Source organism: Pan troglodytes, chromosome 6 (genome assembly GCF_028858775.2).
Source record: "Pan troglodytes isolate AG18354 chromosome 6, NHGRI_mPanTro3-v2.0_pri, whole genome shotgun sequence".
NCBI classification, from domain to species: Eukaryota; Metazoa; Chordata; class Mammalia; order Primates; family Hominidae; genus Pan; species Pan troglodytes.
This window is the reverse complement of record NC_072404.2, coordinates 101,151,682-101,295,860: the sequence shown is the minus strand read 5'-3', so window position 1 is coordinate 101,295,860 and position 144,179 is coordinate 101,151,682. Positions and strand designations below refer to the sequence as shown.

General features: G+C 38.9%; 2 protein-coding genes across 12 annotated transcripts; both read left to right on the top strand.

Moving 5' to 3' along the window:
• The first annotated feature begins 25,864 nt into the window (after nt 1-25,864).
• On the top strand, nt 25,865-29,280 carry LOC134810466 (calcium-binding protein P-like). Its single transcript, XM_063814724.1, has one exon. The coding sequence runs from the start codon at nt 27,545-27,547 to the stop codon at nt 28,847-28,849; it is 1,305 nt and encodes a 434-aa protein (XP_063670794.1). The 5' UTR covers nt 25,865-27,544; the 3' UTR covers nt 28,850-29,280.
• Nucleotides 29,281-35,627: 6,347 nt separating this feature from the next.
• MTERF1 (mitochondrial transcription termination factor 1) lies at nt 35,628-121,305 on the top strand. 11 transcript variants are annotated; one of them, XM_063814721.1, is made up of 4 exons: nt 35,654-35,714; nt 36,258-36,316; nt 39,398-39,498; nt 41,589-43,457. In XM_063814721.1, exon 4 carries the CDS (start codon nt 41,620-41,622, stop codon nt 42,757-42,759), a length of 1,140 nt encoding a protein of 379 aa, XP_063670791.1. In that variant the 5' UTR covers nt 35,654-35,714; nt 36,258-36,316; nt 39,398-39,498; nt 41,589-41,619; the 3' UTR covers nt 42,760-43,457. The 11 variants fall into 11 exon arrangements, with proteins under 11 accessions (XP_016800695.3, XP_054511931.2, XP_016800698.3 ...); XM_063814722.1 differs by having other exon boundaries at nt 35,675-35,728; XM_016945206.4 differs by lacking the exon at nt 39,398-39,498 and having other exon boundaries at nt 35,628-35,714.
• The last annotated feature ends 22,874 nt before the right edge of the window (nt 121,306-144,179 follow it).

Here is a 144,179-nt window from a genome sequence, read left to right as displayed (position 1 = left end):
TGAGACAGAGTCTCGCTCTGTTGCCCAGGCTGGAGTGCAGTGGTTCGATCTCTGCTCACTGCAAGCTCTGCCTCCCAGGTTCACACCATTCTCCTGCCTCAGCCTCCTAAGTAGCTGGGACTACAGGCGCCCACCACCACGCCTGGCTAGTTTTTTGTATTTTTTTTTAGTAGAGATGGGGTTTCACCATGTTAGCCAGGATGGTTTCAATCTCCTGACCTTGTGATCTGCCCGCCTTGGCCTCCCAAAGTGCTGGGATTACAGGCATGAGCCACCGCGCCTGGCCACTGCAAAGACATTGACTAGAAGGTCACCTATCTCCTCAGGAGGCCTCCCTCACAATTCCCTAAAACTGAGTTCTGTTGAATTTCACCCTGACAATGTAAATAACAGCTTATATTCACAAGCAGGAGACGAAGACAGGGCTAGAAGTTATCCCTCTGTTCATCTAAGACAAATGCATGTTTGACTGCTTCCCCTACTTTGTGATTATCTCATGTAAAAATGCAGATTCACTGAGCACTAGAGGAATTCATAATGGACTCTTCCATCTACTTTCCCCTTTTCACATGCAACATGTGGATTCAGTGAGTTCTAACTAAAGCCTCACAAGCATTTGACCACATCCTCCCTCTTTTATTTTCTTTCCCCTTTCCCCTCTTGCCCATTTTTCCCCCTTTAAATACTGAAGCCCTCAAATCCTCTTTGGAAAACATATAGGCCACACATCCTATTATGGTTTGTGTCTCTTTTTCCCAGGCATATCCTCAACATTGGCAAAATAAACCTCTAAATTGTTTGAGATGAGCCTCAGTCATTTTCTTTAGTTTTACGGACTCTCTGTGGAATTTTTCTTATAAAGACATGGAAAGCAGTGATAAATGGAGGGGGATAGTTTGTTAGGGCAGGACTGATTTCACGCTCCTTCTTCTGGGTCAAACTGCGTAAGATAAATGCTTAGGTATGAGAGCTAGCTTTCATTTTTATGCTTGTACAGCACAGGGCACTGTCTAGGGGTTTTATTTATATTATTCATTTAATCCTCACTAAAACCCTGTGAGAAAAACTTTATTGGCCAATAATTCTTACAAATAAAGAAATGGAAACTGAGAGAGTTGAAATGTTTTCTATTTTATCACATGGATAATAACTGACAGAGCTAGAATTCAAACCAAGCTCTGAGTCACTACAGCACTTTACCACAACTACTTCAGAAAAAAACAAGAAGGGTAATCAGCAAAGAACACTGAAAGGTCCTGAAGCCCAAACCTATCTCTCTTTTAAATTCCATCAGTCATTCACTTTAAATCAGATCACCACTCATAAAAACAGCTATCTTCAAGGAAGTAGTAGTGTTATTGAAGAAGTAGGGGATGAGTTATTTGATGGAAAAAAGATTGAAATTTTGAGCATGAGAGGAGAGGTCTGTGGTTGAAAAGGATAAATTTTGGACATCGACTGAATGAGGGCCTAGGGTCAGAAAAGACACGTGGGTAGGAAAAATATTCAGAAAGAACAGGAGAACAACAGACTAATTTTTTTTTTTTTTTTTTGAGACAGAGTCTTGCTCTGTCATCCAGGCTGTGCAGTGGTGCGATCTCAGCTCACTGCAACCTCTGCCTCCCAGGTTCAAGCGGTTCTCCCACCTCAGCCTCCTGAGTAGCTGGGACCACAGGCATGTGTCTCCACACTCCAGCTAATCAGACTAATATTTTTACCAGGACTCTGGTGCCAGCCAGTGTTCAAAGGTATCAGAATGAATTTCAGAGGCTACAAATCTGTTTCCTTATAATTATCTCACCTCAGTATCCTCTGTTCAGTCTAGCTCCATCTTGCCTTGGTAGTTCACCCAGATTGTTTGCCATTCATTTCCTATCCTCTCTGCTGGAAAAATAAGGCAAAGGAGAAGAGTAGGAAGAGTTGAGCTCATGCATTCTCAACATCCAGTAAATTAGTCGGCTAGGGCTGCTATAACAAAGAACCACAAACCGAGTGGCCTAGTCAATAGAAATGTATTGTCTCACAGTTAAGGAGGGTAGAAGTGTGAGATCAAGGTGTCAGCAGGGTTGGTCCCTTCTCAGGGCTATGAGAATTTGTTTCATGCCTCTCTCCTAGCTTCTCATGTTTTGCTGGCAGTCTTTGGCATTCCTTGGCTTATAGATGCAATACTTCAGTCTCTGCTATTATTGACACATGGCATTCTCCCTGTGTGTCTTCACATAATCTGTCTTCCATTCATGTCTGTCTCTGTCTCTGTGTCCAAATTTCCCCTTTTTATAAGGACACAGTCATAATGGATTAGGGCTTACCCTAATGACCTGATTTTAACTTGATTGTCTGTAAAGTCCATATTTCTAAGTTAGGTCACATTCACAGGTACTAGGTATTAGGACTCCAACATCTTTTGGAGGGACACAAATCCACAGTGCCAGTCTATGATTAATATAGATGGCCATTTTCTTGGGACTTCTAACTTTTAGTATCTCAAATATTGTCTTCTCTACTATGGAGTCAGGGAAGAACATGGAATATGCTTCACCAAAAAGCATAAATAGAAGCTTTGGCCTTTAAAAAGATACAAACCTTAAAGGATAAAAGAGGAGATGACATCACGCCAGAGATATCATAAAAATTTTAGAAGATAGAAAGTTGATCTCAGTAAAAGATTTAGTAGATAAAAATAAATTTGAAATCCCTATTGTCTGCAGAAGAGCAAAGTCATTTTGGCAGAAGACGTAAGTCTTCTGGGAGTGTATCTAGAAATTTTGAATTAGAGAGGCTCTGGTCTTGGAGACATCAGGTACAGCTGAGATTAGGGATGGGGTGTAAAACTGATATAAGAGTCAGTAAACCTCCCTGCCTCTGTTTTCCTTCTTGGCTTCCAGAACTTTTTAGGCTAGACATATACTCCCAGATGCGATGTTGCCAGAAATCCTCTCCAAGGAAATGAATCAGCCTGAGACAAGAATGAGAAGGTCCTTTTTGGAGGCCCTCTGACTCAATAGTCCTGGCACATCACTCTTAGAGGAACCCACTTATCATTAAACAGTGCCAATATACACACAAGCAAACAGATAATCAAGAACCACCAGACAGGCTGGCCGTGATGGCTTATGCCTGTAATCTCAGTACTTTGGGGGGCCTAGGCAGGAAGACAGCTTGAGCCCAGTAGTTTGAGACCAGCCTGGGAAACATGGTGAAACCTGAACTCTACAAAATTAGCTAGGTGTGGTGGCATGCACCTGTGGTCCCAGCTACTTGGGAGGCTGAGGTGGGAGACTTGTTTGAGCTCAGGAGGCAGAGGAAGTTGCAGTGAGATATAATTATGGAATTGCACTGTAGCCTGGGTGACAGAGCAAGACCCTGTGAGACACACACACACACACACACAAACACAGAGAGAGAGAGAGAGATTTTAAAAAAAGAATCACCAGACATTTGAAGGATACTTTTAATATAAAAAAGACACCAAAATAAACTGAAACCTAAACTTAGAGAAAACAGAGACAGTGCAGAGAGTGAAGAAAAACATTTTTAAGTACATAAAATGTATGTCTTCAGAGATAAAGAGAGGATATTGATTGCACATTTGAGGCAAAAACAATAGGCTATAAAAAAGTAATATTCAATGACCAAGAACAAGCTCTTGGAAAGTAAAACAGAGTAGTGAAAAAAAAAAACTCAATAGAAGAGTTGGAAGATAACATTTAGGAAATTACCCAGGAAGTAAACAAAACAAGGCAGAGAAGGAAATAGATAAGAAATAATAAGAAAATTAGAGGCCTAGCTAGTAGAAGTTTTAGAAAGTGATAACAGAGAAGGTGGAGGGGATAAATTATGAAAGAAATAATGCAAGAGAATTTTCCAGAACTAAAGAGAATGAAACTCCACTTTGAAAGAGCCCACAGATTGTCTAGCACAATGAATGAAAAATGTCCTATACCAAGGCAATCACTGAAAAATTACAGAACTCTGAGTATAAAGAGATCTTGTGCCTTCATCTCCCTTGCCTTTTTTCCTTCTTTGCCCTTGTTTGAGAAAACCACAACTTGGATTAAATCCAACTCAAAGCTCACTCTTTGTCTCTACTCTCTGCCACAGCTGAATAAAACTATGGAAAAACCACACTGACTAGCATAATTTTAAATTAATGACACTAATCCCAAGAATTAGAATGAGAGATTCTGGTCTAATGCTGTTTTACTCATGACATATTTCCAAGGTTCATTCTTGCTCCTAGTGACCACCTTATACCATCTCCTCTCTCATCAAACTCCAACTCTGCCAGCTTCCTCCCTTTAAGCTAACAGTGTTGCTGTCTTTTGCTAAGAAAGGTTTTGAAACAACTAAAAGAGATCTTATACAAACTTCCACCACCACAATATCCTTCTACTTGCATCACGGGGGCCTATGTTCTGCCTTCTCCCCTGTTACTTTTGATGAACTCTTCTAGCAAAGGCCAATTTCTCCACTTGTGCATTAGATTTCATCCCCTCTTGCCTACTCAAGGAGGTTGCTCCAGCAATTCTCTTCTTTTCTTCTCTGTGTGTGTGTGTATAAAGCCAGCCTTTTCTTAAACCCATGTTTCCAGTTTCTGCTCCATTTTTGTTTTCCTTTTCAGCAACACTCTAGCCATTGCCAATTTCTCTCCACCCATCCACCCATTCTCTCCTAAACCCACTGTAATCATGTTTTCATCACCATCATGCCATCAAAACTGCTCTACCTAAAGTCTCTGATGACCTCCATGATGTTAAATTGATGGCTATCTCTCAGGCCTCCTCTTCCTTGATTTATCAACAGCTTTTGACACAGATAATCACTCTCTCCTCCTTGAGACACTTCTTCACTTGACTTCCAGGACACATTACACTTAGTTTGTGTCTTAATTTTCTAGCTGCTCCTTCTCTGTCTTTTTTTTTTCCCAATTCCTTTTCATCTTTTCAACCTCTAAATGTTGGAGTGCCTTGGACTTTTGTACCTACTCACACTCTCTGGGTGATCTTATCCAATCACAAGACTTTAAATACCATTGATACTTTGAGAAGTTTTACATTTATATCTTAGCTTGGACTTCTCCCAGACTGTCTATTTGATATCTCCAGTTGACATCTCAGATTTAGTATGAACAGAACTGAGCTACAGATACCTCTCCCAACCTGTTCTTCTCACAGGCTTCTCCATCCTTAGTTACCCTTAGTTAAGGGCAACTCCTTTCTTCCTTTTTGCAGGCCAAAACTTTTTCATGCTTGACTCCTTTCTCTCGCTTTCTACCTGCATTAAGTCAACAAATACTGTTAGCTCTACCTTTGGAATATGTCCAGAATTTGACCGTTTCTTACATCTCCACAACCATCATTCTGGTGCAAGCCACCATTGCTACTCACCTGAATTACTGCAATAGCGTTCTAACTGCTCACCCTTACCTCTTCCCTCAGGCGATTCTTTTGCTTGATGCCAAAGTCAGATTAGTCCCATTTCTGCTAAAAATTCTCTAATAGCCTCTCATCTCTTGTAGAGTATAAACCCATTTCCTCACATGATCCGGCCCATCTTACTGCTCTGAACTCATTGCCTTCTACCTTTCATCTTGTTCACTTTGCTCCAGCCACAGTGGCTTCCCAAACAAGTGCTTCTTGTTCCTCAAACAAACCAGTCACACTTCTGTCTCACAGCCTGTGCACTTAGTGTTCTCTCTGCCCAAAAAGGAAATTCCCTGGATATTAGCATGGCTTGGTACCTTACTACCTTCAGGTCTTTACTTAAAAGTTTTCTTTTAAATAAGGCCCTTATCCAAATTTCTACCCCTGACACTACATATTCTCCTTTTCTTCTTGAGTATTTATCACTACCTAATATACTATATGTTCTACTTATTTATCTTATTTATTACGTCTCCCCCACTAGAATGTAAGCTCCACAAAGGTAGGAATGTAGGTGTGCCTTTCTTTTTTCAATGCTGTAATCCCCAGCATCTAAAACAGACCCTGGCACAGTAATGGCTGTTCAATAAATATTTGTAAATAAATGAATATTTTATAAAAGCTCCTATAGAGAGGAAAAAAAAAACAGATTCAGGGATCAGAATGGCCCCATGCTTGTCAACATTGGAAGGTAAAAGACAGAAGATCAAGGCCTTAAAAATATAAGGAAAAATGATTTGCACCATCCCTGGATTATATATCCAGTCAAACTTAATAGGGCATGAAGGTAAATTGAAGACACTTTCAGATTTGCAAGATTTCAAAAATATTGTTCTCATGAACTTAGGAAGCTATCAGATGATATATATCCACTAAAATGAGGAAGAAAAACCAAGAAATAGGAAGACATAGGTTCCAGGAAACACGGATTTCAACATAGAGGAAAGGCAAAGGGAAAACCCAAGATGATAATTAGGGAAAACTTTAGGCTGTTGCTATGCAGAAGGTCTAGAGAGCAACCAGTCCAGACAGAAGCAGGAGGATCTGGACTCCAAAAAAGATGTCACCAAGGGGGGAAAAAAAGCAGAACCAGAATTGAGAGCTCCCCTGATATATTTGTTCTTAATGAGAGGACTTCTATAGTCCTATTGGAGATTTTGTGAAAAAGGTGGTAATAGATGGGTCTGGCATGGTAGCTCACACCTATAATCCCAACACTCTGAGAGGACAAGGCAGGAGGATCACTTGAGGCCAGGAGTTTGAGGCCAGCCTGGGCAACAGAGTGAGATCCTGTCTTTATCAAAAAAAAAAAAAAAATTAGCAGGGCTTGGTGTTGTGCACCTGTACTCTTAGCTATGCAGGAGGCTGAGTGGGAGGATCCCTTGATCCCATGGGTTTGAGGCTGCAGTGAGCTATGATCATATCACTGCATTCCAGGTTGGGCAACAGAGCAAGACCCTGTCTCTAAAATAAATAAATACATAAATAACACTTTGTGGCTTAGTTATGAACAATATTTGCATATGTAAAATGAATACTGAGTTGACCAAAAATTGTAAGGTTGGGTTAGATAAGAATGTGAGGAAATGATGTACAGGAGCCAATCGAAATTTTTCATCGGAGGAGCCAAGATGGCCGAATAGGAACAGCTCCGGTCTACAGCTCCCAGCGTGAGCGACGCAGAAGACGGGTGATTTCTGCATTTCCATCTGAGGTACCGGGTTCATCTCACTAGGGAGTGCCAGACAGTGGGCGCAGGTCAGTGGGTGCACGCACCGTGCGTGAGCCAAAGCAGGGCAAGGCATTGCTTCACTTGGGAAGTGCAAGGGGTCAGGGAGTTCCCTTTCCGAGTCAAAGAAAGGGGTGACGGACGCACCTGGAAAATCGGGTCACTCCCACCCGAATATTGTGCTTTTCGGACCGGCTTAAAAAACGGCGCACCACGAGATTATATCCCGCACCTGGCTCGGAGGGTCCTACACCCATGGAGTCTCACTGATTGCTAGCACAGCAGTCTGAGATCAAACTGCAAGGTGGCAGTGAGGCTGGGGGAGGGGCGCCCGCCATTGCCCAGGCTTGCTTAGGTAAACGAAGCAGCCCGGAAGCTCGAACTGGGTGGAGCCCACCACAGCTCAAGGAGGCCTGCCTGCCTCTGTAGGCTCCACCTCTGGGGGCAGGGCACAGACAAACAAAAAGACAGCAGTAACCTCTGCAGACTTAAATGTCCCTGTCTGACAGCTTTGAAGAGAGCAGTGGTTCTCCGAGCACACAGCTGGAGATCTGAGAACGGGCAGACTGCCTCCTCAAGTGGGTCCCTGACCCCTGACCCCCGAGCAGCCTAACTGGGAGGCACCCCCCCCGCAGGCGCACACTGACACCTCACAAGGCAGGGTATTCCAACAGACCTGCAGCTGAGGGTCCTGTCTGTTAGAAGGAAAACTAACAAACAGAAAGGACATCCACACCAAAAACCCATCTCTACATCACCATCATCAAAGACCAAAAGTAGATAAAACCATAAAGATGGGGAAAAAACAGAACAGAAAAACTGGGAACTCTAAAACGCAGAGCGCCTCTCCTCCTCCAAAGGAACGCAGTTCCTCACCAGCAACGGAACAAAGCTGGATGGAGAATGACTTTGACGAGCTGAGAGAAGAAGGCTTCAGACGATCAAATTACTCTGAGCTACGGGAGGACATTCAAACCAAAGGCAAAGAAGTTGAAAACTTTGAAAAAAATTTAGAAGAATGTATAACTAGAATAACCAATACAGAGAAGTGCTTAAAGGAGCTGATGGAGCTGAAAACCAAGGCTCGAGAACTACGTGAAGAATGCAGAAGCCTCAGGAACCGATGCGATCAACTGGAAGAAAGGGTATCAGTGATGGAAGATGAAATGAATGAAATGAAGCGAGAAGGGAAGTTTAGAGAAAAAAGAATAAAAAGAAATGAGCAAAGCCTCCAAGAAATATGGGACTATGTGAAAAGACCAAATTTACGTCTGATTGGTGTACCTGAAAGTGATGGGGAGAATGGAACCAAGTTGAAAAACACTCTGCAGGATATTATCCAGGAGAACTTCCCCAATCTAACAAGGCAGGCCAACGATCAGATTCAGGAAATACAGAGAATGCCACAAAGATACTCCTCGAGAAGAGCAACTCCAAGACACATAATTGTCAGATTCACCAAAGTTGAAATGAAGGAAAAAATGTTAAGGGCAGCCAGAGAGAAAGGTCGGGTTACCCTCAAAGGGAAGCCCATCAGACTAACAGCGGATCTCTCGGCAGAAACCCTACAAGCCAGAAGAGAGTGGGGGCCAATATTCAACATTCTTAAAGAAAAGAATTTTCAACCCAGAATTTCATATCCAGCCAAACTAAGCTTCATAAGTGAAGGAGAAATAAAATACTTTACAGACAAGCAAATGCTGACCGATTTTGTCACCACCAGACCTGCCCTAAAAGAGCTCCTGAAGGAAGCACTAAACATGGAAAGGAACAACCAGTACCAGCCACTGCAAAATCATGCCAAAATGTAAAGACCATCAAGACTAGGAAGAAACTGCATCAACTAACGAGCAAAATCACCAGCTAACATCATAATGACAGGATCAAATTCACACATAACAATATTAACTTTAAATGTAAATGGACTAAATGCTCCAATTAAAAGACACAGACTGGCAAATTGGATAAAGACTCAAGACCCATCAGTGTGCTGTATTCAGGAAACCCATCTCACGTGCAGAGACACACATAGGCTCAAAATAAAAGGATGGAGGAAGATCTACCAAGCAAATGGAAAACAAAAAAAGGCAGGGGTTGCAATATTAGTCTCTGATAAAACAGACTTTAAACCAACAAAGATCAAAAGAGACAAAGAAGGCCATTACATAATGGTAAAGGGATGAATTCAACAAGAAGAGCTAACTATCCTAAATATACATGCACCCAATACAGGAGCACCCAGATTCATAAAGCAAGTCCTGAGTGACCTACAAAGAGACTTAGACTCCCACACATTAATAATGGGAGACTTTAACACCCCACTGTCAACATTAGACAGATCAACGAGACAGAAAGTCAACAACGATACCCAGGAATTGAACTCAACTCTGCACCAAGCAGACCCAATAGACATCTACAGAACTCTCCACCCCAAATCAACAGAATATACATTTTTTTCAGCACCACACCACACCTATTCCAAAATTGACCACATACTTGGAAGTAAAGCTCTCCTCAGCAAATGTAAAAGAACAGAGATTATAACAAACTATCTCTCAGACCACAGTGCAATCAAACTAGAACTCAGGATTAAGAATCTCACTCAAAACCGCTCAACTACATGGAAACTGAACAACCTGCTCCTGAATGACTACTGGGTACATAACGAAATGAAGGCAGAAATAAAGATGTTCTTTGAAACCAACGAGAACAAAGACACAACATACCAGAATCTCTGGGACGCATTCAAAGCAGTGTGTAGAGGGAAATTTATAGCACTAAATGCCCACAAGAGAAAGCAGGAAAGATCTAAAATTGACACCCTAACATCACAATTAAAAGAACTAGAAAAGCAAGAGCAAACACATTCAAAAGCTAGCAGAAGGCAAGAAATAACTAAAATCAGAGCAGAACTGAAGGAAATAGAGACACAAAAAAGCCTTCAAAAAATTAATGAATCCAGGAGCTGGTTTTTTGAAAGGATCAACAAAACTGATAGACCGCTAGCAAGACTAATAAAGAAGAAAAGAGAGAAGAATCAAATAGACGCAATAAAAAATGATAAAGGAGATATCACCACCGATCCCACAGAAATACAAACTACCATCAGAGAATACTACAAACACCTCTATGCAAATAAACTAGAAAATCTAGAGGAAATGGATAAATTCCTTGACACATACACGCTCCCAAGACTAAACCAGGAAGAAGTTGAATCTCTGAATAGACCAATAACAGGATCTGAAATTGTGGCAATAATCAATAGTTTACCAACCAAAAAGAGTCCAGGACAAGATGGATTCACAGCCGAATTCTACCAGAGGTACAAGGAGGAACTGGTACCATTCCTTCTGAAACTATTCCAATCAACAGAAAAAGAGGGAATCCTCCCTAACTCATTTCATGAGGCCAGCATCATTCTGATACCAAAGCCGGGCAGAGACACAACCAAAAAAGAGAATTTTAGACCAATATCCTTGATGAACATTGATGCAAAAATCCTCAATAAAATACTGGCAAAACGAATACAGCAGCACATCAAAAAGCTTATCCACCATGATCAATTGGGCTTCATCCCTGGGATGCAAGTCTAGTTCAATATACGCAAATCAATAAATGTAATCCAGCATATAAACAGAGCCAAAGACAAAAACCACATGATTATCTCAATAGATGCAGAAAAAGCCTTTGACAAAATTCAACAACCCTTCATACTAAAAACTCTCAATAAATTTGGTATTGATGGGACGTATTTCAAAATAATAAGAGCTATCTATGACAAACCCACAGCTAATATCATACTGAATGGGCAAAAACTGGAAGCATTCCCTTTGAAAACTGGCACAAGACAGGGATGCCTTCTCTCGCCACTCCTATTCAATATAGCGTTGGAAGTTCTGGCCAGGGAAATCAGGCAGGAGAAGGAAATAAAGGGTATTCAATTAGGAAAAGAGGAAGTCAAATTGTCCCTGTTTGCAGATGACATGATTGTATATCTAGAAAACCCCATTGTCTCAGCCCAAAATCTCCTTAAGCTGATAAGCAACTTCAGCAAAGTCACAGGATACAAAATCAATGTACAAAAATCACAAGCATTCTTATACACCAACAACAGACAAACAGAGAGCCAAATCATGAGTGAACTCCCATTCACAATTGCTTCAAAGAGAATAAAATACCTAGGAATCTAACTTACAAGGGATGTGAAGGACCTCTTCAAGGAGAACTACAAACCACTGCTCAAGGAAATAAAAGAGGATACAAACAAATGGAAGAACATTCCATGCTCATGGGTAGGAAGAATCAATATCGTTAAAATGGCCATACTGCCCAAGGTAATTTACAGATTCAATGCTATCCCCATAAAGCTACCAATGCCTTTCTTCACAGAATTGGAAAAAACTACTTTAAAGTTCATATGGAACCAAAAAAGAGCCCGCATTGCCAAGGCAATCCTAAGCCAAAAGAACAAAGCTGGAGGCATCACACTACCTGACTTCAAACTATACTACAAGGCTACAGTAACCAAAACAGCATGGTACTGGTACCAAAACAGAGATATAGATCAATGGAACAGAACAGAGCCCTCAGAAATAACGCTGCATATCTACAACTATCTGATCTTTGACAAACCTGAGAAAAACAAGCAATGGGGAAAGGATTCCCTATTTAATAAATGGTGCTGGGAAAACTGGCTAGCCAGATGTAGAAAGCTGAAACTGGGTCCCTTCCTTACACCTTACACAAAAATCAATTCAAGATGGATTAAAGACTTAAACGTTAGACCTAAAACCATAAAAACCCTAGAAGAAAACCTAGGCATTACCATTCAGGACATAGCCATGGGCAAGGACTTCATGTCCAAAACACCAAAAGCAATGGCAACAAAAGACAAAATTGACAAATGGGATCTAATTAAACTAAAGAGCTTCTGCACAGCAAAAGAAACTACCATCAGAGTGAACAGGCAACCTACAAAATGGGAGAAAATTTTTGCAACCTACTCATCTGACAAAGGGCTAATATCCAGAATCTACAAAGAACTCAAACAAATTTACAAGAAAAAAACAAACAACCCCATCAAAAAGTGGGCGAAGGATATGAATAGACACCTCTCAAAAGAAGACATTTATGCAGCCAAAAAGCACATGAAAAAATGCTCATCATCACTGGCCATCAGAGAAATGCAAATCAAAACCACAATGAGATACCATCTCACACCAGTTAGAATGGCAATCATTAAAAAGTCAGGAAACAACAGGTGCTGGAGAGGATGTGGAGAAATAGGAACACTTTTACACTGTTGGTGGGACTGTAAACTAGTTCAACCATTGTGGAAGTCAGTGTGGCGATTCCTCTGGGATCTAGAACTAGAAATACCATTTGACCCAGCAATCCCATTACTGGGTATATACCCAAAGGACTATAAATCATGCTGCTATAAAGACACATGCACACGTATGTTTATTGCGGCATTATTCACAATAGCAAAGACTTGGAACCAACCCAAATGTCCAACAATGATAGACTGGATTAAGAAAATGTGGCACATATACACCATGGAATACTATGCAGCCATAAAAAATGATGAGTTCATGTCCTTTGTAGGGACATGGATGAAATTTGAAATCATCATTCTCAGTAAACTATCGCAAGAACAAAAAACCAAACACCGCATGTTCTCACTCATAGGTGGGAATTGAACAATGAGATCACATGGACACAGGAAGGGGAATATCACACTCTGGGGACTGTGGTGGGGTTGGGGGAGGGGGGAGGGATAGCATTGGGAGATATACCTAATGCTAGATGACGAGTTAGTGGGTGCAGCACACCAGCATGGCACATGTATACATATGTAACTAACCTGCACAATGTGCACATGTACCCTAAAACTTAAAGTATAATAAAAAAGAAAATGAGTTAAAAAAAAAAGACTGAGATCAAATGAAGAACAAAGATGGGGTAGGTAGAATGACTATGTAGCTACTGTCTTAGTAACTGAGCATAGTGACCTAGTAGCAATTTGGCTTGAAAGAAATTTCAAATTACTTGGCTGTGTATTGAGATAGTTTCCCACATAGTATTATAGAAAAGTCTGTCTATAGACAGGAATTACAGCAAAAATCTAGTATTTTTGTTGTAATACTTGTTGATCATCTTTTTTTGCTCTATATTTGCAGCTGAACAAACTATAGCTGTTATAAAGGAGAAAAGGAGCCAATTTGATATTCTAATGCAATGAAGTCTTAGATATATTGAAATAAATGTCTTAAAATAAAAAAAAAGAAATTTTTCATCATAAGAAATTGATAAATAAATATCTAACATGGAATAATTTAAAGAGCACTATATGCATATTAGCTAGAAATATAAGTGTAAATAGCTAAAGAAAGAGATAAAAGAGTTGAAAGAAGTTAAATCTGGAGGCTGGGCATGAGAGATTGAGAGGAATAGGACCCTCACAGGTTCCTGTCCATTATCAATTTAATAGTACTATATGACTTCTTAAGTTATATAAATGAATTTTGATAAACATAAAACTTAAAATGTAAAAGTTAATCTAAAATCAAGAAATAGGCTGGGTGTGGTGGCTCACACCTGTAATCCCAGCACTTTGGGAGGCTGAGGTGGGGGAATCACTTGAGGCCAGGAGTTCGAGACCAGCCTGGCCAACATGGTGAAACCCCATCTCTACTAAAAATACAAAAATTAGCTGGCTATGGTGGTGCATGCCTGTCATCCCAGCTACTCAGGAGTCTGAGGCAGGAGAATCGCTTGAACCTGGGAGGTGGAGTTTGCAGTGAGCTGAGATCATCCCACTGCACTCCAGACTGGGTGACAGAGCAAGACTCTGTCTCAAATAATAATAATATTAGAGAAATGTCACTTAGAGTTATGGAAATAATAAAGGAACTAAACACGGATGGTAAGAGACAATGGTTACCTCTGAAAAGTGGGATTCGGGGTGGACTTTTTATGACCATAGGCATGACTGCTTTTACAATAAAAATAAATGAATAAGATCAATTGGCCTATCAGATATCTGTGAGAACAGGATAGAACTAAAAAAAAAAATCATGAATTAATCAGTTCTTATTGGGGTCACTTTGAGAGAACACATCAGCTAAAAGAGAGAAACTACTATTTTTGAGAACATGGACATGTTTGCCCTTTATTTTTATTTTTTGAGACGGAATCTCGCTCTGTCGCCCAGGCTGGAATGCAGTGGCGCGATCTAGGTTCACTGCAAGCTCCGCCTGCCGGGTTCACGCCATTCTCCTGCCTCAGCCTCCCGAGTAGCTGGGACTAAAGGCGCTTGCCACCATGCCCGGCTAATTTTTTGTATTTTGTTTAGGAGAGACAGAGTTTCACCGTGTTAGCCAGGATGGTCTCGATCTCCTGACCTCGTGATCCGCCCGCCTCGGCCTCCCAAAGTGCTGGGATTACAGGCGTGAGCCACCGTGCCCGGCCCATGTTTGCACTTTAACGTGATGTCACAATGGCTTGCCATTCTAAAAATTCAGTCTAGTACCTTAATATCAAGGAAAGGTAGCTGTTGGCGTAATAGGAATTACTCAAAGGCTATAATCCAAATTCAAGTTGTCCACTTGAATCAAAATGACCTTCCTGGAAGCACTGATCCTCTTGAGATTTTTGTTCTAATCCTATTGTAAGGGCAGATTTTCTCTAATACCCAGTGGAGTCATTTGAGTTCTAACACAGAAATAGCAAAGAAACAGTAATGACAGTTAAGTGTACAGTCAGGAGTTCTGTGTGTGCCATGGTAGCATCCAACCCTCTCATGGATTATGCGGTACTCAGAGGAAAAGAATATTGGTTTTTATTTTTTAAGATACTTAGACAAAGACTTCACAACATTCCTCAATAACTAATTTCTCTGACAAATTTTTAAAAATATTTTTGTTACATAATATTTTAATATGCACTGAGACTGTAACCCATACATAAGGGATAAAGTATGGTGACATAATGAGCACCAGTGAAACCACCACCCAATTTAATAACGGGAGCATTACCAGTACCTTTGTATCTCCCTGAGTGCTTCCTTTCCACATCTCATCCTCATTGATAACATAGCACTCTCTATAAGCTAACTTCAATGCTCCCCATCATAATTCAAATCAATTTCTTTTTTGTTTGTTTGTTTGTTTGTTTTATTTTTTTTGAGACGGAGTTTCGCTCTTGTTGCCCAGGCTGGAGTGCAATGGCGCAATCTCGGCTCACCACAACCTCTGCCTCCCGGTTCCATCGATTCTTCTGTCTCAGTCTCCTGAGTAGCTGGGACTACAGGCATGCGCCACCATGCCCGGCTAATTTTGTATTTTTAGTAGAGACGGGGTTTCTCCATGTTGGTCAGGCTGATCTTGAACTCCTGACCTCAGGTGATCCACCCGCCTCGGCCTCCCAAAGTGCTGGGATTACAGGCATGAGCCACCGCGCCCAGCCTTAAATAATTTCTTCTGGCTTTTTTCTTTTCTCTGGAGATGAATATCTACGAAATATCTTTGCTTTCACTCACGAATAAGTGATCATAGTATTTGGAGTAGATCTAGTTGCAAGTCCAGCTCTGCCTCTACTAACTGTATAACTGTAGACAAGTTATTTAATTCTTCTAACCTGCAATTTTCTCATTTGTAAAGAAAAGATAATAATTTCTAATTTTCAGGGTTATTATAAGACTTAAGTGAGTTAATGTATATAAAGTACTCATTACCTGCAGTTATTTTTATAGAAAGTTAATCATTGTAATCTTATGTGAGAATCTTTTTGCAAAGTGTAAAGGAAATTTAATTAGATGTCTGGCTAATTTCTTTCTTTGATAATGTTTGCTTCAAAAATAATTAGGCCGGGTGCTGTGGCATATGCCAGTAATCCCAGCACTTTGGGAGGCTGAAGCAGGAGAATCACTTGAACCTGGGAGACGGAGGTTGCAGCGAGCTGAGATCGGCCCTCTGCACTCCAGCCTGGACGACAGAGCAAGACTCTGGCTCAGAAAAAAAAAAAAAAAGAAAAGAAAAAATTAGCCTGGCGTGGTGGGGGGCGCCTGTAATTCCAGCTACTGGGGAGGCTGAGGCTGGAGAATTGCTTGAACCTGGGAGGCGGAGGTTGCAGCAAGCCAAGATCCTGTCATTGCACTCCAGCCTGAGCAACAAGAGCAAAACTCCGTCTCAAAAATACATAAATAAATAAATAAATAAAAAATAAACATGGCTGAGCACGGTGACTCATACCTGTAATCCCAGCACTTTGTGAGGCTGACGCGGGTGGATCACTTGAGGTCAGGAGTGATCACTTGAGGTTAGGAACAGCTTGGCCAACATGGTGAAACACCGTCTCTACTAAAAATACAAAAATTAATTGGGCGTGGTGGCGGGTGCCTGTAATCCCAGCTACTGGGGAGGCTGAGGCAGGAGAATCGCTTGAACTCGGGAGGCGGAGGTTGCAGTGAGCTGAGATCGTGCTACTGCACTCCAGCCTGGGTGACGGAGCGAGACTCCGTCTCAAAAAAAAAAAAAAACAAAAACAGAAACAAAAAAACAAAAACAAAAGAAAACTTAATCTGGAAAACAAATACTTCACCCTGTTTTTTAATGGATATATTAACAACTGAATCTAGTCACCAGCATGGATGATTTTTAATTGATTGTACAGATATTAGTTGTCAGGGTAGCTAATATATCCTGTTCATTAATGAATTCAATGCCTTTTAAAAGACTAATATAAGAAGGAAGAAAATTATAGAAATTACACATTAGAAATTTCTGTGGGATATTAATTTGGTCTAGATTTTGTGTTTTGCTGAGACAGCATTGTAGATAAACAGAAAAAAGGGGTAACAACTTGGGAAATATTTCATTTTAGTCTTACTTTTTAAAACCATTTTTCTGCTTTAAGAAATCACAGAACCAGCCATTACAGTAAAGCACTCCAGAATGTTACCAGTTAGTCTGTCACCATAGTAGCAGCATCTGGGGAACATTCAAGATGTATTATTTCGGAAATCCCGAGGTTGATTTCTACATTTGTATAAGAAGACTTGTTTATCTGAAGAAATATATAATCAGTTCTCTTTGTACTCTCGAATTGTATGTAATGTTAACTTCTTCAGAGAGAAGATACTAGTGTGTAAAATTCCAGAATAACCTAAAGATGCCCAACCTCAAGTAGCTGCAGAAATAAAATCAGTGTTGAAAAGACAATAGGATGGAGAATTGATCATTTAAGCTTAAAAATTACTTAATGCTTTGGTATCACATATGATGCTTATGCTAGAAATGATGATGATGATAATGATGATGATGATAATGACCATGCTATTGTGAGTCAATAAGGATAGAGTACTTAATATTAGTGTTAAACACAAGTGTTCAATCATTTCAGTGCATTTCTTGTTCATTCTTAAAGAACAGTGCTATTTAATTTTCATGTGAGATGCATCCTACGTTATAGGAGTCATGTTTTTTGACTCATCTGTTGTGGTGAAACATGCCACAGAGTTACATAATTAGATTAATTTTAAAGACCTACTATAAAGTAGTGTTTTTGCTACCTTTTTCTCTGTCATCTGAGATTAGGGCTGAGATTATAGCATGAAAAATATTTGTGTGAAATATGAAAAATTCAGTCGAATGACAGTTTATCTTTTATATGATGTCAAAAGACTGGTTTGACTGGTTTTATGTTTTTGTTTTTATAGTAAGGATTTTATCGAGTGCTCAATATGCCCTGGTCACCATGCTGAGTACTTCATGCACCACTTCCACATTTAATCTTCAGGCATAGGAGGCTTAGGCTATGCCCAAACCTGTGTTAACTGACTATGTTTAACTGACTTGACCAGTAGTTATTTGACCAAATCGTTTCCTTTGTTATCTTGTAGACACAATTTATAATAAATTTAATAACCAGCTGTGTGGGTTTAAACTATTTGTTCTGGCAGAAGGAGGGAATGAGAGACGTTGGTTAGTGGGCACTGTTAAATCAAGATTAGCCTAAAGCTACCTCCTTACATATTTTAAGTTCAGGTTAAGGGTTTTTATGTACATCGTGAACTATATCTAGTGGAGCTGTAAACAGACCGAAGCCTACACTTGTGCCAATTACTGAGTTTTGGCCAATCAAATGTAGCCAACTGTTGGAACCATGTTCAAATAAGGAAAGTGCCAACCTGTAACCAATCCAGCCGTTTCTTTACCTCATTTCAGTTTTCTGTATGTTACTTTCCTTTTTCTGTCCATAAATCTTCTCCCACCATGTGACTACGCTGGAGTCTCTGAGCCTACTCTGGCATGGCAGGGTGCTCAATCTGCGAATCGTTCATAGCTCAATTAAATTCCTTTAAATTTAATTTGGCTGAAGTTTTTCTTTTATCAGTACAAACACTGAGTTAGATAGAAGGAGTAAGTTTTAATATTTGATAGCAGAGTAGGGTAACTATAGTTAACAAGAACACAGTGCACATTTCAAATAGCTAGAAGAGGAGACTTACAATGTTCCTAACACATAAAAACGATATCCTGACTTGATCATTACACATTCTGTTCATGTAGCAAAATATCATACATATCCCATAAATATGTACAAATATTATGGATAAATAAAAATGATTCATTCACCCACTTTTAATAACAGAGTTTCAGTAATGAGGTTTTCCACTGAATATCTAGTCCAATCACTGTAAGGTAATAAGAAAAATCCACACAGTGGTATTGACTTTTAGTTCAGCCTTAATTTTGACTGACAAAATGAATTGTAAATGACAAAAAGATGGTTGAGAATTCTTTTCTTAATAAAGGAGATGATTTCTGTTTTTAATTTTGTAATTATAATTCATATTATTCAGAAATTTTATAGAATAGGTCACTATTATCTTACTTTGTCAATTCTTCATAAAAAACACATTTTTATCTGTTAACATCCCAAATATCCAGAAGTGACAATATGAGCTTAGCTAAGGCATACTTTAATTTTCCTTAGTGAAATAGTCACCTGGTGCTCTTAGAAACTTTATTAAGAGAGGAATCCTTTTTTTTTTGACATTAATATTCCTTAAGACTCTTACCTCCAAAACTATGTGCTTAGATTTTGCTTTACCATTTCTATAAGTTTGTAAAACTTTTTTCATATTATGAAGTAACACAGTATTTGGCCTCCTGGTGAAAAGTTGTATACTCTACTGAAGTTTTTCAATCTTTAAGTGTTTTTTTTCTAAAAAAATTTTAAGTTGTACTTCCAGAATATCTATTTATCAACTTGAGGCCTAATTTAGAGTTTTGTAATATTATGATGTCTATTATTTTAGCACAGATTTTTAAAAAGTCATAGTCTAATTATATACTTGTTTTATGTGTCAAAGTTTTGTGTATCCCATACAATATTTTCTCTATTATTATCATTATTATTGGTAATAACTATTACTTTTAATAATAATAGAAATAGATATAACAATTTGTATGGTTTTGAAAATTATAATTCAAAACCTTTTCTCATATAACATGACTATTATTTTCTTGCTTGTCAACAAACTGAAATGGTTGCTATATACAGTGCAGTCAAGTTGCTATCTCTTACTTTATATTTTCTATCTTTCAAATGCTGCATTTTGCTAACATTTATAACCTAAAAAGAATATTTTGTTCTTTTATTCCTTTTGAACACAAATATAAAATGAGTCAAAAATATGACTTCCTTCTCATGCATTACTGTTGGAAATGAAAATTGGTACAACTTTTTTGGAGGGCAATTTGGTTCTATTTGTCAAAATTAAAAATGCTCATACTCTTTGATCTAATAATGTCAACTCTTAGGTATTTATTGTATAGATAATCTTGCATATGTGCAACCCAAAGCATATGCAAATAAAATATTTGTTGCAGAGTATTTGCAACAGTAAAAGATGAAAAAACATCTAAACACTCATCATAGAGACTGTTTAGATGAATTATGATATATTCATACAATGGATCACTATGCAGCTACTAGCTTGAATAATGACTTTTATATATACTGATTTGGAACAATTGCCAAGAGTGAAAAATCAAGGAACAGAGCAAAATATATGATATACTATCTGGTGTGTGAAAGGACAGAGTCGGTGGTGAGGGAGAGGGAGAGAAAAAGAGAAAAAGAGGGAAAATTTATGCAGGTATGTTGGCAAATGAATAGGTTGTCACTGGAAGAATCTTCAAGAAACTGGGTATAGTGTTTGCTTCCAAAGAGGGAAAATGAGTAACTTTTTCCCATTTTGGGAAAAGAGAAAAAGTAGAGGAAAGGTAGAGAGACTTAGTTTTTATTATACATGCTTTTGTATTTTGGTATCATGTGTATGTAAATCCATATACACACACATATAATTTTAGAAACTAAAACAAATATGGCCTCATGACCTAGAAGTAACACACTGAAATGAAATTCATTTCCTCCCACCTTCTCCATCACTTGAAAAGGACTTAAGTTCTTTTATTAGTTGACAAAGAATATACATTTCTACCTTTACAACTAGTCTGCACAATCATTCCCAAGTAATTGGAGAAGACTTGGACCTCTCAACCTCAGCATTTAAAAAGTGTTTGGCTTTGTAAATATGCCAATGTAGTTGGGTCTGTCTGATCTAAAGAGAAGTGGAGATTTGATAGTTACTAATGTAGAAAAAAATCCCATTTGGAGGTTGCAATTGTTTGTGGTCCAAACTGAGTACCTGCCACACCGCTTCAATGTACTAGGTACACAGTCTCAGAATGATTATCTAATAGCATATTGTAATTAAATTTCTGAAGATGATTAAGTGAACACCACACAAAATATGTAAAACATTATAAAATGTGCACTATATATGTAAGACATATTTAGAGATTAATGGCAATAGGTTTGAGAACTTATGTCAAAGCTTTAAAATAAGTTTCTAAACTTTACAAGTGGGCCGGCGCAGTGGCTCACATCTGTAATCCTAGCACTTTGGTGGGCTGAGGCAGGAGGATTGCTTGAGCCCAGGAGTTTGAGACCAGCCTGGGCAAGAAAATGAGACCCTGTCTCTACAAAAAATTTTAAAAAGTAGTCATGATGGAATACATCTGTAGTCCCAGCTACTCAGGAGACTGAGGTAGGAGGATCCCTTGAGCTCAGGAGTTTGAAGTTGCAATGAGATATGATTATGTCACTGCACTCCAGCCTGGGTGACAGAGCAAGATTCTGTCTCAAAAAACAAAAGCGAAAAAATGAAGAAAAAAAATGTTAAAATTTCAATGTGGAAAAAAGAATTACAAAGACACTATAATGCTTTGTAAAATGCTATCTTGCTTATAGGCAAAGACTATCTCAAATCCTATATTTTGTGGCCATCCCATTGACATTCAATGAGAAACAAGAAAAGTAAAACTTTTTTCCTGAAAATAAATCTTAAGGATACTAGAAAAAAAATCACATGCTCATATGGATTCTCACAACACAGGCACAAAAGCATGCAGATCAGTTCAGTTCCAATTCACTAATGTTTTTCCTTCACCATCCCCAGGAATTCACATCTGTTTCTCTTCTGAGGAGGTTTACATGACTGGACAGTTATACAAATGAACTGGCACTTAATCTTCTAGAATGATTGTAATAATACATACCCCCAGGAGAAGAATGTCTTTGTTTCCTGGATCTTGGAGTCCTACAACATATGGTCTGACAGATTTTAAGCTCCAAGTAGCTATTTTTAGACATGATGGCTCTTTACCCTTATCTTTTAATAAAAGAAAAAGTATTTGTTGAGCAGATACTCACTTTCACAATATCATTTTAGCTAGAAAGCAAGTGGCTTTGTCAGTCTAGAAAGTTTGGTGAGATGAATAATTTAGTCTGTAGGAATAATATGTCTAGGGAAGAAATTTAAGTAGGGGTTTAAATAATGCAGGCAATTAATTAAATGATTTTAGGATACTTGATTCATAATGGCTAATTTGAATATGTACTAAAAATACATACAGATCACAAATCATGATTGCATTATTTTCAAGGGCAATACAGAACATACACTTCACTGCATAATAGAAAAAAATTAATTGTTTATGTGCTTTCAACATTTGATTTTTTTTTTTTTTTTGGTCTTCTGCTAATGTTCACAGAGGATCACACTGCCTGGTCAAAATAGAGAACAGAATCAAGGTTAGGTTTATATTTAATGTCAGGAAAAATGAACATACTTTGGAGTACTTACTTAATTATACAAATACTTAAAATTTAAAAGCACCTTTCTGAGAATAGTTCCAGGCATGATAATAGGAATTGCTTCGACAAATTCTCATAGTAATTAATGGGTTCACTGGTGCTGTGTCTTAGTGCTTGGCACTAAGAACATCATATATGGCAGATTCTGCTAGGGCAAACAAGAGAATAACTCCCCATACCTCACTGATGGCTGGGAAGTCATCAGTCTTTTTTTTTGTTGTTGTTGTTGAGACAGAATCTCATTCTGTTGCCCAGACTGGAGTGCAGTGGTGTGATCTTGGCTTATCACAACCTCCGTCTCCCAGGCTCAAGCGATTCTCCTGCCTCAGCCTTCCGAGTAGCTGGGATTACAGGTGTGTGCCACTACTGTCCAGCTAATTTTTGCATTTTAGTACAGATGAGGTTTCACCATATTGGCTAGGCTGGTCTTGAACTCCTGACCTCAAATGATCCACCCGCCTCAGCCTCCTAAAGTGCTTGGATTACAGGCATGAACCACTGCACCCGGCCAGTCATCAGTCTTATCCACAGAAACATATGCTATTAAAGTCTGCCGTCATATGCATTCCTCTCCTTTGGCAAACCTTAAAAACAATTCCCTCTGACACTGGCAAAGTGGATTTCTTAGTTAATGTGGTGCCCAGAATGCTGTTAGGCATATTCATGCAGTCCTCAATTTGCAGATGAGCTGGGTTCCAAAACTTTGGTACTTAGAGTAGAATTTCCAATTACAGTGTTACAGATGGTGCTAATGTTCTGAGAATAACCCACACCAATGAAGTGTTGTTAAAAAAAAAAAGCAGAAAAAACAGTGAAAAAAAAAAGATTGCCAAACAAGTATCAAATAGTAGTACTTTTATGGACACTAGATGTTCTTTATTTTCATATCAAAATTCCACGTTTAAAAAATTTAGTTTTCTTTTTCTTTGGTTTAAATAAACCACTGATATTCCAGTGTATATGGGGTTCCAAAAAAAAAAAAAAAGGAAAAAAATACCATTTATACCAGTCTTATGCTTAGACATGAATACAGTCAGCATTGGGGGAGAGGTTTGTAAACATGAATCAAAAGAGAGGAGAGGATTCTGGAATTAACTAGGTACAAGTTAAAAGAGGGAGAAGAAAGGGAAGGGGATTAAAGATGAGTCATCTGTGGGAAAGAGATTATTAAGGTATCACTAAAGAGGTATGTAGTGAAATAAAGAGAAATATCTGGCAGCTTGACATAAAGCATGGCTGAAGAGATGTTTGGTCAGATGATTTCCTATGCATGCTTGTCACTAAGTGACACTATTTACTCAGTACAAGTTTGTTAAAATGTTGAGAGTAGGGGATGGGGGCAGAAAGAAGTGGGAGGGCATTAAACACCTGCCATTTTGTCTGCCCAGCAACTCTTTCTCCTTTTACCACTCATGTTCCTTTGGGGGAGAGGCTTAGTCACAATGAACAACGACAGCCTGTAATTACTGCAACTGGGAGTCCAGGCCACTGTGGGATTAAGCTCTGAGGGTTGCGCCGCTGAGCTGCTGGCCTAAGAATCCTTGAATACCCCCTGGCTGAGATCAGAATTGACCCCAGAATCCAGAGTAAGGGCTTAACCAGCAGGTAAAAATTAAGCAACTCTGGTTTCAAAGGTGCAGTAGTTCTCAATTCTGGCTATATATTAGAATAATCTGCTGGAAATTAAAAAGAAAAACAATGAAAATCAGACCAATATCTGGGCCTCATGTCAAACCCATTAAATCAGAATCCCTGGGGGTGAACAGCTGGGCTTCTGTATGTTTACAAAGCTCCCTAGGTGATGTTAATAGAAGCTAGGATTGAGAACCACAGGATATGAAGTATTCAGAGGTGAAAGAGTCAAGCATCCACCTCATGGGTAAAAGTGAAGAAGGAAGCTGTACAGGCAGTTCTGGAGAAGGGGAAACTTCGCGTTTGGCTGGTGTGGCTAGTGTAAAGTGGGATCTGGAGGGCACTGGTTAGTACATATTGGAGTTAGTAGAGCAATGAGGAAGGCTGGCAGGGGGCAGTGCAGTAAGGTAAGGCTTCCTATTCTTCATTATTTTGCTTTGAGGCAGCCCTGTATTATTCACTCCTCAGTGGTTATATGACAAGCAGTACTTGTCTCCTCTTCAAGTGCCTAGCAAGGGCAGTAGTCATTTAAAATGTATCAGAATTTACTCTTTTTGCACTGATTTGTGCACTTAGGAGGGGAGGAAGTATGAGCTATCTTCTTGTAATAAAAAATCTACCACTTAGGTACAATGTGAGCAAATCTCCCACTAAATAGAATCTTAGAATTTTAGAGCTGGAAGGGGCCTTCGATATCACTTGGTTCACCTTTTTCTTTCAGACTGTAAATATCTCCACTAGACTTGTCAAAAGCAGGAGGTATTTCTTATATTTCATGGTTTCTCTGGCACCCACATGGAGGATATTATATAAGCAATGATATAATGGTGGATATTATATGACCAATAAAATAATTTTCAGATGAGGAATCTGAGTTCCAGAGTCAATAAATTAGTAGGCTCATCCATCCATTCATTCATATAATACTAGTAAAAACAGAAAGCTTTAGATATTCATGAATGACATAAAATGACATAATGACATAAGTTAGTTAGAAATATAAGAGGTTAGAGTGTTTCTGATGCTCTTATGCAAGTAAATTTAATCCAACCAACATATTGATACCTTACTAGGGAAGGCACTGCATTATGTTCTATAAAGGTTAGTAGGGTATAGTTATTAGGGCCCAAGCTCTGGATTTAGATAGCCTGGGTTCAATTTCTGGTTCCTATTTCCTAGCTGTGTGATATGGGGCTATTTATTTAACCTCTTTGTGACTCCCTTTTCTGCACTGTAAAACGGGGATAATAAAACCTGCCTTGCAGGGAAAGTAGTACTTCACACATAATAAATCCTTAAAAAATATTAACTATTACTAAATACAATATTATCTGCTATTTTAAATCCCCACTATCCACTAACAAGGGTAAGGCCTATTACCTAGATGAAACTTTATTTTGCTGAGCCTCATACTGGGTTTGGGGGTGCCAGTGTGAAGATGGGGCTAGGGCACAGCTGAATTGGGACAAAATAATGGGGAGTCTGGAGGCCTGAGGACCAATCAGTCAGTAAGAAGAAAATGTGGGCCAGTGAGTTTAACAGGAGATCTCAATGTTGTTTTTCTGTTTGGTATGGTATGTAACCCCTTGACAAACCTGCAATGAAGGCTATATTGCTCACTAATGCTCACTAATGTTCATAGGTGATGTGGTTTACTTTAGCAGAACTCAAAGTGGTCCTAGGTTCTAGCTCCAGAAGGGAGCATGTATAGCTGGCAGAGACAGAGGATGGAGGATGTTGACACCTGTATTCCACAAAAATGGAGAAAAGTCTGTGTCCTCAAGGAATTTCTAACCATGGAGAAGATCGATACATATGCAACAAATTAATTTTAACACATGGTAGAATGAATTCAGTGTTATAATGATTGAACAAAGTGTTACATACATACAGAATTGGGAAATATTTATTCTGATTTATACAAAAGTGGGAAAGAAGTGGATTTGGGAAGGCTTCAGGGAGAGATGATATTGCCCTGTGGGTTAAGTGACTAACAAGTAAAGATGGAGAGAAGAGGAGCAAACAAAGGACCAGGGGCAAGGAAGCGCAAGGGTGTGCTTGAGAAACGGTGAGACTACATGGTGTTAGAAAACAATGTGAACAATTAACTCCTATCTCTAGACTTTTTGCTATACAAGCCATCATTGACTGGAGATTCTGTTGCTTGCAGCTAAATACAATCCTCATAGACTGCTCAGTAACTATGTGTTGAATGAATAAATAGAGAAATGCAAAGATGACTGAATGAAAGATCAAAGACCCCCAACTCCAATTCAGGGTCTCCAGCTGCCCTGGTGGACAGTAGATGCTTTTGTCTGTCCAACCTCCCTTCCTTCATGCTAGTAATAGTGAGCTCCTATTTCCCTTAACTTCCTTTCTCCAACTCCAGATGGTTTTTCTGGAACTGCCAATTACATTATATCCTGCCACCTCCACCCCACCTCCAAAATAATGGGATGGTCATATGACTCAAAGAAGCTAATCGGAATATTTACTTTGGATTTGATGTTCAAAGACTAATAGTTAGAATTTCTCTCTTTCCTTTATGTTTCCAGTTAAAAGGTTGCAACCTTAGAGATACTGGTAGCCATATACCTTGTTGCACAGGAGAGCCTGAGAAAATTAGGACTACGTACAGAGAGAAGCTGAGATGAGATACAGAGAGAGTGGTGGATCTAATTTAATTCCTGGATTCAGTTGTGCCTGAGGACATCTCTGCCTTTTTCCCATAGGAGAAAATAATTGTGCTGTTTCCCTTTTTGGGTTGAGTTAGCTTGAGGTGCATTTCTGTCACCTGCAATTGAAAGAATCCTGTGTAATAGTCACTAACTAGCAACATTATTTGTTAAATAATAATTTTTACCATTTTGGACCTCAGTTTCCTTATCTATAAATAACGGGGGTTGGACAAGATATTCAATATTCCTTCAAGCTCAGTTTGCATTTTTCACACTTCTATAACAACTGGAAAGTTTGAACCAAAATATGCTTAACTAAATCCTTTTAATTTTGTTAAAAAGAAAAATAATCTATAAAGGAAATTTTTTTTTAATTTAGTATTTATTGATCATTCTTGGGTGTTTCTTGGAGAGGGTTATGTGGCAGGGTCATAGGATAATAGTGGATAGAAGGTCAGCAGATAAACACGTGAACAGAGGTCTCTGGTTTTCCTAGGCAGAGGTCCCTGCGGCCTTCCGCAGTGTTTGTGTCCCTGGGTACTTGAGATTAGGGAGTGGTGATGACTCTTAACGAGCATGCTGCCTTCAAGCATCTGTTTAACAAAGCACATCTTGCACCACCCTTAATCCATTTAACCCTGAGTTGACACAGCACATGTTTCAGAGAGCACGGGGTTGGGGGTGAGGTTATAGATTAACAGCATCCCAAGGCAGAAGAATTTTTCTTAGTACAGAACAAAATGGAGTCTCCTATGTCTACTTCTTTCTACACAGACACAGTAACAATCTGATCTCTCTTTCTTTTCCCCACATTTCCCCCTTTTCTTTTCGACAAAAGCGCCATCGTCATCATGGCCCATTCTCAATGGTCACTGTCTCTTCAGAGCTGTTGGGTACACCTTCCAGATGGGACGGCCGGGCAGAGGTGCTTCTCACTTCCCAGATGGGGCAGCCGGGCAGAGGCGCTTCTCACTTCCCAGACGATGGGCGGCCGGGCAGAGACGCTCCTCACATCCCAGACGATGGGTGGCCGGGCAGAGGCGCTCCTCACATCCCAGACGATGGGCGGCTGGGCAGAGGCGCTCCTCACCTCCCAGACGACGGGCGGGCGGGCAGAGACGCTCCTCACCTCCCAGACGGGGCGGCTGGGCAGAGGCGCTCCTCACATCACAGATGATGGGTGGCCGGGCAGAGGCGCTCCCCACTTCCCAGACGATGGGCGGCCGGGCAGAGGCGCTCCCCACCTCCCAGACTGGGCGGCCGGGCAGAGGCGCTCCCCGCCTCCCAGACGGGACGGCCGGGCAGAGGTGCTCCCCACTTCCCAGACAGGGCGGCCGGGCAGAGGCGCTCCCCACTTCCCAGACTGGGCGGCCGGGCAGAGGCGCTCCCCACTTCCCAGACGATGGGTGGCCGGGCAGAGGCGCTCCCCACCTCCCAGACGGGGCGGCCGGGCAGAGGTGCTCCCCACTTCCCAGATGGGGCAGCCGGGCAGAGGCGCTCCTCACCTCCCAGATGGGGCAGCCGGGCACAGAGGCTCCTCACCTCCCAGATGGGGCAGCTGGGCAGAGGCGCTTCTCACCTCCCAGATGAAGGGCGGCCAGCCAGAGGCGCTCCTCACATCCCAGATGATGGGCGGCCGGGCAGAGATGCTCCTCACCTCCCCGACGGGGTGGCTGGGCAGAGGCACTCCCCACTTCCCAGACAGGGCGGCTGGGCAGAGGCGCTCCTCAGTTCCCAGACAGGGCGGCCGGGCAGAGGCGCTCCTCACATCCCAGACGGGGTGGCGGCCGGGAAGAGGCGCTCCTCACGTCACAGATGGGGTGTCTGGGCAGAGGCGCTCCTCACTTCCCAGATGGGGTGGCCGAGCAGAGGCGCTCCTCACATCCCAGATGGGGTGGCCGGGCAGAGGCGCTCCCCACTTCCCAGATGGGGTGGCGGCCGGGCAGAGGTGCTCCTCAGTTGCCAGATGGGGCTGCCAGTCAGAGGCGCTCCTTGCCTCCCAGGCGGGGTGGCAGCCGGGCAGAGGCGCTCCTCACATCCCAGACAGGGTGGCCGGGCAGAGGCGCTCCTCACTTCCCAGACAGGGCGGCCGGGCAGAGGCGCTCCTCACATCCCAGATGATGGGCGGCCAGGCAGAGACGCTCCTCACTTCCTAGACGGGGTGGCGGCCGGGCAGAGGCGCTCCTCACATCCCAGACGATGGGCGGCCAGGCAGAGATGCTCCTCACTTCCTAGACGGGGTGGTGGCCGGGCAGAGGCACTCCTCACTTCCTAGACGGGGCAGCTGGGCAGAGGGGCTCCTCACATCCCAGACGATAGGCGGTCAGGCAGAGACGCTGCTCACTTCCTAGACGGGGTGGCAGGCAGGCAGAGGCTACAATCTTAGCACTTTGGGAGGCCAAGGCAGGCGGCTGGGAGGTGGAGGTTGTAGCAAGCCGAGATCACACCACTGCACTCCAGCCTGGACAACATTGAGCATTGAGTGAGCGAGACTCCGTCTGCAATCCCAGCACCTTGGGAGGCCGAGGGGGGCAGATCACCCGAGGCCAGGAGCTGGAGACCAGCCCGGTCAACACGGTGAAACCCCGTCTCCACCAAAAATACAAAAATCAGTCAGGAGTGGTGATGCGTGCCTGGAATCCCAGGCACTCAGCAGGCCGAGGCAGGAGAATCACGGGAGCCCGAGGCAGAGAGGTTGCAGCGAGCCGAGATCATGGCAGTACAGTCCAGGCTCGGCAAGAGAGGGAGACGTAGAAAGAGAGGGAGAGAGAGAGGGGGAGGGGGAGGGAGAGGGGGAGGGGGAGGGGGAGGGGGAGGGAGAGGGGGAGGGAGAGGGAGAGGGAGAGGAGGAAAATTCTTAAATCAGGCTGAAACCTATTTTCCTTTCTTCATATCAACACTTAAGTTAGATAATCACAACAGACTTTGAGTAATATCTTCCACAACTGGAATGCAGTCATTCAAAAATGATAATAAAAGATTACTTTATAATTTAGTATATGATAAAGTAGTATTTCAAAGCAAAGGGGAAATAAATACTATTCATTAAATGATATTAGGACAATTGACTAGCCATTCTGAAAAGAAACAAAAATAAATTTCTACTTCATTTCTCATTCCAAAATAAAATCCAGATGATTCAAAGATTTAAAGGAAAAACAAGAAAAATAATAATGAACGTACTGGAAGAAAATATATGTGCCTGAGCTTTATGAACCTGAAGTGTAAAGGACTTTTTAAGAACAAGGTGACTTCTCTATAAGCTTGAGGTGAAAAGGACTTTTTATACAACGCAGCATAATTTCAAATGCAGTATAAGCAAGGGCTTAAGAGTAAAGGTTCTAGAAGCAATAGCTTGGGTTCAGATCCTGGTTTCACAAACATTAGCTTTATGATCCTGACATAATGCCATTGTTTGGATATTTGAGCCTCCAAACCTCATGTTGAAATTTTATCCTCGATGTTGGAGGTAGGGCATAATGGGAGGGATACAGGCTTGGTGCTATAATGAGTGAGTTGTCCCTCTTGGTTCCCATGAGAGCTGGTTGTTAAAAAGAGCATGGCATCCTCCATCCCTCACTTCTTCTCTTGCCACATGATCTTTGCATGCCCTTTTGCCTTTTACTGTGAGTAGAAGCAGCCTGAGGCTCTGCATAGAAGCAAATACTGGCACCAAGCTTCTTGTACAGCCTTGATATAGTTTGGATGTCCCCTCCAAATCCAATGTTGAGATGTAATCCCCAGTGTTGGAGGTGGGGCCTGGAGGGAAGTGTTTGGGTCATGCGGGCAGATTCCTCATATTCTTCATGCTGTCCTTGTAAGAGTGAGTAAGCTCTTGTGAGATCCTGTTGTTTAAAAGTGTGTGGCACCTCCTGTCCCCTGCTTGTTCCCTCTTGCCACACGAGACGCTTGCTCCCCCTTTGCCTTCCACCATGATTGTAAACTTCCTGAGGCCCTCACCAGAAGCTGAGAAGATGTCAGTGCCATGCTTCCTGTATAGCCTGCAGAACTGTGAGCCAATTGAACTTCTTTTCTTTATAAATTACTCAGCTTCAGGTAATCCTTTATAGCAACACAAAAATGGACAAAGACACACAGTCACTTAATCCATCTGAGCCTCAGTTTCATCTGCAAAACTATGATACCTGCCTCATAGGGTTGAATAAAGATATTCAATATACTCTATGGGTATATGTATATAGGCCATAGTCTGCTAAGACCTGCATTAAACTATAATGAGCTACTCACATATAACTGTAACTTAGCTTCAGTTACAGCTACACAATATGTCACCCACAATGCCTAAAATACTTAGTTTATATATTTTATTTATATTCTTTTGCTTTATATTCTTTCATATGTTCTGGAAGGATAGAAACCAAAATAATATAAATAAAATATAAATAGTGGTTATTTCTAGGTGATGGAATTATAAGTGAAATTGTCATTTTTTTGCTCCTTTCTTCATTTGTATTTTCTAACGTAAATTAAAGTATTATGTCTCCCCGAGTGTCAGCATAGCATTGTGAATACAGTCATAGACGCTGGAGCCTGACTTCTTAGGTTGCAGTGCTGGCTCCCTTACTTACTACCTGCGTGAGCTTGGGGAAGTTACACAGTCTCTATCTCAGTTTCCCCATTTGTAAAATGGAGATAATATTACTTCCATTATACAACAAAATGAGTTAATAGAGGTGAAATGATTAGAATTGTGCATGGCAGATAGCATTACATAAATGTTTTCAAATATTATTTTTCTCTCCATGTACTTTCTCTTAAAATTCCTAGTTTTTGGATGTCTTTAATATAGTAATCAACAAATGAAGTTAGTTATATGTGAGTAGTTCACTATAGTTTTTAATGCAGGTCTTAGCACACTATGGCCCGTGGCCCAGCAGCCCCCAAGGTAAGAAAGGTTTTTATACTTTTAATGGGTTGTGAAATATGGAAAGAAAAAAAAGAATTTGCAACAGAGACAGTATGTGACCCACAAAGCCTGAAATACTATTTGGTCCTTTATAGGAAAAGGTTGCTGACCTTTGGCTTAATATGCTTTCCCTTTCAAATACATTTGCAATTTTAAATCAGCAGTTTATACCAAGGACTAAATCTCTAAAGGAGGAATTTCAAGAAACGCCTTAAATAGAAAGGAAAATAGTTTCGGACAGTGAAAATAGTATTTCATCTTGTGAATGTTTGCTCCCCTCCTCTCTGTTGAGATTAATTTTTCTACCAATGACTAAGAATCACTTCACGGTAATTAATTGAAGGTTTGGTACAGTAGGATCAAACAATCCAAAAGGTACTTAAACTCACCAGGCTAAATAGGATCTCAAATGATTATTGTGTTTCTCTTGGCCAACTCTGTCAGGCTGATCCAACTACCATGGGAATTGCTGTCATATCAGGTCTGGAATCAGCAAATTTGCTAGGCTAAGTATCCAGTTCTTTGCCACAGACCCTTGTGGTAATGAGTGTGGGAGCATGAAAGCTGACTCAGGAAGTCTTTAGGCACACTTCAGAGAAATAAAGTTGCCTGAAGTAAAATCTTTAGAAATCTTAAATTGTTAAAAAGCAATTGTGAAAAGGGGGGAAATTAAGCAATCTTTTTTATTTTTTGCCAACAAAGTGTTAACCTGAGACTCTCTGGGTAACTTTATCTACCACTTTAATTAGCCTTGAACAACTGGGAGACATTTTATGCTTTATGCAAACAAAACAGCTGCAGGCAAGAGAATGGAATAAGGGAGTCCTGGGTAGAGACCTGATGTTCCTCTGAGGGCCCTCAAGTAAGTCACATAGGAAGCTAGCAGGTCTGTCTGTGAAGTTGATGTGGGGGTGGGGCAGGCATTTGTCTACTGAATCCAGGAGTCTGCGGGTGTTGTATCAACTGAAGGTAAGAGTGGGAGGAATGAAGGGCCACTTTCTTTTTGACCTTAATTGGGCTTGCTGAGATTCAAACATGAATGAATGGTCAATTGAGGGGCTGTGGTTTGCCAGAAATCTATTTGCATAAAGCAAGAAGGACACTTCCAGGGCAGAGGAACAGGCACATTTGGCACAGTCAAAAAATTCTTAATTATAAAAGGCAGAGGCACTTCTGAATACAGCACAGATTCTGTCTTCAGACTTGACTTTCAGCCCAGCTTCTGAGTATCTAAGTCCATCCAACGTGTTGGGATTACAGGTGTGAATCACTACACTCAGCCACTTTATTTTTCTTAATTACATCAACTTGGTAGGGACATGGGTCTGCTATGGTCCTGGGGAAGGAGATGGAAGAGGCATGTAGAGGAGAAGACATTCAGGCTGAGAGTAAGACCTGCCACTAGAAATAAGGTCCAGGAAGGCAGGGGCTTTGTCTTGGTTTCCACTACGTCCCCTAACTTGAAAACAGGGCCTGGAATGTGAAGGTGCTGAGAAAATGTTCATTGAATAAACAAATGAAATACAGGCAAAGTATATACAGGTCCTATTGTAAAACATCATAAAGGACGATGAGGCAGTAGTCATTTCTCTTACTGGAGGTAATGACATTTCAAAAATCACTGAAGAAATACAATAAGAAAGAAACCTAATTAATTATACAACATCCTAACCCAACCATTATTACACTTCTATTGTTATACTTTCAGTATTTTATAATATGCAATTAAAATAGATTTATAATCAGAAAATTTCTGACGGGAAATATGGAACTTATTTTCAAAAGAACCAATCTGCCTTTACCAACAAAATATCAGTAAAAACCAACATAGGTGATGTTACCTAAGTAAGTCTGAAATAATTATTGATAGCTAAGTCAACACAACAAAGTATGTGGTATAAATCTTAGAGTTACTGGTAAAGAAAATATAAGACATGCATTCTCTTGCTAGTTCCTACTGTATGGGTTTCAGTGTTCTCATTTGTAAAACGAGAGGGCTGGGGCTCAATAATCTCAAAGGTTATTTTATTTAATTTAATCTCTAAATTTTATTTTACATGCCAATTGTAAAGCAGTTTGTGTGTGTGTATATACAGAATATATAATAATATTAATTCAGACATAGGAGCTCCTTCCATGCAGAAGGAATATAGATTTTAGAAATTCACATTTTAAAAGCCATCTCCAATTTTTTGGGACTAATTTTTACCTGGAGGAATTGCAGTAAGTAGTTTCACTTAATAGATAGACTAATTATTAGTATTTTAAATTCCAAAAGATAAATCTTTATCCTTCTAAACCAACAAAACAGAGAGTTAATTAAAAACAAAGTGACAACAACAACCCAACTAGGAGTAGTCAAAGGGGAAGAGTGATGGTAAAACGTAATTGGTTCATTGGCATAGAAATGGGATAAACAGGCCGGGTGCGGTAGCTCACGCCTGTAATCCCAACACTTTGGGAGGCCGAGGTGGGTGGATCATGAGGTCAGGAGGTCGAGACCATCCTGGCCAACATGGTGAAACCCGGTATCTACTAAAATACAAAAACAAAACAAAACAAACAAACAAACAAAATTGCCGGGCATGGTGGCACGTGCCTGTACTCCCAGCTACTCGGGAGGCTGAGGAAGGGGAATCGCTTGAACCCGGGAGGCAGAGGTTGTAGTGAGCTGAGATCGCGCCATTGCACTCCAGCCTGGCAACAGAGTGAGACTCCGTCTAAAGAAAAAAAAAAAAAAAAAGAAAAGAAAAAGGAAAAAGAAATGGGATAAAGAAAATTCTTTTTCTTTCTTGAGACAAGGTTCACTGCGTCACCCAGGCTAGAGTGTAGTGGCACAATCACGGCTCACTGCAGCCTCAACCTCCCAGGCTCAGGTGATTCTCCCACCTTAGCCTCCCAAGTAGCTGGGACTACAGGCACCTGTGACCACGCCTGGCTAATGTTTGTACTTTTTGTAGAGATGGCGTTTCACCATGTTGGCCAGGCTGGTCTCGAACTCCTGGCCTCAAGCCATCCTCCCGCCTTGGCCTCCCAAAGTGCTGGGATTACAGGCATGAGCCATCGCGCCCGGCCAGAAAATTACATCATTAGGCTCGTACATGGAGGAGTTAGTAATGCCTGAAATTTTTCCTCTTTGTAGAATTCAGGGTCAACCCTGTTGATCCTGTGTTTTTTTAAGGACCAAATCACCATCGTCTCCTGAGGATAACTCGACAGACACAATTAATTCATTAATGTAGATACTATCTTTCTTTTGATGGTCACAGGAGAAGTGCCTTGAATTGAAGCTTTATCTCCTCCATTGTCACCATCACTAGGCAGGTGAGGCTGACAGGACCGAGTGGCTTAAGGCAACGCCTCGGGAGGGAGCAAAAACGCATCCACTGTGGAGATGAGGTTTCGGTTGCCTCCATTCTTTAAATAGCGCAAACCCTCACAATGTCAAAAGAATCATATTTGAATTCGAACTGCAAGTAAGGAAATCGAAGTATACTAGAATTGATTCCCAGCCTGAAGGCGGATGCTGAATTCAGACCAGCAGTGACACTCCAGGATTTCCACGGTAGTTCATTAAAGGAAGAGAATCTGGGACTAAACAGACAAGAGTCTACACCCGCTTATCCTGCACCAAAAAACGCCGAGATGTTCATCGGCATCGCGTTAGTCACATTAGCAGCAGCAATCGCATTATCAAAAACTGCAACACGCATGTAAATAATAGCTACTTTCCCACCACGTGTCGTCGGCCGGCAGTGGATGCCCTCTGTAGGATCCCTATAAGATGCCTTACAGTTCCCCACGGACATCTGCCCAGGCGACTGGGAGTCCCAGGCCCCACCCCACCCTCCAAACCCCTTCTTTGGCGTTCAATACCCCGCGCTCACCGCGGTCTCTTGCTGCCCCCTGCCAGGCCCCTAGCGTCGGGCTACGAAGGGCTGAAGTACCGCCATGAGGGGGCGCAGGACCAACGACATCACCTCTGCGCCGACCCGAGGCCGGAAGTTAGTCTTTTCCACTTCCGCTCCTCCTAGCCGCTCGGGACCCCAGAGGCGGAAGTAAAAGCCAACTACAGCGGATGGGTGCAGTTCAGGGTGAGATTTGGAAGGTGGTGAGGCTGTGCTTTCCTTTCTTTTTGTTAAGAAGTGGGTGTGGGTGACTGCTGTGCAGTGCAGCCCTTTGCAGATTTGTCTTTGGAGGAGGAAGAGGGATGGAAAGAGCCTTCGGTGTGGAATTACCTTGGTTTTGAGTTAAGAAAGACCCACCTGGGTTCGAACCCTAATGCTTCAGCTAGCGAAGGCAGGCTAGTATGGGAGCTCGGCGCTGTTTCAGATTTTGTAATTTTAAGGCTTATGCATACCTTTTAAATTGTTGTGGGGAGTAAAGCGAGACAATATATATGAAGCACTTAGCTTTGGTACAAAACGTATTCGTGATTCCGCTACCTTTTCCCATCATATGTAGGTATGTACTTGCCGTGTTCTTTTCTGTATGTCTGAGAAATGTTGTTTGCAAGAGGTAATGCATCTCACGAGAACATAATGCAACGAGAACGTTAGCTGGGATCTATCTCTTATTTTGTATTAGGAAGGCCTGAAATATTTTGCCTTTTTTGTGTGTGTGTGTGTCATTTCCAGAGATAGCTGTTCTCCAGCCTTTCTGGAGGGATGCAGAGCCTTTCCTTAGGACAAACAAGGTGAGAAATGCATGTAAAGATCTCCAAACTTAGCTTGCTGTATCAAAAGAAGACCAGCTGGAATGTGGTATTTTAGGGTCAGTGATTAGTTATTTCCATTAACAGCCTTTTTAACAGGCCAGTTGTGGGGCAGAGGCGAACGTAAATATTTTTTTAGACAGCTCATACTACAAGCATAGAGATTTTCAGTGTGTTTGTTAAGTTTGAACATTAGCCCTTTGGATAATGGTTTCGGTTAATTAAAAAGTCAATTTGAGAAATAGATCGAAGTCAATTTTTGAATAGGTACCATTTTTGAAATTTGTACGTGAGGAAAGTTGCTAACTTTCTTGTATTAGGCTATTTAGATGTTCATTTACCCTGCTAGATATTATGAGTATTTTGAATGGAGATCCGTTGCTAAGAGTAAAGCATCATGGAGAATTTTGAAGTGTGACTTTTTTGGTACTAGAAACCGAAAAATAGATAAAGATAATTTGTATTTTCCATTGTTTTTCACACCAAAGGCCAGTTTTACTTGTTTAAATTTTTTCGTCTGACTGCAAAGTAACACATATTCATTAAATAAAGTCCCAGTATTTCAGAAGTAGTACATAGCCTCTAATAATCTTTCAGAAATAACTGTCATTCCACTTCCCCCCCTGTATATATTAACGTCCCCCTCCCCGCCTTTAATATACATGGCATTATCCATACTGTTAAGCAGTTTGTCATGTAGAATATCTGACATCTTTTGATTGCAGTAGATCGGCCTTTATTTTTGGCACCTTTGTAGTATATTGCATAGATGTACCACAATTTATTAATTATTCTATTGGTGGCCATTTGGGTTTCTTCTTCTTTGTTATAGCAAATAATGTTATGATGGTCATCCTTTTTCTTTCTTTCTTTTTCTTCTATTTTCTTTTTTTTCATGAGACAGATTCTTGCTCTGTCGCCCAGACTGGAGTGCAGTGGTGCAATCTCAGCTCACTACAACCTCCGCCTCCCAGGTTTAAGCAGTTATTGTGCCTTAGCCACCTGAGTAGCTGGGATTAGAGACATATATCACCATGCCTGGCTAATTTTAGTATTTTTAGTAGAGATGGGGTTTCGTGATGTTGGCCAGGCTGATCTCAAACTCCTGGCCAACATCTCAAAGTGGTGAGATTATAGGTGTGAAGCCACTGTGCTTGGCCTAGTCATCCTTTTTCATAACAAACACATATTGTCTTTTTTTCTTTTTGAGATGGGCTCACTCTGTCATCCAGGCTGGGGTGCAGTGGCTAGATTATGGCTCACTGCAGCCTGGATCTCCTGGGCTCAAGCAGTCCTCCTACCTCAGTCTTCTGAGCAGCTGGGACTATAGGTGTGTGCTGTTACAGTTGGCTAATGTTTTGATTTTTTGTAGAATAAGGGTCTCACTTTGTTGTCCAGGCTGGTCTCAAACTCCTGGGTTTAAGCAATCCTCCCACCTTGGCTTTCCAAAATGCTGGGATTACAGGTGTGAGCCGCTGCCCCTGGCCCTTTTTTTCCCCTTTGGATAATCTCCAAGAAGTGGAAATGCTGAATTAAAGGCTATGAACATTTAAAATTGTGGCAGCTGGTGCCAAATTCTGGTCCATTAACAATATTTGAGAATTTCCTCTGTTTCCTCATATGTTCATTAACAGTCAATATTATTAATTACTGTTTCTAAGTTTAGCTGAGACCACACATGTCATTTTTAGAGTAAATTTACTGCATTTTAGTATTGTAATCAAGACCAAATTTCTAGGTTTAGCTGAGACCACACATGTCATTTTTAGATGTCATTTTTAGAGTAAATTTATTGCATTTTAGTATTGTAATCAAGATCAAATTTCAGTTGCCAGTTGTAAGTCCATTTCAGCTCTTGTTTTCTATAAATAGAAAGCTTAGTTTTAGATTCCTTAGTAATAAATTATCATAAAACAAATGGTTGATTTCAGTGGTTAGTATTTTAAAGTAAGTTAAGGATTTGAGGGAAGATTATATTTGAATGGGACCTTGTCGTATGGATAGGCATCAGGAGGATGGGCCTTTCTAAAAGAAAGAACAACTTAAGCAAAGGTAGGGAGACAGGAATGGGCAAGGATGTTTGGGATCAGAGGTTTGAGAGGCGATAGTGCTAGGTATTGAGGTGGTAGAATAGAAGAGATAGCTAGAAAGGTGGTTAGAAGTAGATGGTAAGGTAGTTAGAACTAACTGAAAAGGTAGCTAGAAAAAGATCACTTTGAAGATTTTGTTTTTTCGGGGAGAGCTACAGAAGGTCTTTAATCAGAGAATGAGGGACATAATCACATCATTTTACAAATGTCAGTATGGTGGCAGTTTTGAGTGATGGATGTCAGAGAAGCACATCAGGTGGCTGTTACAGGCTGGGTAAAAGAGAATGAAGACTTGTAACAGAATGAGAATTACAAAGAGTAGCGAGGTTGGATTTCAGAGAGATGCCAAAGAAGTTGAGTCTACGTGATTTGATGACTGGAGTTGAGGAAGAGGAAGAAAGCAAAGCTCACTTTTAGATTTTTATCACAAATGACTCTTAGATAGTGATTGTGATAATGATATCTTTAGTCAGAAGAGGGCAAATTTGGGGACTGGCAAAGATACTCAAGTTTGGGGCATGTTAAGTTTGTGTGGAAGATACTTCCATGGAGGATGAGTTATACACAAGACATGAAATTTACTTGTGACAGATTTAGAAGAAACGTTTATAGATTTGTTACTTTTTGTTAGGAATTTTGGCATACATTTTCACCTATTTTTAGTTTGTTATTAATAGAATTTCTGTTGAACATTCTGTGGCTTATTCAGCCTGTTTACCATGATGCTAATAGTCCTAAGAAAGTGCACTGTCTAGTAGTCTTCACACTTTTTTGATTGTGTACATTGTCAATAGAAATATGCCTACAATATATGTACATTTGTTTATTGATTATATATGTCTTACAGTACAATCATATTGTTTATATTATAAAACATATGTAGAAAGAATTTTTCAAAGGCTAAGACAAATACAAATTGTAGTTTTAACTATTTTCTTCCTCCATCCCATTGTATCATCTTGGACCTCTCTAGAAAGTACTGATCTGATTTCCAGCTGACGCATTCTGCCCCTTTATTCCAGTAGAGGTCAGTCGAGCATCTGGAAGAGAGAACAGGCTGTTGAACTATGCAAGGTAGAGCCGTCATTCTTCAGTTAGAAGGATAATTATATTTTAAAGTTTCTAAATTCATGCATTTTTGGAAGAGTAATTACAGAGTAGTATGTGGTATTACGGAGAAGTGAAGAATAGTGAGCTCAGTAGAGTATGGATCAATCTGAAATGTGCTTTTGTTGTTTGATGTTTATGTTGTGAGTACCTTGCATTTGGCTTTGAACATTACTTGATTCTGTAGTTTTGGGATCTTTTCCCAATTCTGTGAGAATCCGTAGATTATGTGAGCCACAGGAATGTTCCCTGCCTGTAGGCATAATCAAGTTCTAGTTAAAATTGGAGTAATTGAAAGGACAGACACAAAGAGGCTTTCTTTGAAATTGATCTTGAAAGCAGTATCTTTAGCCCAAAGAGGTTAGTAGTGGGTTGGAATTATCTATCTCTATTTTCTGTTTTATGCTTAATTAGGAGAAGGAGAAAAAAGAAATGCCCTTTCTAAGTAAGAGCCCATTGTAAGTAATTAGAAATAAAGCACGAACTTGTTACAGCTATATATTCTAAAAAGGCAAAAGTACAGTTTAAAAAATATATATGTACTGTTATATGACTCAGGCACAAGTAGCTTAGAAACAAATCATCAGATAGGTTGAATAACAGAACACTTTTTCTGTTGCTTTCCTCGTAAAATATTTCTTATAAATAGAGATGCTCATTTTAGTAGGGACCTATGGTTATGATTATAAATAAGTTTGTATGTTTTGAGCCCCATTTCTAAATGATGAGGAAAATGAGTTATTGAGGTTTTAGTCACATGCTAGAAGCTGCAAGTTGAAAGTGTTGTGTAACAGATGCAAACAGCCCAGAATTAGTCTTGTGTAATATGGTGATGGAGAAGGGGAGAATGGTAAAGGTAACGTTTTAATGTTTACATGCCATCTTTCAGTACAGTTTCACATGTGGCGGGCCATGTGGATTTAATATCACAACTAGATCATTTTGAAGATGAAAATTGGTTTGGAATTATTGGGTTACAACGTAGGGAATGGTAGGGTAAACCAAATGAGACGGAGATTGTGATCAAGAGCTGTTGACTAGAGGTCTATATAAGCTAAGAAAAATTAAGGCTTTAATGGTAGCATGGATATAAAGGGTAGCAGGAATTTAGGAAAAGATGTTCAAGATGGAAATTAATCTGAGGTGTTGGTTTTCAGGGCTAGATTTAGAGTTTGAAAACCAGGAGGCCAGAGGCAAAGAAATCTAGTATCTATGGGCAGGGCAAGGTCAAAGACCTGGAAAATTGAAATATGAGGCAGAAATGAAAGTGTCATTATAAGAAATAAGCCACGCCTGGCATGGTGGCTCACACCTGTAATCCCAGCACTTTGGGAGGCCAAGGCAGGCAGATCACTTGAGCCCAGGAGTTTGAGACCAGTCTGGGTGACATAGTGAAACACTGTCTCTACAAAAAATAAAAATAAAAAATCAGCTGGGCATGTGGGGCATTCCTGTGGTCCCAACTACTCAGGTGGTTGAGGTGGAAGCATCACCTGAGCCCAGGGAGGTGAGGCTGCAACGAGCCATGATAGTGCTGCTGCACTCCAAGCCTGGGTGACAGAGTGAGACCCTGTGTCAAAAAAAAAAAAGTTTGGAAATCAGGAGGACAAAGCAGAGATGGAGAGGGTCAACTGATTTTAGGTAGCCAAGGCAGGCAAGGGTAAACAAAAAGAGCAAGAAAAAAGCAAGAACAATTCTGGGGCACTAATGGTGCCCCATTGGAAGCAGTCCTGTGCTTACAGGTAACAGAAGCAGTGAGCTAGGGAGAGACAGTGATATATGTACATTTGTTTATTGATTATATATGTCTTACAGTACAATCATATTGTTTATATTATAAAACGTAGAATTTTTCAAAGGCTAAGACAAACATAAATTGTAGTTTTACTGTTTATTTAATAATTCAGCAGTGGCTGAATTATTAACACAGTTCTGGAGAGCTGGAGCTGAAGGTATATTCTCATAGAAATGACCGTGATGCTCATAGGATTGTAATATGGTCATTTAGTTGTTTAACACATGCATTTGTGTAATATTTTATGTGTTGTTTTACACAGCATTTCAAAAGGTTTGAACTACCTAACCATTATGGCACCAGGAAACCTCTGGCATATGAGAAATAACTTTCTCTTTGGTTCAAGATGTTGGATGACCCGATTTTCAGCAGAAATCATCTTCAAATCAGTTTCATTTAGGCTTTTTGGTGTGAAGTGTCATAATGCAGACAGTGAGCCTTTGAAAAATGAGGACCTACTGAAAAACTTACTTACTATGGGAGTAGATATTGACATGGCAAGGAAACGACAGCCTGGAGTTTTTCATAGGATGATTACCAATGAGCAGGACCTGAAGATGTTCCTTCTTTCCAAAGGAGCTAGCAAAGAAGTGATCGCTAGCATCATATCAAGATATCCACGAGCAATAACACGTACTCCCGAGAATCTTTCAAAACGGTGGGATCTGTGGAGAAAGATTGTGACATCAGACCTTGAAATTGTAAATATTTTGGAACGTTCTCCTGAATCCTTTTTTCGGTCCAATAACAACCTAAACTTAGAGAATAATATAAAGTTCCTCTACTCAGTTGGATTGACCCGTAAATGCCTTTGTCGATTGTTGACCAATGCCCCTCGTACCTTCTCCAATAGTCTTGATCTGAATAAACAGATGGTTGAATTTTTGCAGGCAGCCGGTTTGTCACTGGGTCACAGTGATCCCACAGATTTTGTCAGAAAGATAATTTTTAAAAACCCTTTTATCTTAATTCAGAGCACCAAGCGGGTGAAAGCTAACATTGAATTCTTACAGTCAACTTTCAATTTGAACAGTGAGGAACTGCTGGTTCTGATATGTGGTCCAGGAGCTGAAATCCTAGACCTTTCCAATGACTATGCCAGAAGAAGCTACGCAAACATCAAAGAGAAGCTGTTTTCTCTTGGATGTACTGAAGAAGAGGTACAGAAGTTTGTCTTAAGCTATCCAGATGTGATCTTCTTGGCAGAGAAAAAGTTTAATGATAAAATAGACTGCCTCATGGAAGAAAACATTAGCATTTCACAAATAATTGAAAATCCTCGGGTTCTGGATTCAAGCATAAGTACTTTAAAAAGTCGAATCAAAGAATTGGTAAATGCTGGCTGTAACTTGAGTACTTTAAACATCACTCTTCTATCTTGGAGTAAAAAAAGATATGAAGCTAAATTGAAAAAGTTAAGCAGATTTGCCTAAGGCTGCCAATGTTTTTAATTCTCAGGAACTGTGAATATGTTATGCCACATTGCAAAAGAATTTTGCAGAAGTGATTAATTTAAAATGTTATTACGGGCCTTGAGATGGGGAGATTATCCTGAATTACTTGGGAGGGCCTAATATAATTGTAGGGATCTTTAAAAGTTGAAGAGGGAGGCAAAAGAGGAGGTCAGAGTGATCCTGTATAAGAAAGACAACTACTTTTGAAGGAAGTTAAAAGGTGGCTTTGAAGGAGGAAGACACCTTGAGGAATGAAGGGGGCCTGTAAAAAAAAATTGAAAAGGCAAGGAAACAGATTCTCCATTAGAGTCCCCAGAAAGGAATGCAGCCTTGCTGGCACCTTTTTAGCCCAGTGAGATCAATGTCAAACTTCTGACCCACAGAACCATAAGATGGTAAATTTGTGTTGTTTTAAACCACTGAGTCAGTGATAATTTGCTGAAGAAGCAAATAGATTAACACAGCAACTAAGTAGATGATTAGTTGCATTATAGGTGAAGTCAAAAATACAGTCCTTTAGTAAAGTCTGTATTTCTTCCTTTTATAAGAGTAATTATATTTAAAAAATCTACCTACCCTTCTGGAATTGCTAATGTTAGTGTTTATAAAGTCTTAAATGTGTGCATAAAAAACTAAATGTGAATATAAAATCTAAATAAAGGAATATGTTTGCCTAATATAGTTTAAGGAAATGATAATCATTTCTGTGCATTTTGTTGGCATTTCAGCTAATATTAAAGAGTAATTTTCAGAGGCATTGACTTAAAAAATGGCAAATCAGATAATGTCGGTATTTTCAAGATACAATCTAGCTCTGACATAAACTGAAAGATGTGAGACAAATTATATGACCTTAATTTTAATTATTTTCCAGAAGCATTTGTTTTCTAGATGTGGTTTTTGAATTAAATAACATAATGGTGCTCAACCTCATTTAAACCTCATTTGCTATCAGTGATACTTCAAAAAACCTTATTCCTACTATTGATAAAAACAACATGTCTGCTTTTCTAAAGCCATTTATATATTCAACGATACTCCTATTATAATTTGGTTAACTATTTGATGGCAAGCATGGCATAGTTTAGAAAGCAAGAGCTTTAGAGTGATGTATCTGGGCACCATTCCTGAGTAACTTGTGTTAATGTTTTAAATTTACTAAACCTGTTTTTCTCATCTGTAACACCAGAAATTGACCTTCCAGAGTTGGTAGGAATCAAATGAAAAAGCACCTCTAAGGTTTCTTGCACATAGTAATGATGCAATCAGTGATAGCTGTAATAAAAAGATAGTATTTTAAAAAGCAGCTTTATACATAATTCACATATTCAATTTACCTATTTAAAGTCTGACACAGTTCAATTTATATATAGAGTTGTGCAACTTTATTTTCCATTGCTTATAATACGTTTATAATTTATCGGAAAATTTATAAAGAAAATGAATTTCTTACAGTTATGGAAGCTGAGAAATCCTAGGTTGAGGGGCCACATCTGGTGAGAGCCTTCTTGCTGGTGGGGACTCTGAAGAGTCCTGAGGTGGCACAGTGTATCACATGGCGAGTGCTAATGTACTTAGGTCTCTTTTCCTCTTATAAAGCCACCAGTCCACTCCCATGATAGCCTATTAATTCATTAATCCATTAATCCATGAATAGATTAATCAATTTCTGATGACATAGCCCTTATGATCCAGTCACCTCTTAAAGGCCCCACCTCTCAATACTGCCACATTGGGGATTAAATTTCAACATGAGTTTTGGAGGGGATGGATAGTCAAACCATAGCAGCAACCATCACCACAATCTAGTTTTAGAATATGTTTGCAGTCCTAACAGAAACCTTGTACCTGTTAGTGAATCCCCATTATTTCCCTCCATTTGTTCCCCCAACCCTAAGCAAAAATGAATCTGTTTTCTGTGTCTATAAATTTGTTTATTCTGAGCATTTCATATAAATGGAATCATACAGTATGGTCTTTTGTGACTGGCTTCTTTCACTTAGCATATTTTCAAGGTTCATCCATGTAGCACATATTAGTATTTCATTTTTATTGGCAAGTAATAGTCCATTGTATGGGTACAGTAGTATTATTGGGAATACATTTTACTGTTATGGCTTAAAGTATTGATTTCTTAAGTCTTCTGAATTGTACGCGAGTGTTTTCTGAGGTATTGCTTTGGAATCTAACAAGCTCATAAGGGACTTGAAGGAGGTGGGTAGAAGAGATAATAGTTTATTGACATCAGCAGATCATAGGATTATAGCTGGGCTGATGAGAAATGGTATAGCAACGATAGTTGCAAGTGGCCAGAGAGAATGTGGGTTGCACTGAAGTACAGTACAGCACTTGATCATTGGGCAGTAGGGGATGGGGGAAGGAAAACTTTGGAGAAACAAACAGATAATGCCTGTCAGGCAAAATTAACATGTCATACTTTAAGGTTTGAGTCTGATCAAGGGAGAGTCAATTCTTTTTTTTTAAAGATAGAATTATAGAAATATTGGCCAGGCATGTAATCCCAGCTCACGCCTGTAATCCCAGCAATTTGGGAGGCCGAGGTGGGAGGATTGCTTGAGCCCAGGAGTTCAAGACCAGCCTGGGTAATACTAGCAAGACATCATTGCTAGTTGGAAAAAAAAAAATAAAAAGGCCGGCCATAGTGGTGCGCACCTCTAGTCCTAGCTATTCAGAGGCTGAGGTGGAAGGATCCCTTGAGCTCGGAAGTTTGAGATTGCAGTGAGCTACAACTGTGCCACTGAACTCCAGCATGGGCAAGGGTGAGACCCTGTCTCAAAAAATAAATTATAGAAATCTTCAGTAATACTTTGTCATGAGTGAAAAAATCCATGTTTATGATGGGAAAAGATAGAAAATAAACCCCCCAAAAGAAAATAACTATAATCTTATCTCTCAGAGATCATTAACATTTTGGTGACTCTTCCTATTGTTTTCGTTGGTAGAAATATCCATACATGCATGTAATATGAGTAGATGAGTGGCATATATATTTGAAACCAAACTATTTTATAATTTTTTTAGTGTAATAGATCCTGAACATACTAAGTATTTAGTAACTAATTACAAAATCAAGTATTCACCCATAACATGATTTTTTAATGACTGCATGAAATTCTGTTCTTTGGATAAACCATAATTTGTCACCATTGGTCAGAGTGAGTAAATTTTAGTACATTAGCAATTTTTTGAAAATCCTACCTAGATTATTTCAGTATTCCATAGTGTTAATGCATACCACCATGTTTTAATCGTTGGTATATTTTATAACTTAAAATTTTGGTCTAGAAAATATAAATATTAAGAGTGCTGCATTTTGCCATTCGCCAAATGTCAGATGGATCTGTAAAACTTCATTTTTTAATGGAAACCATTCTAAATTATTGCCATAAATTTGAGCACTTTCAAATAACTGCAAGAATTTGGATAATATCACAGATTAAAAAGAAAAAAAATGAGTTTCTTCCAGATGAACTTAGCAGGAAGGAATTTAAAAAGTGAATATTTATAGATGGGTTTATTGGGTTATTAAACTAGTAATTTCTCCCCTTAAATAATTTCTAAGGCTGGGTAGGTACATGGTCTATGGCTAAAGATCCAACAATATAGCTTTCCTGTAAAAAAACAAAACAAAACCCTGACTACTGGCTCCTTCCTTGTTAGTCTGTAATGCCTCCTTACTTGCTACCATCTAGTGGAGATCCAGTAGAGAACTGTTGATGGCAGAACCCTAGCCACAAACTTTGGTAGTAGTCCATTGTTATACAGTTCAGGAAAAGTTTGGCACAAGTGAGGTAGAATAGCAGGACTGTATTATTTTTAGATTTTGGGAAGAAATAGAAGATACACTGATGGAATTTCATTTTCTGTCTCAGTTTCACTATTTTTCTGATCAGTATTTGGGATTTATTTGTCCTTAATAGAAATATTGTGTGAAGATTAATGAACTTTTGTACATGAATTGCTTTATGTTAATTATGAACAATTTTAGTATGATGATATGCTAATTCTTTCATTTCCATTTTGAATATCCCAGTGCCACTTTCACCAGCTCTCAAGGTACCTTCAAATTCTGCCCACCATAATTTTCTTTCTTTTAAAAGTTTACCTTGGAAATGAATTTATTCTGTGGTAATAATCATTGTAAAAGTCTTTGAACAATACAAAGAAACAAAGTCTCAGCTAACCTATTTATCATGAGGTTGAAGAGATATCCTTTTATTCTTAGTTCACAAAGAGGTTTATTTATTTAAATCAGGGATGAAAGATAGTTTTTGAAAAAAAATCCTTTAAAAGTAATCTCTTAATCCTTTAATGAATGACATCAGTGGATTTCTGCATATCACTTTTTGTTTTTACTTAAAACCTATGCCCTATTCAATTTACTAATATTTTACTTAGATTTTCATTAGTATTCACAAAGGAGATTGGTCTACAGATCCTTCCTACCTTTTATTATGAAAGTTTTGGTACATAGATTTTTTTTTTTTTTTTTTAAATAGGGGAAGGAGGTTGCCACTTTGTCAGGTTTTTGGATTGGGGCTGTGCTAGCCTCAAGATAATTTGGAAGCTTACTATTTTTTCCCTATGTTTTGGAACTGTTTGAAAACTGTGGAAATGATCATTTCTTTAAAGTTTGGCACAACTTTGAAATTATCTGGGCCTGGTGTTTTGTTCAGGATAGATCTTTTACAACAATGGAAAGTTGTTGTAAAGGCTTATATGAAAGCTATTGACCTGTATCTTTTTGGTAGACAGCAATATAAAGCTCTCTCTTATTGTAGTTAATACATTTTGGTTTGAATTCTACATTGAAATTAACATTGCCGTGCTTTATGTCTATTCAAATAATTGTACTTGTTCAAACAGCTTTACTTGGAGTAACCAAAAACTGGAAGTAACCCAATGGACATTGGAACAACATGGAATTGAAAAGTACATTGTGATATATTCAGGCAGTGGAATATTACTCACCAATATGAAATAATGAAATATTGATACATGCAACTACATGAGCAAATCTCAAAATATGCTGAATGAAAGAAGCGAAAGAGTAAAATCTTTATTATTCAATTTACTTAAAATTCTAGACAGTGCTCACTAATTTGTGGTGACAGAAAGCAGATCATTGGTTACTGAGATGGGGTGGATGGATGAAGAAGGCCATGAAGAAAGGACTGCAAAAGACTACAGGGAAACTTTTGGGAGTGATGTATATATTCATCATCTTGATTGTGGTGATTGTTTTGTGAGTCAAAATGTATCAAATTATATGTTTTAAATATGTGCAGTTTAGTACACTTCAGTTATACCTCAGCAAAGCTGAAAAATCCATTCAACTCTGATTTGAAATGCCATCTTCATCTGATGCTGTTTCCATGTCTCTGAGTGTGTTTCTAGGCTCTCTTCAAGTCTACTAAACAAATATATTTGACTTCATGTTTCTATATTGACATAAATAATTAAACAGTATCTTTTCAGTAAAAGTGTTGGGAGACCTGGGAAGCCACCTGAAAAAAAAATTGATAGATTCGTATTCATACACCAGGATAAATTCCAAGTGGAGCAGTCATGAGCTCCAAACCACTCAAGCCCCTGCCTTGGCCTTACACTTAACGACCTATACTTAAGTCAGGCCATGACATGAATTAAACACTGGTACTAATATCAGAATCTTTTTTATAGGGGGCTTCCTGGAACTTGACTGGGACCTATGGGCTAGAATTTACCGAAAGCAGCTGACCCGTGCTTTGCTTTTACTATTCCAGGAATGCAGATAAAGTCTAACTTCCAGCTAGACATGGTGGCTCGTGTCTGTATTCCTAGCTACTCGGGAGCCTGAGATGAGAGGATTCCTTGAGCCCAGGAGTTTGAGTCCATCCTGGGCAACATAGGAAGCCACCATCTCTTAAAGAAGAAAAAAAAAAAAAAAAACCTAGATTTTGACCTTTTTGTCACAAGAAAACAAAGGCTCTTATGAAGTCCCATGCCCTGTTGAGCACTGGTTTATTTAATTAGTTAATGGATTGGGTTTACGCTCTCACACAGCTACATATAGCCTCCTTTTCTAAGGAAAGTAGGCTGCAACCACCCAAGTTAGAGGCAATCTTTTTTTTTTTTTTTTTTTTTTTTTGCTTTACTGCAGTTAGGGAGAACTGATTGTCATGTTGTACCCTAAATATCAACTAAAGTGTCTATGACAAAATTAGTGCAGTTAGATCAGCATTATCCCACTCTGTATGTTTGAATTTCTCTCTCTGACCTGCACAGCTACTTCAGAAGCCCTTCTCCTGAATGAAGCTTTATATTTGCAATTCATATAAGTACAATACAGCTGGCTATAGCTTACTGTTTTAGCTGAATGTGATAAATTATTCACAGAATTAAAGTTTAACTTTGTGATAAAAACAATTAAATATATAAATTATATATAACTGATTAAAAAGATTAAAATTAGGTCTTAATCTGTGTTTACTTGTGTGTAGAACTTCATGAACTGTAGGGGGAACTGTAGATAGAGGTTTTGCTGTACAGTTTCTAAAGCCAATTAGCTCTAAATCTGGCTGATAATCCAAACTAAATAAAGCGTCCTTTAAATGCCAAAAGAGGTCGGCACTGTGCCATTTTTTCTGTAGGTTCTGTCAACCTTAAGCTGTAAGAAAATAAACAGATACTTTTGCATATATATATTTCCCTGTTAGTTTAATGTCTGAAACTGTTTTCTTTTAATGGTTATTCTTTTTCTTTTCTCTCTCCCTTCCTTCCTTCCTTCCTTCCTTCCTTCCTTCCTTCCTTCCTTCCTTCCTTCCTTCCTCTCTCTCTCTCTCTTTCTTTTTCAAGTACCACTTTTTCATTTTTCATTGTCTTAGTTCTGAAATTACATTAGGGTGCTTTTTTCATTTTCATCTAAGTTTAACACCTCTTCTTGTTTGTTACACAATGTTAATGCTTAAAAATATACAGCAATGTCTTTATACTTATTCAGTTACTACTGCCAAATCTTCTGTTCTTATTTAATTTTCACCTGTCAACTTCTGTGGTGGTATTTGTTGTGTATTTGTACACAAAACCCAACATAAAGTGGTATGTTCTCCACATGATTGCAACTGATCTTAAATTTTCATCTTTTTGGGGGTTTAGGAGTTTTTTTAAATAGAGATCCTAATTGTGACATCTGAAGTGAGGGAATCAGATTTTGTTGTGAGACTAAATGTTATATGCACATTATAAACTATCCTTGATTTCTCCATCATTTAGAAAAAGTTGCAAACAAATGCATGTGCTCTTGGGTCTCCCATGGCATCTAATAGCTGCTTTAATGACCTTGCCCACTTAACTGTGATTTGGTAAACAGTTCTAGATCTGAGGATTGATATGTGAGGGAAAATGGTAGAATTCGAAAAAAGTAAAATAAATGCGGTATAAAGCGCCATATGTACAAAGCATGCCCTAGATGTTATGGTGGCTACAAAAGAGGTTGAAGTCTCTGCAGTTAAATGATGTTATGTCTTTATTGTCTGCATCATGCCCTAATCAAGTTGAATTCTGGTTCAAATTCTACCTGACATCTGAAGATTTGACAACAGACTCTGGAACAGATTTGTCATCAGAGAAATTCTCTCCCTCTCCCAATCCCCTAGGGTGAAGTTAATACTTCTTTAGGTAAGTTTTGCCTTGTGCTCCTATATTTTCTTCCCTAGAGTCAGTGAACAAGGGTGACACCTTGGCAATGGCTTGGTCAACTAGGACCTTCAGAGAACCTAAGTACACCCTCTCCTCCTTTGCCAGTCAAACTGCTATTTATATAAAGACCACATTCTGAGTTAACTGCCAGCATTGATGCTGTTGGGGGCATGGAAGAGCTCAGTAGTAGCTTTGATAGTTTGTTGGTTTGTTTATAAAAATAATATTTTTTTTCCTGATTGCAAAATAGTCATGTAATTACCCAACATTGGAAAACACAGAACAGCGCACACACAAAAAGTACTTATAATTCCAATACCCCTGAGATAGTACTTGTTAACATTATTTAATATAACTTTCTAGTTTTTTTCCCCCATGCATGTATGGTTTGTGTAGAAAATAAATACCCATTTTCTGGCTAAAATTAATTAAATTATTGAACACATATTTGTTGAGCACTGACTATGCACTATTGTGCTTGACACTGGATTCTTATGTAATAACTATTTTAAACCTGTTTTTATAAATATATGATCAGCATTCTTCCACATCACATATCATTTATGACTTGTCTTTACATAAATTGGAGACTTGGCAAGCCTGGTCCGCTGTGGTTAAGGGATGTGCTGTTTGAGACCTACAGGGAAAAGACTGGCATTCCAGGAGGCCTCTTTGGGCTCAGGAGATCACCATATAGAATTAATAGAGCTCAGAGCTTGTCCAGAGAATCCCATTTTCTTTCCATGTAGCATAATGGAACTTCCTGGAAAGGTTATCAAAGACTGATAGTACGTGCAGGTTTGTTACATAGGCAAATGTGTGCCATGGTGGTTTGCTGCACCTATCAACCCATCACCTAGGTATTAAGCCCCACATGCATTAGCTATTTATTCTGATGCTCTTCCTCCCCCGACCCCTGCTGCAGCACGCTCCATTGTGTGTTGTTCCACTCCCTGTGTCCATGTGTTCCCATTGTTCAGCTCCCATTTATAAGTGAGAACATGTGGTGTTTGGTTTTCTGTTCCTGTGTCAGTTTGCTGAGGATGATGGCTTCCAGCTCCATCTATGTCCCTGCAAAGGACATGATCTTGTTCCTTTTTATGGCTGCATAGTATTCCATGGTATAACTATTTTAAGTGACAAAAATAAAAATTGTATTTTTTTTATGGTGTACAACATGTTTTGATATATGTATACATTGTGGAATGGCCAAATCAAGCTTATTAAAATATGCCTTATTTCACATACTTATCTTTTTTTGTAGTGAGAGCACTTAAAATCTACTTTCTTAGCAATTTTGTTTTTCTTTCATTCATTTTTTTTTTTTTTGAAACAGGGTCTTACCCTGTTGCCTAGCTAGAGTGCAGTGGTGTGATCACAGCTCACTGCAGGCTCGACCTTCCTGTCTCAGGTGATCCTCCCACCTCAGCCTTCCGAGTAGCTGGGACTACAGGTATGCGCCACCACGCCCAGCTAATTCTTTGTAGTTTTTTGTAGAGACAGGGTTTCACCATGTTGCCCAGGCTGGTCTCGAACTCCTGGGCTCCAGTGATCCGCCTGCTTTGGCCTCCCAAGGTGCTGGGATTACAGGCATGAGCCACTATGCCTGGTCAGCAATTTTCAAGTATATAACACATTATTATTAACTAAAGTCACCATGTTGTACAGTGGATCTCTTGGACTTACTCCTCCTGTCTAATTGAAATTTTGTATCCTTTGGCCAACATTTGCCCAATCCTTCCCCGATTCTACTCTCTGCTTCTGTGAGTTTGTATTTTTTGGATTCCACATGTAAGTGAGATAATATATTTGTCTTTCAATGCCTGGCTTATTTCACTTAATATAGTGTCCTCCAGGTTCATCCATGTGGTTGCAAATGACAGAATTTCCTTCTTTTTAAGGCTGAATAGTAGTTGCTTGTGTATATATACCACATTTTTTTTTTTAGCTGTTCAGCTGTTGATGGACACTTAGATTGAGTCCATATCTTGGCTATTGTGAATAATGCTGCATGAGCACAAGAGTGAAGACATAATGATATCTTCTTTTTGATATACTGATTTCATTTCCTTTGGAAACATAGCCAGTAGTGGGATTGCTAGATCATCAGAATGGACTTTAATTGCTCTTCTTGGATTCTTTTCTTTTGCCTCTAACCTTTTCACTTCTAATTCCTACTCCTAAATATTCCTTTTTTTTGAGATGGAGTCTTGCTTTATTGCCCAGGCTGGAGTACAGTGGTGTGATATTGGCTCACTGCAACTTCTGCCTCCCAGGTTCCAGTGATTCTCCTGCCTCAGCCTTCCAAGTAGCTGGGACTACAGGTGCTTGCCACCACACCCAGCTAACCTTTGTATTTTTAGTAGAGATGGGGTTTCACTATGTTGGCCAGGCTGGTCTTGAACTCGTGACCTCAGGTGATCCACCCGCCTTGGCCTCCCAAAGTGTTGGGATTACAGGCATGAGCCACTGCGCCCAGCCCCTACTCCTAAATATTCTATACAGTGCCCCTAAAATAATTTCCTGACCAATACTGGGTCTATATTGCTAGGCTGAACAGACCTGGTCCCTCCTATCATGGAGCTTACAGTCTAGCGGAGAATGATAGAGCAATTATCAGCTAAATATACAAATAAATAAGTAACTATAAATTGAGAAAAGTGTTACAAGGAAACAGTTCTGGGTTGGAGAATGAAGGGCGAAAACAGACTGGCCAATCAGGAATGGCCTCTTAGGGAGCTAAAATGTAAGCTGAGACTTGAAGGATAAGAAGGAGATGGCCAATGAGTGAGGCAGAGCATTACAGACATAGGAAATGGTTGGTGTGAAGGCCCTACTGGGTATAAGTGTGGTATGTCTTAGAAATGGAAGAATGCCCAGTGCTTCTGGAGAATAGTAAGTGGTGCTGCAAAGCAGAATTTAGATGAAGTCATAAAGATGGGTGGGGATGTGGGGGGCTGGAAACATATTACATGCAGGGCATCAAAGTCCATGAAAGGAAGATTGGATTTTAAGGACAATGAGAAAATCATTGAGACTTGTTAAGCAAATAGGAAAATATAATGGAATTTACATTTAAAACTGAGTCCAGTAACTTGTGAGGAGAATCATTTGGAATGGGACAAGTGAGGAAACGTGTAGATCAATAAGGAAGCCATTGTAGTAGTTCAGGCCGGAAATTATGGTGACTTGGATTAGGGTGGTGACAGTAGATTTGGGAAGAAGTTGATAGATACACTTGACAACAGCAGCGCCCAATAGATTTATTTTGAGCCAGGAATACAAGCCATATGTATATTTTAATTTTTCTTGTAACCACATTAAAAAAATAAAAAGGAAATAGGTGAAATTAACTTAATAATTTAACCCAGTATATAAAAATGTTTTCACAAACACATACTCAATATAAAATTTATTGAGCTATTTGACATTCTGTTTTTGTACTACATCTTCAAATCTGATGCATATTTTATGCTTAAACCACACCTCAATTTGGGCCAGCCACCATTCAAGCGCTCAGTTGCCATATGTGGCTAATGACAGCCATATTGGACCAGACATCCTTATAGAATTTGGTGATGGATTGGATGTGAGGAATTTGGGAGAGGGAGGAATTAAGGATAACTCCTTGAATTTCAGCTTAAGCAAGAAGTATGTGGCAGTACCTTTGGAGATATAATAAATTGGAGGGAAAAGGGTTTAGGATACAGGTAATAAAGCATATAGCTTTGGACATGTTAAACTTGGGATGTATGAAGAGACAAGGATGATGGATGACCCTGACGCCTCCTATGGATTGTCTGGCAATGAGACATCACCGATGGCCTTTTTTCCCCTGGTGTGAGTGCCTGCACTTCATTACCCTTCTCAAAAAGATTTTCGGGTATCATCAGCGCTGTTCCCAGCACTGGTTGGTACCTTTTATGAGAACCAGGTGACCCAAATATAGTTTCTCTTTGCTCACAAAGCTGTGTAAAGACCAACAGCAATAGTAGGAAGGGTCATTCTGTTTGAGGATATACCAGTGTGTGTCCAGTGGCATGCCGGCCCAACCATGCCTCTCCACAGGATGGCTAGAGGACAAGAGACCCATGCAAGCTGCAGACCTTCTGCCTGTGAGTTAGCTCTATTGTGTTCTAAGTGATGCTTGCTGGTATCTGTCAGAATCCCTTTTCTGGACAAGATGCAGGTGGGACATTCAAGTAGACTTGTCAAAGAAGCCATTTAGATATATGAGTAGAGTTTAGAGGAGAATTTTGAGGTAGAACTATAACTTCTGGGATTAATGGCATACAAATGATAATTAAAATTTTGAGAATGCTTTAGAGGAGGAACAGACAAGAGAGTCTAGGACCCAGCCTTAAGTTCTCCAACATTTGGAGGTTGAGTGGAAAAAAAAAGCTAGGAATGGATGGAGTTGTGGAAGCTAGGAGAGGATAGTATTTCAAGAAGGAGGCAGTGGTCAACTGTGGTGATACCGTGGTGAAAAGATGAATAGGCGTTCTATGGAAGTTTCACTGTTCCCTTGTGATGAAATGCAAGCTCCACCAGCTGCCTCCCATCTACCACCTTCCTTAAACTTTTTTTGATTTTTGTTTGTTTCCCTAAACCGAAACCTGTTTTTCTTGCTTCCACCCCCGACTTGAGCTATTTTCTTGTGCTTTTCCCCACCTCCAATTCTAATATAGTGCTTTTGTGTGTGTGTGTTTTTTTAAATCTTCAAACCTTCCCTCAAATTGTTTCATGTAGTGTATATGGATTAACTACTCTTTGGTTTGCTGTATAGCACCCATCTGCTGTACTTATTTGGATACCTATGTCGATCATGTTTTTGATGTCCAAGGATAAGAATTTTGAATATAAGGCTTATATCTATGCTACATGTACTAAGTGTTTAGCATAATGCATTTATTCACTGCTGGATCCTAATTATTAATCCAAATTCTAAAGGGGTTTATCAATAATTAACAATAAATTAATAATAAAGGTTGGCAAAATTAGATCAACAACTTAGTGGCAATGCTATGTTTTAGACTAGTGCTGCCCAACAGAACTTTCTGCAGTGATGAAAATTTCTCTCTGTTCTATCCAGTAGATAGCCATTAGCCTCATGTGGTTATTGAGTACTTGAAATGTGGTTAATGAGGAACTGAATTTTAATGAAAAAAGAAACCTCAATTAGTTAGAATTAAAATTTAAATAACCACATATGGCTAGTGACTACTGTATTGGAAAGCACAGCTTTGGACAACATGATCTGTTAATATAGCTTCTCTATTGCTTGAGTTTGGGCACAATAGGACCATGTTGATGCTTGATAACCACATGCAGATGACAGATTTTTTTTTTTTAGGTCCTTGGTAGCCCTGAGATTTCTATATTCTATTAATAAAGCAGCCCTGAAACTTTGTGCTCAGTTTACATATGTCCTTTACATCTGAAAGTCTGCTCAGGAACTATTTGAAACAGTGGTTCTAAAATGTGATCAGTCAGATCATTACAATCACCTAGTGAGCTGTTGCCTAGTTATTTCCCTGTTACAGGGAATTTTTCACTGTCTGCCTCTTCATAGGCTTTAGCTTGCTGTCATGTGGCCCATCTAGACTTTTAGACTCTGATTTCATTTCGTTTCTTCTGTCTTTCACCGCTCTTCAAGGCACCAGAGGACAATGCCAAAATTCCTCTTATTTGTTAGTTGATCTTGAACATTTAAAATCATCATTGCCTAAACAACTTCCCATCTAAATTATGCCTAGAGCACCTCCACAATAGCCCAAAATAGCCAAAAATGCTCAGTGAAGTATCTTCACAAATAAGGGGCAGTCTTTTCCTTAGAGCTATTCTGGTCCTCAAAGGCCATGTGGCTCAAACGGAAACCAACATTGATAAATTTTTTCTTTCCACTGGGCAAATTTCAGTCTTTTTTTGAGGCACTTTCTGCTGCATTTGATACTGTTAAAATAGGAAGTTACTGCTTATGGAATATAGTTCTGAAGGTACAAACAAATTTAGAATGCAAAGTAAATCTTCCCCACTCCTGTACTCATCTAATCTATCTTTCCATAGACTACCTCTGAGAGGCCCCACAATAAATTAATATGTTTTCCTCTCAGAGATAGTCTATGTTTATATAAGACAAATGTACATATATGTTCCTGTATTGTTAAACTTACATTGTAGCATAAAATATATACTGTTGTTTTAACTTGCTTTTTTATAGTTTAGGGATCATTCTTTGTCAGTACACAAGGAGCTGCTTCATTCTTTTTAATGGCTGCATAGTACTCTTGTATGAGTGTACCAAAATTTATTTAACTAGTCCTAATTGATGAGCATTTAATCTATTATTAAATTACTATTATATATTGTTAAATGACACATTATAAAATTGCTATTAAAATAATCCCTGCAAGAATATATTTATTTTCATATCATTTTACATGTACAAAATATCTTTAGGACATAGTCTTAGAAATATAATTATTAGGTCAAAAGATATGTACATTTAAGTTTTAATATATACTGCCAAACTATCTTCCATTGATACTATACCAATTATACATCTACTAATAATGTATGAAGATGCTTGTTTTCTCCTTCACCAATGGCAGATTTTAAATTTTTCAATACTTGTCAACCTGATAGGTAAAGTTAGTATCTCCTAACTTCAATTTGCATTTAATTTACTGTGAATGAGGTTGAGTATTTAAAAAATATGTTCAAAGCCTCGTGTATTTTTTTAATCTCTAAATTGTCTTTTTATGCCTATTGCCTATTTTACCCCTAATTGAGCTATTTGTCTTTTTGCAGGAGCTCTTTATATATTGAGGAAAATTAGCCCATTGACTGTAATAATGCTGTAACTATTCCACCTAAATTTTAACTTTTAACTTTTTTAATGGTATTTTTTGGCCATGCAGAATATTTTAATTTGCATATGATTGGACTTATTTATCTTTTCTTTCCTGGTTTAGAAAGACTTTCCCATTCTAATGTTATAAAATAATTTACCCGTATTTTCTTCTAGTAGTTTTATGATGAAAAGATTCAAATGCGATATATCTCAACATCAAATAATCTTTTTCTGTCTACTGAGAAATATTTGTCTTATTTCTTTTCTTTTCTTTTTTTTCTTGGGACAGAGTCTTGCTCTGTCACCCAGGCTGGAGTGCAGTGGCACCATCTCAGCTCCCTGCAACCTCCACCTCCCGGGTTCAAGTGATTCTCCTGCCTTAGCCTCCTGAGTAGCTGGGATTACAGGCGCCCACCACTATGCCTGGCTAATTTTTGTATTTTTAGTAGAGACAGGGTTTCCCCATGTTGGCCAGGCTGGTCTTGAACTCCTGACCTCGTGATCCACCTGCCTCAGCCTCCCAAAGTGCTGGGATTACAGGTGTGAGCCACCATGCCTGGCCTATTTGTTTTATTTCTGGACTCTATCTGTGGTACCACATTGTTTCCATTTATTCAAGTGTATGTGTGTGTGAGTGTGACCTGCAGTAGTAACATTTTAAACCTTTTCTTTACATACCTCTGGCATATTTCTTGCTAAATTTATTACTAGGTATTTTTATCTTACTATTGCTGTTGTAAATAAGTATTTTATCCCACTACATTTTTTAACTGGCTGTTTGTATACAGGAAGGCTGTTCATTTTATGTTAAAGTTTTTTACCCATTCCTTTTTCTAATCTAATTATTATGTCAGCTGATACTTCTATAACAATAGCATTAACAATGTAATTATAGTATTAATAGACATTCTTTTCCTAACTTTAACAGAAATGTGTATAAATGAAATTGAGACCAAAAAAAAAAAAAACCATACAAAGGATCAACAAAACAAAAATTTGGTTCTTTGTTTTGGATAAGCAAAATTGATAGACCACAGAGTTATTTCACTTAGGGTAATGGCTTCCAGCTCCAGTATGGTAGTTCTGTTTTTAGTTCTTTGAGAAATCTCCATACTGTTTTCATAGGAGTTGAACTAATTGACATTCCCACCAGTGGTGTGTATGCGTTCCCTTTTCTGTGCATCCTTGCCGATATCTCCTTTTTTTTTTTGATTTTTTAATAATTGCCATTCTGACAGATGTGAGATAATATCTAATTGTGGTTTTAATTTGTGTTTCTCTGATGATTAGTGATGGTGAGCCTTTTTTTTCATATATTTATTGGTTACTTATATATCCTCTTTGAGAAGTGTCTGTTCATGTCCTTTTAACCCCCCTTTTAATGGGATTGTTTTTTTCTTGTTGATTTGCTCCTTACAGATTATGGGTATTTGTCCTTTGTCAGATGCATAGTTTGTGAATATTTTCTGCCACTCTGTAGGTTACTTGTTTTCTCTGTTGATAGTTTATTTTGCTGTGCAGTATCTCTTTAGTTCAATTAGGTCTCATTTGTCTATATTTGTTTCTGTTGCATTTGCGTTTGAGACCTTAGTCATAGATTCTTTGCCTAGGCCAATGTTTAGAAGAGTTTTTCCTAGATTTCCTTCTAGATTTTTATAGTTTCACATCTTACATTTAAGTCTTTAATATATTTTGAGTTAATTTTTGTATATGGTGAGAGATGGGGGTTCAGTTTGATTCTTCTGCCTATGACAAGCTAGTTTTCCCAGCACCATTTATTGAATGGGGTGTCCTTTCCGCATTGTTTATTTTTGTCAGCTTTTTTGAAGATCAGTTGGTTGTAGGTTTATTTCTGTGTTCTCTAGTCTATTCCATTGGTCTATGTGTCTGTTTTTGTACCAGTACCATGCTGTTTTGGTTACTATAGCTTGTAGTATAGTTTGAAGTCAGGTAATGTAATGCCTACAGCTTTGTTCTTTTTGCTTAAGATTGCTTTGGCTTGGGATCTCTTTTGGGGCCACATGAATTTTAGAATTATTTATTCTAACTCCATGAAAAATGATGTTGGTAATTTGATAGGAATTGCATTGAATCTGTAGATTGCTTTGGGAAGGCATTTTATTGATACTGATTATTCCAATCCATAAGAATTGGGATGTTTTTCCATTTGTTTGTTTCATCTGTGATTTCTTTCATCAGTGTTTTATAGTTCTCATTGTAGAGGTGTTTCACCTCCTTTGGTAAATATATGCCTAGGGTTTTTTTTTTTTTTTTGGTGCTATTAGAAATGGGATTGAGTTCCTGATTTGGGTCTAAGCTTGAGAGTTATAGTGTATAGGAATGCACTATAGTGTATAGGAATGTATACACTACTGTAGTGTATAGGAATGGATTTTTATGCACTTATCTTACATCCTGAAACTTTACTGAAGTTGTTTATCAGGTCTAGGAGTCTTTTGAAGAAATCTTTCAGATTTTCTGGGTATGAGATCATGTCATCAGCCAACAAAAATAGTTTGACTGCCTCTTTTCCAATTTGGATATCTTTTATTTCTTTCTCTTGCTTGATTGCTGTGGCCAGGAGTTCTAGTACTCTGTTTAGTAGGAGTGATGAGAATGGATATCCTTGTTCTGTTCCACTTCTTAGGGGAAATGCTTTGAGTTTTTCCTCATTCAGTATAATGTTGGCTGTGGGTTTTTCATATATCTTATTATTTTGAGGTATGTTCCTTCAATGTGTAGTTTGTTGAGGGTTTTTATCATGAAGAGATGTTGGATTTTATCAAATGCTTTTTCTGTGTCTTGAGACGATCATGTGGTTTTTGTTTTTATTTCTGTTTATGTGTTGAAATACATTGATTGATTTGTGTATGATGAACCATCCTTGCATCTCTGGAATAAAACCCACTTGATCATGATTAATTATCTTTTTGATGTGCTGCTGAATTTGGTTTGCTAGTATTTTGTTGAGGATTTTTGCATCTATGTTCATCAGGACTATCAGCCTATAGTTTGTTGTTACTGTTGTGTCCTTGTCAGGTTTTGGTATAAGGATGATACTGATTTAGTAGAACAAGTTAGGGAGGAATTCTTCCTCCTTGATTTTTTGGAATAGTTTCAGTAAGCTCTTCTTTGTATGTCTGGTAGAATTTGGCCATGAGTCTGTCTGGTTCTGGGCTTTTTTTGTTTGGTAGATTTTTTATTACTGATTTGATTTCATAACTTGTAACTCGTCTGTTCAGGATTTCAATTTCTTTCTGGCTTAATCTTGTGAGATTATGTGTTTCTAGGAATTTATTCATTTCTTTTAGGTTTTCTAGTTTGTGTGCATAGATATGTTCCTAGACGTCTCTGAGGATCTTTTGCATTTCTGTGGTATCAGTTGTAATGTCACCTTTATCATTTCTGATTGTGCTTATTTGAATGTTCTCTCTTTTTTTCTTGGTTAATCTAGCTAGTGGCCTATTAATTTTGTTTATCCTTTCAAAGAACCAAGCTTTTGTTTTATTGGTCTTTTGTATGTGTGTGTGTTTTTTTTTTTTGGTCTCAATTTCATTTAGTTCTGCTCTGATCTTTGTTATTTCTTTTCTTTTGATAGCTTTGGGTTTGGTTTATTCTTGTTTTTGTAGTTCCTTAAGGTGTGATACGAGGTTGTTAGTTTGAGATCTTTTCTTTTTTCTTTTCTTTTCTTTCTTTATTTTTTTTTTTTTTGTGGAGATGGGGTCTTGCTTTGTTGCCCAGGACGGTCTCAAACTCCTGGACTTGGCCTCCCATAATGTTGGGATTACAGGCATGAGCCACTGTGCCTAGTCTTTCTATTTTTTTTTTTTAGGCATTTAGGCTGTAAACTTTCCTCTTAATACTGCTTTTGCTGTATCCCAGAGGTTCTGGTATGTTATGTTTCTATTTTCATTTGTTTCAAAAATTTTGTGGATTTCTGCCTTAATTTAGTTGTTTACCCAAAAGTCATCCAGGAGCAAATTGTTTAGTTTCCATGTACTTGTGTGATTTCAAGAGTTCCTCTTGGTATCGATTTCTAGTTGTATTCCACTGTGGCTGAGAATATGCTTGATATGATTTCAGTTTTTTTTTTGAATGTATTGAGACTTGCTTTATGACCAAGCATATGGTCAATTTTAGAGAATGACCCTGTGCAGATGAGAAAAATTTATATTCTGTGATTGTTGGGTGAAGTGTTCTTTAGATTTCTGTTAGGTCCAGAATATTCCAATTTAAGTCCAGAGTTTCTTTGTTAATTTTCTGGCCAGCTGGGGTGGCTCACGCCTGTAATCCCAGCACTTTTGGAGGTCAAGGCAGGCAGGTCACTTGAGTCCACGAGTTCGAGACCAGCCTGGGCAACATGGTGAAACCCTGACTCTACAAAAAATACAAAAATTAACTGGGAGTGGTGGTGTGCACCTGTAGTCCCAGCTACTCTGGAGGCTGAGGTGGGAGGATTGCTTGAGTCAAGGAGGCAGAGGTTGCAGTCAGCCAGGATCATGTAACTGCACTCCAACCTGGGCAACAGAGTGAAACCCTGTCTCAAAAAAAATACCCCAAACAAACCAGAGTTTCTTTGTTAATTTTCTGCCTTGATAATCTGTCTAGTACTGTCAGTGGGGTGTTGAAATCTCCCACTATTATTGTATGACTATCTCTTTACTTAGGTCTAGTAGTATTTGTTTTATAAATCTGTGTACTCTGGTGTTGAATGTGTATACATTTAGAATTGTTAAATCTTTTTGTTGAATTGAACCCTTTATATAATGTTCTTCTTTGTCTTTTTTTTCACTGTAATTGAAGTCTGTTTTAGATAAAACAGACTTATATTAGAATAGCAGCCCCTGCTCTTTTTTGTTTTCCATTTGCATATCTTTTTTTACCCCTTTACTTTGAGCCTGTGTCATTGCACATTAGGTAAGTCTCTTGAAGGCAGCAGATGGTTGAGTCTATTTTTTTTATCCTATTTGCAAATCCATCTCTTTTAAGTGGAACATTTAGACCATTTATATTCAAGGTTAATATTTATATGTGAGGTTTTGTTCCTATCATAGTGTTGTTAGCTAGTTCCTTTGTATTCCCAATTGTGTGATTGCTTTATATGATCTTTGAACTTTATACTTACTTGTGCTTTTATGGTAGCAACTGTTGTCCTTTTGTTTCCATGTTTAGAACTCCTTTGAGCACTTCTTATAGGGTTGGCCTAGTGGTGTCAAATTCCCTTATTGTCTGCTTGTCTAGGAAAAAGACTTTATTTCTCTTTTGTTTATGAAGCTACATTGGGCAGGATATAACATTCTTGGCTAGATTTTTTTTTTCTTTAGAAAGGGTAAAAATATACCACCAATCTCTTATTGCTTGTAAGGTTTCTGTTGAGAAGTCTGCTGTTAGTCTGATGGGATTTCCTTTACAGGTGATTTGACCCTTTTATCTAGCTGCCTTTAAGATTTTTTTCTTTAGCATTGATCTTAGATAGTCTGATGACTATATCCCTTGGTGATGTTCATCTGGTATAGTGTCTTGTAGCTGTTCTCTGAATTTCTTGTATCTGGATGTCTACCTCTCTGGCAAGATTAGGGAAGTTTTCCTGAATTATTCCCTCAGACATGTTTTTTAAGTTGCTTACTTTTTCTTCTTCTCTCAGGAATGCCTAAAAGTCATAGGCTTGGTTGATTTACATAATCCCATATTTCTTAAAAAATTCTTTCTTCTTTATTTTTGTCTAAGTTAATTAGTCTTCAACCTCTAAAATTCTTTCTTCTGCTTGCTGTAGTCAATTTTCAAAGCTTTCGATTGCATTTTGAAATTCCATTAGCGAATTTTCAAATTCAAGTTCTATTTTTTTTTTTAATATAGCGATCTCATGTTTCATATCTTGAATTGATTTTCTGGTTTCTTTTTGTTGGTTTTCAACTTTCTCTTAGATGTCATTGAGCATCCTTGAAATTCATGTTTTGAGTTCTTTTTTTCTCATTTTGGAATTTTCATCTTGGTTAGAATCTATTGCTAGGGAGCTGGTGTGATCCTGTGGAGGAGTTAAAACACGGTCTTTTTGTATTGCTGGAATTCTTGCACTGATTCTTTCTCATCTGAAGGAGGTGTTGCTGCTTATTTTTTAATTTTCCATCATTTGGATGGGACTTTTTGATTTTTTCGTCTTGTTTCACTTGGGGGTATGACTGTGGTGTATGTTGCGTATGATCATTTGGCTTCATTTCCAGGTGTTTTCAGGGGGCCAAGGCTCTGTATGGGTTCCTTGGTTGTGGATAGCTTTTGTGTGGTGGCTTTCTCAAATGCTGCTTGTTGTAACAATGTATTGGGTGTATGAGTCAACACACTGTCTCCTGCAGGGCTGAGAGTGCTGAGGTCTCAGGAAGCTTATCTTGTACACTAGTGCTATGACCTTTTGACAGCAGGTTTTTTATTTGGTGGTGCTATTTGGTTGCCATTCCAGTAGGTGGCACTTAAGAATAAGAACCAGCTCACCCTTGAGTAGTCTGATAATGAATAGAGGCAACTTTCCTGACTGGGGAGATCCTTTTGGACTGCACTGAGGTCTCTTGGGGAAGGGGTGGTGAGGGGGAAGTTGCACTAGCTTCTCAACCTGGGCCAGCAAGCATGTAATCCACTTCCCTATCACACCCTAGTTGCATTGCTCATGACCTTCAGTTCTTATAGACATTGCCCTTTGACTCCCTGCTGCAATGTGGGTGTGGACTGCAGGAATGCCCCTTTGACAGCTACCACCAAAGTGGGCTCAGTGCAGAGCCTCTTATCCCAGTCCAAAGCAGATAATTTTGCACTTATGTGCCTTGTATTGCTGGGATGCTGCCATCCTGTGCAGAGATGGGCCCTATCCTTTGTGGAAGCCCTTGCTATGGGGGATCACTTTAATCAGGGATGCAGCTACCATGAAAAGCACTGGAAAGTAACCCTAATGAGAGTGGCAGTCAGCAAGTACACACACATCAGCCCCCAGCTGGGAGAGCCTCTCCTGTGTCTGCAAGAGTAGATGGGGGAGCAGGAGATGACCCCCTGTCCATGTCCATTTCTGACCACTGGTACCTTCCCCTTTAGCAGTTGGTGCTATGCCCGTGTTTTCTTTGTCCTAAGTGGGGCTTTGGTGGGCTGAATTCTTCCCTTCCCTAGGGGCAGCCCATACTGCGTGCTGGATCTCCAGAGATTCTGCAGTTCCCTAGAGACCTGCTGGCCCCTGTGGTTGTGAAAGTCAAAGCGGGTTGTGGGGTACGTTTGCAGGGGGTTTGGTGATGTGGCAATTCAAAGGCTGAGGTTCCCTGGGGAGGGCAGTGGGCCACAATCGGTGAACAACCAATATGGCACCTGCTGTCTCAGTTCAGGCCTAAGGGGTATGCAGGCACTTCTGTGTGAGTTGGTACCTGGTTCTCTATCCCTGGAAGTTCCCAGATTGCCACCAACAGCATTTCCTGGGGTCATGAGAGCACAAGGACTCCTCAAAAATTTGGTGGTCAGCAAATTGTTACAAGGGTAAGAGGAGCAGAGAAGCCCTACCCTTTCCGTAGGGCTATGGGTTTCTCAGGGGTTGATCTCTGCTGCACTCCTGCTGCTTTCCTTTTCTGCACTACAGCTTCATTCTCCGGACTCTCTGACAGATCCTGGTTGTCTTCCTTCATTTTTTCATTCAGATTTTGACCATTCACCTATAATTTTGATCTTATTTCTGAGGAGAACTGGCATCCGACATCCCTAGTTAGCCATCTTGAAAAAAAAAAAAAGCAACAAAAAACTGATGCTCCCTTTGTGAGAATCCATGCTTAAATTCTCCTTAGACCACTAAGACAGGAAAGGCTTACTTCTGAGCAGGTGGGCTATTTTCTATCTTGTAGAATCACAGTCATCCTGACCACATGTAGGTGGTTGTGCTTCTGTTATTTCCCCTCCTGTAGCTACCAGGAAGCTAAGCCTTTCAATATATTATTTTTCCGAAATTTTATTCTTAAAAATTTTAAACATATAAAAGTTGAAATAATTTTACAGTTAACATCTACCTGTCGTCTATATTCCACTCCTTACATTTTATTATACCTCCTATATCATATATCTTTCCATGTATCTATATATCTATCAAAAATACTTATTTTAAAGTCCATACATGATAACTTCAATATCTGGAGCCTTTTTTAAATTTGTATTTTCAGTTGTTCTGGCTTGCATTCAAACTGTCTTGTTTCTTCATGTGCCTGGTTATTTTTTATTGTGTACCTGACATCATATTTGCCAAGGTTTAGAAAACATTTGAGACATGGAATGATACTAACTTCTTCCATAGAAGATTTATGTTTTCTGCCAAATACCTGTGGGCCTTAGCAATCTGTGACTCACCTCATTCCAATTTCAGGGACTGAAACAATTTAACACTGTGTAGGTATGCCTACTTCTGCCTTACCTTTCCTTCTAGGTATCTCCTTGGTCTGAAGCCAAAATGAAGAGTATTTATGAGTTCTCCTTTTCCTTCAGGATCTGTAGTTTAGTCTGTCCCTCACCTAGTGCTGTCAAAAGCCCTGCTTAGCCTCTCAGCTGCCCCTTTCAGAATCATTAAATGCTCCATGGGGATGAGCACCCTCAAAATAAGCAAAGCTCAACTTTCTGAGTGAGGCCACCAAATCCTAGACCACCTTTATTGAAAACTGGAACTCTTTTATTTAAATAGAGTTTATCCCATATACATTTAGTTATATGACAGATATTTTTTGCCTCAGTATTAACATCATATTTTAGGTTATATTTTCTGTGTTTATTGATTTTTAAAAATTTCACCATATGGTGTATTTTCTTTGATTTTTGTTATGTTTTGTTCTTTTGTTCTGATAATTAGGAAGTCTTATATTCTCTTTTTAGCTATAAGTTCTTTGTAGCTTTAAATGTATATAATACTTTTTTAAGGGTTGTCAGTTTCCTTATCTGTAAGTTGTAATAATAACCTATTTTACTGAGTTGTGAGAATTAAAATAATCACACTAATCATTTATTTGTCATACCGCCTGGTATATGGTAAGCCTGTTATAAATGTTGGCTTTAGAGATTATATATTGCAAATGAATGAATCACAAGATCATAAAGCAGAGAGAAAAGAATACTGAAAAGGGAAGGGGAGAGTAAACATCCCCTGCTATTGGTGGGGTTTTCTCAGGCCCAGTATGCAGGTCTCTTTGGTAGCATCTTCATCCTCCATGCCATTTACTCAGTACCCATATCTAAGGTCCTGGCTTGGTCTTCACAGCAGACCTATCATGAAATAACTGGATAAACCTGAGACTGAGCATTCCTCTAAAATGTATTTGTCAGGATAATTTATTGACATTTTGTTGTTGTTTCCATTATCCCCAGGAGCTGTTATGTTCTGATTCTGGGATTCCTAGCTTCAAGGTATTATAAACTGCCTTTATATGGCAGGCCTGAAAAATAACATGGATGAAAATGGAAGTTTCTTGGTCTCTGGAATAAAACCCCATCACCCATGTTATTGTTTTGGGATTAGAGATGTTGGGGGAGGGAGGCAATGGGAGCATGAAGGTGAGGGGTTTTCTGGGAGGGCAGAGGAAACAGAACTGGCAGGAATGGAAATAGCTTTCAGAGATTTGGGGGGAGTACTAATCTGGGTGATAGCTTAATGAATGGTTGCAACCTGTCCCCTTGCCTTTTAATAAGTCTTTGGATGGAGAGTTGAGGTGGTTCATGTTGATACTGTGGACAGCAAACATTTATAACTGTCATAGAAGCTGGCTTAAAAGATCCCTGGCACAGAAGAATGGTGTGGTCCTTCTTTGAATGGACTGGTGGACTGAGGCAATTAACATCTCATGTGTGATCATGATGGCCTAAGGATCATAAGAGATTTACTTTGTTTTCAGGGCACCATCCTGCTTCCCCATGCTGGTGGGGGGCATTGAAGAGGAGAAGGCAGTCACCCAAAAGTGAATTGGAATATCTTGATACTTCTGGCTGGTGAGGGCAGAGCCAGATTTTTTTTTTTTTTCTGAGTAGAACATATCCATTTAATGTGAGCTGTCTTGCTCTTAAATGTTGTAAAACAAATTTATACCTTTTTTTGTCCCCCACCCCCACCAAACAGATTGTTATCCAAGTGTGCTTTTTTCTCAACTTAGTCTCAATTAAAAAAGAAAAGATGTGGAAGGCAAATTTGGAAAAACACTTTTATCTCTTGACCTCCTTTGTTAGCAGCTGTAACAATCTTTAGGAAACTTCAAAAGGATATGTGGGAACAAAGGAGAAAAGCCAAGACTGCTGTTCTGTGATGCAGTAGACCAGGAGGAAGAGTGAAACCTTGGTGGAAGCAACAGGTGGTAGCAGTTGGAGGGGAATCAGAACAATCCCAGGGCTGCTGGAAGAAAAGAATGATGGTGTACAGGCTAGACCAAGGAGTGAGGCCTGAGGTGTACCCCGGCAGAAGACTTTTGTCGATTCCTAACTTCCTAGACCCCATCCCACACTTTCACCCCTCAGACCCAGTCTCTGTCTTCATATGCCCTTACATAAATCTTCCACTATGCTGGAGCCCTGGCTCCAGATGATAGTGGCCAATACTGGTGGTTTATATTTAGGGCAAGGAAGTTGAACTCCTGTTGCCCAGTAGCAGGGGAGGTCTGCAAGAGGGAAGTGAGGATGATGTTACCAGAAGTTGTGTCACAGGCATAAAAGGTCAGAATTCTTAATGAATTTCCTCAGAGACATTATTATACATCATTCCATAGTATTACTTAACACAGGTGCGTTTTATTCCTATTAAACTATCAGCACATCTATATGTTGGGTTAAATAGGCTTTTAACCTTTTAAATGACCTTTCTTAAGAACCTAACCAGTGGGTATAACATTGTTTCTGTGGTAAAATGCTTTTAAAATCCTACAATAGACTGACAAAAGAGCCTTTGAATACAATCTGTTTGTAAATTGGATTGGCCTGGCTGGGGTAAGGAGGCCCACCCTGTTCTTTAGCTTTAATGTCTACCCTTGTTCAAAGAAGGCAAAGTCTTTTATAGTGACAGGCCACACTGAGTTTAAATAAAGATAAAGATTGGCTCCTTGCAGGAGAGCCTGTCTGATTTAAGATAGGTCATATTTAATGAAATGTGGCATTAAATAGGCCTGCTTCAAATGGGGCAGTTTGTGTAAAGTTCGCTACTATTATCGGACCATCTGTGTTTACTTTTGTGTGAAGGCAGAAGTTTCAATCTTATTTTGGATCAAAAAATTGCTCAGTGTGATAAGGGGTGTGAAAAGTAAAAAGTAAATCAAAATGGGGATTTTATTTTTTATTGGTTGCCATTTTCAATGGAGAATAAATTAAACATACAGAGTTAAAAGGAAGGTAAAGAGGAGGTGGTTGACAGCTTAGTCATGTTTTATGTAACACTTGTTTTTCTTTTACATGAACGCATTATACCATCCATCAGGATAAATTAACATGTTGTGGGCCTTTAAAAACTATAAAGAAAATAATTTTAATGGTTCCAATAACAGCTCCAGATGAATGCTGGAAAACAGATATTCCAAACTGTCAAATAGCGTATGTATTGCTTGGCTGTTTTATAACCGCAAGTAAAAGCTGCTTTTGTATGAGGTTTCCTTGACTGCCAATGGAAGAACTGTAACACATTTATTGTGAACAAAATTGGAATGGAAATGAGACGTGTTACAACAGAATGGCACCTAATTCCTTCTTGCCAGTTGGCCTGAATTAACATAATAAGTCATTAGGACAGTAAAAAGTTCTTGGTTAAAAGAAAGAATAATTTAATTAAATAGATTTACAAAAATGACAAGTTCATACATGTATCGCTTATGACATGGAAACTTGGTTTGAAAATATGGTTGTCTTATGTGAGAGAATAGAATTATACCCTATATAAATGTATATGTTCAATGGAAAAAAAATCATAAACTTCAGAGGAGAATTTATAAGCGGTATGGAAAACAACTGAAAAGTGTTTGCAACAAAGGCCAGTTCTGACAGCTGTTTACTGCAGGTAAGGGGCTTCAGGATGCTGCCCTATGTTTGAAGGGGTGACTCATGTCATTATTTATTGCGGTTAATTGCTAATGTTTGTGAAGAGCACAGTATGTTGCATAGCAGGACCAAGTAATCCATGGTGACCTTTTGTGCTATCAAAGCTTTATCAATTAGAAGCTCTTGATTATAAATTCATAGGATGCCCAGTGAGTGCCATCAAAGAAAGAATATACTTGGCTTCTTATGCAATCTGATTTTTTTGTTGTTGTTGTTGGCTCCTCTTCCTTCAAAACTGAACCCTCACCAGGGAACTATTTCTAAATCTGCAAAGTGAAGCATATTCAAAATGTTTTCAGACTTCAAGGAGTATTGTGGTTTTTATAAGCAATGGCAGGAATTTTATAAAAATAGTAGTTATATTTTCCTGATAAATACCTTTCTTCTTGAGACTCCTACACTGGCTATCTTCCTGGTAACTTTTTTCCCCATCTGCTTTGTTCTATTGATGCTAGGCCTGCATGACATTTACAAAAACTTTGTTAAATACTTCAAAATTATAAATTAAAGTCCTTATTTTACTATAATTCTCACTGTGAGTCAGTCTTAAAATATTTGTTCATTTTCATTCACTGATCCCCTGATAATAGGAACTTTGAGTTCTTATTTGCCTTCATGTTGCTACAGCTCTTGACAGTGTTTAATGCCCCATTTCTTGAAATTATCTGCTCTCATCTTTTTTTTTTTTTTTTTTTTTTTTTTTGAGACGGAGTCTCGCTCTGTCGCCCAGGCTGGAGTGCAGTGGTGTGATCTTGGCTCACTGCAAGCTCCGCCTCCTGGGTTCACGCCATTCTCCTGCCTCAGCCTCCCGAGTAGCTGGGACTACAGGCACCCGCCACCACGCCCGGCTAATTTTTTGTATTTCTAGTAGAGACGGGGTTTCACCATGTTAGCCTGGATGGTCTGTATCTCCTGACCTCGTGATCCGCCCGCCTGGGCCTCCCAAAGTTCTGGGATTACAGGCGTGAGCCACCGCGCCTGGCCTCTCATGCCTTTTAAGACACTGCAATATCCTGGATTTCTTTTTGTTTACTTTGTCCTTTTTTTTTAAATTGACTTTTCTTCTCATTTGTTTTCTCTAATTTAGCCTTAACCAAGGCTACAGCAGCAGCCTTTTCTCTCCTTTTCTCTCCTCTAATCTCATTGCTAGCTCTTCTACCAGCAACTGTTTTCCAAACCTTGGGTCCACATTGCCAACTGTTGTCAAACATCTCTACTATCTCCATCAAAATTGTCCAAAATCAGACTCATGGTTTTCCCCTGCTCATATTCAGGATCCTAAATTATGATCAGAATTACTCCCCTAAATCTCCTTGCCAGTTCCACTCTTAGGATTACCACTACTGACTTATCATGTTAGCACTAAGTTGTAGTTCTGCTTTCCCCCACCTCCCACCATCATGGTCTAGTCTACAAGACTGCGTTTCTGGTATGGTTGCAGTTTATAATTGGATTGGGATCAGTGGAAGTCTATGGACCATGGTGTAGTTATTCTGGAATTTATAGATCAGTAACATAGTTATTCTGGTCTTAACTGGGCTCACTTACGCATCTATGGTTAGCTATGGGTCTGGAAGTTTGCCCTGCTGATCTTGGCTGGACTTGTTCACATGTTTGAATATCTGCTGGCTGTAGGTTGGTATTTCATCCTCAGAAAGACAGCTTAGATTTGTTGTCATGGCAGAGACAGTGCTTAGAAGTTATAAGCCTCTTGGAACTCATCTGAACGGTAGTGGGAGCCTCAGTGGTTCATTCAAGGCAATAGGAAATGGAGTGAAGGAAGCAGATGGAATATAAGAGGTGGTATAGAAGGCAGGACAGATCTTGAGCGGAAGGATCCAGCTGGAGACTAACTGCAGAGTGGTAGCTTCCAGTGAGGAAGCAGAGCATGTCAGGAGTCTACACACAGTGGTGGTAGCTGAGGTGGATTGAGTGTGTTGATGGCACAATTAACAGCCTGTCTGTACTCACAGCCATTTCAGACTTTGCAGCTTTTTCCATTTGTGGTGGAGTCTATTTTCCCACTCCTTGAATCTGGGCTTGTCTCATAACTTGTTTTGGCCAATAAAAAGTAGGTAAAGCCACAAGGTTTTGGCACTCCAGTCTTGAAAGCCTCTGTGGTCTTCCCATTCTCTATTCTCACTGACAGGAGAACTTGCTAAATATTCTCTCTTCAGTCATGCCATCCCTGAACATCTTGTCTAGAGTTGGTTTTACTGTTTTTATTTTCTTTTTTCTATTTTCAGTTCTTTTTTAAAATTATGTTATTATGATTGATAATTATTTTGTTTACTTTTTTTCTTTTTGTTTCTCTAAACTGTGAGATCCATGAGTATAGGATAGCTGTTATCCTAGTGACTATCACAGTGTCTGGCACAAATTAGGGACTCAATAAATATTTGTTGAATTAAATTCTATGAGACCTGGTGAATGAATTTTTAAGAAGCTTTTCAAGTTTCAGATGTGTGATCAAGTTGATGACCACCATAGTATACTTCTTTTCTTTTAGCTACCTCACAGATTCATCTTCCGAATATTATCTTGGCTGGGTGCAGTGAGTCACACCTGCAATCCTAGTGCTTTGGGAGGCTGAGGTCGGAGGATCACTTGAGACCAGCAGTTTGAGACCAGCCTGGGTAACGTACCAAGACCCCATCTCTAGCAAAAGACCTGGGCGTGGTGGTGCATACCTATAGTCCTAGCTACTTGGGAAGCTTAGGATTACTTGAGCCCAGGAGTTCCAGGCTGCAGTGAGCTATGACTACGCTATTATACTCCTGCCTGGGCAACAGAGTGACACCTTGTCTCTAAAAATATAAGAAAACAAACATTTTCATAGCCTCTGTTCTGCTTCATGGCCTTTGTTTCAGTTTCATATCTATTATCTGCCTATTCCCTATAGTATTTTGCAACTCGAATCTTTAATAAAAAGACTCTGATTGGTCTAGCTTGCCTCTGTTTGAATAGAATTTTCCCACATCAGGACTGGGTGTAGTTAGATGGTCAGCCTGGGGATTAGGTAACCTTGCTTCTCTCTAGCCCAATGATATGTAGCCACAAAGGAAGAAAGTAGAAAGAATAGAACCATATGACACAAAATATGGCAGCTTAGCAGGCTGTGAGTGTGGCAGGTAATATGATTGGTTTGTCAAGTACAGAAAACTTAATTATATCTCCATGTTTTTACCAATTACAATCAATTAATTAAATATTGTTGAGTACCTTATGTGCCAGGTTTAGAGTGCCTTACATGTCAGGCACAGGAAATAAAGTAGTAAGCAAGGGAAACATGTAGTCTTTCCTCATTGAGCTTATTCTGTAGTAGGAAAGATAGCCAACATGGCAGATGTATACATATGTAACAAACCTGCATGTTGTGCACAGATACCCTAAAACTTAAAGTATAAAAAAAAAGGATAAAGGAGCAAGAGAAAGATTGTGGTCAAGGTGATGACTTTAGTTTTGTACATGTTGGTTCTGAGGTGCCTGAGGGACATTTGTAATATGTTTAGAGTTAGTTGGATATATAGGTCTGTTGCTTAGAAGGCAAGTCTAGGATGCAGAAACAGATTTCTTTGGGCCACCAGGCATAGAGGGCTGTGGTAAAGAGCTGATGTAGTTCAGAAACTTCAGAGAAGAAAGTTCCAGACTTCAGAGGAGGTGTTCTTTCAGTTACTTGTGGATTATGGTTGTATCTCTTTATAGAAGAAATCTGAGAGTGATGCTTGTAGGACTAGTAGCCAAGGAAGTGGTTCAGCTCAGCTGTTGATCTTTGTGTCCAGTGCTCAGTCAGCTCTTCATGTGTTTGAATTCTTTTTTTCCTAGAGGAGAGAACCTGGCCAGTCTCCAATTTCTGAGACTCTAATTTAGGTTATATATTTCTCTGCAATGTGAATCTATTTCAAACTTGATGTAAGATTGCTCACTAGTGCATTGCCAAATACCCGATAGGCACCTCAGTAAATATTTATTAATGTTAATGATGAGAATAACCTTTTTAAATATTTGTGTTTGAAATATGTACTCTACCAATACTGCAATAGGGAAAACTTTCAGGATAATTACATTTTGTATTTATATCCAGTGATTTATTCCTTAGATCTCAAATTTTGTTAGAGATATGATTACAGATTTATGTCATTGGCATGTAGGTAGAAATTGAAACCATGCAATTGGTGACTGAGGAGATGGATGAGTAGCATGATGAGAGAAAAGGCCTACAACAGAACTCAGAAATGCCAATGTTTAAGGGTGAGGTAGGGGGAAAATTAGGAGGGCATTGTATAATGCAATCCACTAGAATGAGTGAGTGGTCAATAATATCAAATGGAATTGCTTTACTGAAGAATATGATAATTTTTAAGGTTCTTGATTAATATGTATTATGGAATTTTGGGAGATGATTTTGCAGTAAAAAATGAATCACTTTAAAAGGAAAGGAAAGTTGATGGCTTGTGGAAAAGGCAGTGCATTTCCTACATAGGTGGTAAATCTCACAGTTTTCTATTGTTTTGTTTTGTTCTTCCTTCTTTGGACTTTCCTTCTCCATTAGAAACTTTTAAAGCGGTAAACATTAAAAAGCTTCTAAAAATCCATTCATATACATTCTGTGTGGAGAAGCTTGCACACCTATGATCAGGAATATACTTTTTGCAATGCTTGCTTCATAAGTATTACTCATCTTAATTACCCCTTTCCTTTTAGTCTCTTTGATTCCCTTAATGCATGTGACTAAGCTTAAAGAGATCAGTTGAAAAGGTTTTTGATCCCCGTACTTTAAGCAAGAAGTGTTTGTCAAGCAGGTAAGAGGATCAGTCACTGATAGGTAGGAAAGTTTTTTTTAACTGACTGAAGTCCCAGTTGTTTTCAAAGTGATCTTACCACCAGGGTCAGCTTTAGCGGTCCATGACAGTATGCTGGAACAAATGTCTTCATTTTTCCAGATGCCATCTTTCTGTTTCCTTTTTACTATTTCCTTTTCCTAATTGCCTTCCCCTGAAAAAAGGAAGATACAGAAAACTTTTGAAGAGTTAGAATTTTATATTAGAATTGTCATTAAACATGCAATAGGAGAATATTTTTAAGGGGCCCATTGGAGATCATAGTTACATGAACTCAGAATAGCCTGGGAAATGGCTGTAGGACCTTTACCAAATTATGGTTCCAATCAATGGCAATTTATGTTGTCAATACTGTTGTTCAGGTGAGAGAGAAGGAGGAACTTGATGCTATCTGTGCCAGTTACCAATAGTCTCTCAGCTCCAAATTTACCTGTCAATACCTGCTCCGGGATAAGGGATTGGACTCTTTAGGCATTTCTCTGTCCCAGTGAGAATGATATTGAGCTGTGTCAGTAGAGGTTGATGGAAGGACATTGCAGGAAGACACAGTCTTCTCTTCCTGGTTACTGTGTGCTACATTTTGCTTTTCCTTGATGTAGTGTCAGGGTCTATTAGTAGTGTGTGTGTGTGGCAGTCATTTACTGGCAGTCTGCTCCAGATGTGCCCCAGAACTTGCAGTCTCTTGGTGACCTCAAAGGCCTGGCCTGGACCCAGCGTCTGCCTTGCTGTGACTCTCTCAGTGTGGGCACTGGTGTGTTCCAGGCCTTGTGCTAGCAGTGGCATCCTGATTTCTTCTGTGTGTCTGCCCACCTGTTTTGGCTTACCTGCTCTTCAGAAGGTTGTTTTTGTAACTGTCCCACATGGATAGCAGGTGCTTCACACCTCGCACACCAGCAGCAGTGATTCTGTGTGTGTGTCCACCCACCATCCTCAGCTTGCCTGCTCCCTAGAGGGTTGTCTGCTGCTCTCTGGTGACTAAAGACCAACGCTGACCTGGGCAACCCAGGAAGCCTCTTCATTATCCAGTGGGCTGCAAACATACTTTCTCCAATGAGGTCTTTACTCCAGCCTTGGGGAGGCAGCCCTCCTTCCTAGTTTCTTCTACTTTTTGTATTCCCTCTTTTTCTTTTTGTATTCTCCATCAAACATAGTGTTCTTTTTTGAGTTATCTTACATCTTTATAGTTACTCCCCTATTATACTTAAATAATTTTTTATACTAAATGTTTCCTACTGAAATTACTGTGGTGGCTTCTGTATCCTGACTATACCTAAACTGATACACTATCTTTTCCTTAATCTATTATACATACCTTTGCCCTACTTATTCTGATAAACTCTGATTTAAAACACCAATCAAAAAACTCCACCAAAACAAACAAAAAAACCCCCAATACTGCTTGAATGATTCTGCATTGCCTGGAATTCAAGATCCTCCGTGATCTGGCCCCTACCTGCCCTTCCAATCTTATTTTCTACTCTTCTTAAAGTAACTAAGGCAAGCAGCACTGTGAATACAGAAAGTCCAGTCCTGGGTTTGTCTTGTAGCTCTACCATTTATTACTAAGCAGACAAGGGCATGTCTTTAGGCCCCTCTGTGTTGCAGTTTCCTCATCTGAAAAACGGGGATACTAATAGCTGCTCTGCCTACCTCTTGGGGTTGTTGTGAGGTTAAATTAAATAGTGTATGTGAAAACTCTATGAATTTTAAATTTGTGTTGCTGTAATATATTGCCATAGGATTTGTATAGTGTTTTTCTTTTTTACTTTTTTTCAAAGTATTCACACAAAACAATGACAAGTATTGTCAAGCATTAATCTAGCACTTCTGGATTGGTAAAAGGGATTAAGGCAATACCTTTCTTTAGAACTCAGAATTGTATTTTATTTTTATATTTTATGCTTTTACTTTGTTTCAGGATGGGTGAAATAAGATGTTGAAAGTCTTTTGGCCAGACAATTTCTCCTCATTGCCATCATAAACAAAACAGAATGACTGTAAAATTTGGGAATAAGGAAGAGCATTTGTTTTTCATCATCTCATCTTGAGGGCATCTGTCTACTTCAGTAGACAGATAATTTCATACATATGTGTGAATTCATTAAAGTGGTACTCTTCTCCATCAATATTGGTTGTTCATGTACCAAAATATGCAAAAGTGCTTTGTAATAGAAATAAAAGAATTATTTTCAGGACACAAATCAGAGAAGGAAAAGCTCCCAAGCTGGTAAGGAATTCAACCAATTCGAAACTCAAATTTCTTGGGAGAGGTATTCTCATTCTGCGAGAATTTGTTTAAGAGCTGAGAGCCTAAAGTCTGTGATGCAAGATTAGGGACCCGACTGCTTGTGTTAAAGGAGGCAGATTACTCCAGTTGCTTATGGATTGGACTCATCCTTGCTGGGCAGCAGGCCAGCTTGTGAATGTTTTCATCAGCAGGTGGTTCTTCTGAATTCCTCATTATCTTGTATATATAATGCGGGGGGAAAAGCCAGTTCCAGCAGAACTTGAAACATGAATATAAAAGGCATTTTAAAATGTATTTTAAAAACTTCCTTAGAGAGGAAATATAGGGTTCCTTCTTTTGTAGCCTGAAGAGGAAGGTGAGTTCAACAGAAGGTCAAAATGAGGAGAAGTAGCCATTCCAGTCTTGCTTGGACAAAACCTTTATTATCTAACATTTCTGTAGCTCTTTGTATTTTCCAAAGACCTTTACAAATGTATTTTTTCCTCCATGTAACAAGCTTTTGATCAAAGCAGGTTAGTATTCATCTTTACATTTTCTAGATGAGAGAAAAGAGTTCCAGAGAAGTGAAGTCACTTTTGCAGGTCCCAAGATGTATAAAAAGTAAAATGAGATTTTGAGCCTTTGACACAGAATTCTTGGTGTAATTACTGTGCAACATGTTATATCCTGTCTTGACTAAATTTTTACAAATGGGTTAAAAGAGTTCTTAATCTAAGAAGCCAACTCTAGAATTCTAAATAGAGGATACTCAGTGGGGAGGCTTGAGGTTTTATTAGAACAGATTTCTTTGGGCCACCAGGCATAGAGGGCTGTGGTAAAGAGCTGATGTAGTTCAGAAACTTCAGAGAAGAAAGTTCCAGACTTCAGAGGAGGTGTTCTTTCAGTTACTTGTGAATTATGGTTGTATCTCTTTATAGAAGAAATCTGAGAGTGATGCTTGTAGGACTAGTAGCCAAGGAAGTGGTTCAGCTCAGCTGTTGATCTTTGTGTCCAGTGCTCAGTCAGCTCTTCATGTGTTTGAATTCTTTTTTTCCTAGAGGAGAGAACCTGGCCAGTCTCCAATTTCTGAGACTCTAATTTAGGTTATATATTTCTCTGCAATGTGAATCTATTTCAAACTTGATGTAAGATTGCTCACTAGTGCATTGCCAAATACCCGATAGGCACCTCAGTAAATATTTATTAATGTTAATGATGAGAATAACCTTTTTAAATATTTGTGTTTGAAATATGTACTCTACCAATACTGCAGTAGGGAAAACTTTCAGGATAATTACATTTTGTATTTATATCCAGTGATTTATTCCTTAGATCTCAAATTTTGTTAGAGATATGATTATAGTATATATATTTTTTCAGCCTTAAGGTTATTGGCAGTTGTTAGTCCTGTTTAATAGATGAGGAGTGTAAAAAGAGAAGGGGAGTGATTTGCAAAAAGTCTCACTGTGGATTGAAGTAAAGTAAGATATGAAAGTTTAGATCTGTGGTTCCAAATTTCACTAAAACGAGTCTAGCTCTGGGAACTAAACCAATGGTCAAGAAGTTGCAATGGGACATTGAATAACTCACATATGTTGAACTATCCTCCTGATTAAAATTAATTTTGAAAAATGAATTTTTCTTTGACTCTATCTGTGAGGTGTGGCAGCTAGAGACTGTTTTTTCCCTATTAAATATAACCCGTGATTGTTTAGTCCTGATGATTCAAATGGTAATATTATCTATTTATATTACTACTATTATTTTTTTCAAATCAGCCTAATAAATATAGAAATTGATCTTTTTTGTTTGTTTGTTTTAGAGAGGGGATCTCGCTGTGTTGCCCAGGCTAATGTCAAACACCTGGCCTCAAGCAAACCTCCCACCTCAGCCTCCCAAAGTGCTGGGATTATAGGCATGAGCCACCAAATCCAGTCAATATTTTACTTTTGAATATACAGATTCATAATTTTTAAAAGCACAGCAGTGGAAGTTACAATGATTAGTACTTTTCTTAATCAAAGTGGAAAATTGCTTTACTCATTATCTTAGAAATAAATTCAGTAGATATTTTAGAAATGAAGTGTACCTACTTACTTTTATAACTTTTTGCATAAATAAAATGAGTAACTAGTCTATGTATTTAAAAATAATCAAAATAAATGCAATTTTTAGCTTTTTTCTTGTTAAAATTGTCATGTAAAACATCTCCTAGTATTATTTTTATCATTTGTTGTAATCAGCGTTTCTCAAAAGGTGATCTGTAATTCACCTGCATCAGTCACCTGAGATATTTATTAAAATGTAGAGGTTAGTTTCCCACCCCAACTCTACTGAACAAGACTCTTAGCACCAGACCCTAGACATCTGTATTTTAAATAAGCTTTTTAGGTTACAAGTACAAACTGCGAGTAATTCAGAATTGCTTCAGTGTGAGAGGCTGGGGAAGTAGAGACAGAGGCAAGGGAGATAAGCAAGGGAAAGCATGATATGCTGAGGTGTTCGGATCTTATCCTGGAGGTAGTAAGGATTTAAGATAGGCAGTAACATAAATTAACTGCATTCACTTTGAGTTACATTTACTTTTTATTTAACAATTTTTTAGAGACAGGGTCTCGCTACATTGCCCAGGCTAGAGTGCAGTGGCTATTCACAAGCTCAACAATTGTGCACTATAGGCTTGAATTCCTGGGCTCAAGTGATCCTCCCACCTCAGCCTCCCAAGTAGTTGGAATTACAGGTGAATATCACTGACCTTCACTTTTGAGTTACTTTTATAAATTACTTATTTAGAGAAGAGTTAATCCCACTATCAAGAAAGATAGGTTAAACTAACTGCACATAAGATTGCATTCTTATTTAAGATTACTTTGAAGGGTTTCAGATGTGTATAATTTATTCTTCACTATCCTGGCCTTAGCAGTTCCAATTTGTTTTGTGTGTAAATGATAACTCATATAAACAACCATTATTTCCTATTATGATCCATATAAAAATTGAAGTATGGAAAAAGAAACTCAAGAACAAATTAGTAATATTATTAATATACATGCACAAATACAAAGCCATGAGTAACTATAAATGCCGTAATTGTGTTAATGAAATGGAAAACATTCCTGATGCAGGTTGTCAGGGGCAGGTTGGAGCTTTACTCTGTGGAGACGGAGTTTCACTCTTGTTGCCCAGGCTGGAGTGCAATGGCTCGATCCCAACTCACCACAACCTCCGCCTTCCAGGTTCAAGCGATTCTCCTGCCTCAGCCTCCCAAGTAGCTGGGACTACAGGCATGTGCCACCATGCCCAGCTAATTTTGTATTTTTAGTAGAGATGGAGTTACTCCATGTTGGTCCGACTGGTCTCGAACTCCCGACCTCAGGTGATCTGCCCGCCTCGGCATCCCAAATCCAATGAATCATTCTGCTACCTTCTAAAGCATTGAAATTTTGCCTGCATCCAGCCTTCAGACATGATGGGGAGAAGTTACACAAGCTCTTAACCACCTGGAGGTGACACACATCACCCCCTCCTCCACACTGCTGGTGACAGCCAGTCACACGAGCCCACCAAATTGCAAGGCATCTGGGAGCTGTGATACATTTTAAAGAAAGAACAGAGCCAGTCTCTGTCACAGTAGACTATTCTTCAGGATTGCTCATATCAAAGATATGTGCTAGGGAGTAGGAACTGCTCAAAAAAATAAGCTAACATACTATAGATATTTCCCAATTTATGTATGTTCTTACAGTCAGGCAGTCACTGAGGATAGCTGCCTTTGCTAAGAGGCTCAGAGCAGTCTTTATAAAACTTTTTGGACTGTACTCCCAAAAGAAATATATTTTACGCAGTGACTCAATACCATACATATACACAAATACAAAAATTTCATACCTGTTGTTGAGGAAACAATAATTATTCTTACTATATGTGGTGTACCTTGGTATAGATATGAACAGGAGAAAGGGAAATACTGGGTAGAAGAGGGCAGTTCCCTGGCAAAGGCCCCACCCTCAAGCCTGGAAACCCATGGCCCTAAATGAGAACAGGCATTTTTGTTTTCGCGCCCAAAAGTTGCCTTTTGGCCTGCCATGCCTGCCTAACCTGTACCCATATAAATCCCAAACCCCAGGATCCATGAGCAGACAAGCATATGAGGAGACAAACAGAAGAGCAGAAGAATCACAGAATGGTATGGCAGAGAAGAGAAGAGAAGGAGCGTTTTGAACGTCGAGAGATTGGCTGGGGACAGGCAGAGAGGAGATTGGCCCCAGGATGGCCAAACTCCAGGGGAAGATCATCTTTTCACTCCATCATCCCTTTCAGCTCCCCATCTATCCCACTGACAGCCACTTCCCCTGCTCAGTAAAACCCCTGCATTCACCATCCTCAAGTCGGTGTGCGACCTGATTCTTCCTGGACGCCGGACAAGGACCTGGGTACCAAGAGGGCACCGACCTTTTTAACAAACCATCTGCGGATGGCAAGGCTAAAAGAGCACACTGTAGCACACACCCATATGGGCTTCAGGAGTCGCAGGCTCCCACTCCTGGATGATGTTGTGGGACCAGAGCCCAGGAGCGGGAGCCTGTGCTCCTGCACCTGCCGTCTGCACACTCCCCCTCCTGTAAGGGGTTTGAGCGCTGAACAGATGAGCCACACCCTTGTTGCATGTCCTCTGAGGGAACTCTCCCATTTCAGTATTTTCTCCACTGTTTCCTAGATTGTTATGTATGATAGTATTACCTGTCTCAACACTGATACCATCTGTAGTTTTGGGAGGCTCCATTTCATCTTGAGCAGAGCCTCTGCTTCTGAGGTGAGATGCTCAGAGGAGTTTGAATCTGGATTTCCTGACGTGTAGATGATTCTCATTGCAGTCCTTTAAGTACCCAAAACCTTGCCCTTATCACCTAACCACCTCTGTATTCTTTCCTTCTCTCCTACAGCTAGAGTTGTCAGATTTTGCAAATAAAAATATAAGATATCTAGTTAAATTTGCATTTCAGGCAAAAATGTATAATTTTTTGTTATAACTATGTCTGAAGCAATTATTTGGGACATACTTATACTAAGAAAATTATTTGTTGAAATTCAACTTTAACTGGATGTCCCAAATTTTATTTGGCTAATCCTACCTACAGTGAATTAGGCAATGCAGAGGAGAGTTTTTTTTGTTGTTGTTGTTTTTTGTTTTTTTTGCTGCTATTTATTTCTCTTGGCTGCTGATAAAAAGGAAATCAGACTAGCTTTAGATATGAGCTTCAGGGACAGAGGGGAGAGGCTGTGAGCTGGGGCCTATTTTGTAGTCAGGTGGGGAGAGGAGAGAAATTGTATTCAAGTCACTGGGAGGTAGCAGAGAAATAGGTAGCTGGGAGTGGGGTGGTACTGGCCTGAGAAAGAGAAGGAAGGCAGGGAAGTGGGTATACACAAGGAGTGTCCCTGTAGTCTTACAGTGGCAGGAGGTTCTGGCACACCAATGCCTATTATCTTTGTATCCATACCTCTGGAAATCTCAGTCCTCTTCCTCAACTTCTCTTATTTTCACCTGAGCTCTGTTGGAGGCTGTGATAAACCATTACTGGGAATGTGGAGTATTGGTAAGGATAGGGAATCTCTTATGTAATAAGAAGGTAGAAATTGTTAGTAGTAAATATTAGTAAATAGTAGAAATCGTAAATGACTTTCTCATAGGAAAGTGGTCTTAAGTGGTGTTATATTCTGTAGAAATTATTCTGCAAGAAATCCCTTGGGAGCTTACTAAAATGCAGTTTTCTGGGCTTCATGTAAAGGTTTGGATTTTGTAGGTCTAGGATGAAGCCCTGAATCCCACATTTATTTTGTACAGGCTTCCAGAACCACAGTTTGAAAAATACTGCAACAAAGTATAGCATGATATAGTATAGTACATTTTAATCTAGTGTAGTTTAGTATTGTGTAAGATTACATCATATTAGAAAATTACAATACTATATACATACTATAAATTTAATTAGCCTTTATAAGTTTGCTGGAAAGGGTCTTTTATTTTTATTTATTTTTAAATGAATGCTTTCAATGTTTCAAGCTACATATTTACCAAAGGACTTTTAGAGTCTCTACTCAAATTAGAGATACGGCTAATACAAGTGCCATCTAGTGGCCAATAGGGTTTTTGCTTAAAAAGTCATTAAAATGCCTGGCTGAGCACGGTGGCTCACCTCTGTAATCCCAGCACTTTGGGAGGCCGAGGCAGGCGGATCACCTGAGGTTAGGAGTTCAAGACCAACCTGGCCAACATGATGAACCCCCATCTCTACTAAAAATACAAAAACTTAGCTGGGTGTGGTGACGGGCGCCTTTAATCCCAGCTACTCGGTAGGCTGAGGCAGGAGAATTGCTTGAACCCGGGAGGCGGAGGTTGCAGTGAGCCAAGATCCTGCCATTGCACTCTAGCTGGGCAATAAGAGCAAAACTCCGTCTAAAAAAAAAATCATTAAAATGCTAGAGAATTTGATCTTTTCCATCTTACCAGCTTGAGGCAGTAGCTCTAGGACATGAATGTTATACTTTATTAAATTCTGAAAATAATGGTACTAGTTATGTTGAAGTTACTGAAGCACAGGTGGTTCTGATTTTTCCATCTTTGGAGGAGGTAGTAGGGATAGGAGGGCTTGGACTACAAAGTTGCTTTGCTATACAGAAAGTATTCCTTGCTATCACTTATCAAGGGGTTGCAGAGTATTTGCCATTCATTCATTCATTCATTCTTCAGCAATTTATTCAAAATAGAGTCAATATTTATTTATTGCCAACTAGGTTTAAGACACTGTACTTAAGATTAATCAGACTAGATGTTCTGTCCTTTCAAGGGCTTATTGTTTAATTGGGAACATAGGCATCCATGCTTTTAATGTAACTGGTTTTGTGAGATTTATAAAGGTGACTCAGTCATGGTCCTAATCTTAAGGAAGTTATAGCCTATTAGAAGAAATAGGAAACTCCCAGAACTGCTCTAGGTACGGTCCTGGGGAGATAAGATGTGTGCCCACAAAACTATGAGTAATGGAAGATGGTGGCTGAATCGGATGGCTCCATCTGTAAGTGCTACAAGAAGGCAGAAGCTGCCTCTCTCAGCTCAACACACTGCCTTCCCCATGTAGCTCTGTATATTCTGGAATCAACAGACAATGTTTTGTGTAGAGGCACAACAATTTAGCTACTTTTCATATAGTTATCAAATGCAACATAGCAGCGTAATGAAAAACAAGCAGGCCCTGTCATTGTAGTTGACATTCAAATCAACTAATTTGTCTTAAAACTTTTGTATTTTTAGCTAGCTTATGCAGCTAATAAATTTAAATAAAAAATTCTAGTGGCTGTTACTCGGTTAATTTTGACGATAAAAAAATGGCACCAGATGTCGAATAACAAAGAAAAGCTTGTATTTGAATTTAGCTACAGCAAATTAATAATCTCCCAAGTCCCTTGCCCTTATAGCAGCTTTAAATTTTGTAAAGTTTCCCAACTCTGCGTGCCATTTTCCTCCTTCAGGGTCATGAATGATACATTTTATTGACAATATCAAACTGATATTTTTACTGTAAATCCTTTCAAACATTGAGAGACAGATTTCATTTTAATGATTTGAATTTGAGGGTTTATTCCCCCAGTGCTTTGGTGGATTGTTTTTCTAAATACTTAGATGTAATAGGGAACTTAAAACATGATTTATAAAGCAAGTAAGATATATGACATTAGTATTACCTACTAAAGTCTGCAAGGGGAAAATTGATCTCACTTTTTTTCCTTCACAAAATTCCCTAAATCACTATTCAATTAAAATCTCTAACCCAGCACCCCAGATTGTATGTATTAATAATATAGATCTATACGATGTAATGCTATCTTTAAAAATAGACGTAAGAAAACACTTTGAGTGATTTATGGTATAATACATTTTGGAGATAAGATACACACACACACACACACACACACACACACACATGCATTGCCTAGAGATGTCATTTTGACTAACAAGGGCCAGGCACCGTGGCTCCTGCCTGTAATCCCAGCCCTTTGGGAGGCCGAAATGGGTGGATAGCTTGAGGCCAGGAGTTTGAGACCAGCCTGGCCAACATGGTGAAACCCCACCTCCACAAAAAATACAAAAATTAGCTGGGTGCAATGGTGTGTGCCTGTAGTTCTAGGTATTTGGGAGGCTGAGTTGGGAGAATTGCTTGAGCCCAGGAGGTCGAGACTACTGTGAGCCAAGATCACGCCACTGCTCTCCAGCCCAGGTGACAGAGACCCTGTCTCAAAAAACAAAAATAAAAAACTTTGGCTAACATGAAGGCCCCTGTAGTCCCAGCTACTTGGGAGGCTGAGGTGGGAGTATTGCTTGAGCCCTGGAGGTCAAGGCTGTGGTGAGCCGTGATCATACCACTGCACTCCAGCCTGGGTGACAGAGACCTTGTCTGAAAAAACCAAAAAGCAAAAAACAAAAAACTTTGACTAACATGAAGGGAACATTTGGTTACTTTTGTACTCTTGTAGGGAGGTGAGTAATAATGGTTAATGTGAGTGGGACTTAAGCAAATCATGGCTCTAATGTAATTTTTGTGGGTCATGTGGTTTTGTAAAAAGAGAGAAAGCATCTTTGAGCTACAAGCCATTATTTCTGAGATATCACTGAGAGTGGACAACAGCAACTCTCTTTTTCTGGGCAAAGGAAACTGCTCACAGATGTTCCTGCTGGACACAGCGTTGTTCACAGCTTAATCTTAAAAGTAAGATTATTTTTGTAATTTTACTGACCAAATACAAATGTGGATTTAAGTGCTTGTTTTTAACGATTACAGAGAGAACAACCTGACATAAACTAGCAAGCCAATAGGTGAAGTTTCGACACACCTCCTTTAATAAAGGTATTTTATTTATTCATTCATTCAACAAATATTTCTTAAGCACCCAGTAGGTATAAAGTAGTTTCAAGTGCTAGAGTTTCAACAGTGGACAAAATAGGCTATAATTCTGGCCCATAGGCCAAAACTTATGTTCTAGTAGATGGATATAGGCAAAAAACAAAATAAATGAGTAAAGCATACAGTATGCAGATGGTGATAAGTGCTGTGGCAAAAAATAAAGCAGGAAAAGGGTAGAGGGAGTTCTAGGGTGAATGAAGGGATTCAAATTTAAATAAAAGGGTCAGAGGAGACCTCATTGAGAAGGTGATATTTGAACAAAGAGAAAGGAAGCAAAGGAGTGAGCCATAAAAATATATACAGGGGAAGAGCGTTCTAGGCAGAGGAAATGGCAGGTGCAAAGGCCCAGAGGTAGGAGAGAACTTAATGTATTAACTGAACGACAAAGGGGTCAATAAGGAAGGAGCAATAAAAGAGGGGTAAGTATAGAAGATGAGATCAGAGATGTAATGGTGTCAGGTCATGCAGGTCATCGTAAAGACTTTGGCATTTACTATGAGAGGGAAGAAGCCACTGGAAGGTTGTAAGCATCTGACTGATGTTTTAAAATAATCTCTTTGGCTCTTTAATTGAAATAGGAACCAAGGTTATCAGCTAAGAGTGAGGATAAAGGAGAAGGTGCTAGAAGATTGAGGAGAGATTATGAGGCAGTTGCCTAGGAGAGTGGGACAATTACTTGAATAGGAAACATACTGTGAATTACATAGTAGCATAGTGGGACCACTGGGGTTTAGTGGTCATGAATTTAAAGTGAGATCAATCAGCCACATAGAGCAGACAGAGTAGAATTTAATGAGGGTTGAAGTTTTGCCAAGTGACTAAGAGAAGAGAGAGTGGAGTAGGGAATTGAGTGTCATGCAGGACAATGCTTTAGTGATTGACTGTGGAATTTAGGCTGGGCAAGGGAAGAAGTGAGTATATGGGCGACAAGAAAAATGTTGATTATAATTGAATCCTTTTATATAATGTTATTCTTTCTAGACTTTTCCACCTAAATATCTGAGACTTTAAAACACTAGCAGAAGATATCCAGAATGGCTGATTTAAAAATTCAGTTACTTGGTTTGTAGATTTCATTAAGAAAAAATTATACCCATCAAAATCCATCTTTTAACATTATTTGCTATATCTTAGCTAAAAAAAACCCCACCACAACTAAAAATCAAAGAAATAAACAAAACCTCCCAAACTAAATAGGACCAAGATTAAGGAAAAAAAATCTCACATATTCAGCTGGAGATATTCAAGGAACAAATGAAAATCACATTAACAGTTTCCTGTTGTACCAGACACTGGCTGTGTAGTAGGGAAACACTTATGAATAGTAGCAGAATAATGGTTATAGTGTATTTGCCATTGGAACATTTATCTCATTTAAAAAATCATGATGTTTCTCTGTTGTCTTTAAAGAAAGACTATTAGACTCTAAGCAGGTAAAACTTGAAAGAAGTGTAAAATAAATTATTTAATGCTTTTTCTCAAATACAGGATAAAATGCCAACATTTGGAGTTTCATAAAATACACGTGCTAGTTAGGCTGCTAGAGTAAAAATTGCATCAGAATGTGTAAAGATTCCTAAAATTAAGTTCTAATGAGGACTTGAAAACAGCTGTTTTCTTATTGTTTTCCATAAGCCTTTCTAGGTATAGATACTATAAAAATATTGACAATTCAAGTTCTGCAGTTGGTTAAACATCAAGGATTATTAGCTATGCAATTATTTTTAAGAAAGGAATTAAAAGTGACTTACAAACTTTTATTAGGGCAAGCCCACAACAAATATAGATTTTATTGTTCAGTAGTTGCCAAAGTTCAAACAGTTTTTCAAAAGTTTTGTGAGGAAAATGATGGATAGGTGGCAGGACTAACTTACACCTCCCACTTGGATGGACAGAGCAGTGTGTGGAGACTCACACTGTGAACTTTTGCTCCAAGAACTAGTGCAGGAATACACCAGGAAAGTCGAGAGAATCCACAGACCCTTTGAAGGAAGTGCAGGCTCTGGGAGACATCCGAAAAACTGTGAGTGCCCAAAGTGTGAAGGTGTGAAAGGGGGATCGTCTGCCCCTGAACACACATCCTCACTGGGGAACCTGAAGGTCCAGATCATGGGAGAAGGATTTGACCTTACCTGGAGCTGAGATAAACATAGAGAGCTGAGTGAAATACAGGGGTAGACGAAGCAGTGGGAAGAGCATGTGGGCACTCTTTGTTCCCAGGGAAGCCGTTTCTGACTTTGTCTCACAGGGGTCCTTGGGAAGGGATACCAGTGGAATTGGGGAAAGACTACAGGGAGAAGGAAACCTCCAGCTGAACTTTGTAACAATTTCAACCAAACATGAAGTTTCCTGGACAGAATCTGGGTGAGAGGGTGAACTGGGAGTGCAGAAACAGCACAGAAGTTGTGGCAGGCAGGAAGGCCTGAAACCTGAAAGCCCTACTTGCTTTCCCAGCAGGAAGGCCTGGAGCCTGGGACAAATCCTCAGCCCTGCTTACCCACTGCCTGGAAATAAACCTGCTGCTGTTGGGGGGTTGGCATGGTGAAAGTAAGACCGGCCTTTTGGGCTGTGTGGGAGCTGGGTGAGAGCTAGGTGGGGCCTGTAACTGCTGGCTTTCCTCCACTTCCCTGGCAACCTGCATGATGCAGCAGAGGCAGCCATAATCACCCTGGGAATATAACTCCATTGGCCTGAAAATGACACCCCCATTCCCCACAGCAGCCTCAGCAAGCACTGCCTGAGGAGAGTCTGAGCTCAGACATGCCTTACCCTGCCCCAAACTTATGGTCTTTCTCTACCCACTCTGGTAGCTAAAGACAAAGGACATAATCTCTTGGGAGCTGTATGGCCACACCAACTACCTGAGAAACTTTTCCAGATGACCCTAGGGTAAGCCTGTATCCTCTCTATAGTACCACAGCTGATGCTGTTTTGAAAGTGCCACCTCTTGGCTGGAGGCCAACAAACCCAAAACTAGCACAGTAAACAAAACTGCAACCAAGGACCCTCACAGAGTCTACTTTACTCACCTGCTATCTCTACCAGAGCAGGTGCTGGTATCCGGGGCTGAGAAAACTGAAGATGGATCACATCACAGGACTGTTTGCAGACACTCCCCAGTAGCAGCCTGGAGCCTGGTAGCTCTGCTGGGCAGCTAGATCCAGAAGAGAAGTAACAACCTCTACAGTTTGGCTCTCATGAAGCCCCATCCCTGAGCACCCACATCCAGGTAATACCCTATGGGACAAAAGAATCTGAACAATAGCCCTTGAACACTGGATCTCTGATGTAGTCTACCCAAATGAGAAGGAACCAGAAAAACAATTTTGGTAATATGGCAAAACAAGGTTCTTTAACACCCCCAAAAGATCACACTAGCTCATTAGCAATGGATCCAAATCAAGAAGAAATCTCTGAATTGCCAGAAAAAGAATTCAGAAGGTCAATTATTAAGCTACTCAAGGAGGCCTCAGAGAAAAGTAAATACCAACTCAAAGAAATTTTAAAAATGTTATAGGACATGGATGGAAAAATTTCCAGAGAAATAGATAGCATAAATAAAAAGCAATCACAACTTCTGGAAATGAAGGACACACTTACAAAAATGCAAAATACATAGAAAATCCTCAGCAACAGAATAGAACAAGTAGAAGAAATAACTTCAGAGCTCAAAAACACGGCCTTTGAATTAACCCAATCCATCAAAGACGAAGAAAAAAGTTAAAAAATAAACAAAGCCTCCAGGAAGTTTGGGATTATGTTAAATAACAAAAATCTAAGAATAATTGGTGATCCTGGGGAAGAAGAGAAATCTAAAAGTTTGGAAAACATATTTGAGGGAATAACTGAGGAAAACTTCTCCTGCCTTGCTAAAGATCTAGACATTCAAATACAAGAAGCTGAAAGAACACCTGGGAAATTCATCACAAAAAGATAATCACCTAGGCACATAATCATCAGGTTATCTGAAGTCAAGACTAAGGAAATAATCTGAAAAGCGTGAGGCAAAAGCATCAGTAACCTATAAAGGAAAACTTACCAGATTAACAGCAGATTTCTCAGCAGAAAACCTACAAGCTAGAAGGGATTGGGGTCCCATCTTTAGCCTCCTAAACAAAACAATTATCAGCCAAGAATTTTGTATCCAGTGAAACTAAGCTTCATAAATGAAAGAAAGATACAGTCTTTTCTAGACAAGCAAATGCTGAGAGAATTTGCCACTACCAAGCCAGCACTACAAGAACTGCTAAAAGCGGCTCTAAATCTTGAAACAAATCCTCAAAATACACCAAAATAGAACCTCCTTAAAGCATAAATCTTACAGGACCTGTAAAACATTCACACACACACCCCCCCCAAGGTATTCAGGCAACAAATAGCATGATGGATAAAATAGTACCTCACATCTCAATACTAATGTTGAATGTAAATGACCTAAATGCTCCATTTAGAAGATACAGAATGGCTGAATGGATAAGAATTCACCAACCAAGTATTTGCTGTCTTTAAGAGACTCACCTAACACATAAGGACTTCCATAAACCTAAGGTAAAGGGGTGGAAAAAGATATTCCATGCAAACAGACACCCAAAAGTGAGCAGGAGTAGTTATTCTTATATCAGAGAAAACAAACTTTAAAGCAACAGCAGTTAAAAAAGACAAAGTGGAACATTATATAATGATAAAAGGGCTTGTTCAACAGGAAAATATCACAATCCTAAATATGTATGCACCTAACCTGCAGCTCCCAAATATATGAAACAATTACTACTAGGCCTAAGGAATGAGATAGACAACAGCACAATAATAGTGGGGGACTTCAATACTTCACTGACAGCACTGGACAGGTCATAAAGACAGAAAGTCAACAAAGAAACAATGGACTTAAACTCTACAACAGATGGACTTAACAGATATTTACAGAACGTTTTAGCCAGCAACTGCAAAATATATATTCTATTCATCAGCACATGAAACATTTTCCGAGATAGACCATATGATAGGCCACAAAACAAGTCTCAATAAATTTAAGAAAATAGAAATTATATCAAGTACTCTCTCAGACCACAGTGGAAGAAGATTGGAAATCAACTCTAAAAGGAACCCTAAAACCGTGCAAATACATGAACATTAAATAATCTGCTCCTGAGTGATTGTTGGCTTAGCAATGACATCAGGATGGAAATTAAATTTTTTTTGAGCTGAACAATAATAGTGACACAACCTATCAAAACCTCTGGGATACAGCAAAGGCAGTGCTAAGAAGAAAGTTCATACCCTTAAATGCCTACATGAAAAAGTCTGAAACAGCACAAATAGACAATCTAAGGTCATACCTCATGAAACTAGAGAAAGAAGAACAAACCAAACTTAAACCCAACAGAAGAAAAGAATAACAAAGATCAGAGCAGAACTAAATGAAATTGAAACAAAAAAACTACAAAAGGTAAATGAAGCAAAAAGCTTGTTCTTTGAAAAGATAAATAAAATTGATAGGCTATAATGAGATTAACCAAGAAAAAAAGAGAGAAGATACAAATAAGCTCAATTAGAAATGAAATGGGAAGTATTACAACCAATACCACAGAAATACAGATCATTCAAGGCTACTATGAATACCTTTACACACATAAACTAGAAAACATAGAGGAGATGGATATAGTCCTGTAAATATACAACTCTCCTTGGTTAAACCAGGAAGAAATAGAAACTCTGAACAGACCAATAACAAGCAGTGACATTGAAATGATAATTAAACAATTGCCCACAATAAAAAGCCCATGACCAGATGGATTCACAGCTGAATTCTATCAGACATTCAAAGAAGAATTGGTGCTAATCCTGTTGACGCTATTCCACAAGGTAGAGAAATAGGGAATCCTCCCTAACTCATTCTATGAAGCCAGTATCACCCAATACCAAAACCAGGAAAAGAAATAACTAATAAAGAAAAGTACCGACCAATATCCCTGATGAACATAGATGCAAAACTCCTCAACAAAATGCTAGCTAACTGAATCCAACAGCATGTCAAAAAGATAATCCACCGTGATCAAGTGGGTTTCAATAAATGTGATATACCACATAAATAGAATTAAAAACAAAAATCATACGATCATCTCAATAGATGCAGAAAAAGCATTGACAAAATCCAGCATCCCTTCATTATTAAAACTCTCAGAAAATCGGCATAGAAGGGACATACCTTAATGTAATAAAAGCCATCCATTATAAGCCATCTATTAAAAGCCAACATTATACTGAATGGGGAAAAGTTGAAAGCATTCCCCCTCAGAGCTGGAACAAGACAAGGATGCCCACTCTCACCACTTCTATTCAACATAGTAATGGAAGTCCTAGCCAGACCAATCAGATAAGAGAAAGAAATAAAGAGCATCCAAATCAGTAAAGAGGAAGTCAAACTGTCACTGTTTGCTGATGATATGATTGTATACCTAGAAAACCCTAAAGACTCCTCCAAAAAGCTTCTAGAACTGGTAAATGAATTCAGCAAAGTTTCAGGATATAAAATTAATGTACACCAACAGTGACCATCCTGAAAATCAAATCCAGAACTTAACCCCTTTCACAATAGCTGCATAAATAAATACATAAGTAAATACAATACAATACTTAGGAATATACCTAACCAGGATGTGAAAGACCTCTACAAGGAAAAGTATGAAACACTGCTGAAAGAAATAATAGACAATGTAAACAAATGGAAACACATCCCATGCTCATGGATAGGTAGAATCAATATTGTGAAAATGACCATACTTCCAAAAGCAATCTACAAATTCAATGCAATTCCCATAAAAGTACCACCATCATTCTTCACAGAACTAGAAAAAAAAATCCTAAAATTCATATGAAACAAAAAGGGAGCCCTCATAGCCAAAGCAAGACTAAATAGAAAGGACAAATATAGAGGCATTACCCTACCCAACTTCAAACTATACTATAAGGCTATAGTCACCAAAACAGCATGGTACTAGTATAAAAATAGGCACATAGACCAATGGGACAGAATAGAGAATCCAGAAATAAACCCAACTGCTTACAGCCAACTGATCTTAGACTAGCCAAACAAAAACATAAAGTGGGGAAAGAACAGCCTATTCAACAAATGGTGCTGGGGTAACTGGCAAGCCACATGTAGAAGAATGAAACTGGATCCTCATCTCTCAACTTATATAAAAATCAACTCAAGATGGATCAAAGACTTAAATGTAAGACCTGAAATAATAAAACTTCTAAAAGATAACATTGGAAAAACTTTTCTAGACATTGGCTTAGGCAAAGACTTCATGACCAAAAATCCGAAAGCAAATGCAACAACACCAAAGATAAATAGATGAGACTTAATTAAACTAAAAAGCTTCTGCACAGCAAAAGAAACAATCAGCAGAGTAAACAGACAACCCACAGAGTGGGAGAAAATCTTCATAATCTATACATCTGACAAAGGACTAACATCCAGAATCTATAAGGAACTCAAACAAATCAGCAAGAAAAAAACCCAAAATTTCCCATCAGAAAGTGGGCTAAGGACATGAATAAACAATTCTCAAAAGAAGATATACAAATGGACAACAAACATATAGGAAATTGCTCAACATCACTAATGATCAGGGAAATGCAAATCAAAACAGCAATGTGATACCACTTTCCTCCTGCAAGAATGGCATAATCACAAAATCTAAAAATAATAGATGTTGATGTGGATATGGTGCAAAGGGAACACTTTTACACAGCTGGTGGGAATGTAACTAGTACAACCACTATGGAAAACAGTATGGAGATTCCTTAAAGAACTAAAAGTAGATCTACCATTTGATCCAGCAATTCTACTACTGGGTATCTACCCAGAGGAAAAGAAGTCATTATATGAAAAAGATACATGTGCACACATGTTTATAGCAGCACAATTCTCAACTGCAAAAATATGGAACCAGCCCTAGTAGATAAAGAAAATGTGATGTCTATATATCTATATATATACCATGGAATACTATTCAGCCATAAAAAGGAACAAATTAATGGCATTCCCAGCAACCTGGTTTGAATTGGAGACAATTATTCTAAGTGAAGTAACTCAGGAATGGAAAACCAAATATTCTCACTCATATGTGGGGGCCAAGCTATGAGAACCCAAAGGCATAAGAATAATATAATGGACTTTGGGGACTCTGGGGGAAAAGGTGGAGGGAGGTGAGGGAGAAAAGATTGTACATTGGGTACAGTGTACACTTCTTAGGTGAGAGGTAGGTGCACCAAAATCTCAGAAATCATCACTAAAGGAATTGTTCATGTAACCAAACACCACCTTTTCCCCAAAAGACTATTGAAATTATAAAAAAGTTTTGTTTTTTCGTAAATGTATATAAAACACACACATATATTTGTGTTTCTATCTAAATTTCTGCCTATGACAAAACAAAACTTTTGTTTAGAAAAGACAAAATTTCATAGGGCTTTGTAATTGTCTTCAAATATTTGATGGGTTCTTAGTAGAAATGGAATTACATTTCTTGAATGTTGCATCAAGGGGTTAGAACTGAGTTTAAGTGGTAGAAGTAATTAGAAAGCAAATTTTGATTCACAGTGAGATGAGAAGAGAACTGTTTATTGAGTGCCTACCATGAGCTAGCACCATGCTAGCAGCTTTCTATACCTCATTTTGTTTCATTATCATAACTGTCATTATATTTAGGAACTATTTATGAAAGACTGATTATGGTGCAAGTACCGTTCTAAGTCTAGTAATAGAACAGTGAAAAAAATAAAGTTCTCGCAGTTTGTGGAATTAAGGAGATAGAATTGTCATCTTTATTTTATAGAACAGAAGCCTAAAATTTAGAGAGGAAAACTTACAAATGTCATCAATGGTGAAGGTAGAATTCGAACCCAAGTACAAGGCTCATGCTCCCTCCTCATCACACTGCAGTTAGAACTATTAATGGAACAGGCTGCTTAACTGAGGGATGAGTTACTTCATGGGCTGTAGTTAAATAGAGCCTGGAAACTGGGTATGGCATGCACCTGTATTCCCAGGCACTTGGGAGGCTAAGGTGGGAGAATTGCTTGAGCCCAGGAGTTTGTGACCACCCTGGCCAAAATAGTAAGACTGCATCTCACCGCTCTCCCTCCCGCAAAAGGCTGGGCTGATCACAGATGTTTAGGAACATCACAGGAGAGAAGTCAGTCTTGACTGAGAGGTTGAAGCGGATGCCCTCTAAAGTACCTCTCATTCTGTAATTCTAGGAAGGAAAGCATTTCAAGTGAGGGAACCAACATGGGCAATGTCATGGTGTGTGGGATGACATTTAAGAGGACACACTAGGTCACAGAATGGATATTATAGGAATTGTATTCCCCAGAAACAGCTCTACTCCTTTCAGAAATAGAATTGAAGAACTCCCAGTTTGAAGAAGACAGAATCCAGCCCTGTGGGATTTGACATTCACCTTCCCCTCCCTATAATTGGCTGAGTCCACAATGAAAGTCTGTAACTGCTTTAAAAGGGGACAGGAAGGAAGGGGGTCTCTTCCACATAACTCCTTGGACAATTGTTCTTGCTGTTTGTTGTCTCTGGCACCAATAAATGGTACCTTGCTTACCTTCTCTTTCTTCTATTCAGACTTTGGTCCCATGATTAGTCACTTTAGAATAGATCATCCAATGTCATTCCGACGTCATTGCCAGCCCCTCCCTGCCCTGACAGCCTGATTTAATGCAGCTTTCTCACCTGTGCTCTTGTTCTGCCCTACTTGCCCCAGACCCTGCTTGGTAGTCCTGATACCTGTGTCATAGACCAACTGGTAGCTACCTGACCCTTCTCTTAATTACTCAGCTTCCTCCTCTACTTGCCCTGCCCTTGGACTTTTTTGTACAATGTTTTGATAGATGATAGCAGCATCAATAACAGTAACAGTAACAACAACAACACAACAACAACAACAAAAAACTATAACAGTAGTGACAGACACTGTGCTAAGTGCTTTACAGTAATTATCTCATTTAACCCTCATAGCCCCACAAGGAAAGTAATATTATGCCTGCATTTTTCAGATTGAGTGAGGAATGGAGAGATTAAATAACTTGTCTAAGATCAACAACCCAGTGAATGGGGGAAACCAAGATTCACCATGCATTTTGAGTCTACAGTCTAAACTTGGCCATTTTATGAAGAATGGGTAGGGAGTCAGGGTGGGCGTTGTAAAATGCTAGGAACTTCATGTATGTTTTCTTGCCTAGTTTTCCCAATAACCTTATTTAACGTTATTAAAATCTTACATATTTAAAAATTGTTATTATTTTTCTTTCCAACTTTTAGGTTCAAGGGGTACATGTGCAGATTTGTTGCATGAGTAAATTGCATGTCACAGGGCTTTGGTGTACAGATAGTTTTGTCATCCAGGTAATGAGCATAATACCTGATACTTTTTTTTTTTTTTTGGAGATGGAGTCTCGCTCTGTCACCCAGGCTGGAGTGCAGTGGCACGATCTTGGTTCACTGCAACCTCTGCCTCCTGGGCTCAAGCGATTCTCCTGCTTCAGCTTCCTGAGTATCCGGGATTACAGGTGCCCGCCACTATGCTCAGCTAATTTTTGTATTTTTTAGTAGAGATGGAGTTTCACTAATGCTTGCCAGCCTGGTCTCAAACTCCTGATCTCAAGTGATCTATCTGCCTCAGCCTCCCAAATTGCTGGGATTACAGGAGTGAGCCACCACGCCTGGCCTGATAGGTAGTTTTTCAATCATCACTCTCTTCCTACCCTCCACCCTCAAATATGCCCCAGTATTTATTGTTCCCTCCTTTACATCCATGTGTACTCAACGTTTAGCTCTCACTTATAAGTTAGAACATGTGGTATTTGTAAAACCTTATATGTTTTAAAACATATCTACAACTTCTTTGACACTCTTCCCATTGAGAGATGGAGTCTATGTCTACCCCTTGAATCTATTCTAATCTTAGCCGTGAATTGACCAATAGAATATGGTAGAGGTGATACAGTGTGACTTCCAAGGCTAAGTCATAAAAGGTGATACAGCCTTTATCTGGGGACACTTGATCTTGGAACTCAGCCACCATGCTGTGAGTAAGCCAAGCAGTCACAATGGGAGACTCCAGCTGAGGCCAAGCCAACAGCCAGCATCACCTGCAAGACATGTGAGTGGGTGAGCTTTCAGATGATTCTAGCCCCTAGCCTTTGAGTCTTCCCAACAGATGCCACATGGTGTGGAGACAAGTTTTTACCACTGAGCCTCTGTCCAAATTGCAGATTTCTGAGCAAAATAAATGATTGTTGTTTTCAGCTTCTAAGTTTAGAGTGGTTAGTAAAACAAAGCAACAGATAACTAATGTTCTGTGATCTCGGCATTCTTATGTCCACCTTACAGACGGGAAACAGGCTTTAAAAGCGAAATTGTTTGTTCAAGTTTATATAACTTTTTACTCCTCCATATTGTTGATTCTTGAGAATTTAGACTTGTTTCAGGAGAATAAGGAACTATTATAGGAATTTGATAGGGGTGATGTTATGGCAGCCCTGGTTTAGGAACATTAGTCCAACAGAGAACTCAGAGCAGATTGGAAAGGACATGGTGTACTCATGGTACCATATTTTAGCAAACAGAAGACACCATCATTTGGAAGATGATATTATTTTATGTATTGCTAAGTAAGAAAATGTGCCCAAGATAGGATTTTTAGTCCGAGACCTGAGACACCAGAGGGCTTAGATTTCCATTTAAGAGAAAATGAGAAACAAACTTAACATGCATAGAGGGGCAACAACAAAATGTTATGCTTAATTATTATATAAATAACTTAATTCTATATAATTATTTATATAATTATATTTATAATTATAACCTTGGTATTATGTGAAGGGAATAGAATACTCTGAGAATTTGAACTGTTAATCAATTCTTACTCAGATTTGTGATCTGAATCTATTCTACCAGAGTAGAATGAAATACATACACACACACACACACACACACAAGACACAAACTAGCACCAATACAGGACCACCACCACCAAGAACAACACAAGCCTCAAGCAGATAATTTAATTTAAACAAGTTTCAGGGTGGTAGTGCTATTGGACCTGACAGATACAAAGGCAAATCCTCTCTGGAAGATTTGGAAGAACTTGGAGAACTCAGTTTCATTCTGGACCAGCAGCAATTGTAGGACATCACTGAGGGTAAGATGCTATAGACTGTAGGGTATATGCCTATTTTAGAGATATTAAAACCTGTACAATTTTTTAATCTTAGAATAGTCAAAATAGAGCAATTTAGATAGGAGGATATGGAGGTGGAAACTAAGTACTTTTTTATTGACCAGGTAATTATTGATCAGTATGTGAGGTGAATTTTTATGCCAAGTGCTGGAATGGGGCATAAAAATGAATGTGAATGTACATTTCTTGGTATTGCACACTGTATTAGCTTAGATTTCTATAACCTAGTACCAAAAACTTGGTGTCTTAAAATGACCGAAATTCTCTCTCAGATCTGGAGGCCAGAAGTCCAAAATGAAGTTCTTGACAGGGCCATGCTTCCTCTGAAGCTGCTAACAGAGTATCCTTTCTGGCCTCTTCTAGCTTTTGGTAACCCAGGTGTTCCTTGGCTTGCAGCTTCAATACTTCTGTCTTTGATTCCGTTGTCACGTGGGGTTATCTCTGTGTCTCTGTCTTCACATGACATTTTCCTCTTCTTATAAAAACAACAGTCAGATTAGATTAGGGCTCCACCTAATGACCTCATCTTAACTTTTCCAAATAAGGTCACATTCACAGGTATTGGGGATTAGAACTTTAGCATATCTTTTGGGGGACACAGTTCAACCCATAACACACAATGACCTGTATGTTGAGGTGATTCATTTCTACTTTCCTAGTCTCATCTCTCACTTCTCACTCCATGTGCTCATACTTCAGTTCTATTGAATCAGCTGCTGTTGTCCTGTCAAGAAGGCTCCAGTCTGATAGGCTCATACCACATGATACTTACAGCTCAGCTCAAGTATCATTTTCTTTGAGAAGCCTGATCTGAGTCTGCCAAGTCAGGTTAGGGGCCTCCTTCTTAGGGACATGGTAACACCTACCCTGCCACATTGTAATGATTGGTTCCTTTCCTTTCCTTGCTATTTTTTTTCTGGCTATTTTTTTTGTATTTTTAGTAGAGACGGGGTCTCACCATGTTGGCCAACCTGGTCTCAAACTCCTGACCTCAGGTGATCCACCTGCCTCAGCCTCCCAAAATGCTGGGTTTACAGGCATGAGCCACCATGACCAGCTGGTTTATCTTTCTTATATAAGACTCTGAAGTCATTGAAGGCAAAGACTTTGTGTCTTGTTTATCATTGTATTCTCCTTGCTGAGCACAGTGATCAGATTTGGCAGACACTCAGTAAATGTTTATTATTGAGTAAGAATAATATTATGAAGGGAATTTGATAGAACCTAGAGACCAATAGTATATGAAGCAAGAAGAAGAAATGAAGTATTGCTTTGAATTTTGAGTATAAGTAAGGAGGTCAAGAGAGGTACAATGGGCAGAAAGAGTGCAATTCGAAGGAGTAATGATTTAGGGGAAAATATGAGCTCAAATAAAAGGGATCATGGAATAATACGCAGTACAGCAAGCAGAGGAGGAAACCCTTGAAGGACAAGGACTTTGTCTTATCTTTGTGTTCCTAGTACTTAGTATTATGCCTGGAATAAAAGAGGTAATCAGTTCATATTTACTAAATAAAGTGTAAAGTGAATGTTTCCAGGTCTCTAGAATGGTGTTTGTACTGACCAAATAGAGAAGTTGTAGAGAGCAACTGGCTTAAAGGCTGGGAAGGTAAAGCCTTCCCCTTTGGATATGCTGATTTGAAAATTAGGACAGAATATTTAAGGAAGTAATCTCAGTCACCAAACCTATGGAGCTCAGAGCTACAGACTTGAAAGTCACAGATGTCTATTTGTAAATTATCAATATAGAGATGATAATTGAAGACATGGAAGTAGATGCATTTTTTTAGAGGAATTAGGTATAGAGTTAAAAATGGAAAAATCTAGCAGACAAAAGTTGAACCAGTGAAGGAGACGGAGAAGTAGCAGCCACAGAAGGGAACACCTGCATAATACGGTGTCACAGAATCTAAGGGAGGAAATAATTTTTCAAAAATAGATCATTGTGCCAAATGTTGGAAAAGGATGGAGAATAATGAGGACTGAGAAAAGCTAATCAGTTTTGGATTTAGATTTAGTAATTAGTGACCTTCAAGAGAAATATTTCAGTGGAGTGTTGGCAGAGGAAGTCTCATCAGGTGTTTATGAAGGGATTTGGTGACAGTTTAGTGACAGTAAGAGAGATGATGTCATGTAGACCATATAATTAAATTTGGCAAAAAGGAGAGAAATTGAATAGAAACTTGGAAGATCAGCAGGATCAACAAAGACTTATTGCTGTGCTTTTGATATGAGATACATTTTTGGTGAATTTTGTGTTCTATAGCTTAAGTGTTTGGTTTTCAATTCAGCCTAAAGCTAAAACAGTGTATTAGAAAGGCAGAGAGATTATATGGCTTTTGGCTTAATAAATCAGAGAGGTGTCCTACTGGGTGTGAGAGCCTGGCTCTGTGGCTGGCAGTAGAAAAGAGAAATGCAGGGGAAGAGATCATAAAAGTGTGTATGGTGGAACAGAAATTGTTAGGTCAGGGAGCAGAATCGTAGCATGTTAGAGCAGGAAGGGACAAATTGAGCAAGCCTTTCTATTTATAGACGAGGCAGCTGAGGTTCAGAAAGGAACCCTGGGACTTCTGAGTATTAATGAAAATCTGAGCTGTTTAATAGGGTGGTGGATTTGTTTTCCTTCTTCCTAGACTGAGGGGGAATTTCATGGCACCATTTTTGCTCCTTGGGGGTTATTGGGCTGTAGGCTGTCTGCCCCTTTCTGGAGGATGTTGCTGACCAGAGAGTTGAGTATCAGCCTCTTTGGGAAGAGTCCCCTTCCCAGACAGCTTCTAGAACTAATTTGGCTGCATTTTGCAAATAGAGATGGAGAAATGTAGACCCATGTTGTTGTCTCCTCAGGGTCATCATTAGACACACCAGCTGGCTGAGAAGCCTGTGGCTATAAAAATCAACCTTACTGAGGAAAGATGGATTATAAAAATAAGCCTCTTTTCTTTTTAACTTGATTTTCTGGAATGACACCTTGGCCCTTTAAATTAGATCTTGCAGAAATATCAGGTTGGATCATTTAATCTTCTCAGTCAATACATTATCATTTAAGTTTTCTTAAATGTACTCTCCCATGTGACCTGTTTGGTTCTGCTGAAGACAATGATGAACATTGCATTTCCCTACACATGAAGTTTTTACATTGCAAACTCATGATATGGTTCACTTTCCATGTATGGAATAAACCAGAATTCCTGAGATAGAGAAAAAAATGGTCTGTGGTGCTGGGCATACATTTGCTGCAGGGACTCAGGATGATGAAAGAAATAGTAAGCTGAGAGTGATGTATAGGTATCTAGCTATATATACAAATATCAGTTTCTTTCCTCCAAAATATTTTTTTTTCCTTCATTGAGGTTTGGAGACATGTCTCGCGTGCCAGCAATTCATATATGTGAGATCTCTCTCTCACACACACACACACACACACATCAGAACTCCTTAACCACAGTTGGAAAGCCAATATGCAGGGATAATACATACCATAGTTGAAGAGTAGGGGGAGAATATGTGTGACAAAAGCATAGAAGTCTTTATTCACTGTTTTTTAGGTTGCTTGACCTATTTTCCTCTGACCTTATCTTCTGTCTCCCACACTGTTGTGTGGTTTTTACATTATTATTCTAGATAACCCTGCAAAACCAGAGGGAGATCATTTTAGAAATATCTCTTGGCATGCTAAACTGAACAGCACGTAGATAATTACAATCATAACTTGCAGCCAGTAAAAACCTTCCAGAAATTGGCAGACTCTTACAACTTTTGAAGGCTTTCTCTCCAACTGCAGAATTCTATAGGATATGAAAACCAAGCTCAGACTTTAGAAGGAAATTCCGTGGGTGGCACAAATGAGAAAACATCTCAAAGCCTTTCAAAACCATAAATCAAGGCATAGTGTTGTGTTTCAGTCATGGATGGAGAATTTGTCTTCACTTCTTGTTCTAAACTGTTCTAAACAGTTGTCAGAAGCTCACTCCCAGGAATACTGCCTCCCAGAAATACCTTGTACTGGATGTTGGGAAACAGGAGGTACACAGAATAAACGAAAGGAGATCAGAGCAAAGGACACCAATAACAGACTGGAAGAAACCTGAGTGGGAGAATCAATGATGGCCATACATTCAGAAGGTTCACAATGTGTTAAAGTGATCACACCCCTGTTTTAGAGCAAGATTTCTGCTAAATTACTTTATTTTTATTATTTTTTAACTTTTAAGTTCAGGGGTGCCTGTGCAGATTTGTTATATAGGTAAACTTGTATCATGGGGGTTTATTGTACAGATTGTTTTGTCACCCAGGTACTAAGCCTAGTACTCATTAATTATTTTCCCTGATCCTCTTCCTTTTTCCACCCTCCACTCTCCAGTAGGCATCTGTGTCTGTTGTTCCCCTCTATGTGTCTGTTTGTTCTCATCATTTAGCTCCCACTTATAAAGTGAGAACATCTGGTATTTGGTTTTCTGTTCCTGCATTAGTTTGCTAAGGATAATGGCTGCCAGCTGCATCCATGTTACTGCAAAGGACATGATCTCATTTTTTTAAATGACTGCATAGTATTCCAGAGTTTATATGTACTACATTTTCTTTATCCAGTCTACCATTGACGGACATTTAGGATGATTTTATGTCTTTGCTGTTGTGAATAGTGCTGCAATGAACATAACACGTGCATGTGTCTTTATGATAGAACGGTTTATATTCCTTTGGGTATATATACCCAGCAAGGGGATTACTGGGTTGAATGGTAGTTCTCTTTTTAGGTATTTGAGGAATCACTGCACTGTTTTCCACAATGGTTGAACTAATTTACACTCTCACCAACAGTGTATAAGCCTTCCTTTTTCTCTGCAACTTTGCTAGCACCTGTTATTTTTTGACTTTTTAATAATTCTGCTAAACTACCCTAAAGCGAGGCTCTTCTTTAAAAAAAAAAAAAAACCCCAAAGGAAGATGCATGGCCTCCATTGGTAACTCATTAAAATAGTTAATAATTCTGTCTGCCAAGATTTAGGCAATTTCTCTTATAGCCAAGTCAAACTTGTTATGAGTTTAGATGAACTAGCTTGGTAACCTACACTGGGGTGTACTAATTCTTATATAGGAGGACTATAGTTAAACATTTGATTTTAAGAGACTATAATTCCTTTATCCTTAATTTTTATATCCTTAATCATCTTGATTGCTTTCCTCTAAACCCTTCAAAATTCCCCACATACTGAAAATATGAACTTGGTTCTCACCTACAATTATTTCAGGGTCAAGCTTCTCATTTTGGAATCTGTAGGAAATGTGAAAGCATTGAAGCAGTTTTCAGTTTTTTTCCCCTGTGAAATATGTGATAGGTGATGTTCACATTTGTAACAGAATGTTAAAATGGAAGTTTCTGCCAAGATCCAAGGATACAGTTAATGTTGCATTCTAAAGCAGGAGGCAGTTTGTATGTAGAATTTCCAAAGGAGTAAACTAAGAACTGGTTACGTGATTCTTGAATCCCTCACCCACTTAAAGGTCATGAAAGGGTTGAGAGAGTAGAGATTATCTCAAGATTTGTAAGGATTTTTTTTTTTTTTGGAAAGAGTTGTGCTAAGTCCTATCATCTCCAAGGAGGTGGATTGGGAGGGTGCTTATTTCTTCATCTCAAGTCAAGAGAAAAGGAGATTTAATAGGTGGCATGGAGAACTTTGATATGTGCCCTCTGTGGTTAAAGGAACATAGTGGACTAGTGTCTGATGATTACAAGGAAAATCTAAGAGATGGAGACCAGTCTGTTAGCTGTTCTGACACCAGGAGTGAAGGAGATGTGTCTTTGTTGGGTGGCCTCTTTTTCCAGTGTTTGTTGGGCAAATATCAAGAGTATTTTCCATGGACCAGATGTAGGACATGCAAGGAAAAACTGGCCTGGAGTCTGGAGCTCAAACTGTTATCAGGGTCTATTTCTCTTTTTTCCATCTCTCAGCATAGCTTTTTGTGTGTTCAATCTATTCTCAGGCAGGCCCTCTTTTTATAATTACAAGATGGCTGTCAGCAGTTCCTAGAGCTAATCCTGCTAGGTTTAAAACCAATGAAATAGAGCAAGATTCCATATTTCACTATTCTGAGCACAAGGTCTGAGATGTGCTTCCCATTGGATTGGCCAGTGCTTGCTCCTGAATGATGCCTGGGCTGACTTTGGGCTAAGTTGTGTACTTCACCCATGGTTCTGGGAAGGTTGCCTTATCCAGTCCATCAGGCTGAGAGTGCGGAAGGACTAGGTCCCCAAATGATTATCAGGGTCATGCCAGAGGAAGGGGGTAGGATGCCAGGTAGACTGGCTATAAATGTTCTATATGCCTAGCATTTCTGTAGCTGTTTTTCCTCCCTCCCCCCACTACCTCTCATTAGAAGAGTGAAAAAAATAAGGAATTTGGGCCTGTAGTGGCCAGAAAAATCTTTTCCAAGATTAAATGTGAGGCCAACTCTAGGAAACATGAGATGAGAATGTTTCTAAGAAGCTGGAGCATTTAGTGAAATTATGGGCAAGTTGAGAAGTTAGGGGGTTCACGGATCTTTGCTTGGAAGACCTACAGCAGGACTTTATTGTAAATCTTTGTGAATGAGGTGAATAGACATTTAAGACTTGCCTTGTCCTTAGGCATGGGTAAGGACTTCATGTTTAAAACACCAAAAGCAATGGCAACAGAAGCCAAAATTGACAAATGGGATCTAATTAAACTAAAGAGCTTCTGCACAGCAAAACAAACTACCATCAGAGTGAACAGGCCACCTACAGAATGGGAGAAAATTTTTGCAATCCACTCATCTGACAAAGGGCTAATATTCAGAATCTACAAAGAACTCAAACAAATTTACAAGAAAAAAACAACCCCATCAAAAAGTGGGCAAAGGATATGAACAGACACTTCTCAAAAGAAGACATTTATGCAGCCAAAAAACACATGAAAAAATGCTCATCATCACTGGCCATCAGAGAAATGCAAATCAAAACCACAATGAGATACCATCTCACACCAGTTAGAATGGCGATCATTAAAAAGTCAGGAAACAACAGGTGCTGGAGAGGATATGGAGAAATAGGAACACTTTTACACTGTTGGTGGGACTGTAAACTAGTTCAACCATTATGGAAGACAGTGTGGCGATTACTCAAGGATCTAGAACTAGAAATACCATTTGACCCAGCCATCCCATTACTGGGTATGTACCCAAAGGATTATAAATCATGCTGCTATAAAGACACATGCACACGTATGTTTATTGTGGCACTATTCACAGTAGCAAAGACTTGGAACCAACCCAAATGTCCATCAATGATAGACTGGATAAAGAAAATGTGGCACATATACACCATGGAATACTATGCAGCCATAAAAAGGATGAGTTCATGTCCTTTGTAGGGACATGGATGAAGCTGGAAACCATCATTCTCAGCAAACTATCGCAAGGACAAAAAACCAAACACCGCATGTTCTCACTCATAGGTGGGAATTGAACAATGAGAACACATGGACACAAGAAGGGGAACATCACACACCAGGGCCTGTGGTGGGGTCGGGGGAGGGGGGAGGGATAGCATTAGGAGATATACCTAATGCTAAATGATGAGTTAATGGGTGCAGCACACCAACATGGCACGTGTATACCTATGTAACAAAGCTGCATGTTGTGCACATGTACCCTAGAATTTAAATATAATTAAAATAAAAGACTTGCCTTGTCCTCAGCATTGTAGCCCACAAAGACAGTGCTTGATGTGTGCTGTATCTTTGAGCAAAAATGCTTCTCCATCTAAACCATGTCCTTTGATAATATTCTTTCATAGCACTCTATATTTCCTTTCATAGTAGGAACACAACTCCTGGGTGGGGTTATTTATATCTCCCACTAGACTATAAATTCTATGAGGTCAAGAACCATATAAATTTTGCTAACCATTGAATTACCAGCATTTCACAGAGTATCTAGCATCTAGTAGATGCTCAAAAAATGTTTGCTGAATGGATGATTGAATAATAATTTTTCTCTTAGTACTAAAGCATAACTTAGGGAAAAGAAGTACATGCTGCTATTTGGGAAGAGGGTCTGCTTACCTTACCAGTCAGTTTGCCCATCCAGATGACTCTCCAATCCGATGTGGGTCAGATTGTATTACCTGTTATTTAAAGTACTTACTATAACTCTGTGTCAAGAATCCGCTTTCAAGATATGGTACATGTAGAAAAAGAACACTGCCTGGTGTGTAATATGTATTTGACACCCTAAAGGAAGGGAGTTATTTAGAAGATTAATAATCTGGATCTTTTGGATGGTCATAGAAAAAAGTTACACTTACATACTGTGTGCATTTTGTGTTTTGATTTAAAAACACCCATCTTATATCATAAGTATATAATAACCTTTTTCTCTCATGTGACACTATCTTCATAATCATTTAATGGCTATGTAACATCTCAGTGAGTAGACTGTCCATAAGGCAATTGACTATACTCCTATTATTGAATACTTAGTTGCTTCTAATTTTTCCAATGTTGTAAATAATGCAACAGATCTGTGCATACAGCTTTTATCATTTCTTAGATATTTTTCTAGAAAGGCTTCCCTAGGGTATTATTTCAGACTGCTAGCTTAGGGAATGAGGAGTTAAATGGGTTTTCTAAACATGGGATGTGCTTTCAGATCTCTGGACCTCAGTCTGTATTCTGTCCACTGAGGGTCCTGTTGCAGGCGAGGTCCCAGAACAGTCCTCATAATATCAAGCCCCAGCCTGGGCACCTATTCCAATGCAATGAAGAGTTGTTGCCAATATATGGAAAGGAAATTAGAACACTTGAGTTGTCTACTTTTTCTCCACTTCTATGAATAGTATTTATTTTGAAATTTTCATAAAAATATAAACATTATTTTAAAAACAGTTTAGATTTACAAAAAATTCAAAGACAGTACAGAAAATTCCCATATACCCTGCACCCAGTTTACCCTATTATTAACATATTAATATGGTACATTGATTATAACTAGTGAAACCTATATTGTTATATTATTATTATTATATTCATCTACTTTTATTGATTTTTTTACAATTGAAGTTATAAGACTGTTAGTTCAATAAAGTAATACTCAAGTAATCTTAAAGTCAAAGAAATGAAAAGAGAAAGGGAAAAAGGAAGACCATGGTAATAGGCACAGATGCTTCTTAAGAAGATCAGGGAAGTGGTTCTTCCCCTTATTTCTGCTTTTTTAAAAAAGGCAATTTGTGAGATAATGTACAAAATGGCAGGATTTGGAAGCATTCTATTTTTTAGAAAAATAATTTTAACTTTTATTTTAGATTTGGGGGTACACGTGGAGGTTTGTTACATGGGTGTATTGTGTGATGCTGAGGTTTGAGATATGAATGATACTGTCCCCCAGGTACTGAGCATAGTACCCCACAGATAGTTTTTCAGTCCTTGCTCCCCTCTAGTACTCCCCAGCATGTATTGTTCCCATTTTTGTGTCCATGCCTACCCAATGCTTAGCTCCAACCTGTAAGTGAGAAAGAACATGAGGTATTTGGTTTTCTGTTTCTGTATTAATTTGCTTAGGATAATGGCCTCCAGATGCACCATGTTGCTGCAAAGGATATGATTTCATTCTTTTTTTTTTTATGGCTGGGTAGTTTTCCATGGTGTGTATATACCACATTTTCTTTATCCAATCCACTGTTGATGGGCACCTAGGGTTCCATGTCTTTGCTATTGTAAATAGTGCTGTGATAAACATATGAATGCATATGTCTTTTTCATAGAATGATTTATTTTTCTTTGGGTATATACCCAATAATGGAATGAAGCATTCTGTTTTTAAGAGATTTCCATTAGAAATTACTTACTATATTTTTATTATTATTGCTGGGAACTGATTAGTGTGTTTTTAAAAATATTACTTTTTTTTTTACATCTTATACTTTTGTTCCAATTCTGCTAAAAGTCTTTTTTTAGTAAATTAATTTTGAATTGCAAATATTTAAAAATAACTTGTCCTAATCTTTTTTTCCAGCTATAATCTTTAGAAGTTACTGCCAAACTAACTTGCAATCTTTCTCAGGCTATCCTTTTCTACCTCTTAACTAGTTTCCTAATCACCTCTCCAGGGAGCGCTCTACTGGCTGAGGATACTGTTTTAAGATTGCAGCCCTAAAAAATTGAGAAGATGAAGGTTACCTTTCTCACTTTCCCTTTCCACTTTCATTTTCCTTTATCTCTTCTTTGAGTTCTTCAAACCCCAAGTGTGGTCCACAGCCTCTACGATGGCTCCCAATGATTCTGGTCTCCTGGTATTCATAGTCTTATTTAATTCCCTCCTCCTAAGTAACCTGCTTCTAACTCATAGACTATGACAATGTTGGGGGCATTTCATTTCCGTAATTAGGTTATAAAATATGGTGACTTGTTTGTAGACTTTCTTTTTCTTGCTAGCCTTGATGAAATAAACTGCCATGGTGTAGAGGTCCACATGGCAAGAAGCTGAGGGTGGCCTCTGGTCAGCAGCCTGAAAGTAATTGAGGCCCTCGGTACAACACTCAAGCAACTGAATACTGCCAATAACCCCTTAATTGAGTTTGAGATTGGATTCTTCCCCAGTTGAACTTTCAGCTGAGACCTCAGCACTAGCTAATAGTTTGATTACAGCCTCATGAGAGACCATGAAGCAGAGGATCATGTTCAGATTCCTAGCCCACAGAAACTATTGTTTTAAGCTGTTAAATTTTGGGCTAATTTTTTTTTTTGAGATGGTGTTTCACTCTGTCGTCCAGGCTGGAGCACATTGGCATGATCTTGGCTTACTGCAACCTCTACCTTCCAGGTTCAAGTGATTCTTCTGCCTCAGCCTCCCAAGTAGCTGGGACTACAGGGGCACACCACTTCTCCTGGCTAATTTTTGTAATTTTAGTAGATATGGGGTTTCACCATATTGGTCAGGCTGGTCTTGAACTCCTGACCTCAGGTGATCCACCCGCCTCGGCCTCCCAAAGGGCTGGGATTATAGGCATGAGCCACTGTGCCTGGCCTGGGATAATTTTTTACACAGTAATAGATAACATACTGAGCTTCCTTCCACTTCAAAGGATGTGTTGAGTCAGTAACAAGTTACTCTCGGATATATATTATATTGCCTAAGATAATAGGAATAGATATTAGTTATAAAAATTGTGGCACAATGGCTTCTGAATGGAGAAAATATTTTTAGTGACTTCTTAGAATGTTAAAGTGGTAAGAGATCCCAGAGATAATCTGGTTAATGTTTCTCTAGGTGTGTCCCATAGAAAACAGAACTCTTGAATTTTTCTCTAAAATTGGTTTCACTCCCAGACTTCTTTATTTTTTGAAAGGCATTCCCTGACACTCAGCTGATGAGCCTGAAAGGCCAGGAATTTAGGAGCCAGCCTTGATTCCCTCCTCTTGTACCCACTCGTCCACCTATAGGATCACCAACCAGCCAATTGGTTCTGTCTTCGAAACATACCTGAAATCTGTCTACCTTTTCTCATTGCCACCACACTGGTCGAATTGGCCTCATCTCTCACTTAGAACTGCTAACACAGCTTTTGTGGTAGGCAGAATAATGCTGTTTCCCCTACCCCCTCAAAGATGTCCACACCTTAATTCTCAGAATCTGAGAATATGTTATCCTACATGGCAAAAGGTATTTGTCAATGTGATTTAAGGATAGAGACCTTCAGATAATGAGATTATACGGAATTATCTTGGTGGGTCTGATTTAATCACATGCATCCTTAAAAGCAAAAAACATTTCTTGGCTGAATCAGACAAATGAAATGGAAGGAGACATTGGAAGCATGAGAAAGAGTCAACACACTGTTACTGACTTTGAAGACAGAGAAAGGCAGCCACAAGCTAAGGAATATCAGTGACCTATAGAAGCTGAGAATGGCCCTCAATTTATAGCCAGCAAGAAAACAGGGACCTCAGTTCTAAAAACACAAGGAACTGAATTCTGCCAACAATCTGAATAATCAAGAAATTGATTCACCTCTAGAGCCCCCAGAAAGGAATGCAGCTGTGCCAATACCTTGATTTTAGCCCAATGAGACCCATATTAGACATCAAACCTACAGAACTGTATATTAATAAATTGCTATTGTCGAAGCCACTAAATTTTTGGACATTTATTACAGTAGAAATCAAAATGAATACAGCTTTTTGTTCTTCCGAAGTATTCTGCCCCTTCAAGCTGTTCTTTATAGGATAGCCAGGGTGACCTTTTAAAAAACAAATTCTACCAAAAGCTCAGGCAACAAAAACAGAAATAAATAAATGGGACTACATGACCACCTTGTAAAGATATCTGCACTCCCACATCACTGAAGCATTATTCAAAATAGCCAAGATATGGAACAACCTAAATGTACATTTACAGACAAATGGATAAAGAAAATGTGGTATATATATATATATGTGTATATATTCAATGGGATTTTTTTTTTGAGGCAGAGTCTTGCTCTGTGACCCAGGCTGGAGTGCAACGGTGTGATCTCGGCTCACTGCAACCTCCACCTCCTGGGTTCAAGCGAGTTTCCTGCCTCAGCCTCCTGAGTAGCTGGGATTACAGGTGCGCGCTACTACACCCAGCTAATTTTTGTATTTTTAGTAGAGATGGGGTTTCACCATATTGGTCAGGCTGGTCTTGAACTCTTGACCTTGTGATCTGCCCACTTCGGGCTCCCAAAGTGCTGGGATTACAGGCGTGAGCCAGCACGCCCGGCCTATTCGATGGAATATTATTCAGCCTTAAAAAGAATGAAATCCTATTTGCCACAACATGGATGGACCTGGAGGACATTATACTAAGTGAAATAAGCCAGATGCAGAGAGAGAAATATTGCATGATCTCACTTTTATACATGGAATACACACACACACACATATATAGGCTCAAATACACAGAGTTAGAAAATGAAACAGTGATTACCATGAGTGGAGGGGAGGAGGCGGGGAAATGGGGAGATGTAGGTTAAAGGCTATAAAATAGCAGTTACGTAGGATGAACAAGTTTAGAGATCTAAGGTACAATATGAGTACTAAAGTTAATAAAATTGTACTATATTGATGGCAGCAGTGGCCCATCTGGAGTGGCTGCTGCCATGATGCTGGTTGCAGTGTGGGAGGCTCTGCTGGGGCTGCATGTTCCATGGAGCCAGCAAGGGCTGGAAGCAGGCAGGAGCCCCACTCTTCTGGGCACAGCTGCAGCTACCCAAGTTGCAGCTGCAGACCTGGGCATCTCTGCACTCTCGGGGGCCTGGGAAGGCTCCCGTGCCCCTGCAGGCTCAGGGTGTCTGCTTCCAATGTCTGGACTCTCACTGCTCCTGGTGCCTGCTTTGATTTCAGAGCAAGGTTGGGGCTGAACCTTGGTATTGTCACATCCCAGCTGGGTATGTGTACGCTCGGGGTAGCACTGATACACCAGCCCCCTGCTGCCTCACCCCCTCTGGACTTTGGGCACTGATGAGCATGGGAGGGAGGCCAAGGAGGGGCTGAGGGCAGTTTGGTGCTGGCCTGCAGGTGTCCCTTAGCATGAGCAGCCTGGGCACCATGAACAGTGGCAGGAGGCATCAGGCTCCTGGGTGGAAGGGGGTGGGTCCCCTGTCAAGCCCCAGCTTCAAGCTGGGGAGGGTCTGAAGCCTAGGGGCTGGGCTGCCAGTCCCGTGTACTGAAGTGGGAACTTGTGGTGCTTTTTCTGGGCCTGCTCATGGCTGTCCATGGACCAATCAGTGTGCACTTTCTCCCCTCTGAGGCCCATAAAAGCCCTGGATTCAGCCAGACTTGAGGATACAATGGGACGGCTAGCTGCGCAGAGAAGCTACCTGCTCAAGGGTCTCCCTTCTGCTGAGAGCTGAGCAGATGACGAAACAACCTGTGTGGAGAGAGGAGCTCCTCACTCCAGGGTCTCCTCTCTGCTCAGAGCTGAACACTCACTGGGACACCCTGGCTGTGGAGAGGAGCTACCCTCTGTGGGTCTCCTCTGAGCTGTTCTGTCACCCAATAAAACTCCTCTTCACCTTGCTCACCCTCCACTTGTCTGTGTACCTCATTCTTCCTAGATGCAGGACAAGAACTTGGGACTCACAGAATGGTGGGGCTAAAAGAGCTGTAACACAAATAGGGCTGAAATACACCCCTTGCTTGCCATGTTGTGGGTAAGAAGAAGGAAAGAAGAATGAAGAGCTGCAGCCCTTCAGGGAGCCCAGACCTAGGAGCTATCTGCACCATGACTGTGACACCCTCTTCAGGGCTCTGCGGTTTCTGGTGTCTCCAAGCTTCCAGGTGCCACCGTGTTCCCCAGTGCCAGCCGTGGAAGCTGCTTGCAGTACACCTGGTCCAGCTGCAGGCTTGCAGGGAGCCAGCGCCTGTGCCAGTGCCTGGAGCTGCATGTCCCGCAGTAGCCAGTGTGCCTGGCTGTGCGCAGTAGCTAGACCCCACGCTCACTCATACACCCCTCACTGCTCTGTGCCTGGCTTGCCCTTGGCAGGCATGGGATCCAGGCCAGAAGCATGGGCTGAGTGCAGTCTGGCAGGTCAAGTGGGTGGAATGAGCCCAGCAGGCCTGAGCAAAACTTGGGCAAAGGCGTCACTGGCCACAGATGTTTCTGGCTGGTGAAGTGACACCCGAAGAATCCTGTGACAGTATTAGGGATTTTTGTTAGGTAGATTTTTGCTGCTTTTGTCACAGAAAGTAAACGTGTAAGATGATAGGTATGTTAATTTGCTTCATTATAGTAACCATTTGCTATCTGTGTGTGTTCCATAACATTATATTGTAAACTTAATATATACACAATACAATTGGTTAAAAAAACAGAAAAACATTCTATCAGGTGACTTCCCAGTTTAAACTTTCCATTGTATTTAGAGTAAAACCAACCTCTTTTATATGGCCCAGAACCCCTGCATGTCTGGCCCCTGCCAATTTCTCCAGTCCCTCCTGGAGTCACCTCCTCGTCTGTCTCACTGGCCTTTCAATTCTCTTAACTTGTTAAGCAGTTTCATACCCTGAGGTTTTCACAGATGCTGGTATTTTGCCTGGAATACCTTCCCCTGCCCTTTATAGCAGACCTCTTCTCATTCTTCAAATATCATCTTAAGTGATACTAATTATATGGGTATAATTATATTATAAATTATACCCATATAATTATATTATAAATTATACCCATATAATTATATTATAAATTATACCCATATAACTTATATGGGTATAATATTATATTATACCCATGTATTATACCCATATATAATATATCTCATAAATTATATTAGTATCACTTAAGATACTGTGATATCCTGATGTAATATGATATTAGAGACACCACAATACCCAGTGCAGGTCCTGGCACATGGTAGGTAATCAATACATGGTTACTTCTAATGAGATGCTTATACACTTTTTTTCCCTAGGAAATGGTTTCAGATCCAATAAATTTGGAACTGTTGAGATTAAATGAAGTTAAAGTTTCTTTACTGTAGGACTTTTCTGGGGTTTTAATATGCTAACAGGTTATCCCTTGTTAATGGATTATGAATCTTTAAATGGGGTTGTTGTTTGTAGCTTTTCTCCTATTTATTTGACCTGGAACCCGTTTTTTTTGAGAGGAGTATCTCTTAGCACTGGTATTTTGTGGTATGAAATTCAGGAAATGCCAATGTAGTTCAAAGTTCTTATTTTATAGTCAAAGAAACTGAGGCCCAGGAAGAATCACTGACTTGTTTAAAATTACATTGTGAGCCTTTGTAGGAGTCAGGTCTTTCATGAAGGTCTAAACATTTAGGAATGTCTATAGCATCTTTGAATTATTAGCCAAACCAATAGGGCAAGTTATGTTTAGAGTAAAATTATAGATGAGAGGTTAGAGCAGAGTGTATCAAAGAACTTGGCCTTCTTTGGAAATTGCCATTTCTGATAAAAATACCACAACAAAGTTATTCAGACCCCATAATTTAAAAATGCTACCATACCCCCTCACTCATGCCCAGATCAAAACAAGAATTTATACAATTTAGTTTGCTCCAGCTGTCTGGAATAGGAAGGAACCAGGCATGAAGCATAAAGGAAAGTCTGGCATTTATTTACTTACCTGATTGCTGTTTTGTGGGAATTTTTGTGTGGGAACGGATTCTGAGAGTGTGTGAGAGTAGATTCCATATGTTCAACCTCAGTATTGGTTGAATGTGAATAAGTGGTTGGCTTTGGAATCCTGCATCTGTGGGTTAGAAACACTCCTCCATCCGGTATGACATTTAGCACATTATACCAAACCTCCTCAAGCCTCTGTTTTCTCATCTGTAAATATGAGTAATATTAATCCCACCTCATAGAGTTGTTGAGATGAGATGATGCATGTAAAGAACTCAGCACATTGCCTTGCACCAATGCACACTGTAAAAGAGAGTATTATTAGGAGAAAGGAGTTTAGGTGTGCCAATGAGTGTTTGAGGGATTTGTGAAAATACTGAGAAAAGTTTCAAGCTTGCTTAATGAACTCCACTAATTAATTTCACATTTCCTCGTAAGAATGTGCAGAATTTGCAAACCAGACCTTCTGACTTGGTTTTGAAAAATACCACATAAGAGAAAACACAGAGTCCACATGTATTTTTCATCCAGTTCATTTCTTGGTCACTTAGGATTTTGCTTGCAGATCTGGAATAAGATAGTTTGACCTAGCGTAGTGTAAATACACACTGGCCATCACTTAATGACAAACAGTGTAGTCAACACCCTGTATTACTTAGGGGTTTACATGGTATGCTTGGCAAACAGCCATTAGTATGATCGTTTTGAGGCTTGTCTTTCAAGCTTTGTTAGGGCAGGTGTTGTAGAGTACCGTTACTAGGGCTATAGTGGTCTTCCTCCTAAGGCATGGTCTTTCTAGGGTCTGTTGAATGCTCAGAGAGTGTTTACTGAGGCTGCCACTTAGACACGTTGAAATTTGAACATTTCCAAGGGCTGGGGGACCTCTGATAGTTGTTCAGCCCACAGCTCCTCTGTAGTCCTTTCCTTGGCTTTGTGGAGTCTTGTTTAACACGTCTCTTGCATAGTATTCAGCCAAAGACTCAAGGGGTCTCCTATGCCGATTCCTGGATCTCTTATCCATTCATTTATATCACTTTTCTCAACTTGGAATTATGTATTTGTACAAACAGATTACACAACCGTTTCCTCTCCTGTACCATGTCCTCTGCATTCCAGCTGTCTCAGTGGCCCTGAATTCTGATCTCTGTTTCATCAGCACCCGATACAGAGGTTTATAAAGTGCTTCTAGGCTCACCTTGTTTGTTTTCCTTCTCTCAGGAATCAGATTTTGCCCATTGTCTGACATCTGAAAACAGTTATTTCATATGTCTCGTCAAGTTCTATGGTTGTTTAAGAGGAAAAGTTTCTCTGTTGTTGCCAGAAGCAGAAGTCCTTTCCCACTTTTAGTCTCCATTACTTTACCATAGGGTCTCTACCTTTAAGAGTCCACCCTGGCCGGGCGCGGTGGCTCACGCCTGTAATCCCAGCACTTTGGGAGGCCGAGGCGGGCGGATCACGAGGTCAAGATATCCACACCATCCTGGCCAACATGGTGAAACCCCGTCTCTACTAAAAATACAAAAATGAGCCGGGCGTGGTGTCGGGCGCCGGTAGTCCCATCTACTCGGGAGGCTGAGGCAGGAGAATCGCTTGAACCCGGGAGGAGGAGCTTGCAGTGAGCCGAGATTGTGCCCCTGCACTCCAGGCTGGTGACAGAGTGAGACTCCCTCTCAAAAACACACAACAAAACAAACCCTACCTCCACCCATACAACTATTATATATCCATAACAATTAAAAATAAAATAAAAGATAAATCTAAGATAAAAAAAGGAACCCCCCCATCCCCCCAATACTGTAGAGGCCTATGTGATGGGGTCATTTCTGATCAACCTTGATTTTAAAGAACTTACTGGTTGTGTATATTGGTTATAACTGAAATCACAGGATCACATAGAACCCTTATTTTCTTTAGTCATCATAAACACATGAATTATAATAGAATAAGCTAATAATCTATTTCTATGCCAATATCTTCAATATAATTTGAAGGGAAAAGTGATAACATATTGCCATCTTTCATAAAGACATATCAAGAATGGTCTCTCTCCTCCTATAATATGATTAAGTGAAGAAAATTGTGATAAAATATGATTTAAAGGGCTCATAGACTTTCAGTCTTTTTTTTTTGCTTAATGTAGAAAATATAATCTAAAAATTGAAACAAATTTAAGAAAAATAATTAGTTTTTTTTCTTGGTAGGAGATAGGAGCCCACTGGTGAGAAGATATTCATTAGTAAGTTTTTGCTGCAAAGAATGTTTCCTGGCATCAGTAAAGAATGTTTATCTTTGCTTGCAAATGATATTGCCTGTATCGTGAATAACTATGAGAAGAACACAAAGGAAAATTCCACAATTTAAATTTGCACACTTATTTCAATTCCTTGTTTCAAATGTCTAGTGCCTATTAATTTAGATGCCATGATTTTCTTTTCTTCTCCATGATTATTTTGACTTGGATAACTTTGGAAAAGCATTTGCAGGAGTATAATACATCTTTGTTTTATGACTGGATTGTGGATTTACTGACTCCAGCCTTATTTAAGGCCCTGAACTTTGAGAATTTCATATCCACGTGTAACTTCAAATAATCTTAAAAAACATTGCTTTGATGTTTTGTTTTTATTCTTTTGAGTGTATGACTTTATTATGTGAATTGTCAACATAATATTGCGCAATCGTCTTATGAAGACGATAAGTGGTTGATGTTATTCTGCTTTTACGGAGGAGAAATCAGAGGTATGGAAGGATTCTGTGATTTGCCTAGTGTTTTCCATAGACAATTCAGTGTTATGGCCAGAACTGGAACTGAAGACTTGGGACTTGGGTCTAGTAGAAAAAGCATTGTTTAAAGAGGAGGAGGGAAGTTGATTGTGGTTCCAACTGTGTTCTCAATTTAAGCCAGTTCCTTACGTGGGGCTCATTTTTCTTATTTGTATTAAGTAAAATGTTGGGGTAGAATAGGTGAGCTCTCAGATCCTTTCAGCTCTGAAATTCTGTGGTCATTTGACTCCCTTTGGCTTTTCTCTCACAGTGCATTGCTTTCTTTAGCTTTCATCTGGATATACCTGGATTGCATCTGATTTTTATTTCTCCACTTCTGCTTGTGCTTTAATGGTATATTATTTTGCCTTTAAGTAGTTTTACTGAAGAAGTAAAAAGGCATTTAGCCACCTAGCATACAATAACCCTGTGATTTAGGAACAGTCTTGCTGACTTTCTCATGGGTATTTTAATATTTTATTATTGTATTATATAGTACTTTTATTTATTTTTATTTATTTATTTTTATTATACTTTAAGTTCTAGGGTACATGTGCACAACGTGCAGGTTTGTTACATAGGTATACACGTGCCAATTTGGTTTGCCCCACCTATTAACTCGTCATTTACATTAGGTATTTCTCCTAATGCTGTCCCTCACCCAGCCCTCCACCCCACGACAGGCCCCAGTGTGTGATGTTCCTCACCCCGTGTCCAAGTGTTCTCATTGTTCAATTCCCACCTATGAGTGAGAACATGTGGTGTTTGGTTTTCTGTCCTTGTGAGAGTTTGCTCAGAATGATGGTTTCCAGCTTAATCCATGTCCCTGCAAAGGACATGAACTCATCATTTTTTATGGCTGCATAGTATTCCATGGTGTATATGTGGCACATTTTCTTTATCCAGTCTATCATTGATGGACATTTGGGTTGATTCCAAGTTTTTGCTATTGTGAATAGTTCCTCAATAAACATACGTGTGCATGTGTCTTTATAGTAGCATAATTTATAATCCTTTGGGTATATACCCAGTAATGGGATGGCTGGGTCAAATGGTATTTCTAGTTCTAGATCCTTGAGGAATCACCACACTGTCTTTCATAATGGTTGAACTAGTTTACACTCCCACCAACAGTGTAAAAGCGTTCCTATTTCTCCACATCCTCTCCAGCGTCTGTTGTTTCCTGACTTTTTAATGATTGCCATTCTAACTGGAGTGAGATGGTGTCTCATTGTGGTTTTGATCTGCATTTCTCTGATGGCCAGTGATGATGAGCATTTTTTCATGTGTCTTTTGGCTGCATAAATGTCTTCTTTTGATAAGTGTTTGTTCATATGCTTTGCCCTCTTTTTGGTGGGGTTGTTTGTTTTTTTTCTTGTAAATTTGTTTAAGTTCTTTGTAGATTCTGGATATTAGCCCTTGTCAGATGGGTAGATTGCAAAAATTTTCTCCCATTTTGTAGGTGGCCTGTTCACTCTGATGGTAGTTTGTTTTGCTGTGCAGAAGCTCTTTAGTTTAATTAGATCCCATTTGTCAATTTTGGCTTTTGTTGCCATTGCTTTTGGTGTTTTAGTCATGAAGTCCTTGTCCATGCCTATGTCCTGAATGGTATTGCCTAGGTTTTCTTCTAGGGTTTTTATGGTTTTAGGTTTAACATTTAAGTCTTTAATCCATTTGGAATTAATTTTTGTATAAGGTGTAAGGGAAGGATCCAGTTTCAGCTTTCTACATATGGCTAGCCAGTTTTCCTAGCACCATTTATTAAATAGGCAATCCTTTCCCCATTTCTTGTTTTTGTTAGGTTTGTGAAAGATCAGATGGTTGTAGATGTGTGGTGTTATTTCTGAGGCCTCTGTTCTTTTCCATTAGTCTATATCTCTGTTTTGGTACCAGTACCATGCTGTTTTGGCTACTGTAGCCTTGTAGTACAGTTTGAAGTCAGGTAGCATGATGCCTCCAGCTTTGTTCTTTTTGCTTAGGATTGTCTAGGCAATGTGGGCTTTTTTGGTTCCATATGAAGTTTAAAGTGGTTTTTTCCAATTCTGTGAAGAAAGTCATTGGTAGCTTGATGGGGATGGTATTGAATCTATAAATAACCTTGGGCAGTATGGCCATTTTCATGATATTGATTCTTCCTATCCATGAGCATGGAATGTTCTTCCATTTGTTTGTGTCCTCTTTTATTTCATTGAGCAATGGTTTGTAGTTCTCCTTGAAGAGGTCCTTGACATCCCTTGTAAGTTGGATTCCTAGGTATTTTATTCTCTTTGTGGCAATTGTGAATGGGAATTCACTCATGATTTGGCTCTCTGTCTGTTATGGGTGTATAAGAATGTTTGTGGTTTTTGCACATTGATTTGGTATCCTGAGACTTTGCTGAAGTTGCTTATTAGCTCAGTTGGGCTGAGATGATGGGGTTTTCTAAATATGCAATCATGTCATCTGCAAGCAGGGACAATTTGACTTCCTCTTTTCCTAATTGAATACCCTTTATTTCTTTCTCCTGCCTAATTGCCCCGGCCAGAACTTCCAACACTATGTTGAATAGGAGTGGTGAGAAAGGGCATCCCTGTCTTGTGCCAGTTTTCAAAGAGAATGCTTCCAGTTTTTTCCCATTCAGTAAGATATTGGCTGTGGGTTTGTCATAAATAGCTCTTATTATTTTGAGATACGTTCCATCAATACCTAGTTTATTGAGTTTTTAGCGTGAAAGCCGGTTGAATTTTGTCCAAGGCCTTTTCTGCATCAATTGAGATAATCATGTGGTTTTTGTCATTGGTTCTGCTATGTGATGGATTACATTTGTTGATTTGCATATGTTGAACCAGCCTTGCATCCCAGGGATGAAGCCAACTTGATCGTGGTGGATAAGCTTTTTAATGTCCTGCTGGATTCAGTTTGCCAGTATTTTATTGAGGTTGTTCGCATCTATGTTCATCAGGGATATTGGTCTGAAATTCCTTTTTTTTTGTTGTGTCTCTGCCAGGCATTGTTACCAGGATGATGCTGGCCTCATAAAATGAGTTAGAAAGGATTCCTTCTTTTTCTATTGATTGGAATATTTTCAGAAGGAATGGTACCAGGTCTTCTTTGTACCTCTCATAGAATTCGGCTGTGAATCCATCTGGTCCTGGCCTTTTTTTGGTTGGTAGGCTACTGATTATTGCCTCAATTTCAGAGCCTGTTATTGGTGACCTACAGATGGGGTTTTGGTGTGGATGTCCTTTTTGTTGATGTTGATGCTATTCCTTTCTGTTTGTTAGTTTTCCTTCTGAGAGTGAGGTCTCCATCCGCATCAAGCTACCAACGACTTTCTTCACAGAATTGGAAAAAACTACTTTAAAGTTCATATGGAACAAAAAAAGAGCCCGCATCGCCAAGTCAATCCTAAGCCAAAAGAACAAAGCTGGAGGCATCATGCTACCTGACTTCAAACTATACTACAAGACTACAGTAACCAAAACAGCATGGTACTGGTACCAAAACAGAGATATAGTTCAATGGAACAAAACAGGGCCCTCAGAAATAATGCCGCATATCTACAACCATCTGATCTTTCACAAACCTGACAAAAACAAGCAATGGGGAAAGGATTCCCTATTTAATAAATGGTGCTGGGAAAACTGGCTAGCCATATGTACAAAGCTGAAACTGGATCCCTTCCTTACACCTTATACAAAAATTAATTCAAGATGGATTAAAGACTTACATGTTAGACCTAAAACCATAAAAACCCTAGAAGAAAACCTAAGCAATACCATTCAGGACATAGGCATGGGCAAGGACTTCATGTCTAAAACACCAAAAGCAATGGCAACAAAAGCCAAAATTGACAAATGGGATCTAATTAAACTAAAGAGCTTCTGCACAGCAAAAGAAACTACCATCAGAGTGAACAGGCTACCTAAAAAATGGGAGAAAATTTTCGCAACTTACTCATCTGACAAATGGCTAATATCCAGAATCTACAATGAACTCAAACAAATTTACAAGAAAAAAACAAACAACCCCATCAAAAAGTGGGCGAAGGATATGAACAAACACTTCTCAAAAGAAGACATTTATGCAGCCAAAAAACACATGAAAAAATGCTTGTCATCACTGGCCATCAGAGAAATGCAAATCAAAACCACAATGAGATACCATCTCACACCAGTTAGAATGGCGATCATTAAAAAGTCAGGAAACAACAGGTGCTGGAGAGGATGTGGAGAAATAGGAACACTTTTACACTGTTGTTGGGACTGTAAACTAGTTCAACCATTGTGGAAGTCAGTGTGGCGATTCCTCAGGGATCTAGAACTAGAAATACCATTTGACCCAGCCATCCCATTACTGGGTATATACCCAAAGGATTATAAATCATGCTGCTATAAAGACACATGCACACGTATGTTTATTGTGGCACTATTCACAATAGCAAAGACTTGGAACCAACCCAAATGTCCAACAATGATAGACTGGATTAAGAAAATGTGGCACATATACACCACGGAATACCTTGCAGCCATAAAAAATGATGAGTTCATCTCCTTTGTAGGGACATGGATGAAACTGGAAACCATCATTCTCAGTAAACTGTTGCAAGGACAAAAAACCAAACACTGCATGTTCTCACTCATAGGTGGGAACTGAACAATGAGAACACATGGACACAGGAAGGGGAACATCACACTCTGGGGCCTGTTGTGGGGTTGGGGCAGGAGGGAGGTATAGCATTAGGGATATACCTAATGCTAAATGACAAGTTAATGGGTGCAGCACACCAACATGGCACATGTATACATATGTGACAAACCTGCACATTGTGCACATGTACCCTAAAACTTAAAGTATAATAATAATAAAATTTAAGAAAAAAAGAGGTCTCTTAGCTGCAGGTCTGTTGGAGTTTGCTGGAGGTCTCCTTCAGACTCTCTTTGCCTGGGTATCACCAGCGGAGGCTGCAGAACAGCAAACATTGTTGCCTGATCCTTTCTCTGGAAGCTTCGTCCCAGAGGGGCACCCACCTGTATGAGTTGTCAGTCGGCCCCTACTGGGAGGTGCCTCCCAGTTAGGCTACAGGGGGGTCAGGGACCCACTCGAGGAGGCAATCTGTCTGTTCTCAGAGCTCAAACGACTTGCTGGGAGAACCCCTGCTCTCTTCAGAGCTGTCAGAGAGGGACATTTAAGTCTGCAGAAGTTTCTGCTGCCTTTTGTTCAGCTATGCGTTGCCCCCAGAAGTGGAGTCAACAGGGGCAGCGGGCCTTGCTGAGCTGCGGTGGGCTCTGCCCAGTTTGAGCTTCCTTGGCTGCTTTGTTTACCTACTCAAGCCTCAGCAATGGCAGACGTCCCTCTCCCTGCCAGGGTGCTGCTTCGCAGGTCGATCTCAGACTGCTGCGCTAGCAGTGAGCAAGGCTCCATGGGTGTGGGACCGGTCGAGCCAGGCACAGGATATAATCTCCTGGTGTGCCATTTGCTAAGACCATTGGAAAAGCGCAGTATTTAGTTGGGAGTTTCTCATTTTTTCAGGTACAATCTGTCATGGCTTCCTTTGGCTAGGAAAGGGAAATCCCCCAACCCCTTGCTCTTTCTGGGTTAGACGATGCCCCGCCCTGCTTTGACTTGCCCTTCATGGGCTGCACCTACTGTCCAACCAGTCCCAGTGAGATGAACCAGGTACCTCAGTTGGAAATGCAGAAATCACCCATCTTCTGCATCTATCATGCTGGGATCTGCAGACTGGAGCTGTTCCTATTCAGCCATCTTGGAACGGCAATCTCATATAGTAGTTTTATAACAAATTTACCTATTATGTAGTTTAACTAAAGTAATTAGCCATCACTATATTTTCAAATAAGGTGGACTTTGGGTCCCAAGATACTCACCATTGTTTGATTTCATTGATAATCCCATGTGTGATCTTGGGTCTCATACCTGCCTTTGTTTTTCTTTTTCTTTTCTTTTTTTTTTTTTTTGAGACAGGGTCTCTCTATGTTAACACTGATCTGGAACTCCTGGGGTCATGTGATCATCCCATCTCAGCCTCCTGAGTTGCTGGGGCTACTGGTGCATGCCACCATTCCTGGCTACCATATTAGCCTTATTATAATACAATGAAGTAAGGTTATCAATAACTTACCTTCCTCACAAAGACATGGTGATAGAACACCAAACTAAATCATAGTTATTCCCATGATTGTTTTATACTCCAGAGCTTAAGGACATAAATGTTGAAGCATTTCAAGATAAAATATGTACTTCAAAGTTTTCAAAATAATTAAAAAATAGAATTTTGAAATAGTGAAGAAAAGACTATTGGATCTTTCAACTGGGTTATGAAATGTATACCAAAGTTTGGACTTTTTGGAACCCACTTCCGGACTCTTCCGTGACTGATAAGTCTGTAATTTGCTATTAAAATGTTGCAATTTCAGTTTTAGACAGTTGAGCTATAAATTGCTGAGATATGGGATAAATGGCCAATTATTTTAGAACAAATGACTATTGTTTTATTCAAGGAGGGAGAGAGTTCACTGTACTACTTACTTATAGTGATTATTTAAAATTTTTCTCCAGAAGAAAAAGTCCATGCCACATTTGTGGAAATGGTTAAGTGACCACAGTAACAAAGAATCCAGGGATGATTTAGTGCAGATCATCATGCAGGTTTCCCAGCATGTGTATTTTAAACAGTATTGTGTTGTCTCCAAGTTTGCCAGAGTGTAATCCGTGAGCAACTGGGCAAAATCAGAATCAGAAACCTAGGAGAGTAATATTGTTTTAGAATTGTCTAGCAAAAGACTTTGGTTTGGGTTTGTTACATCTGGAACCAAAATGTCACATGTGGCATACATCATTTAAAGTTTATTATTTTAACCTTAGACCTCCTTGTTTAGAATTTATGCTATTCGGTGCCTTGCATCCCAACATAAGCATTTCTATTCTATTACACGCTAGTTCTTGCCAGTACATGGTGAGTATGGTGAAACCATAGCTTGAATGGCTGGACAGCCCCTTCCACAGTTCCATGCTTTTGCTGGAACTGCCAAACCCAATAGGTTCAAGGGGATGCTCAAAAATTAAGGCATGGCACTAGGTAATTGAAACCATTCTCTGCACATCTGGAAAAAACCCCAATTCTGGTCACACACTCTGCTGAAACAGAAATCATCCCATGTTATTGCTGGGAGTTGCAGGAAAGTAAAAGTGGTATCATTTTACATTTACAGAAGCATTTAGCATTTTCACGGACAGACTCAAAAGCTTGTGATTACAAAGTGTGAAATTCTTATTGTAATTATTCATGAAATCAACAGAACACATATCTAGCAATTGTTCCAAGACCTTCTTTCCTCCAATTTGTACAGGATAGCAATGATCCTACTGATCCATTCTATTGTCCATATCCAAACAAAACAAAACAAGCAAACAACAACAACAAAAATATACAATTTTCCCATTCAGTGGTTGACTTGTTCTAGCCAGGAAGTTTTAATTATTTGTCATTCAAAGTAAGTTCATCCTTGATGCTATGGTGTCCTTCATGCTGGCATGAGGCAAATTATCCTCTGGGATGAAGATGGAGTGAACTTGGCCTGGCTGTGGTCCCTGTAGAAGAGATAAAGGTGCTCAGGGAGTATATGTTTGTGCTCTTAAATCTAAGAAAAATCCCCAGATTGAGAATTTGATTATATTCACTGTGTAGAACTTGAACCTTCCACATGCCTTTAAAATTTACTTGCTTGCAGTTATGGATTTATATGTCCTCCAAAGTTTCATGTCACTTTCTGTGGTAATAATAATATAGCATCCTACTGCTTCTGAGGTGCTTTCAGTATCTTAATTATTTTTACAGTGTTCCCTTATGGGGCATATGGGGTAGGGATTATTTTTCCCACTTTGAAAATGAGAATCCTGAGGCCCAGAGAAGTTAAGTGGCTTACCCAGCATCACACAGGTAGTAAGGATAAGGCTGGCTCTCAAACAGATCTTCTGACTCCAAATCTTGTGCTACTTCCATTAGCATGTGGTGCCTCTTATGTTTTTTGTATTTTTTTCTCACAAAAGTAAATTCTGCTTTGGACCATTTTTCAAAGCAATTTTGATGGAACACATCCAAATGCTGTTTCCATGGAACTGACAGCATGGAAATGTGCAGCTTCTCAATCAGGACAGTACTTGTTATCTTGGAATTCTGGGACTGCTGAAGCTCAGTGTGAAATGGTTGCATACATTTCTACTTGTTTAAGCACAACAATTTGGTCGTTCTTTCTCTACGGTATGTATTTCTATCTTATAGATAGTTATTTACCTTAGATTTCTAAATCTCAAAGGTCCTGAGGGCCACTTACAGTCATACTCATCTTTCTATGCTCTACCACACCTTGTCCAGTGACTTGCAGGAAGTAGTTGTTCAACAAATGTTTACTAAAAGGAATAAAAGATGACATAGTAGGATTTGAAGAATTAAAATGTATTTTCCTGTGTTAGCTATATTAGTCTTTCCAGTACAGAAAAATGTTTGTTTAGTAAACATTCAACAAATGTTTACTAAAAGGAATAAAAGATGACATAGTAGGATTTGAAGAATTAAAATGTATTTTCCTGTGTTAGCTATATCAGTCTTTCCAGTACAGATTTCTGCAATGATGGAAATGCTCTATATCTGGGCTGTGCAATACAATAGCTACTGTTGGCTAGTGTGACTGGAGAACTAAGTTTCTAATTTATTTAAATTTAAATTTAAGTAGCTGCATGTGGCTGGTGGTTAATGTATTAGACATAGCAGCTCTAAATTGTAATGTATTTGAACTTTGTCAGATCTTCACATCCTGATTATATTTGGGTCCTTCCATATGCTGATTGTTCTCACTATGTTTTTTGATGAGGAGATTGTACAGCCAGCCCTAAGCAAGGCGATAAAGGAGTGAGCTCAGATTTTCTCTCACACCTGCAGTGGAAGGCCCTTTCTGCTGCTTGACCTCTGGGGAAGGGCTGGTGCTTGTTTCTGAATGTTTTCTGGAAAGTAGGAGTGACTTGTCTCTTGGAGTTGCAAAGGGTTGACAGGGGCTCTAGAAGGTGACACAGTGGGGGATTTCTCAGTTTCTCAAGGCTAAGTAATATATTATCTAGGCCTGTAGGAAAGAAAAGGTTCATCATTTCCTCAGAAAAGCAAATTTTTCCTTAGAAGAAAGAGGAGAGCATGAAGCTAACATATGGTAAATAGATTTCCTCATGCATAAGTCCGAGTGGCGCTCCACTGGGGTAAGAATCTTTAGGCTCTGTCTCTCTCCTTAACATAGGCTGTGTACATCACCAGCAACCATTACATTATGTATTTTTTCTAATTGTGAAACTTCTAAATTCCTCCTTTGAAGTTGACAGTTTGGGATTAATAATAATAATAATAAAAACCTCTCTCCTCTTCTTACCACCTGACAGGAGCAGCAAAAACTGCCTAGGAAGAGAGAAATGCTGTTCCTGCAGGGTGGACCCCTTTAATCTCAGTGACTTCTGAGAACCCCCATTCCTCATTCAGTGGCTTCTGCTACTTCTCTTGAGGGGCCAAAAGGTTAAACAGAGACAGCGGCAGGAGTGAAATGGCAGCCAAATGGGAGAGTACAAGTTGGCCCTTGAGTCAAGGTCTATGTGTTATCATGTGATTCTGGGCACAAGTCCTTTCTCAGGATGTAAATAATGTTCTAAAGGTAGATTTTTAGGCTCTTGTGCTCTATTAGAAGTAAAGCAAACATCGAGGAAAGGAAAACGGGTGCATCATTAACACCAATGTACTCATGGGTGGCTGCAAAAGCTACTCTAAATTAATCTGAAATTTCAGGATGAAAACTTAAGAGTTAAGAATTGGCATCATTATTTGTGAAGGGACTTGAGTATCTATTGTGAATCAAAGAGCAGGATCTGCTCCAAGAAGCTTACTATCTAAGGCTGACAAAAACAGTAGATATTAATATTCTGTATTATGTACAAAACTGGAACTTAAAAATGTTTTTCCTTTATAAAAATATGTTCAGATTAACTTTTTAGCCTTCCTTCCTTTTCAAGTAGAGGTGGGAGGTAAGTATTATCTGTCCCTTTAGGCATAAGATGAAAACAAAGCGCAGAGAGGGAAGTGACCTGGCTAAGCTCACTGAGCAATCATGCCCCTATCTACATTGGCATTTGAGCAGGGAACTTCAAACAAGGAGCCACCAGGCTGGCCTTTCTCCTATGGAGTAAGATGACAGCTCCAATTCCTTACTGATGTAAGGGGGCCCGAGTGTATAGAATACATAAATAAATGTGCAAAAGAGGAAAAGAAACCTCAATCTGGCAAAGCTGTTGGAGAGAAGACAAATTAATACCTGTGACTCTGGTTCTGATTCCCTGAACTTTTTTTTTTTAAATCAAGCTTTTGCTTTGAAATAATTTTATATATATAGAAAAGTTGCCAAGATACTACAGAGTTCCCATATGCCTGTCACCCAGTTTCTTCTGATATTAACATTTCACATTTGATTTCCTGAGTTTTGCAATAATTTTATATTCATGTTTACAAGTTAATTTGTTTCTATAATGTTCCTATAACATTTCCCTCAAGTTTACTGCTAAGATAGAATAACCTACATATATAATAAGAGTTCAACAGTTGAGCACTAAACATTTTGGTTAAAAAGTCACTTGAGAGTTTTAACTGCAGTTATCATTACTGGAGAAGGGGGAAGGAAGAATAATATTGTGACAAAAGAAAAAACTTTAGAATAAGAGAGAACTTTTTAGGTTGCTCTCAGGCTGGAAGTTAGTTTATCCTCTCAGGAACAATTGAGGCTTTATAGCAATACTGAGATGACAAATAATTTTGGAAGCAGCATTTTATAGGATATGCATTAAAGAAGATCTGTATTTCCCAAAGTTTCTGGATTTGTTCAATAGTAAATAAAAATAGAATTAACCAAGATTACAAAAATTTGGTTGATAACAGTGCTCCACTTTAAAGTTGGAACAGTATTGAATGGTGGATCAGTGGAAGATATGAAGGTACAGTGGAGCCCAAGCAGAGGATTGGTGTGTCATAGAGGAGTGCCATTGATGAAGGGTACTTGGGAAAGGACAAAGCCAGGTTTCTTCTGTGTAAGAGTTTCACCAGTAGTTTAGTGAAGAGGGACTGACACTTGATAATGGACTAATACCATGGTTATTTATTATCTGAGATTATTAAATTCACATTTATGCTTAAGATAACTCTAGAAGGAATCTTATGGAATTTCCCATACTTGACAATTTTTGATTCACAAAAATGGAACTTTTATATGATTCATCCTAATAGTAAACTATGTGGTGAATTTGAAAAACTTTTACGTAGTTTCACTTTATACTTTTTTTGTTTTTATAAACTTGGAAGTAAAGAACAGTGATTTGAGCTAGAAAAATCTAACGGAGATTTGTTATAAAAATAACTAGAATGAGCAGACAGATGAGCAGCCACCTAAATGCAACCCAAATAGGCACTCTTCCTACGTGCCAGATATTGCACACTTGCATCATAACTGTTTTATGTTTTCTTCACAGGGATAAGTTGATTCTGTGCACTTCGATTTGTAAATTTTACAGGTTTAGTGGTACTCAGCATCTTTTCCTTCAGGCATCTAAGAAAGTACATCTGAAAATAATTGTTTATCATCCTAAAACATAAGGTTTAATTTTCAGCCATAAGGTGGCATCATATCACATTTTATGCAGAAGAAGCAGGTCGCTTTTCTGTTCACTGAAATGACTAATGCTCTGCACATGTCTTTAAGTTGTGGGTGTGACACATTATTGAATTTTGAAGTTTATAAGCAAGTATTAGAAACTTGCATCTCTATATAGAGGCTTAACATTTTTTTCCTTATATTTGATCTTTCTATATTATAGCTGAGAAGTTAGTAATAGAACAAATTATTGCTATATTAACTAATACTATGTTTTTCCTCATTAAAATATGTAAGGCAGTTTCTTGCATATATACAAGCTGCTCAGAAATATTCATTGCATGATTAAATTAATATATTCTTTTAATAGGCCTTACCCTCAGGAATTCATTTTCCCATTTGTCAAGTTGAATTTACAGCATACTTTTATTGCTATGACCCATTTCTTACCAGCATAAGAAGCTTATTTCATGAAGAAGTTAAACTCAACTGAACACATTTAATTTCCCTGCTACCCTTTAAAAATACATTACTGTTTTTTTACACACCACTTTTCTTTGCTTAACTAGAAATGTCTAGGACTCACGAATTGCATAAATGCACCAGTTTACTTCTATAGCTTGATTTTAAACTCTGGTTTAGTTTTGAAAAGATGAGTTAAAACTTTGCTTCATTTTTCTTTGTACAAACATTTGTATGTTGTAGAAAACATTGTAAACACTTTCCTTATAAAATCAGCCTTTTTTTCAGCTGAAAGGATTTTGTTATTGGAGCTCTATAGTTTTGTGAGAAGTCACTGCCACTTTGCCTGCAGGAAACAACCCACAAGGCATATTGCAGAGCATCTTAGAAATCTAGTTTGGAATTTGGAAATGGAATAATAGGACTTTGGTCTCAACATTTCTCTGATCCCGAACCTCTTGGAGCACTTAATTCTCATTCTGACTGGCTATGATGCCAAAGTAACATATTGAAAAATGAAAAATTGTCAATCATTAAAAAAAACCCTTAACGCTATGTCAGAAAACCAGCTAGACTGATGTTTCTATTAAACTGAATTGATTTCATGAATTGAGGCTTGGCTATACCTTAGATAGTAAATCTTTTTTCCCCTTGGGTGGAGCTCTGCTTTAAAAAGAACTGAATTATATTTCTCTCTGCTATTGATAATGTAGGCATTTTATCCTTAATGTTTTCTTCTCAGAGGAAAGTCAAGATGAAATAAAGTGAAAAGTCAAGGTGAAACAAGCAGATTGGTGTGAAATAGAATAAGGGAGTATTCCAAGGAAGAAGGTTAAGGAAGCCATCCCTAAGAAGACGATCCCTGTTGAGGTTGAAGGATGAGGCAGAGCCAGCCCTATACATTTGGTTTCGAATTAGGTGGGTAGAAGACAGACTGATAGTGGCTAGGGAGAACATCTCAGGAATGGAAAACAGAGAGAGAGAATAGAAAGGAGGGCAGTGTGGATGGAGCATGGGGGTGGGGAGAAGGGGCTGCAGGTGTGGCAGGGTAAATAGGACAGGTGGGCTAGCACCACTGCAAAGTGAAGCAAGTGAAGAGTTTGAAGTTGGGAAATTACCTGATCTTATTTACATTTTAAAAAGCTTACTCTGGTTCATCAACAGTGGAATGGATAGATAAAGTGTGATCTATTCCTACAACAAGATGTAATACAGCAAGGAAAATGACTAATTTGTTGCTCTATGGTACCTAATAGCATGAAATAATGTGTCAACTTAAATATAATGTTGAGTGAAAAAAACCAAATGCAAAAAAGGACACAGTGCATGAGTCCATTTTTGTGAATATTCTATTCTTTGTTCTGGGCACTGGTCACGTGGATGTGCTGAGTCTGTGAAAATTCATCAAGTTGTACATTCATGATTTGTGCACTTTTAATGTGTGTTAAGCTTAAATAAAAGGTTAAAAAAGGAATACTCTGGTTGCAGAAGAGAGAATAAATTGCAGAGGAGAGTGGAAGCAGGGGGACCAGTTAGGAAGCTATTGAAATTTTCCAGGTGGAAGATGGTGGTGGTGGAAATGGGGAGAAGTGAATGGATTCTAGATCTAATTTGAATTGTAGTACAGTATTTATTATTAGATGGAAACACATGAAATACCTGGTGTTCAACCACTTTTGGCCTTCAAAAATGACAATTTCATATGGCTCAACCTACTGGAAATGGATTGTAAGGACATCCTTGACTCACTCTTGTTATTGTTTCTCTGTTAAGTATGATAACTTTTGGTTTTATATATCTTTTCTTTGTGATATTAAGAATAAAAGCTTATGGTTTTACTTGAGAACAGATACTGAGTGTTAGTTATTCCTGTCTATTCACATAACTATATTACTTTCTCTATGATGAGTTATGTTGTAGTTTTTTTCTATTTTACCTATACTAGGATTAATTTATCAAAATGAGAGTAGTTTTTAATGTAACTGACTAATTAACATACTAGTACTATGTCTTATTATACTTCGTTGTGAAGATTGTAGTAACAATGACTGTCAAAAATTTGTGTTTTAGCTGGGTGTGGTGGTACGTGCCTGCAGTCCCAGTTACTCAGCAGCCTGAGGCAGGGGTATTGATTGGTTGAGGCCAGGAGTTAGAGGCCACAGTGTGCTATGATTGTGCTTATGAATAGCTGCTGCACTCCAGCCTGGGCAACATAGCAAGACCCCAACTCTTAAAAAAACCTAAAAACAAAAAACTTTTATCATTTTAAAAGTCAGGAGTTGAGTGTTTATGCCATCATGTAACAATGTAAATTGTATTTGAGGATATGGATATTAAATACCAGGTTCATCAGTTTTTATCCCTCTCCCCCAGAGCTAAGGTAGTTTTTGTATCCATTTAGGTACCCTTGACTGGGTTGTCAGATTTCTGAAGAAAAGTGCAGGATCAAGAGGCCCCTAACTGCTACAGTAGGGGTTCTTTAAGTTGTGAGCACTGAGGTGTCTTAGCTGGGCAGCTGAGATGTACAAAGAAGGCTGCTCAGTAAATTCTGACCCTGCAGCCCTTTCAATTGTAACAGGATCTTCAGATTCATATCCATCAAATTGACATGTGATAGTTCAAGGAGAAAACAACCTTGGAAATGGTCTTTTGAAAGTAATTTACTTCTTCATCTATCGCATTCTCAAATGGTCTACATTTGAGCAAAGCAGTGGGAGTATAATATCCATATTCTGAAAGTTGAGAGGATCTAGGGAAAGGCATTTTAATTTTATTCTTTTTTGCTCAACATATATTTTTTCACACAAATGTATATAAAAGTGGAAGAGGCAGATGACATTTGATATATATGTGTGTGTGCATATATATATAAATACATACATATATAAATGTTTTAAACCAGCTTTGAATTCATTTTCTCATATCAGAGAAGCATACCTCCTGGTTAGTATTAGATTTTCAGAATGCACAGATGGAGAATAGTTAATGGAAATCACACCAACTGGATTTATTTTGCATTGTGCTTCACTGAGTACAGAAATCATCTAGAAGGTTCTAATTTTTTTCCCCAAGGACCATCACAAAACTCAGTCCCTAGAAGAGGGGTGGGGTGGGTGGGTGGGGGAAGTAATCTGCAAATGTTTCCTTGAAAAATGCCCTTTCCTGTGTATAGAGTGAAATCGATACCAACCTCTAGATTTGTTGACCTGTTCGTGAGATGGAAACTAAAATGTGAAAAGTTGAAAGTTTTTCCTGATGATAGATTTTTTTCCCTTTTTCAGATGCAGCTAGTGTGAACAATCTAATGATGAGAAAGATCTTCAGACCTCTATATAGTGCTGAAGAATGTCATGTCGATAAAGGGCATGCTTTTCCTATATCATTGTGCCTTAATCTTCTTAGATTTTTCTACAAAGAAATCACATTAATCAAATCTCCTTTCTGCTATATGAAAGGTTCAGGCTGACTAATGCTCGACTTTGGGTGAAATTGGATATGGAAGAAAATCCTGACTTGAAATAATACCAGGACTTTCCATAATCCTGTGTTGCTTGAGTCTTAGTTCAGGACTGTAATTTCCAGCTCAGGTTTTGTGAAATCCCAGAGTCGTCCCAGTGAACCCAAGACGTACTCTTTATGCTTTAGAGACCAAAAACCCAACTTAAATGTATTTAAACATAAAATGAAATATTTGCTTTAAAAATGTTTAGGAGTAGGTTTTATGCATGTGTCTTTAAATAAAAAAAGAGTAGCAATTGTATGTTGCAAATACAAAAAGGCAGAAACCACTATTCATCTGGTTCATAAGCTTTGCAGGTTACAACAAAGACAAAAATGTGTCTAAAATGTAATCTGACTATAAAGAAACTTAATTCAGAATCTACATATCTAAAATATGGTCTCTCAAAATGTTTTTTTTGGGGGAAGCTATTACTGATTTCAACAATGCATTTATTAATCAAAGTATTTTTAGACCATCATGAAAACATATTTTTTCCCCTCTGAGTCTGTGGCACATTCCTTTGATTATCTTTTAGTTGGGAGAGGCTGAAGCTTTTGAAAAATCCTAAGCCATTAAGAACCAAGTCTAGAAAAGGATATATGGTCAATGTGAGTACTATTGACTTTTAGAAAAAACATGACACAAACCACATTGTATTCATAAATCATAACATCACTTTCTACCCCATAAATATACACAACTGTAATTTGTGAATTTATAATTAAAAATATAAAAATAAAAAACAAACCAAAACAACAACAAAACTTCACATATTATAAAATAATGGGACTTATTTACTTGTGTGGTTGCCCTGAGGGCAAAACTGAAAAATAAGTTAAAAAAAATGTACTGAATTCCTTAAAACTTAACTCTTTAAAATTAGTGTGTATTTTATGCTTATAGCACATCTCAAATTGGACAAGCTGCATTTCAATTTACAGCCACATGTGACTAGCGGCCACCATATTAGATAGCATGATACTAGAGTCCACACCTTTTCTTTCTTTCTTTTTTTTTTTTTGTAAAAAGAGTTCAAAGAATGTGCATAAACTCTTCACTTAGTTACTCCAAATGTTAATAACTTATATAAATACAATATATAAATTATCAAAATCAGGAAATTAACATGGCTGCAATAGTGTTATTTAAACTACAGACCTTATTCAAATTTTGACAGTTACCCCACTAGGAATTTTTCTGGACCAAGATCAAATCTAGGATATCACATGCTGCATTCAGTTATCATGTCTCCTTAGTTCCATCCAATCTAGGAAGTTCCTCATTCTTTTTTGGTCTTTTATGACCATGGCAATTTTGAAGAATATTGGCCAATTATTTCATTGAATGTCCTTTAGTTTGTATTTGTCTGATGTTTCCTCATGATTCAATTCAGGTTGGAAACTTCTGGCAAAAGTATTGTAGAAGTGATGTATTCTTCTCAGTGCATCATGTGAGAGGCACATGATTTTGATTTATCCAACACTGGTGGTGGTAACTTTGATCACTTGGTTAAGCTGGAGGCTGTCAGCTTTCTCCACTGCAAATGTACTATTTTACCATTGTCATTTGAAAATTTAGTTTAAAAAATACATTGAACAAGAGTAAGTATATACAGTTTCTTTATTCATTATTTCAGGAGCACTCACTGGATGTAGTTTTATTTTTAAAGAAGTTACATTCATTTGCTGTCAAATAACATTTTGAGCCAAAATAAATTTCCTGTTTCTCATCATACATTTGCCCCAGCTTTTAACATTTATTGATGATACTTGCCTGAAACAGCTACAGTGGTGGTGGTTGCTGTTTTGTGATTTTTTTATCTCCATCATTCCTTCTACATTTATTAGTTGCAATTTTACTGTAAGGAAGAGTCATCATTTTATTTTTATCAGCAGAAACTGCGTGGATTCTTACTTTATTCTGTGGGTTATGGTCAATTAATATAATTACTCTGTAGCTCAAATACTCATATACCCAAATTTGGCCATTAGGAGACTCTTTTAGTTTAGAGCTCACATTCTTAAAGACTACTGTAAACTCCTTCCCTATAATTGTGCCTATTTACTTCAGAAAGGCCCCAACACAATCTTGCTTTTAATAGGCTTTCAGTCACATAGATAAATAAGAGGCTTATCTTGGCTTCTGAATATAATCCTTTGTTCTTCTCTGAAAGAAGCGATTCCTAATCTGTCATACCCTAGGTTCATTTCCCACTCTCTCACAGTTTTTGCTACATACTTTACATACAGGCATTTTTCAGCTTCAAAGACTATTCATGATAAGTATCCTATACATGCAGTAGGAATTCAACTATTTCTAGCGCTTTTAGTTACTTCAATTTGATTTAATTCAACACATATTTATTGCCAGTTACATTGGAAAGAAAAATGTGGAATGCAATCTATTCTATGATCTTGACCAATTTGCTGTCCAGTGGGGCAGATGAGACATCTATGTAATTATAGTGTAGTTACAGCAGGATGTGATAAGTATTTGAACAAAATGTTATGGGGACATAGGAAGAATGACTTTCATTCCAACTTGGGGGTGAGATTAAGGTGATGGAAAGGGACAGGGCAGGGAGGAGAGGTGCATGTAAGATTTTCTCTGGGGTTTACCAAACAAGGACAAAAATATGAATGTTAATCTGACAAAAATGTTTGCCAAACAACTCATTTCTTTTGCCATTTGGTCTTTGTCTTGATTGTTTCAAGACTGTTTCTTTTTATTTTCAAAAATTCCGAAAACCAAAGGTCAGAGAGGTTTCCATTTTTATAATTAATTGCTGAGACATGGGAACTAATGGTGACCTAGAGGTGATAACCTACAAGTGTAACAAGAATGGGTTAAGTTTTTATCACTTCGCACTGTCCTGTTGTTCAGTCTTGAGATGGAGAATCAGAGCAAGCCTGGATTGGGAATGTCTTACATCATACACTTTCCTTCTTCGCTTTTCATTTCACTTGGCAAAAGTAGAACCAACACTCCACATTATCTGACTGGGTTCACAAAGAACTCCTGTCATGATGTCCCTTTAGGAGTTATCTAAGCAGGGAAAAGGATGATGAATTCCAGGACAGTGATTGCATTTTTAAGCAATAAGCGAATATCAAGAGACAGTTTTAGAAGGTAGTGGTGGTAGTAGGGGACTCTTCCTGTGCTTCGTGAAAGTATTTGTCTTTTATCCAAGTGACTCTTCTATTTTAGCATGTAATGCAGCTGCTGCTTGGATACCCTTTTCCTTGCAGCTTTTGGTACCCAAGGCATTTGTAGCTCTCGAACACTAGAGTTGGCTATTTGGCTCCTAGAGGTTCTTTGCTAAGTTTTTTGATGCCTTTGAAATTCTTCAGGCCTGAGACTTGCCAGAGACCAGGGCAAAAAACGGAGCTGTCTAAATGAATGAATACACATGTGAGAGAAAAATGTAAGAAGAAAGCTGCCTCTCTCAGACTGGTCAAAAGTTAAACAGAATGCCCTGTGCTCTTGTGCAGAAAATAATAGTGAAACCATTTAGCACACAGATAACTTTTCTTAGTCTGTGAGTACAAGTTTTCTAATTTATAACACTGAATAAAAGGTGAACTTAATGCACATAAAATATATGCAAAAGGATTAGTTCTGAAAAACTTCTGAAAATTATCTGTTACTAAATGATTTCAATGCTGCTGGCACCTAGAGATATGGGAATTGTATCCTCTTATGGTCTTCTTATTAGGAACATAAATACCCAGAAATGTGCATATATGTATATAACAGCTTTTCTATGTATAATTCATGTTTGTGTGTATAATTTATATTCCAACTGAGAATGTTTTTGTCTGAATGGTTTATTTGTGATTTTAAATGTGTGAAAAATCTTTAAAAATTTTGAAAGAGAATTTATTTCATCTTCTACTGTTTGTCTTTTTCCATCCAAGCTTATTTTGTGAACACACAGAATTAAATATACTTGACTTATAGAAAGGGAATCCAAGATGAAATTTCTCCCAAACCTGTTGTCATGTGGTTTAAAAATTACCATTGATTTTAAATCCTCAGTTTAAGCTTTTTTGGTATATGTATGTGAGTATATGTACACACACACACACGCACAAATATATACATTAATCCTAAAGATAAAGTGGAAATGAGCCTATAAGAAAATAATAACTCAAAAGTGATAGAATTATGATGATCGAAAACAGTGTTGCATCTGTGATGTAGTTTTGTGTTTGTATCAGAATTCATCACCTTTGGGAAGTTATTTTTACATGAAGAGGAAGAGGTTGCTTGACTCTTGGTTCCTTAGAGAGTTAGACTGTTTGGCCAGAGTTACGGAAAAGGGATTGTGTCACAAGTGAAGTTATGATTTCAGGACTGCTTCCAAATATTCCTGCTTTGGTTATAGGGGTAAAGAGCTGAGGAGTCTTGAAGCAGTCTTTTTGGTCAAAGAATTTAAGAGGCAGTGGGTTTGGTGCCAGTGATTCCATTTCTAAAGGATTTTCCTTTGAAGTGTTTGTTCCTCAGTATGTTTTTCCAGCCAAACATATGCCTGTGATTTGAAATCAGCTTAAGAGTTTTCTTTCACATTTAGTATTTGTGTTTAGTTTGCTGGCATTAAAAGATGCAGAACAAACTTGTTTGATTCCTAAATCCCTACAGTGATATTGCCACTAAGGATGATTCTCATGGGGAGAGTTTCGTTATTGCTGACTGTAGAAAAACACATGAAAGTTATTGTTAAAATAAACTTATTTCTGGAAAGGGCTAAAGGAAAACATGTTCCAGCTTGCATGTGCTTTGCATCTTTTCTTCTAGAGTTTCTTAGAAAAGTATTTCTTATTTGTTAATACTGTCTTAGAGGCTTAAAGTTTTATTCTGCCTGAAACATGGCTGTTATCCTTGACTTCTCTACCAGGGTTATATATCTAGCTGGTGACTCATTGGATTAGTTCCTCTTGAGAATTCATTGAATGTATGGGAGCAAAATATTGAAGACTTTGAAATCTGTATGTGTCCTGCCATGTTCTGGAGAGGTGAGACTTGTGTTTGATAAGACACTGTGTCCAGAGTGAGTAAATTGCCTATGAGTCTGTAGTATTTTGTTGTTGTTTGTTTGGTTTTTGAGACAGGCTGTGTCACCTAGGCTGGAGTGCAGTGGTGCAATCACAGCTCACTACAGTCTTGATCTCCCAGGATCAAGCAATTCTCTTACCTCAATCTCTCAATTAGCTGAGACCACAGGTGTGTGCCACCACACCAGGCTAATTAAAAAAAAATATTTGTGAATATGAAGTCTTGCTATGTTGCCCAGGCTGGTCTTGAACTCCTGGGCTCAGGCAACCCTCCTGCCTTGGTCTCCCAAAGTGCTGAGGTTACAGGCATGAGCTACCATGCCCAGCTGATCCTTCATTTGAATTCAAATATTGGAGGATGGCAAAAGGGGCCAACATGAGAGCATCAGCTCATTAAAGTAACTGGGATGGAGCCAAGCATACAAAGAGGTATGTTCTACACCCTTGGCTTCAAGAGTAGGCCTTAGGTCTTCTCTTCTGAGGAACTAGTTTTCAGATCCTGAAGGACCAATTTTGACCAATAGAGATTTTCCTGAAGTTCTTCTTTTTTGATGATAAAGTATAGAAAATGCTTTAATTTAATTGCACACAAATCAATCCTCAAATAACAAAAGCAAGAGCAAATCAAAGTTTATAAATAAAAAGAGTTTATGAGTTATCTGCACAATACATGTTTTGAAATCCAGATCTGGTTGTTTTAGTTAGTGCCATTTCTTGGATTCAGGTGGCTTTTCAGAATACCCCTTTGTCCAGGTCAGTTCTGTTTCCCACACTTACCTAATTGAGGTGATTCTCATGCTTTGTGGCTCCCATGGTAGGGCCACCTTCTTTCTTCCCTGCCAGGAAATCACTCTTGGCTTTGTGAATTGTCATTTGGATTCAAATGCTGGAGGCTGGAGGAAGAACCAAAATGGGAATAGGTACTTCTTACCTAGGAGACTGACTTAACTTGAGAAGTCCACTAGGTTCTCATTTCTTCTCAGTGGGTCCTCACCATGTCCAAGGGGCTCATTGACATATGAAACCCGGATGGCAGATGGACTATTATGGATTCTTCTAGTTCATTGTACCTGTTGGCTCAAGTTAGTTCACTTTTCCAGGCTCAAGCCTTAGGCCACATGCTCCCAGACCCAGACTTTCAGAGTTATCACCGTCATGATGAATACCTTTAAATAGACAATGTGTCACCATACATGAGTTCAATTCATGCACAATGCTGATATTGCATAGTGATTTTGAAAAAAATTGGTATTTATTTTCTCCATTTTCTTCATGTTTGATTTTAATTATCTCAGCTTTTTAGTTAAATTAAATCCCACCCTACCCCTGCTTTCAAAAGACAACTTGTTGCCTAGATTGTCAAATTTAGTATAGAGGTTCCTTCTATAAGCGATTGTTTTCATTTATTTTATTCATTCACACAACACATTTTTGCTAACTTCTGTGTTGATAAACTTTGTGTGACAAGGTGAACATAAAAAGATAAATATGCAATGGATTTTGCTTTCAAGTAGGTCATGATCTAGAAAAAAACCATAACATATTGATAATGAACTCCAATAGAATGTATAAAATGATATATTAATGGTACAAATAAAGTGCTATCAGGACACAGAGGTGATTCATTTTGCCAGGGCACTGGGACCAGGTAAGGCTACAAACAGCAGACAACATCTGAAAAATACTTAGAACTATGGTCTCACTTTTGAAATATTGGGCATTAGTACGATCATGGTGACCCATCCTGATAAGTATATTTTTATTTTCTACCAACTAATTACAACCTTAGAGTCACTATGTGATGCATTAGTAACAGTAATGGAAATTTTGTATTGCATCTTGCTCTTCAAGGATGGATACTAAGAAAAAGGAAGGAAGATGTTAACTGAGGTTTAGGGATATGGCCACTAAAAAACTAAACTAATTTTTTCTTTCTATACTAATGCCTACCTCTTTATAGCAGAGACATAGAGAGACGTTAGTTAGGGTTTTCTTTTTCTTTCTTTCTTTTTTTTGAGATGGAGTCTCTCTCTGTCACCCAGGCTGGTGTGCAATGGTGTGATCTCGGTTCACTGCAACCTCTGCCTCCTGGGTTCAAGCGATTCTCCTGCCTCAGCCTCCCGAGTAGCTGGGACAACAGGCGTTCACCACCATGCCTGGCTAATTTTTAAAAATTTTTTAGTAGAGATGGGGTTTAACCATATTGGTCAGGCTGGTCTCGAACTCCTGACCTCATGATCCGCCCACCTCGGCCTCCCAAAGTGCTGGGATTACAGGCATGAGCCACTGTACCTGGCCAGGGTTTTCTATTTGGAACGAGAAACTTTTAAGAAAGATGGAGTTGGTAAGAGGAGAGAAAGAAGAAAAAGAAGGCATTATTTTTTCTGGATTCCAGGATTTCCATATGGGACATAATTGGGATGGATGGTCAGACAGGAAGAGGGAACAAGGGATTTCTTGTAGCCATATTTCAGTAACCAGTTCAGTGATTTTACTTAGCATTATTTGGGGTGGACTGGAAGGGGCTACTAGACAATGTGTGTATATGCAGGAAGTTCTCAAGTCACTCCTTGGTGCTTACACTGCTGATAAAGTGATCAGAAAAAACCAGCAAATGTTTTTACTGGGTGGTAATTCATTAAACAGTATTTTCGTACAAAGAGACTTTTATCTTTTTAGGATCATGCACTGGGATGGAACTTTAGAAAATTCTGGCATGAAAATTTGTTGAAAAGAGTTTCACTTGACTCCAAAAAAATGCAATATCATATTCTTGATATACTTTAAGGAGATGAGCTTATGTAGTTCAAGGAAACAATTTCTCTAACCTCAGGGGAACAGAATAAGGTAGAGGCCAAATAACATCACAATTATTCTCTTGTCTTACTTGCCCACTCTCTGCTTCATGCTTTCGTGTCTCAATGCCTGCAGTGCTGGCGGGGTGGGAAACAACTATTCAAGTGTGCCAGGGGCTGGTGCCTTTACAACCCTCCTGAACGCCAACTGGTTAGATGAATCATTAAATGTCTCTCCACTCTGTCTGCTCAGCACTGCATTGCCCTGGATCATATCCACATTCCTACCTTTGTCTTGAAGCTGAAGTTAGGACTTGCTTGTTCCTTTTGGCAAATTTTCAGATCATGAGCACATTTTATGATATGTCCATCTGCACAGCTATCTAAATATGAGCAGACTTATGGGGAGTGTGGCTGAGAGTTCACTTAAGATCCTTCACAGGCTCCTGCCTGCCTCTTCTAGATTGGCAGGCACAAATGAAGTTAATCATATTGTATTAAATATGGTAGAATGATCTGGTCATACGTTACACCTGGGAGTGTTGAATACTGCTTTGAATTGAATGGCTGGTACTGTTTTGGTGACTTGAACTTTGAGCTGTGTTGACTTGTCAAGAAGACAAGTCAACAAATCTTAGCTAAATAGTTTGTGGTATATTATTAGGAATGTTAGATAAGGCAGTTCCATGTAACTCCTATCATTATGCATTCTTGGATTGAAAATAAGCCAATCTCTCAACACTTTGGAGAGAAAGCCTTAGAACTGGTCCTTTGAATATCATGAGAAATGATAATGATATGTGGAGACACTCTGAAGGGCACCTCTGTATCCTCCAAGTTGCTAATGTAAGAAATATGAAGGGACTAGATGTTTGTTAGGAAAATACAAATGTGAACTACATCAGCACTTTTAATAGCTGAGATCTTTTTGCCTTTTCCCACATGGATACCTAAATAATGAAATCATAACTGCTTTGATTTCATGTATTTATGTATACTCTGTAAACCATTATGGAATCTGTGACATTCCTAGTCTGCAATCAATGGCAATATTATTAAAGGAGAAAAAAATGATTAATTATTAGCATTGATAAACATTTAATTAATGCTTATTAAAAAAGCAAATGCTTGTGAGGACATGATTCATTATTGGACTTTTAGACAGCAAATCTCCCAAAGAACCACATGTCAGTTGCAAACTAAACTTAGAAAGTTTTCCAAGGACCAGTCATCTATTTAATATCTTGCATTAAAGCAGTGGTGATTTCATCCTAACTGTTGGGGAACACAGAATGATGTGTCATAAGTAACCTTAATCCCCAATTAGTAATGAAAGGGTAATAGTTATGTGGCTTTGCTCTTATTCAACTATTAAGATATAGCCAGTTAATTGCAACTTACAAATGAGGTAAATTTTCTAGCCTTAAATTATGAATGATGTTGATATGTGGCTTTATTATTTAATGCTTGGTCTCTGTTACTCTTTGCCAGCAACAGAGCTCAACTTTGAATTTCCAAAGAAGAGCAAACATATCCATTATGCAGTGTCACTTTGAATGCAGGCTTTTGCAAAATTTGACTACGTTTTCAAGCGATGTCTGATCTGCCCATGCTCATAGTAAAGATTTGGCTTTACTCCACAAGAATGGGAATTTGATAATCAAGGGTATCCTTACAATTTATAATTTTGTTCCACAAGAGAAAGAAATGGATAAGTAGCTTGTGTATTTCATTTGATGATGTGTGTTTGCCTTTTGAAGGTAAGTCTATTCATAGGAGAGTAAGTTCAGTTTAGATGTAAAAAGAAAATGGCTGCCTCTCCAATTGGCAATACTGGATATCTGGCAATAATTGGATACCCCAAAGGACTGTTCAACTTTACATTTTACTTCTTTTTGAGAATTTGGACACCTCTAGGTGTCTTCCAGGTATGATCTTGTAGTAAGAAATTTTTTCATACCATGCTTCTAAATCAAGCTTTCTCAGAATTTAGGAGTACATGATATGGTTTGGATATCATTTTGTCTTCTCAGCAGGATAGTGACTGAGACATAGATTTGACTTAACTTGAAATGTCTCTCCTTTCCTTGTCCCTGTAGTATCAATTTTGCAATCAAATATATAGTATGAAATTTATCACTATCATAACTCCAGAACAGTGGATGGGCTGTCAAGGGAAGATGTAGAGCTCAGACTACTTTTTGTCCTGGATGGCTTAGATGTTTAATTGCTTAAAAGTAGGTGATCTTTGGAGATTCTTTCTTGTGTTAAATGTTACCATTGTACATGAAGCTATTCTTCAGACATAAGAAAAGCTAAGATGATTAGCTAGAAATATTATTTTATTACTCAATAACACTTAAGTTCTCCCCAGCCCTGAAATGTTTTATCTGTTTTCCTGATCATGTGTCCGTCTGGATTCTGTTAAGCAGAATTGTTATTCTCATTGCTGAATTCCCTGCTGGTACGCTGATTTTAGGCAATGACATACAGCAGAGCATTCTATCCAATATTGTAAAAAAGTTTTTTGGAAGGGTGGTTCAGAATGGGAAGGGAAGTGAATGCAAAACGGTATAGATATTTCTAGCTAAAAAAAAAAAGATGAGTCAGCCGTGGTGGCTCACACCTGTAAGCCCAGTGCTTTGGGAGGTTGAGATGGGAGGATTGCTTGAGACCAGGAGTTTGAGAACAGCCTGGGCAACACAGCAAGACCCCATCTGTACATAAAATTAAAAAAATTAGCTTGGTTGTGGTGGCACTCACCTGTAGTCCTAGCTACTTGGGAGGCTGGGGTGGGAGGATTGCTTGAACCCAGAGTTTGAGGCTGCAGTGGGCTATGATTGTGCCATTGCATGCCAGCCTATGTGACAGAGCAAGGCCCTGTCTCAAAAAAGTATATTGATTATATAAAACTTAGATAAAAAAGTATAAATAAAAAAACACCCACTTCTAAGACTCATGTCTCACTTCTAAGATACTAGACTTCTCTTAGACAAAATTATTTGAAATATATGGACAATCTCTCATCTAGCTCAAATTATGAATGTTTCATTACATATACATTTTAACTTAGATATGACCACCTCAGTTGGGTGACCCTGGGGGCATAAAACATATTCTTTCATCTCTTGTTACTTGGTATGCCCTTCTGTCCCTTATCTTCATTCTTCACTTTTTTCTTGAAGTTATAGACTTGATTGCTGCCTTTATAGTTACTCCTTCCCAAGCCTGCTCCTGGTTGGAAGGGCAGGTAGGGACTATTAGTTAGTACACTACAGCAGAGTGTGGAAGAAGAATTGATGGGGTAAAGAAGCAAGTAGATGAGAAGAGAGGAGCACAACCTCTCTGGACTTACTTTTCCATTCCCTTCCATTCTTATATCCAATTTTAACCATATTTTCAATGAATACCTCTAGTAAATATCTCTCATACTTGTATTTTTATCTTTAATTTCTTTGAAATTTCTAGATGTCTCCTGGACATTTCCACCCAAATCCCCAAGTTCCTAAAACATAATATGCCATATTTCCTCTGCATGGTAACCCTAGGTTTTCCTCTCAACCTCCCAGTTGTGTTAATAGTAGCATAGGTAAATTAGTAACTGGCCTTGAAATCTGGAGGCTGTCGTTCACTGGCTATTTTCTCTTGCTTTGCTTACATTCAGTTAGTTCTTAATCCTATCTATTCTTCCTTATCAATTTCTTATCTATTTAATATGTTCCCTTCTTTTTATTCCTTCTGTAAACCACCCCCTCCTCTAAAGTTTAAGTCCTTACAATGTCTTTTAATAGCTAATTGGTCTCCCTACTTCTAGTCCCCCCACCCACCAATGGTCTGGCACTCTGCCACTAGGTTTATTGTATGGCTTAATTTAGTGGCTTTCCTTTACTAACTCAATAAAGCACTTACATTTCAACCTAGCACTCAAGATTGTCTACTTTTTGACAAAAGCCCTTTAATATCAGTGTAATTTTTCTATTTTTCTTATATTGGAGACTAGTAGTTTTCAACTCTTACTGTGCATCATAATTTTTGGGGGAGATTAAAAAAATAAAAATATGTGGGCCGCATTTCCAGAGATTCTAACTGGTCATGATGAGGGGGTGGAGGGGCATGTATTGGTATGTT

What these genes read in the sequence shown, in the direction of transcription:
- MTERF1 (XM_054655956.2), top strand. Translation starts at nt 36,288, where the DNA reads ATGCAGAGCCTTTCCTTAGGACAAACAAG. An exon ending in CTTTCCTTAGGACAAACAAG is followed by an intron (nt 36,317 to 119,832) that starts GTGAGAAATGCA and finishes TCTGTTTGTTAG; the next exon opens with TTTTCCTTCTGAGAGTGAGG.
- LOC134810466 (XM_063814724.1), top strand. Translation starts at nt 27,545, where the DNA reads ATGGCCCATTCTCAATGGTCACTGTCTCTTCAGAGCTGTTGGGTACAC.